Source organism: Phocoena sinus, chromosome 1 (genome assembly GCF_008692025.1).
Source record: "Phocoena sinus isolate mPhoSin1 chromosome 1, mPhoSin1.pri, whole genome shotgun sequence".
Taxonomy (NCBI): domain Eukaryota; kingdom Metazoa; phylum Chordata; class Mammalia; order Artiodactyla; family Phocoenidae; genus Phocoena; species Phocoena sinus.
The window spans coordinates 104,599,001-104,741,935 of NC_045763.1; the positions used below are offsets into that span (position 1 = coordinate 104,599,001).

General features: G+C 43.5%; 4 protein-coding genes and 1 long non-coding RNA gene across 15 annotated transcripts; 4 read left to right on the plus strand and 1 right to left on the minus strand.

Moving 5' to 3' along the window:
• Positions 1-8,506: 8,506 nt before the first annotated feature.
• Positions 8,507-46,881, plus strand: CD101 (CD101 molecule). Of its 4 annotated transcripts, XR_004350468.1 has the most exons (10): positions 8,507-8,623; positions 15,884-16,264; positions 17,618-18,034; positions 22,054-22,440; positions 25,832-26,212; positions 26,915-27,319; positions 30,532-30,948; positions 33,775-34,170; positions 41,870-42,219; positions 45,995-46,881. XR_004350468.1 is itself a non-coding variant. In XM_032635752.1 (9 exons), the coding sequence occupies exons 1-9, from the start codon at positions 8,581-8,583 to the stop codon at positions 42,093-42,095; spliced, it is 2,937 nt and encodes a 978-aa protein (XP_032491643.1). In that variant the 5' UTR covers positions 8,507-8,580; the 3' UTR covers positions 42,096-42,977. The 4 variants fall into 4 exon arrangements, 3 of the variants coding, with proteins under 3 accessions (XP_032491643.1, XP_032491630.1, XP_032491650.1); XM_032635752.1 differs by lacking the exon at positions 45,995-46,881 and having other exon boundaries at positions 41,986-42,977; XM_032635739.1 differs by lacking the exon at positions 45,995-46,881 and having other exon boundaries at positions 41,870-42,847.
• Positions 46,882-55,853: 8,972 nt separating this feature from the next.
• On the plus strand, positions 55,854-59,960 carry LOC116755817 (WW domain binding protein 1-like). Its single transcript, XM_032635772.1, is given in 3 exon segments — positions 55,854-56,334; positions 56,337-56,990; positions 57,200-59,960. Coding segments are annotated over 2 exon segments (1,092 nt in total). The 3' UTR covers positions 56,948-56,990; positions 57,200-59,960.
• Positions 59,961-65,760: 5,800 nt separating this feature from the next.
• On the plus strand, positions 65,761-114,164 carry TTF2 (transcription termination factor 2). Of its 7 annotated transcripts, none has more exons than XM_032612404.1 (23): positions 65,761-65,821; positions 65,901-66,003; positions 68,342-68,428; positions 77,941-78,007; positions 78,822-79,814; positions 80,131-80,245; positions 80,582-80,767; positions 82,556-82,683; positions 83,927-84,008; positions 85,801-85,920; positions 87,529-87,679; positions 88,516-88,621; positions 91,556-91,737; positions 92,434-92,587; positions 92,915-93,006; positions 101,427-101,509; positions 101,919-102,052; positions 105,442-105,612; positions 107,949-108,007; positions 108,834-108,984; positions 109,677-109,759; positions 111,580-111,654; positions 113,306-114,164. In XM_032612404.1, the coding sequence occupies exons 1-23, from the start codon at positions 65,794-65,796 to the stop codon at positions 113,448-113,450; spliced, it is 3,495 nt and encodes a 1,164-aa protein (XP_032468295.1). In that variant the 5' UTR covers positions 65,761-65,793; the 3' UTR covers positions 113,451-114,164. The 7 variants fall into 7 exon arrangements, with proteins under 7 accessions (XP_032468295.1, XP_032468327.1, XP_032468305.1 ...); XM_032612436.1 differs by having other exon boundaries at positions 108,834-108,867; XM_032612414.1 differs by having other exon boundaries at positions 80,585-80,767.
• A 9,640-nt stretch (positions 114,165-123,804) lies between these two features.
• TRIM45 (tripartite motif containing 45) lies at positions 123,805-133,136 on the minus strand. Of its 2 annotated transcripts, XM_032612469.1 has the most exons (7): positions 132,808-132,855; positions 132,041-132,386; positions 129,660-130,393; positions 128,311-128,440; positions 127,366-127,480; positions 124,952-125,078; positions 123,805-124,070 (listed from the first exon to the last, which is right to left on the minus strand). In XM_032612469.1, exons 2-7 carry the CDS (start codon positions 132,214-132,216, stop codon positions 123,922-123,924), a joined length of 1,431 nt encoding a protein of 476 aa, XP_032468360.1. In that variant the 5' UTR covers positions 132,217-132,386; positions 132,808-132,855; the 3' UTR covers positions 123,805-123,921. The 2 variants fall into 2 exon arrangements, with proteins under 2 accessions (XP_032468360.1, XP_032468357.1); XM_032612466.1 differs by having other exon boundaries at positions 132,041-133,136.
• A 437-nt stretch (positions 133,137-133,573) lies between these two features.
• On the plus strand, positions 133,574-136,963 carry LOC116743689. Its single transcript, XR_004346854.1, has 3 exons — positions 133,574-133,939; positions 134,119-134,207; positions 136,923-136,963. It is a non-coding gene; the product is annotated as an uncharacterized LOC116743689 (long non-coding RNA).
• The last annotated feature ends 5,972 nt before the right edge of the window (positions 136,964-142,935 follow it).

Here is a 142,935-nt window from a genome sequence, read left to right on the forward strand (position 1 = left end):
TGCTGAGTTTTACGTAGACAAAGAAAGGGTCCTGTGTATTTTTGTCCATATCCAATGTTATATGAATTGTATTGTTTTATACTGTGACCACAAAATATTATGCAATGCACCATTTGTTTTTTATTTCATTAAACGAAGTTTAATTTAAATTGAAGTTGTGTGAGGCACTTGATCTCCGCCTCTGTTACCCTTTTATCTCCTCCGCATGAAGGACTGTGACTGAATTCCGGTTGCAACTCTGGGCACCTTCTGATCTCTTGGAATCCTATGAAAGCGTGGTAGATATTCACCAAAGATAAAAAGAAGAAATGGATTTAACAGGATCAGTATTGAGATTCCCACCAAGTGGAAAGGTGAGGGCTAGGATCCTGTCGCTGACGGATGGTCTCTCGGTCTTTCTGTGAATTCCCATGACCTTATAGGACTCCTGTCAGGAAAGAGAGAAGTTAGAGGTTGTTCCTCTCCGCAGATGAGGAAACACACCCAAGTTCTGTGACCGTGTCATGCCTGGGACAGAACGGCTTTTCTGACTCATGACCCGGTCTGGAGCCAAACTAGTCCGGAAGGTACTAGTCCCCGTATTATATAAAAACAGTGCTTTTTCCCCAGGCCGCTGGCTTCAGGGACTTGCACAGGAGGAAGTGCCGGGAACCCCGCCTCCCTGCTGGCCCCTGGAGCAGCCGCTCAGCCTCGGCTGGGCTTCGCCATGTGTGTCCCGGGCAGGGACCACCTCACTTGCGAGGTCTTCAGGGGCTGGGTCTGTGTCCCGGGTACTAACCTTGGCCCTGATCCAGGCATAATAGAAGGGACCAGCGGTTTATAAATGCACGGTTAACGTTCTGCTGGGAGAATAGCCCGACACTACCCCCTTCTCCATGAAGATGGAGGACTCTGTTCACATCAAAATGCTGACACAGTCAGAGCTGGTCGTTAGCAGTCCCATACCTATGGCTGAGCCTGTTCCTGCCTCAGTTTATATTAAAAGGAAAACAGAAATTTGCTTGCACACCTCCTGTGGCCTAGGCATTGTGCTAAGCACAGAAAACCTGCCACTTATGTCCTTTCCTAGAGGCCTTCGCACCTGCTGTTTGCTCGTTCTGGAAACCTCTTTTCACCCGTTCCAACTCCTACTTCTCCTTCAGGTCCCAGGGAGCCTTTTCTGCCCCTCTAGGCTAGGAGAGGAACCCCTGACAGATGCTCTGGTTGTCTGAAAGTGACCCGAGGGCAGGGACCCCTCACCACTGTGATAATAGCTAACCAACACTAGGATGCTTAGATGTGCCGTACACCTGGGCAAGTGCCTCAGGTCACCCTGAGGTGACTACAGCGGAAGACTTCTTACCTGCTCTTCATGTAACTAGATCTTCCAAGTAACAGCCACTCCATGTCCTCTTACCCACAGACCAGTGTGTGTGGCACACTGCTTTAAAATACAGGTTTTAGGGCTTCCCTGGTGGCGCAGTGGTTGAGAGTCCGCCTGCCGATGCAGGGGACGCGGGTTCGTGCCCCGGTCCGGGAAGATCCCACATGCCGCGGAGCGGCTGGGCCCGTGAGCCATGGCCACTGAGCCTGCGCGTCTGGAGCCTGTGCTCCGCAACGGGAGAGGCCACAACAGTGAGAGGCCCGCGTACCGCAAAAAAAAAAAAAAAAAATACAGGTTTTATTGTTATTTAGGTGAGGCAGGGCCAGCAGATCGGGAGATGACTGCCATTGAAAAGACAGTTTGTTACAGTCACAGATCCCAGGAGGGAGGGTCATGCCACACAAAAGGGGGCCACACGGGAAAGCACCAGCGTCCCTCAGGCAGCAGAGGGAGCAAGGGTGAAGCATGGGCGATAGCCTTTGTTGGGGTTTTCACAGGAAGGAAGGGGCAACTCAGGGTAAGCAGGCTTAGGATTGACTAGTTTGGATAATTTCAGCAGGTTCTGGGGCATAGGGAGTATCTGGTGTGATGAGAAAACAGCTATTTGGAGTTGATGCCTAGGATTTTACAGTATCATAGCCCTGCTCACAGCCAGAGCCTGGACATTTAGAGGACCTGAGCTTACGATTCCTGCCCCAAGTTCCCACTTTGCTTTTCCTGGGGCACCTTTTAAAATAACCATTTTGAGTTGAGCCTGCAGCCTCTGCCCCAACCATCTTACGTGTAATAGGTGCTTGTTACCCTGGCTCTCTATCTCCTGCTTGCTGGACACCTGGGACGTCGGAGCACTGCCCTTCCCCCTGCTCAGTGGCACTCCCGACCCTGGTTTCTGGGATCTGTAAGTAACAAATCTTGTGACTTGACTTCGTGTGAGTGTATTGAAATTGCAGCTTCAATTAAAATGACCCGGGGGTTTCACTTCCTCGGGGTGGGAGTTCAGATGCTGAGGGAGCCACTTGCTGTCCCCATGTGGGTGGCTGTTGCCTCCTCGTTCAGCAGGTCATAATCCGCATATTCTTAACACACCAGCTATTCCCCTCTCCCCCACCCCGCCAACACATCTGGTTCCTGGCCTTGGGGTGATCAGAGCAGGGAACAGTGGTCCTGAGCATGAGAGCCTGATGGAGGGGGTGGAGGGTGTGTGGACTCCAGATTGGTTGGTTTGCACATGGAAGGCGTGCTTACAGACAAATCGGAAGGATTTCCTTTCTCTAGGAACTGGCCAGCCGTGGGAGGGGCAGGCTCTCCAGGATCAGCAAGGTCCTAGGTGTCAAAGCATCAAAAACCAGAAACAAAATGACATGATTAATATACTCACTGCTTGGGGGCTTATACACCTGGGTGGCTCAGCTCCACTGGGGTTGGGGGGCGGGGGGGTGATGCTCATCTGGGTCCTCTCTGTTCTGTTTATTCTCCAGCCTATTTGTGCCACCAGTACTGGTTACTATGATTACATCATTTCATTGAATAATATGCAAACCAATGAAATATGAGTGCCAAAGAAAGAGGTGTTGATACAATAAGATGAATTCTCTGGACTAGATAAAGGCAAATCGCTTTTTTTTTTTTTTTTTAAATGCTGTCAGTTTAGGTCCGGGCAAAACAACTATAAAAGATTGAGGGGAGACAAATCATGAAAACATGGGAGGATCTGTACTCCATTGGCTTCACAAGTGTTTTTAAAATTCTTACTCCATTTTAAAGAAATCAGACCTGAAAGTTGGGGGACTTCCCTGGCGGTCCAGTAGTTAAGACTTTACCTTCCAGTGTAGGGGGTGTGGGTCCAGTCCCTGGTCGGGGAGCTAAGATCCCACATGCCTCACGGCAGAAAAACCAAAACATAAAACGGAAGCAATGGGTTTTTTTTAAGACGTTTTTGGGGGTTTGTTTTTAAAGAAACTGCATACATCATTGGAGACAAACAATAATTTAAATACCATGCAGTTTCTGTATGTACAAAACCTAGGCCATAGAAATCCAGTTTAATTTGTATTCTGTTTATACTGTCTTCCTCATACAGCCGTTGTCTGTTAAAGCAGAACACAGCAGAGTGCTCTGATAAAAAGACAAACTATGTACAGGCACCTGGGAAGCAACTGGAAAAAAGCAACTGGTTTGGGGATCAACAGGCAAATGGGAAGAAAGAGTCATTTAAGGTGACCTTCGCCCACTGGCTGTGCACAGGGAGAGCCTGAAATTCCATTCACCGAAGCACACACCACAGTTTTCATTCAGCAAATATAAATACACGTAAACAGAAGCAAAATCGTAACAAATTCAATAAAGACTTTAAAAAATAAAATAAAAAATAAAACAGGGCTTCCCTGGTGGCGCAGTGGTTGAGAGTCCACCTGCCGATGCAGGGGACACGGGTTCGTGCCCCGGTCCGGGAGGATCCCACGTGCCACGGAGCGGCTGGGCCCGTGAGCCATAGCCGCTGAGCCTGCGTGTCCGGAGCCTGTGCTCCGCGATGGGAGAGGCCACAACAGTGAGAGGCCCGCGTACCGCAAAATAAATAAATCAATTAAAAAAAATAAAACAAACCTGAAAGTTGTAGCAAAAGACATAGGTTTGCTTTATGCAAAAAAGTGAGGAGACTCCAGACAACAGACCTATACTCAAAGGAAAGACCTGGGCCTGTGTTAAGAGATCGGTGAACAAATATATATGTATATGATTGAGGTGAAAATAAAACTGTTAAGAAATTTAAGTGTCTTTTTATGATTCCTGTCTTCACCTGACTTTTCTGTTAATTGCTCAACTAACAGCTCTAATTATGAGTTTCTACTGTTACTGTCCCTATTCTTATAGATGAGGAAATTGAGACTTAAAGAAACTAATTTGCTCGAGATTTGAATGCAGGTCTTTCTGACTCCAAAGTCTGTACATGTTCTAAATCACTATACCAGCTACAAGTGCCTATTTTAGCCATTCAGTATTTTTTGAAGAGATAGAAAGATGAGTAAGAACTGGCCCCTGCCCTTAGGAAATTCGTGGTCTTGCAGGAGAGGGAGGCATGTAAGTAATTCATTTTATTACATATAGTAAGTAAAATTATAGGAGTTCACTGACAGAGATAGAAGAGGGAATGGTGAACTTTCTAAGGTGTCAAGAAAGGTTTCGCATAGGAGGTGCAAACCTAGACTTAAAGCTTTTTTAATGAATAGGCATATACCAGGTAGAGCGGGCTCTAAGCAGAGGGGATAGCATATACAAAGTTAAAGAGAGGATGGTAAGATAACGCTCAGAGAAATACAGAGGTTCTGTGTCTGAAGGGTGAGGTGGTAGGAGAGAGTTCTCAAGGGTCAGCTCGTAAAGGGCAAGTCAAGGAGTTTGGACTTGATCGTCTAGAAGTTTGGGGGAGCCGTTGAAAACCTTTAATCAGGACAGTGCATGGCTCTGTTTGCACTTTAGATTACTCTGGTGGAAGGGGCCGCGGTGCAGACAAGGTTGGAAGATGAACTGAACTGCGTTAATCCAGGTGAAAAATCGCAGCTCTCAATTGCGACAGCAGCAGGTAGAATGAATTCATTAAGGATTTTAGGAAAAACTGATAGGACTTTATAACTAGGTATGGAGTGTGGAGGCCAGCCATGGGTCTGGGTGGATGCTGGTGTAGTCACCACAGTGGAAAATACCAGTGAAGAAGGAAACAGTGATCTCAGCTTTGGACGCAAGTTTAAGTTTTCTGCAGGACCTTCGAGAGGAAATGTTCGATACAACTAGATAATTGGCCTGGAGCTTAAGGGAGAAGTTGGGGGTGGAGACACCTTATACAGGGAATTTAAGAAGTAGCTCTTCCCAAGGGAGTACTCGGAAACAGCAAATGGCCCGGGAATCCCATCTGTTGCTCTTTCTCTGCTGCCACCATCCTCTAGTCCCCACCTCCTTTTCCACCCCTCTTCCCATGCTCTGGCCTTTGCCTCTGCCCACAGGAATCTAGTTGAGGCTTTTCCCCACAGACAGGAGGAGTTACCACACACGTGGAAAAGCTATTAGCCTTGGTTAACTAACTGTCAGCTCCTGGTACAGCCAGGCTGGTGGGAAGTACAACTTGGTGGGCCAAGTTGTAACCAGGCCCGCTTGAGGACGCCGTTTCTTCCACTGTTCTATGAGGGATTGACTGAGCTCACTGTGATCCCTTCCTGCGGTGTCACTGCTTGGTGTTCCATACATAGAGAAACGAGGCTTAGCCCCAGGGCTCCCTTACACCTTGGCAAGTCCCACACCTGTGGGGTATCGATCACTTTGACCTGAATTATAGGAGCTCAGGTAGAAAAAGGGGCAAAATCCTGATCAGCTTCCTGCTGACCCCTTCGGGGTTTTCTTTTCCATCCTGCAGTCACTCACTGTCCTACATATTCTGCCTTCTGAAAGCTTGCGAATGGCAAAAACCTAATAGAAAGAGCACTGAGCCACAAGTAAGAAGGCAGCCATAGAATGCACCCATTTCCTAGCCATACAGTCTTGGCTAGGTTAGTTGATTCCTCTGAGCCTCAGTTTTCTCACCTGTAAAATGGTATTAGTAATACCTATCACATAGTGATGTGAGTTATTCTATAACAGTGCCTATGTGAAAATGCCTTGCACAGAACTTGACATCATGTAAAAGGTACCCGTTTAAATATTTCTTGGGCCTGAATGCTTAGGAATCCACGATACTTGCAATTTATATAATTTTATGGAATTAATATTTGAGCATGTCAAACCTGAAAAAAATACATCACTTTTCGTTAATCTTCTAGGAACTTAAGAAAGGATTTTTTTTCTTTAGTACATCCTTGTGTTGCTTTGTCCAGCACTGGCCTTCTCCCTCCATCTGAATCAGGAACTCTATTTTTACATTCCTTTCAACTGATAAAATTGCAATGCACTGCAGTGGTTCCCAAGGTAATAGAATAACTGTCTCTCTCACTGGCTCTATTTTTTTCTTTCTTCTTTTTTTCTTTTCCCCTTGATAACAGAAAGCTTCTTTTTTTTCCCTCCAGAAAAGAAGCGACATCACCCTGTCAATGTTAAATTCTGGCAGAAATGGAGCCACTAAAATAGAAAGAAAAAAAAATTGGCAACAGCCAAGAATGAGAACTTGCATAGCATTTACTTAGTTGTATGTATTTCAGGAATACAGCGTCCTCTGTATTATTGCCAATGATTGTCTCTGTGGTCAATGCTTATTTCTAAAATAATTCTCTTTTCAGTGCACGTAGCAGATTGATTGCATTGATGGCCCCCATTCTCTACCTCTCCTTTTGCCTTGCCACTTTGCTGTTCCCTTCACTAAAGAGATGGAGTCCATTAACCCATCTCTTGCTTTTGGACTTGGCCATGTGTCTTGCTTTCATCTGAGGGATGCTTGTAGAAGGCATGCAGTCATGATACAAGTAGAAGCTTTAAAAAAAGTACCGATGTGTTTCCCCATGTCCTTTTGGACCCCTGACATCACTGTGAAAATGTGCCCAGGCTAGCCTTTTCGAGGGCTGTGAGAGGGATCCCAGCTAAGGCCATCCTAGACCATCCAGCTCCCATCAGCTGACCCCATAGGCTTGTGAACAAAAATAAATCTTTACTGTTGTATGCCACCAAAGTTTTCTATCTGTTATACAGCAATAACTAATCGATACAGTAAATTTGGTGCCTGGGGGGTGACCCATGCCTTCTCCAACTGCAATGGTGAAAAAATTCTTGTACTTCAAGCCCCACTGATATTATGGTTAACGGCCTGGAGAGGTAGTTTGAAATTGCCATTCTAGGTAAACTGCCCTTTAATTGTTCCCTAAATACAGCCTGTACATCCCTGCCTCGGTACCTTTATACATTTCATTTCTCCCTAGTGGAATGTCCTTTCTTCTCTCTTCTCTGCCTGTTAGAATCATACCAGATCTCCAAGGACCTAAAGAAAACCAGCCTTTTCTGAATGCACCTTCTTCTCCCTTCACACCAGCCTCAAACTTTACTCCAAAAGGAGGGCACAGCTGGTGTGTCATTATCCATGCTGGACTGTTTCTCCCCAACTGCACCTCGGTCCCCCTTCCTCCCTGGTTGTCTCATGTGGCCCAGCCGATCTTGACCCTCCCTCCCACTCACTCACTTCCCCCCACTCCCTTTAGGTGCCCCACTGATGTGCTTCCAAAATTACCTTGTGGTTATCTGAGTAAACGGAAATTTCCTGAGAACAAAGGCTTCGTATGTGCAGCACTTACAATAGCACCCAGAAGATTAAAAAAAACTGTTGGAAAGGTGGATGGAACAGGGATCTGCTGTAACTGTGGCCTGAAGCAGACTAGGCTGTTACTGACCCATCTAAATGGAGGCTCGGCCTGGGGAACTAACGTCCTCAGTAAGCTCGTCCCGTGTATGTTCTTGTCTTCGCAGACTAGGATTAAGTTGGCCTGGGTTCAGGGCCAGGCTAACTTAATCCTAGTCTGCGAAGTCACTCCCCCACCATCCTCTGTGCCCAGGCCCATGCTGGGTAGATGAAGATTCCCTTAAATGTCGCTGATATGCACTGAGCACTTTCTATGTACTAGATGTTGTTCTAAGTGCTTTCAGTGAATTAGTTCCTTCAATTCTCACAGCAATCTTATGGGGCACATACTGTTAGTATCTCCATTTTGTCGATGAGGGTTAGAAAAGATTAATTAACTGTTCTAAGATCAACTATTAAAAATACAGTCTGTGCAGACCCAGGCACACCCACCTAGAGTGTGTTATCGTCACCGTCACTGCCTGTCTCCCCAGGTTCATGTCTTCTAAGGGCGCTTCTCTCGTTTCTCAGTCCTTTCCTCTGCCAAGATGGGAGGCGAGGTAAGGGCTAAGAAGAGAAAATTGCTGCTTGATTATTTATTCTGTTTACTTAAATTCCTTCATCATTACCTAATGATATGTATTTAACCAGGAGGGGGCTCATCTTTTCTTATTTTTATCTATCTATGTTTACCTACCCATGAAGATAACTTCATAAGTAGGTAAATTTGAATGATTAGCAAAGAGCCATATAAAGCAAACTGTATTGCTCTTTGTAAGCCGTCTCTGTTTCTCAGCGGGCTGGAAACCGCACCATTGCTTCCTCTTTATCTTTGTAGTGAGAGCGCAACATTTGTCACTCGGCGTCTGAGCGACTTCAGTGACACCACCAGGAAAGGTCTCTGCTGGTCCAAATGGCACACTTCCCACGAGTGGCATCTTTTTTTCTCTTTCTGAGTAAGTGTCATAATTCTGTAGGTTACTGTTGTCAAGGAGCTAGTCAAATGGAGACTGTTGGATGATAAAATGGGACAATTTGGTCTCTACAGGAAAAACCATGCCACACATCTCTGGTGTTGGCAATCATTTTTGACTTTTGATGATGTTCTTGGCTACCTAGACATCCTTGAGTTCCAGGAGGTGCAATGTTAGGTTGAGTCCCATGAATCTGATCCCACTGGTTTTTACATTTGTGTGTGTGGCCGGAGCTGCTGATTTTGCTGGCCCTGCCTCCACTTTATGTTCTTGGGCTAACTCATCCCTGGAGATAGGAAGAGGCTTAATTCCTCAGACTGCAAGGTGATGCCTGATGTTAGAACTTGTCTAGATGAATGTGCCTTGGGGATGTGGCCGGATGGAAGGAAGTGTCATGAGAGCACTTAGGAGTTTTAGGCTAACCTAAAAGAAGGTTCTGGACTTCATCTGTGAGATGAAGTGGGAATTGACTACTAAGAGCCTGAGAAAGGGGCAGGAAGATTCACTTGGCTCTGCTGAGGGGCAAGTGGAAGGACCTCAGCTGGCCCAGGGGCATTTGTACATGGTTGAACAGGATGGCAGAAGGGGAAGTCTGAGGGGGAGATGGGTGAACAGATGAACTGGGGAAGGAATGAAATAGTCTCAGAGCAGACAGAGCAGGTAGCAGCTACTTTGTAGTGCTATGGGTTCTCTTAGCATCTGGGGAAGCCCACAGACCCCAACTTAGAATAATTTTTAAATGTGTGAATTAAAATGTATACGATTATAGGGAAAATCAGTCATACTGAAATAGGGTTATTGAAATACTTTAAAGTAAATTTTGATGTAGTCATTTATTTGCTTCATTATTTATGTATTACATAATAAGATCTGGAGGTGGTCTATTAACCACCAAACTTCAAAGTCGTAATGAGTATGAACAATATTTCAAGATATCTGCAATAGATGGAGTGTGATGTGAAAATATCTATGATTTGTTGTCTACATTCATGACTGAAGAAAATGCTAAATTTCCATTAAGATTAGTGAAAATAAAGATGTAGGTTTTTTTCCCCACCCAAGTTTATGAATCTTTTCATCCCCCATGTGGACCCAAGTTAAAAACATCTGCTTTAAAGAGACTGGATGGAGTTAGTGAAGGGACTTGGACAATAGGGGAACTAAAAGAGCTTAGAATCAGTGTGACCAAGGCTGTGGCTGATACACGAAAAGGGTGCAGCATTCAGCTCAATGGGGTGCTTAATAAACCTTGGCTTGAGTTGAATGGGGTTCATGTCTCAAAAGACATTGGGTAGTGTAAGGTAAAGATCAGATATGGGACCTGCTGGGGTGAGAGGTGGCCTGCAGGAGGTTACTGGGACCAGTTGCTGGGTAATCAATGCCCACTAGACTGGCTTGGCAGACGTTAATGACTAGGTTCACTGGTGGGGCCCTTTGGGGACTGTTGGCTGCTGTCCTGTTCAGGTGTCTGAGTGTGATTCTCAAGTGTCTGTGCTTTGTGTCTGTGAACCGTGTGTTTGGCTTGTGTATGGGGAAACTGGGCTTACATTGTGCCATAAGTCAGACAACTGCAAATTCTCTCTTTGTCTTTTTTTTTTTCCCCCCTAGTGAGTAAGATGAAAGGCCTGGGAAAAGGAAAGTAATAACCAAGGTTCAAAAAGGGGAAGCTTCAAGCCTTTCCATATCCCATTTAAACCATTACCTAAACTGGGTTATATAATTATTTCTTCTAAATTTAAACTCTTCCTAAGCACAAATTTTGTGTAGAGCCACAGTTTTTATGTGAAAAACATATATATCAGGAAGTAACTTGAAAAAAATTTTGGAAGCCTGCTATCTGTCATTACAAATACAGAGGGAAAAATGAAGGAAATTAATTAAATGATGGATGATCAACTGACCAATTGCATTGTTTAGCAAATGTATACCTTGTCCTAATTAATTTTTTTAATAAATATATAAAGACTGATGAATCCTATTAGAATATGGGGCCAGATGAGGTTAACGTCATGGGTAAATGAGCTCTTAGACTTAGCTTTGTCTGATTGGTCTGTCACCCCTCACCCTGAATAGCTACCCTACAAATAAAAGTCATTAACATGGGAGGGTCCTGGGGAGGGGCTACTGTTTGTCTTACTGGGGCTGCATTCACGAAAAAAAAAAATCCACTGAATTATGGATGGAAGCATTCTCAGCCTCCAAGCAAAAAGGGATTTTATATGGGTAAAGAAAGAAGTCACTTGTTGTGTGTGGTGTTCTCCAGCCAGGTTTTGTATAAGGTGGAAGCATTTGAAGTTGCTGTTTTTGCGTATCAAAAGTGGCCAGGTGTTGGCCACATTTTATATAGGTCAAATAGCTTCCATTCAAATAATACTGAAATAGAAAATTTGGCAATCCCATTAATGTTTTTGGAAAAAGTCCACACCATTAGGGAATTCTTCGTGTTACAAAAATGTGACTCCGATGCAGTATGTCAGTGCCAAGCTCTGTGTCCATCAGTCAACAAGAATCTGACCTGCTGTGCAGAGGTGCCTAACCCTCTGTCTATTAAAAGAGAAAGCAACGGGTCAGTCCTCTGAGGTATTTCACTCTTTAGGAGGAGAGATATGTACAACATCCCACAGAAAACAGATGTATAATAAGATGCTTCAGTGTACGTATGATTCCCCATGCATGGCCATTTGAATTGGCCTCTGTCAGTCATTCCTTTTTATCTCCACAATACCTGTTAAACCTTCCCACTGTTTCTTCCGCTTTTCTGAGTACCCTCCCAATCATGGTCTTGACCTCGTGCCTCTACTAGCACCTTATGCCATTCATCATCCTCTCTCTGGCTTCATCCATGTCTCCCCTCTTCAGCTCCTCTGCCCGTAGACATGTAGAGGTACCCGTGTCCATCCTCCCTCACTGCTCTGCCCACGTCCATCTACTCTTTCTAACTGCCACCCTATTCTATCTCTTTCCCTTCTCCATGACGCTTCTTGAAGTAGTTTATGCTTCTTACAGTTGCTTCTTACCCTTGAAATACTCTGCTTCTGCTCTGTGGAAATCTCTTTTACAAAGATTTCCACTGACCTCCTCATCATCAAACTACAAAGACTTTCGTCTGCCTTTAGAGTCCTTACCCTCTCAGCCGCATTCAGCAGTGCTGACAAGCTCTTTCTGCTTGGACCGTTTTGCTCCTTTGGTTTTCAAGCTACTGCGTCCTTGCTGCCCTGCCACCTGATTCTTCCCTCCCTGATTCTTCCTTCTGTAGGTTTTGTTCCTCATCCTATCCCCTAAAGAGAGAGATCCTCTAATAAACTCTCTTCAGCCCTCTCCTTACATTCCCGAACGCTTCCCAGTGCTTACATGTAACTGACATAATTTGCATCTACAGCCCAGAACTCTCCCTAGTTAACAGGCATTTACAGGAAGCAGTGAGGAAACAATGGACACAGCCAGGAATTCGACATGTGTAAATCCAAGTTCAGTTCTGGCTGTACCATTGACAACTTTGACACTGCTAAATATGGGAACATCTCAGAGTTCTTAAGAGGACTGGATTACAAATATTTTCAAAGGGTTGAGTAGATTTTAAAGTATAGCTAGAGATATAGACATATATTTAAATATTATTTCCAAATGTTTGCTGGATTTCCTTCCTGATTATTCCATGGTACTCTAATTTAGTATTTCCAAAATTAAATGCACCGTCTTCTCCTTCACCTTCGAAGGTATACAACAGTACCTTTTCCTGAAATCCTTATTCCTGTAAACAGTGCCATTACTCCCAGTCACCCTTACAAAACCTGGTATCATCTTTGATTTCCTCCTGCTTTCCATCCCTCCATCTACCCCTTCTACCTCCAAGCATCTAAGACACTGAAAAACTCTATAGATCTTATCTCCACAGTGGCTCTTAAATTATAGCCACTTTCTTTCCATTTCTATTGCCTTTATCACTCCTCTTCTGGGCTACTATCATTACCTGATGTCTACTTCTAACTCCATCATCCTACACACTTCAGGTTAATTTTACTAAGACCTTTCAAATACTTTCAGTGGGTTCCCCATTGCCTAATCAATCAAGTCCAAACTTTTAAACATGATAGTCAAGCCCTTCATGCTTTGGACTCAAAATTCCTACCCACTCTTACCTCTTTCTATTAATCTTCATGTAACTCTCCCCCTAATCCAACTGATTACTCTCTATTTCCTGAACAATTCTTTTGATTACTACTTATACAGTCTTTTCATGAAATCTCCTTCACCTGAAAGGCCCTGTCTCTCCACTTAACTTGTCATAACTTTCTCCAAAGTCCATTTTTAATACTATATCTTCCATACACCTTACCTATTTCCATCCCCCAAAATGTAATGTCTCCTTCCTTCAAATTCCTCAAAGCGCTTTTATCATATTTCTTTCCAGGACAGATGACTACCACCCTACTTGACTAAACTGTAAAATCAAGAAGTCAGAGACTATCCCAAACTCATCTTCATATCTTAGTCCTTGAAGCATCAGAAACACTATAAGTGATTGAACAAATATTTATTGAATTAGTAGGCGAAGCAGTAGAAAATGAAGTGCTAGTTTTCAAAATAAAATGTTTCACATGTGGTACCATCTCTCCGAAAAGTCATAAAAAATGTTAAGTGTTGCCTAGACACCAAAAACAACATTGTGGAAACATGTCCTGACATAAACATCTTAGTGGTACCTCAGAAATCATATCTTTTAAAACATTTTTATCTTGAAATATAACATATAAGAAAAGTTAATAAAACATAAATGTGTAATTTAACTAATAAATAAAAAGTAAAAACCATGTAATCACTATACAGGTCAAGGAATAGAACATTGCTAGGACCCTAGAAGCACCCACCCACCTTGCCACACGTCCCATCCAGACACACACACACACAATCACTTTGCTGACTTTCGTGATACCTACTTCCTAGCTTTTTTTTAAAATAGTTTTACCCGTTACGTTTGCATCACTAAACAATACAGTGTGGGTTTTTTGCCTTTCTTTAAATTTTATGGAGAGTATAGTCAAAAAGATTCTAAAGTGTTCAGCATCTTTCATTAAACAGTGATCCACGTTTCTGCAACCAGTTGCAATTCACTCACTTTCATTTCTGTATAAGATTCCATTTGATGAATGTACCACAGTCTGCCTGTTCTACTGTTGATGGACATATGAATGGTCTCTAGTTTGGGGGCTGTAATGAACACTGCTGCTGTGGATACTTTTTCACATGTAGCCTGGTGCAGTGCTCACGTTTCTCTAAGATGTATGTCTCTAAGACTGGCTAGCATTGCTGACAATGTTTTAAATTGCCTTTGTAGTACAACTTTTTGGTAAATAATATTTTAAAATTTTACTACTGTATGGCATGGGGAACTATATTCAATATATTGTAATAACCTATAATAGAAAAGGATCTGAAAAAGAATATATATATGTGTGTAACTGAACCACTTTGCTGTACACCAGAAACTAACACAATATTGTAAATCAACTATACTTCAATAAAAAGTCATCTGTTTTGAAAAAAATTTTTAATTTTTTTTCTCATATGGTCCACCTTCTATTCCTAAGTGCTTATTACAAAAAGAGCATAACATACATATATCACATTAACTGGGATTTATGAATAAATTAGTATATTTTAAATGATTACTGGAAATTTGTGTGATTGGTTGACTGATTGCATGTTTGTTTTCCAGTTTTGCATTGATTGTATCCATATGCAATTTTTAGTTGACTGTATCAGGTGATCTCTTACCCTTTCTCCCTATTTTTTTGCAGGTCTCCTCCTATCAGAATTGTCTTCATTCTACAATTCCTGTACTCAGCCTATACTCATGGTCTCTGTAATGTCATTTTCCCCTCTCTCACTTTTTTTTCACTCTGGTCTCCTTTACTCTTTGTCCTTGTGGATTCAAAAAATTCAGCAGATGCTCTGCTTCTTCCATGCCTACTTATGAACTCTATTCTGTTAATTTTGTAATACCAGCAATTGCTCCCTGTTGGACTCTTCTGATGTCTTTCCACTGGGCCCTAGGCCCCGAGTGAAAGATCTAGCTCACCCTGTGGCATCTCTGTCATTTGTTCTTTGTTCTTTCTGTTACACAAAATAAACTAGGCTTTAATAGTAACATAATAAATAAATACATACCTTTTAATTTCTAAAAAAGTCTTGATTTTGAAAAGGTGTATGCCGAAGGAAATGTTACCATTGAATAAGATTTTCTCCTTTAAACCTAATACTTAATTAAGATTTGTCCCAACAGGAAACATTCCGTAGTGGTCCCAACTGAAACCTTTGGGTAAGAGAACAACTAAACTAAATCTGATCCCAGATCCTGTTGGACTTGACAGTCACCTTGTATGAAGCTTTTCCATAAAGCTGTAGTGGCTCTTTAAAAAATTACAAAATGAAAAACCCTCCACGGTATAGAAAGGAAGTGCTGCTGCTTCTTCAGATGCTAATTTTAGCTAGTCTTGCATCACACCTGGCCGGGAGCTACAGATATTTCCAACCAACCAGCAGGAGAAAGCATGGCACCAGGAGCAGTGCCATAAACTCTGCCTCTCCAGCAATCATTTCTGTGAGAAAAGCTCGATGACAGGTACCTAGGAATTGGAGGCTTGAGGAAGTATATCGAGGAATTTTCCCTTAAAATAATGTAAAAGGTGAATTATTATACGTCATATTTACTTCAGGTGCACTTAGATAAGCAGATACGTTTTATGAAAGCGGTCATGTTACATTGATGAAGCTAAACATTTTTTTTAAAGAGACTAGAGATTACTATGGAAGTTAAACTTATAAAAGAACAATTAACTCGGGCTTCCCTGGTGGCGCAGTGGTTGAGAGTCCTCCTGCCGATGCAGGGGACACAGGTTCGTGCCCCGGTCCGGAAAGATCCCACATGCCGCGGAGCGGCTGGGCCCGTGAGCCATGGCCGCTGAGCCTGCGCGTCCGGAGCCTGTGCTCCGCAACGGGAGAGGCCACAACAGTGAAAGGCCCGCGTACCGCGGGAAAAAAAAAAAAAAAAGAACAATTAACTCATCAAGCCATTCCACTGCTCCTCATCCTGAAGAAGGTATTGAACATTTGAGTTGATTATAGCTAATAACCTGCGATCTCATTTTCTAGAATTGTAATACAGGGAGCTACATAATGTGGCACATTGGGAACTGGAGCACTAATCTATTTTTATTCCCCTTTCTTTCTCCTACTTGCAAGCTAAGCTCAGCACTGCCCAGAGAGAAGTAACAGTTCAGAAAGGACCGCTGTTCAGAGCTGAAGGTTACTCCATCAGCATCGGCTGCAACGTAACTGGCCACCGGGGACCTTCTGAGCAGCATTTCCAGTGGTCTGTTTACCTGCCGACAGCCCCGACCCAAGAAATCCAGATCATTAGCACCAAGGATGCCACCTTCTCTTATGCAGTGTATGCACAGCGGGTGCAAAGTAGGGAAATCTACGTGGAGAAGGTCCAGGGTAACTCAGTCTTTTTGCACATCTCCAAGCTCCAGATGAAGGATTCCGGCGAGTATGAGTGTCACACACCCAACACTGATGGAAAATACTATGGGAGTTACAGTGCAAAGATGAATCTAATTGGTAAGCTGTGTGCCCTCCTCTTCTAGCCAGCCCCTGAGAAGCCAGATTCTCTCCATCAACACAATGCCTTGCAACGTGACATGACTTTATATTGTGCTGTTTGTTTTGGCAAAAGAGCCCACATACCCCTCTGGATAGTTTGGAGTTTGTCACAAATAAGTATCTCATATTCCCTAAAGCTCTTAATCCATTTTCCCAATCGACTTTGTCATGAAGAGTTAGATAGTACGTGGTGTTCCTAGGCCTTGCCCACAGCTATTCATAGGTCGATAATAGCACAGCATTAGACAAAGGTTTGAGAGTTCTCATGTCTCTTCTCAGAGGCAGAATATTAACTTGATAGAAGAGCCAGTATTAATATATTTAATATATGTTTATATATAATTAATATAATACCATAGGAAGTAAGTCATTAACTTGGAAGTAATTATTCTCAAACTACCATTCTCTAACATAGTTACCTATGGGGCAACGGTCATATTATTTGAAATTACCCTTTTGTCCCTTTGCCTAGAATATCTTATTACTCCCTTTTCAGCCTAGCAAACTCCTACATATACTTCTGAACCCAGTTTAGGTATTACCTCTTCTGTGAAACCCATTCTGTCTCAGGCAGTATTCCCATCTTTGTTCTTTCTTGATGCTCTGTTCACACTACTGTTATTAGTACTCACCCAGTTTATGTGGTAATTGGCTACTTACATGACCCTCTCTGACCTCACCTTGAGCTCCATGAGAAGAGAACATTTACCTCACTGTCTAGCACAGTGGTTAGCTCTGAGTAGATGCTCAATAAACATTTTTGAATCTAAGTGTTGCTTTCACATAAACTTAGGCTGTGTGATTTCCTTTGAGGAAGGAAAGAATGGTAGGGTAGTAAGATGGTTTTCGAAACTTTGGTAAGGGCTGCATTTTGGCTCTGAATGATAAATTATAACAGATTATTTCAGAACTTTATTTTATAAAGGAGCAGGTGAAGGTCCAAGGAAGTGAAGTAACTTCCTCCAATTCATGGAGTCAAATAGGGACAAATACAGGATCAGAATATAGTCTTCTAGCTCCCAGTGCTTTTCCCATTTAAAACCTCTGTGTCTGAATAGCTAAATTGGTTACAGCCTATGCTAAAAATGTAAAATCAGGGTCAGTACAACAGTGAACCAATAGCTTTGCCGAGTTCCATAGTCTGTATGTATATAGACGCCAATGTTCCTGTTGGCAATAGGGAAAGCATATGGCTGGTGGAAAACCAACTCAAAGTATGTACTGTACAGATGTTGGGTCAGGGCACCATCTTCATCTAGGAGGCTAGTCTGACAGGTACTCAGTCAATTACAATCATTCCTTTGCATCTAGTCATTCCAGATACCCTCTCTGCTGCCATGACTTCCCAGACTCTCAGTAAGGAGGAAGGTGAGCCATTGGAACTTACCTGTGAGTCATCCAAAGCCACAGCTCAACATACTCACCTCTCTGTCACCTGGTACCTGATGCAAGATGGGGAAAGGAGCCAAGCCAGCAAGATTATTTCCCTCTCCAAAGATTTTACGTTGCTCCCTGGGCCCTTGTATACAGAGAGGTTTGCAGCTGGTGATGTGCGGCTCGACAAGCTTGGGGTCGCTACCTTCAGGCTGTCCATAGGGAGGCTCCGGCCCTCAGATCAGGGCCAGCTGTTTTGTGAGGCAACTGAATGGATTCAGGATCCGGATGAAACCTGGACTTCCATCACGAAAAAGCAGACAGATCAAACAACTCTGAGGGTGCATCCAGCAGGTAATTATCTTCTCGGGAAATTCATTAACAGCTAGTAGTGGGTATTTGGATATCTTTCTTCTTTTTTTTTTTTTTTTGGCTGTGCCACGTGGCTTGCGGGATGGGATCTTAGTTCCCCAACAAGGGATCGAATCCGCGCTCTCGGCAGTGAAAGCGCGGAGTCCTAACCACTGGACCGCCAGGGAGTTTTCTCTTTTTGTTTTTTTCTAATCTTTTGTTGGATCAAAAATATCATTAGAGGGCTTCCCCGGTGGCTCAGTGGTTGAGAGTCCGTCTGCCGATGCAGGGGACACGGGTTCGTGCTCCGGTCCGGGGAGATCCCACATGCCGCGGAGCGGCTGGGCCCGTGAGCCATGGCCGCTGAGCCTGCTCGTCCGGAGCCTGTGCTCCGCAACGGGAGAGGCCACAACAGTGAGAGGCCCGCGTACCGCGAAAAAAAAAAAAATCATTAGAAAGTTTGAGTAAATTTTGTTTTTGTCATCTGGGAAGCATAAGTAAGAAGGACAGATTTGGGGCTCTGTCTACGGGAGGTTTACTATGGGATAAAATCTGTTGAATGTTAGGTAGATTCCACAGCCATGCATGGAAATCGTTTTGTTGCCATTCTTGCCAGGCTCTGTGTAAGCACTTTATCTATAATACATTATCGAATTTAGTCCTAACAACCACCCTCTGAGGCAACTAGTCAAGTCCCCATTTTTGAAACATGACCCTGAGCCTCAGCTAAATGCTCTGCCTTAGCTCGCTCTGCTAGAGCTAGCGTATGAAGACAGGTGTATCTCTCCAAGGCCCTCTCCCGAAAGACACCTGCGCCTCAGAGTAGCCTATTTCCAACGTGAAGCCTTGTCTTAGTCACTGCTCCTTCCGCCTTACCCCGTTTCCTTGGAACGGTGTCACTCTTCCTGATCCATTGACACTTTCGCCAAAGCAAGCAGGAAGCCTCCATTTTGATTCCTGGTCTCTCCACGTGGGCTTTGGTCCAGTAGGAGGAGGTCTATAACCATATATATCCCTGCTAAAAGCAATGATCCAATAGTGGATCATTGAAGTTTTCTTTCTTTTGTTTTAGGAGGAGTGTTATTCTATCCTATTAAAAATTGTCCTGATGGTGTTACGTGTCCAAATTATACTCAGGGAGTCCTTTGGAGACACGTTACATGTGCTTCTTTCCCCTCTCTTTGAAAACAATTTTTAAAAATGTAAAACTCTTTATTTTAAAATTTTATTTATTTAGATCAATAAAAATTGTATACCTTTAAGGTGTGCAATATGATGTTTTGATAGCTGTATGCACTGTGAAATGACTACAATCAAGTTCACTAACATACCCATCACCTCACGTGGTTGTGTTGTGTATGTGGTGAGAATTCTTAAGATCCTTCTTAGCAAATTTCAAGTAATACCACACAGTATTACTAACTGTAGTCACCATGCTGTACATTAGATCTCCAGAACTTATTCATCCTGCATAACTGAAACTTTGTACCCTTTGACCAATATCTCCCCATTGTCCCCACTCCCCCAACCCCTGGTAACCACCATTCTACTCTCCACTTCTATGTATTCATTTTGTCAATTTTTAGTTTCCACAATATTTGTCTTTCTGTGTCTGGCTTATTTCACATAGCAAAATGTCCTCCAGGTTGATCCATGTTTTTGAAAATGGCAAGATTTTCCCTTTTTCATGGCTGAATAATATTCCACTGTGTATATATACCACATTTTCTTCATACATTTATCCCTTGATGGACACTTAGGTTGTTTTCATATCTTGGGTATTATGAATAATGAACATAGGGGTACAGATATCTCTTTGAGATACTGATTTCATTTCCTTTGGATATGTACCTGGAAGTAGGATTGCTGGGTTATATGGTAGTTCTACTTTTAGTTTTTGAGGAACCTCCATACTGTTTTCTATCATGGCCATACCAATTGACATTCCTTGTACACTAACAGTGTACAAGGTTTCCTTTTTCTTGTCCAACCTCACCAACACTTGCTATCTTTTGTCTTTTTGATAATTGCCATCCTAATAGATGTGAGGTGATATCTTGTGGCTTCAATTTGCATTTCCCTGATGATTAGTGATGAGCATCTTTTTCCATATTTTTGGTCACTTGTGTGTCTTCCTTTGAGAAATGTCCCTTCAGATCCTTTGCTTGTCTTTATACTAAGTTATTTGGGTTTTTCTTTTGTTTGTTTGCTATTAATTTGTATGAGTTTCTTATCCATTTTGGCTAGTAACCCTTTTTCAAATACATGGTGTGCAAATATTTTCTCCCATCTTGTAGATTGTCTCTTCACTCTGTTGATTGTTTCTTTTGTGTGCAGGATCTTTTTAGTTTGGTGCGATCCCACAATCTATTTTTACTTCTGTTGCCTGTGCTTGTGGGGTCATATCCAGAAAATCATTGCCCAAAATAATGTCAAGAATGTTTTCCTTCTATTTTCTTTTCTTTTTCTTTTTCTTTTTTTTTTTGGCTGTGCCATGTGGCATGTGGGATCTTAGTTCCCTGACCAGAGACTGAACCTGTGCCTCCTGCAGTGGAAGTGCAGAGTCTTAACCACTGAACTGCCAGGGAATTCCCCCTTCTGTTTTCTTCTAGTAGTTTTTCAGTTTCAGGTCTTATGTTTAAATCTTTGATCCATTTTGAGTTTATTTTTTTAATATGGCACGAGATAGGAGTCCAACTTAATTCTTCTGCATGTGGATATCCAGTTTATTCAACACGATTTATTTGAAGAGACTATCTTTTCCCTGTTGTGTATTCTTGGCACCCTTATTGGAGATTGATTGACATAGATTCATGGATTTATTTTTGGGTTCTCTTTTCTGTTTCATTGGTCTATATGTCTTTATACCAGTACCATACTGTTTTGACTACTGTAGCTTTGTAATGTATTTTGAAATCAGGCAGTGTGATACCTACAGCTCTTGCTCAAAATTCTTTGGCTATTCAGGGTCTTTTGTGGTCCCATATGAATTTTAGAATTATTTTTGTCTATTTTAAAATGCCTTTAGAATTTTGATAGGGATTGCAATGAATCTGTAGATTGCTTCGGGTGGTATGGACATTTTAACAATATTAATTCTTCTGACCCATGAACGTGGGATATCTTTCCGTTTATTTGTTTCATCTTCAGTTAGTTTCATCAGTGTTCTATAGTTTTCATTGTACATGTCTTTCACCTCCTTGGTTAAATTTATCCCTAAGTATTTTCTTCCTTTTGATGCTATTGTAAATGGGATTGTTTTCTTAATTTCTTTTTTGGATAGTTCATTGTTAGGGTATAGAGATGCAACTGATTTTTTTTTTTTGTATGTTGATTTTGTATCCTGCAATTTTACTGAAATTCTTTATTAGTTTTAACATCTTTTGGTGGAGTTTTTTTTGGTTTCTATATGTAAGATCATGTCATCTGCCAACAGTGACAGTTTTACTTCCTTTTTTCCAATTTGGATGCCTTTAATTTCTTTTTCTGTCTAACTGCTCTGGCTAGGACTTCCAATACTATGTTGAATAGAAGTGGTGAGAGTGGTCATCCTTGTCTTATTCGTGATCTTAGAGGAAAAGCTTTCAGCTTTTCACTGTTAAGTGTGATGTTAGCTGTGGACTTGCCATATATCACATATGCTTTTAACTTTGGAAAATTCCACTGGATATGCTCAGCCAAAAATGAGAGCAAGAAATCACAATTTATATCGATTCAACATAGTATAAAATATTTTATTTAAAAAGATACATTACTGTGTACTTCACACATTATGGATACATCTTGCTTAATAGGATTGCATTCAGAAAATCATGTATGTTGTTCTTTCTAGGTGATTTAAAGAGTAGTCAAGGGCATTTTTTAATTCTAGGCATTTCTTTGGCTTACCTTCTCCTCAGAACTGATCTCCCACATGAAATTCAATCCCTGTACTATCCTAACAGGAGGTAGCATCTCTCTCTGGTATTGAAAGGATAGATGCAGTGGCCTCTCTATATATCTGCCTTGCTTTTGTTTCCTAGTGAGAGATTTTCAGGTCAACATCATGGCTGAGAGCACGGTTCCTGAAGGAAAACCCTTAGAACTGGTTTGCCTGGTCATGGGTGGTGGCCGGGACCTACAGCTTCATGGCACTTGGTTCTTCAATGATATTGAAATGGCCCACATTGATGCTGGTGGAGTTCTGGGTCTGAAGAAAGACTATCAAGAAAGAGCAAGTCAAGGACAGCTCCAGGTTTCAAAGTTAAGCCCCAAGTCTTTCTCTCTCAAGATCTTCTCTGTGGGGCCAAAGGATGAAGGTGCCTACAGATGTGCTGTGGCAGAGGTGACAAGAGCTCAGATGGGCTCCTGGCAGGTGCTCCAGAAAAAACAGTCACCAGACAGCTACGTGCACCTGAGGAAGCCAGCAGGTATGTGAAGTCGGGGCCAGGCACGATTGGGCTGCTTTTAGATGCCCTCCTTTGTGAGTACAGGATGCCTTCATGGACACGGGGGAGGTCTTCTGAAGTCAGGTGTTAATCAGATCACTTTGAGGTGGAGTGGAGTACTGCAAAGGAAAGCACCCAAACCAGCTGAAGACCTGAGTCCTATTCCTGAGCCATTAAATGGGCCATGATCATGAACACACTATATACTTCACCTCTAAATCTCAGCTTCTTCAACTGTAAGATAATGACATCTAATTTGACTGTCCTTAAGTACCTTCTTGCCATCTTAGATTCTTTGATTCTATTTGCTGTTATTTCTAATTTTTGTCCATTGGGTATTCTTTCAGCAGAGAACACCTGTATTAATGAAGCCCTCTGTCCCTTGTTGCGTGTGTGTGTGTGTGTGTGTGTGTGTGTGTGTGTTTTGAGTAGATTAAGAGGAAAGAGCTTACACTTGCCCCCTTCCTGGGAAATAAACACCCACGTTACCCCTTCTACTCCTGCGACATCTTTCATCAATTCTCTATTATCTTAAACTGATACTAAGTCTTAATTCTGCACCAAAGCATGACTCAGAGTAAGAAAAGAAGAAGTAAATGATAGTGGGCAGACTCTATTGCCTGCATGTTGCTATGATGTCGTGAGATGCCTATCCAAATGGGTCTGAGTATCTGGAAGGCCACTCAGGTCTTGTTTAGTTTCTAAAGGCTGGGTGACCTTGAACGTGTTTGAATTATCAGTGCTTTTTGTGTGGAGAGAAAACTGATAAATCCGCAAGTAATATTAGGATCCTCTGGGCTGGGTATTAAATTCAAAGTCTAGAAAAATGAATTGCCCCAAATTTTTGGTTTTGCAAAAACCAAAATCAAAAACAAACTAAAAATGAAGATATCCTTGTTGTACTTGCTCACTGGAGGCCTCTCCAAAGATAGAAGCATTCCCCTTCCATCCTCTTCTCCGTCACCCCATTTGCTGGGAGTGAAGACGCACAGCTTTGGCCTAGAGTGGCGAGCCAGGAAGTGTGTTGGTGGTAATTTTGACACTAAACATTTGTTCTGACTTGCTAGGATTCAGAAAAAAACTATGTAGGCGTGTTTACATATTTACACAGAGCTAAATCTCAACTTCGTGTATCTGTCCCTGCTGGAGCAGATCTGTAAATCTTTCATAAACTCAGGACATAGGAATTTGTGCTAAAGAGACCTAAAGGTGTGCTTCATGACACACAGATCACGAGCCTATCAAGTAGTTGGTCTTCCCAAGCTAAAAATAATCCCTTGTGCAGGCTGGAGTCCAGCCTGTTTCTTTTTACGTAAAATAAAAAAAGGTTATTAACAGATTTAGTAAAGATCCTGTTGAGCATTTGGTTTTGAAACTCAAACCATTACTTCAAGTATGAGCAGAGTTTTATCACTCCGTGAATGTTTTAAACAGAAGAGGGTACTCCCTACTGCTATGCATGTATACCTTACGCATGCGTGGTGAGTGTGTTACTTCTTACCGAGAGGCAGTAACGACCACAGTAAACTAAGGAAATCACAGTTAAAAAAACAAAACAAAACAAAACTGAAGCTGGTTGAAACTAATCATAATCGTTATATTTGAGTAGTGAGATTATGAGTAATAATTTCCCCTCTAATTTCTAAACTCTAGTTATGAGTCTTTTTTTTTTTTTTTTTTTTTTTTTTCTGGTACGTGGGCCTCTCACTGTTGTGGCCTCTCCCGTTGCAGAGTGCAAGCTCAGCGGCCATGGCTCACGGGCCCAGCCACTCCGTGGCATATGGGATCTTCCCGGACCGGGACACGAACCTGTGTCCCCTGCATCAGCAGACAGACTCTCAGCCACTGCTCCACCAGGGAAGCCCATGAGTCTATTTTTAACTTGAAAAAAAAATTAAGTATAATTATGCCTCTAATACCCAAAATTTGGAAGCAAGTTATATATATGTAATAGATAGATAAATAGATATAGATATATTAACCTATTTGTGGACATTAGCCTTCATTCTGCCTTTGTAACATATACATTTATACATAAAGTGCTTAAAGACTGAACTCCTACCTCAGCAGAGAAGATCAATTTGCAAATTCATTTAGATCCTATTTAAATTTCTAATGCCAGTTCTATTTTGTTTTCCTGGGAATTCCCTGGTGGTCCAGTGGTTAGGACTCCATGCTCTCACTGCCGAGGGCCTGGGTTTGATCCCTGGTCGGGGAACTAAGATCCCACAAGGCCAGAAAAAATAAATTTAAAAAAAAATTTATTTTGGTTTCCTTTTCTGGCTTTGAACGCCTCTGCTTTCACAAAGTGCCTATCATTACACACTAACGCTAATAGCTCACCTTTGCTGGGTACTTCTCCTTGCCAGCCGGGGTAAGCCCTTTGCTTGTGCCATTCATTTAGTCCTCTCACAATGCATAAGGGAGGTGTTATTATTACCCCCATATTTACAGGAAGGGAAATTGAGGCGTAGAGAGGTCCACTATGTTGCCCAGGATAATTCTGACTCCAGTGACCTAGACCTGAAGCATGAGGCCGGGCTGCCTAGGATGCATGAGCTTGAGGGATCTTTACATTGCCCACAAAGCACCCAGGACAAGGCCTTGCACAGGAAGTATCTGTTGAAGGAATGTCTGCATTTCTACACATCTTGAATTTCCCATCTGGAAGCCAGATTTACATTTATTGTTTTACACTATAGTTCAGATATAGGAAGGATCTCGCTTCAACAATATATATGAATGAATATATGATTTGAAAAAGAGAAATGTATATGTATGGGTAAATATATATATTTAAAAAATACTTGGGGGGAAATGTATATATATATTTATTGTATATATATATTTATATATACATACATTTTCCCCCAAGTAATTGTTTTTTAATGGCAGTATTTTGAACAGAAATATAATTAACAATACTCCTTCACTGTTCCGAATACATGCTAATTAGGGGAAGGTAAGTAAGAAGAGGAAGGTCATTTTGAACTGTGAAAGTCTGAATTCTAAAAAACTAAACATTTAAATAAACACAGCTTCATTACTTTCAGCCTCATACACCAACTGTAATTAATTTAACAAAATATTACCAGATGTTTTCCCAACTAGATGTTCCCAAGGAACAAATCACTAAAAATTAGGGCAAATTATAAATTGTTTAAGTGTAAGTAAGTTCTCCTGGTATTCTTTCTGCTGTTTCTACTATTTAAGTGTTGATGAAATCTTTTTTTCGGGGGGTGGTGCAGGAGTGAACAACCTGATCGGATTTGTCACAAAGTTGTCAAGTCCTAATTAATGAGATTTCACCGTTTTTTAGAAAAAATTTCATTTACTTGAAATAATTTTTTCTTTTAAAATCTGTAATCCACAGCAAGATATGTGGTCGTGTCTACCAAGAACAGGCAGCAAGCAGTGTGGGAAGGAGAGGCGTTAACCCTTCTCTGCAAGGTAGGTGGAGCTAAAAGTCTCCTGTCCGTGACCTGGTGGCACATCCCACAAGACCAGACACAGCCGGAGTTTGTGGCTGGAATGGGGCAGGATGGCACCATGCAGCGGGGTGCCTTTTACGGGGAACTGGATAACCACAGCAACACAAGGCTGGAGAAGATGGACTGGGCCACCTTCCAGCTGGAGATCACCTCCACCACCATCACAGACAGCGGCACGTATGAGTGCAGGGTGTCTGAGATGACCCGGAACAAGGACAGAGATCAGAGCTGGGCTCAGATGTCAGTCACTGTAAAACCTCTGGGTAAGTGTCAGGGAAATCCTTTTCTGAACTTACGCATCTTCAGTATCTTCCTTCTGCAGTGGAATGCTGTGGAATTCGATTGTGTGTCACCCTGAATCCCCTAGTTACGGTACGTGTACCCCAGGACACAGAGCAGAGTCTCTGGCTACCATGTCTGTCAACTGATCTCTGAAGTTTACTCATCTTTATAGAGATCATCGTTAGAGTGCAACTTGTAAGTTGTTATTCAAGGCTAAAAACAAAATCGTATGAATTGGAATAGACTTAGAAAAGAGATATGCCAAGTGGAGCGGAGCCTCGTGCATTTCAGGCTTCTGACAGCTGCGGCCCTGGGATTGCAGAGTCTCTTGGAGCATGTGCAAAAGAGTGATGGTGCACCCAGGAGTGGGGATGAGGGAAGGAGCCAGCCAGTGGGGCCGGGGAGCACCCCACCCACTCAGCAGCAGCTGTCTAAGGAGCAGACTGGAGAGACACTGCCTGTTTGTTGTCTCTGCTGAGAACACTCTTTAGAAGAGGGTCAACTTTAGAAAATTGAAGTCAGACTTCAGGACAGACTGTGCTGTGAATCAGCTTCTACCCCCACGTATTTGATACTCCCGATGTATGAACACATGGTTCAATGTGAGGAGGCAATGACTAGGACAACTTGTACCTCGATTTGCTGAATGTATTAGAAATTGTGTTTCACGTTTCTGCCCACAGAGTCAAGTTTACAAGTTAGTCTGATGAGCCGTCAGCCACAAGTGAAATTCACCAACACCTTTGACCTGTCCTGCATAGTGAGGGTTGGCTACTCTGACCTCAAGGTTCCACTCACCGTGACATGGCAGTTCCAGGCAGCTAGATCTCGAGCCTTTGATCTGCTTCTTCGAATCACCCATAATGGCACTATTGAATGGGGGAACTCCCTACCCCAGTTCCAAAAGAAGACGAAGGTTTCACAGTCTTTATTTCGTTCTCAACTCCTAATCCATGATGCCACCGAGGAAGAAGCAGGAGTTTATCAGTGTAATGTAGAAGTTTATGACAGAAGTTCCCTACACACAAACGGCCCTGTGAGGGCTTCTGCCATCTCTCACCCATTGAGGATCACTGTCACTTTACCAGGTAAACACTACTTGAAATTAATCCTGCTTTTTTTTTAAACATTCCTCCCATTTAGGGTAAGTTATAGAATTAAAGCATAGAATACCTTTTCCACAAGTTTGTATTATAAGTAAGCACCATATGTAAGTGATATACAGGAAGGGAGGGGGAGGGATAAATTAGGAGTTTGGTATTAACAGATACTCACCAGTATATATAAAACAGATAAACAATAAGGACCTACTGTATAGCAGAGGGAACTATATTCAATATCTTATAATAACCTATAATGGAAAAGAACCTGAATAAAAATATATATGTATACAACTGAATCACTTTGCTGTATACCTGAAACATTGTAAATCAACTATACTTCAATTTAAAAAAGGAACCAGAAACAAAAACAAACACACACACACACACACACACACAGAGGGATATCCAGGTTAACATTAAGTTAATATGCACAAAATGGCCATACTGGTTTTTGTTTTTGTTTTTCTTTGGTTGTGTTGAGTCTTTGTGCCTGAAGGCGGGCTTTCAATAGTTGAGTTGAGCTAGGGCTACTCTTCATTGCGGTGCGCAGGCTCCTCGTTGCGGTGGCTTCTCTTGTTGCGGAGCACAGGCTCTAGGCGTGCGGGCTTCAGTAGTTGTGGCATGCGGGCTCAGTAGTTGTGGCACACGGGCTTAGTTGCTCTGCGGCATGTGGGATCTTCCCCGACGAGGGCTCCAACCTATGTCCCCTGCATTGGCAGGTGGATTCTTAACCACTGCGCCACCAGCGAAGTCCCGCCATACTGGTTTTTAAAACATTGAAATACTTCCACATTGACGAATTCTAACTGTTGCCCCTTCCCCATTTCCCATAAGTCCCCACTACTCAGCAACTAAAGGGAACCACGTGGCACAGCAGGGGACATCTAGGACCAGATCCAGTGGTGAGGAATTCTTTCGGATTGGTCAGTACCCATGCCTGACCAGTCATTAAATGTTTAGAATGTGTCCCCTGGTGGTATGGATAATGTAAATCCCATTAAATACATTTATCCATTCATTTTGATATGTTAATATACAAGAGTTAGAGAATTTATGATTACAGTCAAAATAATTTACCTTGTCAGTTGGTAATAGAGGGTAGAGGTTAAAAGTAAGACACAACTTGGCAAATTCTGCTGTGCTGGTATCTTTCATGACTTCCATTCTCTTAGGGCAAAGTGTTCAAGAGGCTTTGACCTCATTTAGACATGACAAGCACTGGATAGAAGCATCGCTTTAGACAAGGCACTTCAATCTGTCCAAGCCCAGTGACCCCCCATATGTAAATTGCTGATGTTCAATTTAAAGATGGCGACACACTCCTAGTACAGTGCCTGACACACCAAGCAGATGTTCAAACGTGGTAGCAGTCATTATCTCAGCTACTGAGCTATATTTTTGGTAATAGTAGTGATCTCCTTGTTGATTAACTCATGCCTTAATTTACTTGTCCTTTCTGATGTATTTCAAATTGTTGGTTTAATCCTTTCTTCTTAAAACTTCTCTTTTCTTGACCTTGTGACACAAGATTTTCTTGGTTTCCTTCCTAACATGCCAACTGCTCCTTCTCATTCTCTTTTGCAGAAGCCTCCTCCTTCACTGACTCATCCCTTTGGGTTTCATCCTCAACTTCCTCTCTTCTCATTCTGTACACTGTCCCAAAGTGGGCTTATTCCTACCCAGGGATTCAGGCTATATACTGACAAATCCCAAATTCGTTATCTTGAAATACTTCTCTTCTGATCTCCAGACTCATCAATGCAATTGCCTCTAAGACATGTCTACACTCAATATGTCAAAACATAAATACACCATTATTATCCCTCCAAAGCTACTCCTCTGACGTTGTTCTCCATGTTCCCACCATCCATCGGGGATCCAAGCAAGAAACCTGAGTCATCCACTACTCCTCCACGTCTACCTCATGTCCAAACTCCCATTACATGGCAAGGTCCTTTACAATCTGATACATTTATGTCTTTCCTGCATCATCTCTTCCCACTTTCCATCTTGAATTTGAGCTCCAGCCACACTGAACTACTGGCAGTTCCTCACATACTCTATGCTCTCTCTCATTTTTAGTCTTTGTTCAGGTTGCTTCTTTTGCATGGAATTCCTTAACCCCTTCTCCATCAGATTAATTCTTATTAACCCTTAAGACGTAGCTTAGAGATATCTCCTCCAGGAAGCCTCCCCTCACTCCCATATTTGGGTTAGACAGTCCTGCTGTGTGCTCTGACAGCCACTTCTGCATACCTCTGTCCCCCCTGGGTGACACAATCCTATAATCTCTAAGCCTCTGTCCTGTACTAGTCTCTTCCTCTAAGCAGAGACTGAGGGGAGGGATCCACACAAAGCAGGAAAGCTCTGGGTTAAAGGATAGTTGACTCCATATCCGTACAATGTTCCCACAGTCGAGTGGCTGCAAAGAAGCGCACAGTTGTAATAGCCCATGTACAACTTCCTCTTGTTTACTCATGTTTGCCGGCAGATACAATTAGACTTAGGCAAACTGTGGATCTAGGAGTATCTGGATAGTGAACACACAGACAGAGCATTAATAGGGCCACTTTCTCTCAATCTGATTTATGAAATGCTATAGAAGAGAAGATGTCGGTGCCAAAATATTGAAGCATTTTCTTTTCTTTTCTTTTATACTGGAGTATAGTTGATAAACAATGTTGTGTCAGTTTCAGGTGTACAGCAAAGTGATTCAGTTATACATATACATGTGCGTGTCTATTCTTTTCCCATTTGGGTTATTACAGAATGTTGAGGAGAGTTCCCTGTGCTATACAGTAAGTCCTTGTGGGTTATCTAATACTGAAGCATTTTCATGTGGAAGAGATTGGCTTTTCTGCATAACACTTCCTCCCTGCCCCACACTCCCTATCCCTCTCCTCTGGGGCAGGGGTAGAATTAGGACCAGTGGATGGAAGTTATGGAGAAGTCAAATTCAACTTGATATCAGAAAGAGTTCTCTAGTGGCAGCATGTCCAAAGGTGGAATGGGTGCTTTGTCAGTTAGTGAGTTGTTCAGAGGCTGAATGAGCAGTTAGGGGGGCTGCTAAAGAGGGAATTCACACATTTGATGGGTGTAGGAGGTATGGCCCTAGTTGACCTCCAATGTCCCTTCTACTTTAAAGTTCTATTTTCTAGCAAAGTAACAAAGGTAATGGTACCATTCTTTTAATTTAGAGAGCAAGCTGAAAGTGAATTCAAGTAGTCAAGTCCAAGAGATCTCCATCAACTCCAACACAGACATAGAGTGTAACATCCTGTGCCTATCCACTGGAAACCTTCGGTTGGCTGTTACTTGGTACTTCTCTGCCACGTCCACTAATGCACCCTGGCTGAGGATCCTGGAAATGGACCGAACCCACGTAGTAAAATACGGGAATGAATTTCAGACCGCACGGAGGAAACAAAAATTCCACGCCGAGAAAGTTTCCCAAGACTTGTTTCAGCTACACATTCTGAACGTGGAAGACAGCGATCAGGGTAAATATCGCTGTGCTGTGGAGGAATGGCTCTGGTCTACAAACGGCACTTGGCACAAGCTTGGAGAAAAGACGTCAGGTCTAACAGAATTGAAATTGAAACTCAGGCCCACAGGTAAACCTTGCAAGTATATTCTCACTCATCTTTCTGTAGAATTGCCGTCTTCTCTTGGGCAGCTGTTCTATGGAGTGATTAGATGAAGGTAAAAATATGACCTACAGTCATAGGAATAGTACCCACCTGCACAATGACTGCAGGACTGGATAGCCCACCAGAGCAGGCGGGGGTCCCTTTGAGTCAAGCTGAGATTTGGAGAAGCTTAGATGGGAGCAAGATCCCTTTGATTGGTTTGCTTCTCAGCCTGACAGGCTGGTCTATGCAGCGACCCAGGGTATCGTATCTCCAGCTCTCTGTAAAACAAGCTGTGTCACTCCAGTGGGGCTCTACTGTAATTTGGCAGAAAGAGAGTAATACAAAGCGTATTTCTCCCACTGTGAACAGAAACTGTCCAGCTCTATAGGGATGTATGGAGAGACTGCTGTTCAACATTTGGCTGCCTAAACGTAAGGCAAATAGAAGTAGTCAACTGCTGGAATGGCTTACTGAGGGCATCTCCTCCTCCTCAGGAGATCTTTAAAAATGAAATAGAGGGCTTCCCTGATGGCGCAGTGGTTGAGAGTCCGCCTGCCCATGCAGGGGACACGGGTTCGTGCCCTGGTCCGGGAAGATCCCACATGCTGCAGAGCGGCTGGACCTGTGAGCCATGGCCGCTGAGCCTGCTCGTCCGGAGCCTGTGCTCCGCAACGGGAGAGGCCACGACAGTGAGAGGCCCGTGTACCACCAAAAGAAAAAAGAAATAGAAGTTCCATTCTTTTGCATTAGTCTAAGAGTGCCGTGGTCTAAATGTGGGCAGGGTTGATTAGGTCTGTCAGCATTAGTTAGGTCACCTCCAATGTTGATTAAAATTAAATGAACCTCACAGCTAAGGTTTGGGAGCTGGCCGAGATCCAAAAGCACAATGCAAATAAGTTAATCTAGTTTGGCACTGAAAATTCTATTTTCAATGTAACATCAAAAAATAAGATTATAATGAACATTGCTATGTGTTAGGCAATTAGGAATCCAAAGATAAATAAGGCAGAGCCTTAAGGAGCTCACAGTCGGCTGGGAGCAGCAGGGGCAAAGTAGCAGCTGAGCGCGGGGGTCTCTTCCTGCCGCTCTGGCCGCCCTTCTCCATGCCCTTCCTCTCCCTGCTCAATGCAGGTGTTCATCAAGGACACCTGAGCCCATTTTTCTTCTTACTCTCTGTGCCCTTCAAAACCTCTTAAATACCACCTTGGTGGTACCAACTACCACCTTCAATGAAACAGCTCTAAGATTTTATGCTTAGCCCCCACCTCCTGAGCTCCAGGCCTTTCTACCCATCTGCTTGTTGCACATTTCTTCTTGGCTGACCCAGAGAGCCTCACACTCAGCATATCCCAAATCATCCTTATGTCCCATATCATCATGATGGCGTTTATCATCTTGGCCATCCCACAAGGCTTATGGCCACTCCATTCTCCATCTGGGTGGCTGGCATCCCTTTCTCCCAGTTGTCCAAGCTGAATCTTGACAGTGTGTGCCCACCCCTTTAAGAAGTGTGCACCATTTCTTAGCTCAAGCCAGCGCTTCCCATTCAGAAACGTGGGACCAGTGCTGTTCAATCTTTTAGTCTATCAAGAAATGCCTAAAATCTTTTTTTGGTGACGTCACTCATTTTGGAATGTCCATAATGAATTCAAATTCTTTTAAAATACTGAAGATGTCAAATAAAACATATTTGTGGGCTGTGTGTGGCTGGCTGGGAGTAGCTAGCTGTGTACCCTGGTGTAGGAAGTAAGTTAAGGAAGAGGCCCCAGGGAAAGATACTGAGAAGGATTCGTAAGACTTGTAGGAGGGATGCTTTCCCTGAAATCAAAAGAGGAGAGGATATCAGAAGAAAATGGATATCAGTGACAGAAACTGCAGAGAAGGCAAAAAAGACTGGAAGGTCTCTTGAGCTGGGAAATCGGGCCTTTTCTGGGGACCCTGGCCAGAGCATAGTGATGAGATTGGAAAGCTGATGGCAATGAAGTAGGGAGTAACTTGAGGTGAGGAAGCAGAGGCAGTACCATGTAAACTAATATTTCACATGCTTCTCTATAAAGGGAAAGAGAGAGTAAAGATGGTAGCTAAAAAAGAATGTAGAATCAGACAAAGATGTTCTTTTAAAGATAGATCAATAGATATGTTTGTAGTAGAGTTGAAAATTTAGTGCATACTATAATTTATTTTGTGTGTGATTACTCTAGCCTTCCAAGTCCTCACCTGTGAGTTAAAAGGGGAACATTTTTAAAAAGTAAATGTCAAAATCTGTTTAAAACTTAGTCTAATCCAATAATGTAAATAGTCTCCTTGAGTGATATTCTAACACATGTATGAAAAATGCTCAGTCTCTTGGGTAACCTCCTCTTTCCCTGCGTCTAATACCTGAGGTGATATCCGGTGTATGGGAGGAGGGTAATTTGCAAAAACAAAAAGGGGTAGGGATGGAACATGGGACTTGAGGGGCGGGCTGGAAGTTTCGAAGGGCCTTTCTGGGAAGCGGAAGGGAGAGCTGAGCCGGGAGGAGTAAAAGCAGCAGGGCAGAACATCCGGCAAAGCTGGGTGGTTTTCAGTGTCAGGTCCAGCAGGCAAGAGGCAGACTGATGAAGGGAAGTGGCTGGTTTGATTCATAGCAGAGAATGTTCTGGCAAATATGGAAGAAGGATAAGGGTCAAGGAAAAGTGTTAAAGATGAAGGACCTGATATCTAAAAATTATAAGATGACATCCCTTCAATGAGAAGTAGGCTTTTCAGAGGAGGTATCCAATCTAAGATCTGAGTTCTTCTCGAACTTACCGCCATTTTATTTCCTAGGAAGTAAGGTACGCATCTCCAAAGTGTCCGGGACAAAAAATGCCTCCGAGCACAGCGAGGTGGCCATCCGCTGCAGCCTGGAGAGTGCGGGCAGCCCAGCCTCCCTGTTCTCTGTGATGTGGTACTGGAACGGAGAAAATTCTGGAAGTAAAATGCTGGTGCACCTGCAGCATGACGGCTTGCTGGAGTATGGCGAAGAGGGGCTCAGGAGGCGCCTGCACTGTTACCGTTCATCCCCTGCAGACTTTGTCCTGATGATGCATCGAGTGGAGATGGAGGATGCTGGAATGTACTGGTGCAGGGTGGCAGAGTGGCAGCTACACGGTAACCCAAGCAAGTGGGTCAGCCAAGCATCAGACGAGTCACAGCATGTGGTGCTCACGGTGCTGCCTTCAGGTAACTAGCGGTTCATCTGCCATGGCCCGTGGTCAGGAGGATCTTTGTCTCCCCTCCTATGCTCTCCCACCCAGCTATGTTTTTGCTTCTTTTCAGGCTGAAAACAATTTACAGATTCCCGAAAGAAAATGACTTCGCCATTTCTCTCAACAGTAACTCAGTTTGGGCAGACAAGGTTACCTGAGGTTTTGGCACGGACGTTTAAATGTCAAGGGCATCTGACCTCCTCCCCCACGTTCCCTCTTAAACAAAAAAGCCATCAACATTGTATCCCTTTAAATAACCAAATAATGTTGGAGGCAGACATCCTTACCTCTTGGCTAATTCTCCAATCTCAGAAGGCTGACCTGTGGGGGGAGTGAGATGAGCAATAGGGGCATGGTGACTTTGTGTTTGATCTGGTTGAACCAAAATCAGCTATATCTAAACGCTCCCTGAGTCAAAACGAACCCAACAAAAAAAAAGCCTGTCTCAACGAATAAGTGGCAAGCTTCTTATTGATGTGTTCAACAAACTATCGGAGTTTCGGTTGTGATAGTCATCGGGTGTGCCTCTCCTGATTGCACCTTGAAAGTCATCAAGGGAGGAAGTGTGTCCCATAGAACTTGTTTACAGGCTCTGGCAAAAAGACAGCTGCTTGAAGACCATTGGCCAAAGGGTGACCCTTCTCTGTGTGGGAAGGTCAACTTATCCTGCTGAGTGCTCAGCTTTAGGAGGTGTGTAGAACAAGAGGTCGTGAAGGAGGAGAGGGCTTCCTTCCAGCCAGTGCGGTGCCAAGCATGTAATAGGTATTCATTAAGCAGAAATTCCTCCAGCCAGACCAGTAAATCTTCCCAGGTGATTAAGGAGCCAGTAGATGTTGTAGCCTGCTCATCCTCTGAGCCATTTCTTTCTGGTGGGGTTTAAGGATGAGGCGAGAGGTGAGCTATAGGTTAAACTTACAGTGAGAGAGGGTCACTGGAGAGGCAGAGGTGTGGTCTTGGTGCCCCACCCCAGGAAGAGTAGAAAGGATCAATAAAGATAACATCCCTACAGCACCAGCTAGCTTTGGGGACAGTCTGTAGGAGGGAAAGAGGGCTACTGAGAACGGATGGCACCTTCTCAGAGTTGGGACAGTTGCGTCCCAGCCCCAGCAAGGTTTCTAGAGTGGAAGTCAGAGTTATCTAACTTGTTCGCTGGGGTCCATCATTCTCGTCCCCTGACTATTCTTCAGCAGGATTCTTCTCCCAAGTATCCGGGCAGGATTTATCTTCCTATCAGCTTTTCTTCCATTCCAACAATTATAGGAAGTCCCCACCCTGAGCACATTCCATACATGTTTTCCCACCGGAATTCCTAGGCTCTGTAGATTCAGCCGTTTATGCAGTAGAATAAATAGATAATAACTGTAAAAAGTGTATATTCTGTGGCTAAAAAGCACATCTCCTCTGAGACAGGTGGGATCGTTCAAAGCATATATATACTGTTCATCTTTGTGGAATTCTTATAAAACAGGTGTAAAGTTTTTAAAAAGATCAACTCTGGAAAGAAAATGTTACAAACTGAATGGTCTTTGTATTCTTCACAACTGAAGGAGCTGGAAAGCCTGTGCCATGAGAACCTGAGGGTTTTCATTATAAGTACAGTTAAGTGTTCCCAAGTAAATCTGTATAATATAGCATCTCACTTCTTCTGCCTGGCTGTTCCTTTCTGGTAGTTGGGAAGACAGTGTGGGTGATGAAAAATCCCAGGGTTTGGAATCAGACAAGCCGAGTCTCATATTGCAGCTCTATCACCTCCCTACTAGCTATGAAGTCATACCCTGGTTACTTGGCTTTCTCATAAAATGAGGATTATGGTACAAATGCATATGAAGTATCTAGCACAGTCCCTGGCGTACTCTAAGTGCTCAACAAATGTTACCTCCTTCTCCCCTTATAACTCCAAACATGCTCGCGACGCACACACACACACATCTACCTATGTATATATCTATTTATGTGATAAAATATTTTAATTTGTTCAATAAGTAACTGTATGAGGTTCTGAGGACACACAAAAAAATATATTACGGAATCTGTTCCCACAGAGCTGAGTCTGGTGGGGAAGTAAAGTCCAACATGATACGTGTCATGAAAGAAATGGTCTCAGGATACTAAGGAAGGAGCAGAGGCAGGGCTGGGATGAAGAGCTGGGTTGGGAGATCTGGAAAGGTTTCCCAGAGTATGGGGCCTATAAAAAGGAAGGCACATGTTTTGGGAAAAGGAAAGTATATGCTAGATGATCAGAGAAACTGTGGTAGGATGGCAAGAGAGGAGGCTAGTGGGATGGAACGGGTACAGATGTCAAGTGGGTCTTTTGTATGGAGCTAGGGAAGATAAGCTTTCTCATGGAAGTTACAGAGTGTCGTTGAACAAGTTCAGGCAGGAGAGTGACACATCACATTTGCATTTTAGAAAGCTCTTCCTGGGAACAGTGTTAAAAATGAATTGAAAGGGAGGTAGGCACAGAGAAGGGAGAATTATTTGAAATTGATTGTAGGGACCCAGGTGAGACAAGATGAAGGCCTGAATTAAGGCAGTGCCTGTGAGGTCTGAGAGAAAGACAGGCATTCTGCATTCCGTGTTAGGAGATGGGGTCTTCAGGATTTGGAGACTGATTAGGTGTATGTGGATGGTGAATGAGCAGAAGAAGAGAATCGAGGATGAATACCAGGCTTCTGGCCTAAGGTGGATAGTGGGGACAGTCACTAAATGAGGTGATATAGGAGAAAGGACTAAAGGGGAAGACGAGTTCAATTTTGAATAAGTTGGACTGGAATTGAGTTTGGAGTACCGGTGAGTCATCCAGGGAGATCTGTCCAATAAACTTCAGGATTTCCAAGTGAGATCTATACCAGAGTTATAGATTAGAAATCATCAGCTTATGGCCTATAATGATGCCCAAGGATGGATCCCTGAGATACACCGCTAGTTCTCGGGGGACTGCAGAAGAGGAACCTGTGAAGGAGAGTGGAAGGAGTAGCCTAGAGGTAGGAGGAGAACCAGGGTACGGTGGTATCATAGACACCAAAGGCAGGAGGGATCAAGAGTAGGGAGAGCCGACAGATTCGACTAGTGCAAAGAGGCCAATTAAGACCAAAATAGGAAAATATCCATTGGGTTTAACAATATAGGGCAGTTACAGAAAAATAGTGAGAAAAGTCAGACTGCAGGGACAAAGGGGACACATCAAATCCAGTTCATGCTTTCAAGAGCTTTGATGTAAACGGAAAGAGAGAAGACAAGAGCAAATGGCAAGAGGTGCAGTGAAGCTTTGCTTTGCTTTGTTTTGGTTTGAAGATGGTAGGGACTTGAGCACTGTTACATCTAGAGAGAAAAGAGCCAGTAGAGAGGAAGAAGAGGAAGATTAGAAGAGAATGGATATGACTGACAGTCCAACATCTTTTTTTTTTTTTTTTTTTTGCGGTACGCGGGCCTCTCACTGCTGTGGTCTCTCCCATTGTGGAGCACAGGCTCCAGACGCACAGGCTCAGCGGCCATGGCTCACGGGCCCAGCCGCTCCGCGGCATGTGGGATCCTCTCGGACCGGAGCACGAACCCGCGTCCCCTGCATCGGCAGGTGGACTCTCAACCACTGCGCCACCAGGGAAGCCCAGTCCAACATCTTGAGTGAACTTATACCACCTCCTGATTGGAATGCTCCTTCATGGTATCTGTCCCAGATCAACACCTACTAATCATTCACCGACCAACTTAACTGCCACTTTCTCAGTGACTTACCTTATTTTCTTAGTCATCCCACCTGTTTAACATCCATCATCAATGCCACACAATACCTTCTGAGAAGGCAAAGACTGAATGTCTTGTTCTCAGCACTGGCACAGTGCTTGGCACAGAAACAGTACTCAAATACTGAATCCGTGTAGCTGCCCTCCTGGTCAGGACCAGCCTGTGTATTAATAAAGTCCAGTTTAAATACAATAGGCTACCAATTCTCACTTCTCAAATGGTTTTCTACCACCTTTATTTGGCAATTCTGGGTTGGGTTAGTTTAGGACTACTTGCTAGAACTGTGAAGCATATGGATCCTGTGAAGGCAGGAAAGTTGCGAGGTATTTCCCTGGTGGAATGCACCTTGCATTTTTCCTCTCCACCTTACTTCCTTAGCTATGACTCAGCCAAAGCAGGGGCTACAGCTACTTGAGTCTTTTTGTATCTCATTCTAGAGAATTCTCTGTGATTAATAGGCAAGGTTATAAAGCTTTCTGGGGACTGGATTATTTGTAGTAGAATGATATTTGTCACTATTTCCCAGCTTTTGGGGGGTAAGGGTATATTTAGAAAGTGGATTCTCAAAGGGGATATGCCCCTATCACACTGATGTTTCTGGAGAGAACATGCTATTTATCAACGCTACCCCGGTGCTTCCAACAAGGCCTGGCACACAGCGCTCGGTTCAACAAATGCTTGATGAAAAATGAGCGAGCAGCTCTTCAATGGAGTTGAAACTGAGGCTGTAAGGGGCTCGCTTACTCTGGGATGCACTCGTGTCAGGTTACCTAATCCTGCTTTCAGTTCTTGGCAGGAGCCACCCCTCCCACACAGCCACACCTGGCACGTCAGCTGCCCAAGTCTGGGGTTGGGGGTGCGTTGGTAGCCCCCCTCATCGTCCTCCACCTTTCTTCTTCTAAAGTCGGTATTTCTGGGCTAATATCAGAAAGGAATACTCCTTGTGATGTGTTTGGCTGGGGGTAGAAGCAAGTTACAAACCAAACCTTGTGACGCTGTGTTCTCATTATACTTCTGGCTCTTCCTTACAGGCCTTGTACTTGGAGCACTGAGCACTTACTCAGATTGCTCCAAAATGCCAAACCTTAATGGTTTTGAATGTCACTAATGCTAATCCCGATACGGGTGAGAAGCAGATGGTGGGAATGGTGACTGTGGGATGCAGAGCGAACACCGCCCTCCCGGGAGAGGTAATTTAGAAGCACTGACAGTTTCTAGCTGTTGGCCAATTCGGCACTGCGGAGGGCGCACCTTGTCGTCCTTGGATGGCAGATTGCTCGAAGCCCAGCCCCATTTAGATAGTCAAGCCCTCTGGCAGTCCCTTCACACGGAAGGTTAGAGTCTCAGTGGCAGAAAATCCAAGTGCCAGGTTTCTTTCCACCTTCTGTGTGCCAGCCCCATCCCCCACAACATCACACCGCCATCCTAGCAATGGTGACCCATGGGTGCCGCGGACTCTTGCCTCCCAGTTTTCTGCCTTTCGTGATTGCAGCAGGAAGCCAGAGTCTCCCAAGTAATCATTTGACTCTCAGCTGAATGTCACCCACCCACCCAGGGGACAGAGAGATCAGAGATTCGAGGGAGAGACGTGGGCTGTGGAAGGACGTGGCCAAGTCTGCGGTCCCTGAGTGAGGAGTCAGTAGGTTCAGTCCTCTTTTCTGCCTGGTCTCTTGGGAAAAAGTTGCCTATGATTTTCCTAACTTTCTTAGTAGCTTTCTAGCTGATATTTATTTCTTGCTGACTCAACAAATGTGCTAGACACTGTTTCATGCTTTATTAAGCATTATCTCATCACAACTCTAGAAATTATTATCCTCGCTTGATTGACTAGGAAACTAATGATTAGAGAGAGAGGAAAAGTAATTTGTCCAAAGTCAATAGCAGTAAGTTGTAGAGCCAGGATTTGAACCCAGCTCTCCTTGAGACATAGTAGGTGCTCAATCCCTACTCGACACATGAATAGTGTGAAATAGCAAGGCCAGAGCTCTTACCCACTCGACGGCTCTGTTCTCTTTCAGCATTTCAGTCTGTACCTCCTTCTTAACCATACGCTTTCAAATGCATTCAGGTAAGACCTGGGAGAAATATTGTAGTCAAGCAGGGCCTTGGAGAGAAGGATCAGGTAGGATGTGGAGAGGAGATGAGAAAGAATTCAAAATCTATCTTTATCATTGCCCACCCTTTCAAAACCAAAAACCAAATCTAGGGTGGAGAGTATAAATGAGACCAGAGAAGAACCGGGCAACAAACCCCCGTAGCTCCTTGCCAGCCCTGTTCAGAGCTGCCAGGCTAATGTTCAGTGATGGTCTTTACTCTGGGTAACATGATGGCAGCTACTCCCGGGTTCCTGTGTGCGCAAATCACTCACACAATTGACTCATTCTTTAGTCTCCATTGATGACCTATGAACAAAGTGGTGCACGAGGGGAAAAGATGCGTAAGACATAGGCCCTCTCCTCCCGGAGTTTACAATGCAGGAGCTGGACACAGGTTTAGATTCTTTCTTAACCTCCCACAAAGAGACGTCCTTCAGTGTGCAAAATGTATCTCCAGTGCCGAAAAAGAATGGAATTCTTGCAGCATGAGTTTGGTCGCAATGACCTCTAAACCCGTCATCTTCATCTCTAAGTGTCTGTAATCCCATGAATCCTACAGCCTAACCTCTGAAGAAGAAAGTGCTTAGGTCATTACAGTTTTCCAATAAAAGCACAGCTACTATTAGCATCAGATTCTTCAGAACAGCCCTGGTTTTGAATATCCTGTCATAAATAAATGTAGTCAGAAGACCACATTTAATAGTTGGTGTCTCTTTAAGCATATGTCTTTGTGCATCGAGAGACTAAATCCCTGTCCTTTGACTAGTAACCTGAGGCACTGCTTCCTGGAGCCTGTGGCATTGGCAGTTCTCTCGTCTTTGCCTCCCTGGCTGTGTGGCCAGGAACCCCTCGGGGGCTGCTGGTGCGTGTTCTGTGTGTCCATGTGTTGATAGCACTTCCCCTCGGACTGCAGCTGCCGGATGCTTCAGCATGCCTTTATATTATAGTAGCCTTTGCCCACGTGGTTGCAGCGAATCCAGTTTAATTCAGATCAGCAAACGCTATCAGGCACATGTGCTAGGCACTGCAAGGACTATAGAAACAAAGGACACTGTCAGAGCTACTCAAGTAACTGTGATGACAAAGATGGTTAAAAGGGGATGAAAGACGTCTAAACAAAGGCATGTGTGAGAAGAGGATAGAAAGAAGAGGAAAACTGCCTGAGGAGAGGTGGAAGGCTGGAGTGATGGAGAGTGAGGCCAGTAGGACCTCGAGGATACGGTGCAGTGAGCATGCCAGGTAGAGGTGATGGTAAGAGCAAGAGGGGAAAGGAGCTGAATGGGGGTGGGGCAGTGTGAGACCGGTTTGGAGATTCAGGAAGGGATGGTGCTTCTTACGTGTAGCTGCTGTTGTTCTTATCAGGACAGTGCAGAGCATGTGTGCGCGCGCGCGCGCGTGTGTGTGTGTCTGTGTGTGTTTTCAGAAGCAGCAGTGGGAATAACTCAGTTAAAAATTCAGGACCGGCAACAGAGTTGGGAACGAGGGTTGAATTATAGATATCTTTTCTGAGGAAAGAAGATTAAAGGAGAGGTTTTCTTTTCTGTTTTGTTTTTCTTTCTGGCTGTTCGTTTTAAGTAGGTCATGGGAACCTCTGGTGGTTGGAAATTGTTGGGTGAGGGGGAGTCAGGCTGGAACAGGCCATCCTGGAGCTCTCTTCTCCCAGCTCCCTTTCCTTTGCTCCTCGCATGTGATTTAAGGGGCACACTGCCATTTGGCCCCGTTATTCTTACATGTATTTTCCTGTAACAATAAATCCCAGAAGTGTTTATAACTGATGAGTACAAATAAGCTGGAGACTAATTATTCTCTTCATTTTCTTCCTTTTTGTCGCAGAGCCCACGTTTCCTTCCAGGATCTGCTCGTCAGCACCTTTACTCTATTTCCTATTCACCTGCCCCTTCCTTATGCTCATCTTTCTGTTCATTTCCCTCCTCTGCCTGTACTGCAAGGCCAGGAAGTTGTCAACTCTGAGCCTAAGCATACAGAAAGAAAAGGACCTCTGGGTGGACCTGAAAAGGGCTGGAAGCAGGACCACAGACAGATTGGAAAAGGACGGTGAAGACAGTTGAATCCCGAGAGGCGCCTGCAGCCCTGTGGAAAGAGTGCGGACTTTGAAACTGGACTGACCAGGAGAGGAGTGCCCCCTGCCTCTGTCCTCCTCTGAGTCTGCGGCCTGGGGCGAGGTACCTAGGACTCAGAGGGAACATTTATTGAGCGCGTATGTGGTGCCAGAAACCGTTAAGTGTTTCTTCACGTGTCACCTCATCTACCCATTGCATCCCCCACAGGAGCTAGGTGACTCTGTTACACCGTCTTCCGCTTGCCACACCTCACGGGGCTTAGGTTCTGCATCCATAGATCTGTAAGGAGAGGAGTACCTCCCTCACACAGCTGCTGGGGATTAAATGAGATCCCATGGCAGAGCCCAGGGCGATGCTTCCCTCTCTTATGTCACTGATTCCCTGGACAACACTCAGTGGTCCTGCCACACTGGCTCCAGGTAATCTTTTGCCTCCAGATAAGACACGTAGGAAAGGACCTGATGCCAGCAAGGAAAAGGGGTTGGGACTATGCCCTTCATTCACATCAAATCTGCCTCCCAATCAGACTGCGGCTTTCTTCAAGGCAGAAATCCCATTTTCTCCTCCAGTCCATCTCCATCCCATCTATAAATGCCACTGACGAGCAAGCTCTGCATAGTAGGTGCTTAACCAGTATTGGTTCTTTAGTGAAAGGATAAGGTATTTTGTAGCCTGAATTTCTTTCCTTTTTTTTTTCTTTCTTTTCTCCATAAGACTTATTAAGTCATTGCTAAGGAAAAACTATTTTTTTTTTTTTTTGTGCAGTACACGGGCCTCTCACTGTTGTGGCCTCTCCCGTTGTGGAGCACAGGCTCCGGACGCGCAGGCTCAGCAGCCATGGCTCACGGGCCCAGCCGTTCCGCGGCGTGTGGGATCTTCCCGGACCGGGGCACAAACTCGTGTCCCCCGCATCGGCAGGCGAACTCTCAACCACTGCACCACCAGGGAAGCCCAGGAAAAACTTTTTTTTTTAATTTTGCAACAGTGCTCCAGTCAGCTCCCCAAGGCCTCATATCTCCCTTTCCTCCCCACACCCAAAGTTCCATCTGGCTCCTGGCTCTTCTTAGCCAAGGCCTTATTTTCCTTGACCTGACAGCACCGGGTAGCAGGAAAGGTGGCTGTGTCAGTTATCTGAGGGCAGAGGAGTTAACAGTGCCACTATCCCGTCCTGCTCCGGCAGGCGCTAGGAGTTCAGGGGGAATAGTAATCTCAGCATCCTGTATTCTCAGCCAGGAAAAGTCAGGAGGAGGGGGATGGGGAGTGTCATGACTGAAGGCTTCCAACCACTGTCCCCTAGGAGATAACAACTGTCCCCACTGGGCCTGGGGTCCCCTCACCTTTGTTTCAAAAGCAGCTTAGGCCCTGTTGTAGCCAGAATTGGAAATCAATCAGTGCCACCTAACAGACTTGAGAAAACACATCTATTTATTATCTATGTGACCAACAGGGTTGCTTTAACATGCATTAATTTGCATTTCCAAGGCTAGCAATTTATTTTTAATATTTTATCAGGCACACACGTCCTCTCCAAACGTAATTAGTTCCTTTGCAAGGGGATTTTTGGTGGCTATGAGAACTCCCACTGCAGGCCTATGGGTTCCTTGATTTCATCTCCCTTTGTAGCCTCATTTGAAATACTCCAAATGTTTTTTTAAACAGGTCAGAGCATTCATTTCTTCTCTCTCAGGTAAGGGAGCAAATTTTTCCAAAAGCAAAGCTAATGTTAAGATTTCTTAACATTGAAGTGTGATGCTCCCCCAACCCCCGCCGTGATTTCCAGAAACCCGTATTTTAGTTGAATATTGAAAGGAAAGAGAATGGGATTGAACACCATCAGAGAATCAGAATAGATCCTGGTGCTGCCCCCATTTCAGGTACTCTTACCCCCAACCACTGTTCTCCCTCCTTGCCTGGATACTGCCTTTCAGCTCTCAGCTCAAACACCAGTTTGTCGCATTTGAATTCAGCACAGAGACTGCACAGACCAGACACTCAAATATCCGACTGCCCCACCCAGAGCAGAGCATGGGAATGATTACTGCCCAGTGAGCACCTCCTGGGTGTCGAGCACTGGGATGGGTGCGTGGGATCCAGTGGTGACTCAAGCAGACTCCACCCTGCTCCCCTGGGACTATCACCTAGTTTTTTCTGGATGCTCTGTTTTCATTAATGGGAACTAGATAGAACACGTTGGATTTTCTAGGAAGTCACACCACACCATTTGGCTTATAGTAGTTTTCAGGTAACTGAAACCCCAGCGTCTTCTTTCTACCTTTCTGAACTTCTTTAGAATAAAATTTGTTTTCATCCACTTCAGCGGGCATTTTTTACGTGAAACCTCTTCTGTCTCCAGTTATGCCCTTGGTCATTTTAGTTTTTCAGTCTTAACAGAGAAGTTTACTTTTACTCATTGATTTCAGCTTTGCTATTCTATGTCACCACCTGGTTTTATTTTCAGCTTCTTGTGTTAGTAAATCCTCCCTGGCAACAGGACAAACCTCTGTCTCAGGAGTTGGCTACCTGTAGCCCACAGGCCAAATGTGGCCCACTACCTGTTTTTTAAAATGCAGTTTGTTGGAATACAGGCACTCCCGTTTGTCTAGATATTATCTATGGCTCCTGTCATGATATAATGGCTGAGTTGAGTAGCTGTCACGATAGACTCTATGACCTGCAAAACCTAAAATGTTTACTATCTGGCCCTTCATGGAAAAAGTTTGCCACTCCCTGCTCTCTTTCAGTGGCTAATGTTCTGTCAGTTTTAACCATGAATTATGTTCCTGGGAAACTTGATTTGAGGTGTTATATCTGTATCTGTTGTATATCTGACGACTTTAATAAATAATCTTAGGCTCTCCGGATTGGTGTCTAGTCCAAGCAGTTCTGACGCATGAATCCTCTCTACCACACTCCCACTAACGATGAGAAACTCATCACCCCGAGGCATTCCACACCATCAGGTTGAGTTGCAGGACAAGATGACACAAAGAGGAGTAAAGCATGACTACACTCCTTTCATCATTTTCAGTCTATTGAGGTACATGGATAGGAACAACTGATTTATGGCAGATGAATGCAGTTGGTAGAAAGTCATGTGCCATAATAGTTTCTCACAGGAGAAACTATTACAGGAGTTGTTATTCATCCCAGAGTTTCACGGCATCTCCATGCAAAAGGGGCTGGTATTCCCTTCCTGCAGGTAAGAAATTGAAGCTCAGAGGGGTTGGGTTTATCCAGGATCACTCCACCATGTGCAAAAGAGTAAGAGCTCAAAATTAGGCCCCCTGACAAAAAGTTCTGGACTCTTTCCACAATCAACACTGTGATCAATACATTGATATCAGAAAAATCTGGTGATCATAGTATCCACCTCATATGAGGATCAAACCAGATACTTACATGAAGATAAGTTTTAAACCATTTCAAGTCATAAATGAAAGTAGGCATAACCCAAGTTTTTCCAGGTCTTACCCATCCATGCACAAGAATGGAATTGAATCAACAATAATAATCCAAGTTCTACATACTTTTGCCCCAGAGTCTTGGCCATCTATAAAGTGTTCTTCAAGCATTTCTAGGGCTTCCCTTGGATTCTGGGAATTCATATGAGTTCACAAACAAGTCCCCTCCCACAGGGCTTCCTGCTGTTCTGTTCAAATCTATGAGATCCCACTGCAGCAAGGATGCTGGAGCATGTGAGATGCCAAAGCTAGACGGTGGTAAGCAAGGAAGAGTGCCTAACCCTCAGTTTGTCTTTGCATGACACTCTGTTTGGATTGCAAACAGGTCCAAGATTGTTTGTGCTCCCATGTCTCTAAAGATTTTCTTGTGAAAACAGCTCCTTTTAGCTTTCGTTTAACATCTCCTTTCTCCATAGGGTCTAGACACCAGCCTGTCTGGAACCAGTCTGCGAGACAGGCTTCACGCTATGCTCTCCATTTCTTATTCTCGGCTCCCAGGAACCTCTGAAACGTCTTCATCACAGGCCCCCTTTCTCCTGCAACGTGAGTCATGCAAATTGTGCTTGTGGGAGGCTCCCCACTCATCAGACAGGTCCAGAGAAGTTGGCATTCCCAGTAGGCTCAGCTCAGACTTCTGTTACACTGGCTTTTAATTTTTATCCCCTAATGCAGTAAAGTTCTATGGGCAATGAGAAATCAGAGACAACTTCACAAAGGAGGTATCATTTGAATTTTAAAATGTCAAAAAATATTACGACAGCAGAAGTTGGAGTAAACAGTGGTCTGGGGGCAGAGTTAGCTTCAAGTAAAGCATAGTGTATAGAATAGCTTTGGTTTGATTTAAGTGTCAGATTTATGGAGGGGAGCAATGGGAGATAAACATGGAAACGTAGTTAGGGCAAACTCTACGGTCGGGGAAGGGCAGGAAAAGAAATCATGAACATGGGTAAGAACTTGGACTTCATTTGGTGGACAGGGTGAGCCATTGGATGTTATCTAGTAGGGAAAGAACAGCTGTTCTTTAAGAGAATTGAAAAAGCAGCAGCTCAGGCGATGGATGAGGGTTGTGGGTGAGGGCTGTGGTAGAACCAAGGATAGCCATCCTCAGCAATCTCTTCTACTTTCCCAAGTTGTATAATGGAGATAATACCAATTTTGTGAGGGTTTTGAGAACTGAACAAAATTATCGAAAAGTTTCTGGTATTATATCAAGCTCACAGAGGTAGCTAATATATATCTGTTAAATACAACACATGTTATCAGATTCTTCTTCTGTTTAAAGAATATTTGTCAACCGAATTTTCTACTTAAAAGTGTAGGGATAAGACAGAGTTACATTGTTCATTATTTTTGTTTGTCTTTTGCGGTGCGCGGGCCTCTCACTGTTGTGGCCTCTCCCGTTGCAAAGCACAGGCTCCAGAAGTGCAGGCTCAGCGGCCATGGCTCACGGGCCCAGCCGCTCTGCAGCATGTGGGATCTTCCCGGACCGGGGCACGAACCCGTGTCCCCTGCATCGGCAGGCGGACTCTCAACCACTGCGCCACCAGGGAAGCCCAGATTGTTTATTATTTTAACTGGCTTTCTATTTACTTTATCTTTTTGATACTTGCATTCATGTTTAATTTACTTGTTAGAAATTTGGAGTTTCTACCATGTCATCTCTGAATCCAAGGCTCCTTCTGCACCAGTTCTGACTGCCTAACAGAGATGTTTTGACTAGAAGCATATTTATCGCATTGAACGATTTGCTGAGATGGAGGACCACATTGGATAAGGAATTATTGATAAGTTCATACATTGTAAATAACCAGCAAATGAAAACCCAAGTTCATTACATCAGGATGGCTGAAATTGAAAAGACTGACAATATCAGATGCTCGTAAGAATTTGGAGGAACTGGAATTCAATACACTACTGATGGGAGTGTAAATCTGTTCAACTATTTTGTCAAATAGTTTGGTAGTTTCTAATTAAATTAAACATACATTCACCCTTTGACCTAGCAATTCCATTCCTTTCATTTACCCAAGAGAAATGAATGCCTATGTGTACCAAAAGACATACACAAGAATATTTATAGCTCTATTCATCATTGCTAAAAACTGGAAACAAACCCATTGTCCATCAGTAGTCGAATGGATTGGTTATAGTTTATATATACCACAGAATACTGCACATTAAAAAAAAAAAGAACAGGGCTTCCCTTGTGGCACAGTGGTTAAGAATCACCTGCCAATGCAGGGCACACGGGTTCGAGCCCTGGTCCGGGAAGATCACACATGCCGCAGAGCAACTAAGCCCATGAGCCACAACTACTGAGCCTGAGCTATAGAGCCCACGAGCCACAACTACAGGAGCCCACGCACCTAGAGCCCATGCTCCACAACAAGAGAAGCCACCGCAATGAGAAGCCCGCGCACCGCAACAAAGAATAGCCCCGGCTCGCCGCAACTAGAGAAAGCCCGCGCGCAACAACAAAGACCCAACTCAGCCAAAAATAAATTAATTAATTAATTAATTAATTTTTAAAAAATGAGCAAACTACCAACTTACACGACAATATGGAAGAATCTCACAGCATTGTTGAGTGAAAGAATCCAGACACAAGAGGGTAGGTAGTCCAAGAATGAGCAAAATGAATCCGTGGTGACAGAAGTCAGAATAATGATTTCCTCTGGCAAGGGGAGCGTTGACTGTGAGGTAGCACGCAGGACACTTCTGAAGCAACTGAAATGTTTTTTATCTTTATCCAGGGGGTAGTTTCCTGAGTGCATGCATATGTAAAAAGTCACTGAGCTGTCTTAAGATTGAGTACTTTACTGTACGTAAATAACTGAACTTAATAATATATAGTTTAATACATATCAATATAAATATTATAATAATACATAACAATAGTTTACTATATGTAAATAACTTAAACCCGAGTGTTTAAAAAGGCATCTTTTGGGACTTCCCTGGCAGTCCAGTAATTAACACTCTATGCTACCAATGCAGGAGGCCCGGGTTTGATCCCTGGTCAGGGAACTAGATCCCACATGCCGCAACTAAGAGCCTGCACGCCACAGTTAAGAAAGATCCCGCGTGCGGCAACTAAGACCCAGCGCAGCCAAATGAATATTAAACAAATAAAAAAGTAAATTAAAAAAATCTTTCTTTCAAAAAGTATTTGAGAACCAACTAGATGACCAACGCAGAAAAAGGGATTGTAATATAAAAGAGAAATAGTTTTATTTATTCCATAAGCATTTGTCTGATATCTAACGTGTACCAAGACATACACTAGGAGCTAGGCATGCAGAAATAACTGACATCATCCATTTCCACAAAGAGGAAAGGGGAAAGAGATTAATGAGTTATGAGGACTGACTCTTTATGACAAACCTGTGAAGAAACTGAGATTAAACCACAAACCAGGAAAAAGCAGTTAAACTGTCATGCCTAAGGTCACCTAGCATTAAGGGGCAGGGCGTGTGCATGGACTCCAAAAGCAACGCTCTGTCACAGTATGCTTCCTCTAGCTGTAGAGATTCTGCCATCTCATCATGAGCAAAGATCTGTACACATACAAGGTAATGAGAGGATCACCGGGACAGAAAACAATGACAGGTGCTTGTTTTGTCACACGCTCTCTAACTGCTGGTTGGCTCTAGAAAGGGGAGATGAATTTGGATTGGAGGAGCACTCCTCCAATCCAAATTCATTCAACCTTTGCACTCTTTGCCCTGGTTCCCACAGATTTCCATTCAGCTCAGCACATGTTGATTGAATGGCTACTCTGTGCTCCCTTATGATGCCGTTCAAATAGACACACGAGAGCATGTTTTGTTATAGTCTCCCATGACTAAAGGCAGATGTTATGAGTTCTTCAGTCTGTCTTTAGGGAATCTTTGTATTGTTTAACGGTCTGTCCAACAGCAGCCACTTGTACCACCTACTGGCAGCAGGAAATTGTTTGAAGATTCTTCTGTTCTCAATACCCAAGATAGGACCAGCCCAATAAAAGGACCCAAGTGTTAGAATGGCCTTTCTTCCCCATGTGTGGGCCAAATATCTTCTAGCCCTAAAATTGACAAACAGGGCTGCTTGTGCAAAAAGCATCACTATTGAAGCAAAAAACTGAGCATGTTACAGGAGTCTGAAGCGGTTGTGGGCTGGCCTTAGCTTCCAGTAAGGGCTACTGGCTCTGTGTAGTGTCAGCTCCTAACACATACATCTAAATTCCTCACTTGAAACCTTTTTCTTTTTTTTAATTTTCTTTTTATTTAAAAAATTTTATTGAAGTATAGTTGATTTACAGTGTTGTGTTAATTTCTGCTGTACAGGAAAGTGATTCAGTTATACACAAATATATTCTTTTTCATATTCTTTTCCATTATGGTTTATCACAGGATACTAAATACAGTTCCCTGTGCTATACAGCAGGACCTTGTTGTTTATCCATTCTCTTTATACTAGTTTGCATCTGCTAATCCCAACCTCCCAATCCATCCCTCCCCCCTCCCCCTCCTCCTCCCCCTTGGCAGAGAACCACAAGTCTGTTCTCTATGTCTGTGAGTCTGTGAAACCTTTTTCTTGATTGAAGGAAGGTATTCAGTGTGGCATGAAGTATGAATCATTCAAATGCAGTAAACCAGGAGACTTCCCACCTGGCAACAGAAGGCTAGATGGCAACTGTGATATTTAGTAACCCTTCCACACAAAAGAAATGGTCAACATATAAATCCTCCTGAGAAGTAAACTGCAGCAAGGCTGCTAAGTACTCCCTCTTAGGGTCTTCCAGTTTGACTTTTTGGTCATTTTAGGTGGCATGCCCAATGAATACTTAATTTAATAGTCAGGAATGTGAGATCTGGATTTAGATGCCTAGGTTCAAATCTTGATGACATCACTCACTGGCTGTGAAATCCCTGGCAGTTAATCTCTTTGCCTCACTTTCCTCATCCATAACTATGGAGGGAATAGCCATTCCTTCACATTTTTTGTAAGGATTAAATGAGATATGTGTGTAAAGAAATTAAAACTCATAAATGTTAGACATCATCCTTATCATCATCAACAAACTGGCTATTTTAATCCTTTTTACTCCTGAAAAGGAAACCAGTTACCTGCATTTAAATTCCTAATTTTTAACGCAATAGCAGAGAGACAGGGTATGGAAATGAAATGCAGGCATGGGCTTTGCCACAGAATAGGATCATTGCTTGGGTCCACAGTGCAAGAGGCTGATTTAGGGAAAGGTAAGTGTAAAGTCTCAGGAAAGAGTCGGGATATCAAGGTAACATGGACGGGGAAACGTTTAGATAAAATTGTCTGAGTGCTTTACAGTTAAGTGAGAGGGCTGTGTAGTTTAATCCAGGAGTTCCAAGGGAAGATATATAAATATATAGGAATTAATGGAAAATGAAGTAAGCAGAGACTCCTATCCTGAGGTACTTTATACCTGTACTAATTAGCTAATTCAATTTACATGTAGATTTGAGTGCAAATGGCACATTTGGGAAACAAATGTTATGGCAGATAACAAATAATTGAGAATTATTTGAGAATTTGAGAATTTGTATTAGTCTGCTCGGCTGCCATAACAAAATACCATAAACTGGGTGGCTTAAATAATGGAAATTTATTTTCTCATAGACTGGAGACTGGGAAGTCCCAGATCAAGATGCCAGCTCACTGGCTAGTGTCCTCTTCCCAGGTTGTAGACTGCCAACTTCTCACTGTGTCCTCACATGACAGAGAGAGACAGAGATAGAGATATACATATAGAGGGAGAGAGAGGGAGAAAGGGAGGGAGGGAGGGAGAGGGAGACGGGGAGGGAGAGGGAAGGAGGGCGCCTCTCTGGTGTCTCTTCTTATAAGGACACTAATGCCATCATGAGGGCCCCAACCTCACAACCTCATCTAAACCTAATTATCTCCCAATGGCCCTGCCTCCACATACCATCACCTTGGGGAGTAGGCTTCATCATATGAACTTGGGGGTACACAATTCTGTCCACAGCAGAATTGACAGTGTAATGAATGAATTGGACTGTGGTTTTCCCTGTACTTGTGCCCTTCATGACTGTTTACCTGGGTCAGATGGAGTAAGTTATTTGAGTGCTACATGTTTGGTATTTTCTGTTGTACGTGCACACACATGGGTAGTGTGTACAACTTAAAAGCAAAACCATTCAAGCATGCAGAATTTCCCCACCTGCCACTTAGCCATGCTTCAGCTCTTCCATCAGATAGAGGTGATTACTAAAGTGGCAGGAATGGTGTCATCAAGAAAAAAGTTTCAGGATGAAAAGGGATTGCTTATTGCAGAGCTCTGAGTGAGAATACAAAGAACCTGTAAGATTCTCTTTCATAGCCAATCATTAATGTTGTGTTTGTCTCTTCTGGACCAAAGGAGAAGTGTTGAGGGTTTGGGGGGGGTAGTGGGGAAAACAGGAGAAAAAGAGGAATGGGAGAGAAGAAATGGTCAATTAGCACGTAAGAGTGAGAAAGCAGAAACTGAAGCCACAAACTACAGAAAGAAGATTCTCACAGCCCCGGCCCCACCCAAGCGCTTCTCTTTTTTTTTCTTTGCGGTACGCGGGCCTCTCACTGTTGTGGCCTCTCCCTTTGCAGAGCACAGGCTCCAGACACGCAGGCCCAGCAGCTATGGCTCACGGGCCCAGCCGCTCCGTGGCATGTGGGATCTTCCCGGACCGGGGCACGAACCTGCGTCCCCTGCATCGGCAGGCGGATTCTCAACCACTGCGCCACCAGGGAAGCCCTCAGGCTCTTCTCTTGGGCTTAGGTGGGTCTCTCTGATGCCCTGCACCAGGTGCCAGTGGCTTCTGAAGGAAGAAGACCACAAGCTTTCAGGAAGAAACCCTTCAGATGCCAGGAGAGGCAGCAGCCCCACAGCACTGGGGCAAGGCTCGTCGTCTCTCCGGAACAGTAGAGAGCAAGTTCTGTCTACTGTGTGTGGAAACAGGTCTGTCAACTTCTGCTCAGAGTAAGGTGGAAGTAAGTCCAGGAAAGAGAGGGTGAGAGAGTACTAAAGAAGAACTGAAGAGCTAGGAAGAGCTAGATCTTTTGAAGGGGATGTCCTGGGCTGCCCAGGAAGGCTGCCTCAGATCTTCATCAAAAGAATTATTAACTCTTCTTCTCATCGTTGGACTGTAGCAAATCCTTCCCTTAGAAACTTCCTAGGCTTCATCCAAATGCATGTAAACCTTGAGAGAGGACCAAGAGGGAGAAGAAGGGCATGGCAGATTAGATAAGATGTGAGAGGTGACAGGTGCTGTGAGGCAAATCAATGAGACAGGAGATGATGTGACTGAATGGGAGCCTTCATCCTAAAGAACTACATCCCCCTGAGGCTTCTAGGCTGCAAACTGTGCTGCTCACCAAGAAAAAACATCATCCAGATTCACCTCACTTCCTTTTCTGCCATGCTTTGCAGGCTGGGACGTCAAGGGACAGCTATAGAGAGAGCATGCATGACCTGCAGTGAGGCATTTGAGCAAAAAGGAGCAACGTGGCATTAATGAGACTACATGTGTGACTGAATGACAATGCCCAAAGCGTGATGACCAAGGTGCCATGTTTACCTGGAAGAGAGCTCTCTGGGTTGTGCTAATGTGTCTGCCTTGTTCAGCACTTTTACTGGCAACTTGGATGAAGTCAAAGTGGGCAAGCTTGTCAAGTGTTCAGTTGACACAGAGCCAGGAGATAGCACTAATAAGTCAGCTGACAGGAACAAGATTCAAAGAGATCTAGACAGGTTAGAATGACAGATCAAAACTAACAAGATGGAAGATAGAAGCTATAGTTAAGTTCAAGCAATTAGATGCACCAGGTAAGGGAGACGAGTTCATGCATGAGTAATGAAAGCAGTGGTTTTGGTTGATTGCACTCTTGATATAAATTACATATATTTACATATATTATATATTACATATACATGTATTACAAATTACGTATATTACATATTCCGTATATTCCATATATTTACATATTCCAAATTACATATTATGTAGCGTAACATGTTAGAAAAGAGAGAGAGAAAAAATTTTTGCAGATTTATATTGCATACGTAAATTGGTCATATCCAAAAAAAAAAAAAGGAGATAATCATCTCACAGTATTCTTCATACTGATTTCTATTTGAGATGACTCAAATTAAGCAAACATTCATTGAAAAATGCCCACGATGGGGTCTGGCGAGGAGAGAAGTAATTGAAGCAGTTGGAGCAGTTTCTCTGAGGAATTTGAGAATATGTGTAGAGTGTGGGGAGGATGAGATAGTCATATTCAAATATTTGAAAGTGACATTGAAAAGAATTAAGTGTCTTATGTGTAACTCCAGATGACCCATAAAGAGAAGTTTCAGACAGAAAGATAGATTTCTGCTCAATATACATTAGAATTAATTGACATTTTGAGATACCCAAATAGAGAATTTGCTGTGACAGGAATTTTCTAACTTAGACCCATTAGGGCTGATGTGGAGTGGTTTGAGAGGACACACGAGGTGACTTTAGGGTCTCTTCCACTCTATGGTTCAATTTATTTCATTTAAAATGTATGTATTGAATTTCTACGCACCGTGTATATGGTGAGCAAAACATAAGCTGCTCTCTTGGCACCTACATATATAATCGATGGAGGAGACAATCAACGGGGTAAGCGACAACTTACTATAAACTCAATGCTCTGTAGAAAGCAAACAGGGTGCTGAGATAGAGAAAGATTAGGAAGGCCCTCCATAGATAAAATGGTCAGGGAAAGTCTCACTGAAGGGATACTTAAGTGAGACCTAAAGGGTGAGGGGATAGGCTTTTTAAAGAACTAGGAGAAACACTCCCAGTAGAAAGCACAACATGAACAAAGGCCTCCTTGGTAAGACAAAGCTGGGCACAGTGAGGAAGGGAGAGCAGGTCAGCGTAGCTGGAACACGGGAGGCGAGGAACGGGATGGCAGGGGTGAGAGGGAGAAATAGGCAGAGCCAAGTCACATGGCGCCCTGTGCGAACAAAGATGAGGCTTTACGCTTTTCTCCTAAGTTCAATGGAAAGCCACTAAAGAGTTTTAGGCAAGGAGAGACAGAATCTGATTCACGTTATAAAAAGGTTGATGAGTTCTTTAAGACTGTTTTAGTACTGAAAAATAGCAGAAAACAGAGGCTGTTCTGTTCCAGCACGTAGGTTAACTCAGAAGGGAAAGGTAGGGAGAACTAGCTAGAACTCTGCCAGAGTTTCCTCAGCTCTTAAGAGCCCAGCCTCTAGGGAGGCCCAAAACATCATGGTAGAGGGCTTTGAAGCACTGGGCAGTGTATTCACTCTCAACTTGAGAACCTGGAATCTACCCTACTGTCATCTGTGGCCTTCCAGAAGAAATGCAACTCAGAGTGACTGCCAGAAAACAAGTATAGAGCCACAAGTGGCCTTGAGACTCTACGTGATCTAATTTCTCAAGAGGCAAGCGTCTTACAAAACAAGTGAGAAGTGTCCCTTCTTTCTAGTAATATTTGGAATTGGAGTTGAGGATCAGGTTAGAATTAAGCAAACTAGCTAGAATAGAGTTAAGGGAAAATAGATCTTGCTATAAAATTGAAATTCGATACCAGAAAGGAAATGGGATGAATTGAGAAAGTACAAGAAAGGATTAATTACAGGAAGGTCAGCATTAAATAGCTAGATTGAGAACTAAGCAAGTTTAAGAGGTGCTGTGGTGAGGTGTGGAGATGTGGGTCCTACAACTGATAGAATAATAACATTGCAGGCCATATAGAAAAATGGGGAAAAAGAGAAAAAAGCTACCAATAAGCCTTCCACCTTAATTGGCATTATTATTAATTTTGTGCATGTCTTCTGTTATTTTTCCCTTGCATCTGCTTTTAATATCTTTATTAGATTTTTGTTTAAGTCGTAAGAGCAATACATGTGAACTGCAGAAAATGAAACCTGCTCTGGTCTCCCAACCCAACCTCTCAGAGGTATACACATGGAATATAGTCTTTAAAGTTAATAGTCTGTTAAAAGAAGTCAAAAGAAGATGAGATATATCTATACACACATACACACACACACACGCACACACACAATGGAGTACTACTCAGCCATAAAAAATAATGAAATTTTGCCATCTGCAGCATCATAGATGGACTTGGAGGGTATTATGCTAAGTGAAATAAGTCAGAGAAAGGCAAACACTGCCTGATCTCACTTATATGGAATATAAGAAATATAACAAACAAGAAGCAGGAAGAAGAGGGAAGAGGAGGCAGGGGAGGGGGATGGAGAGGAGAAGGCTCCTGGGTGGCGTGGCGCACCTGCTCCTCCAGGCACTGCCCAGCCCCCTGTCAGCCAGGGCTGAACCCCCGCAGGATAAGGAAACCTGCGTGGGTCCCAACAATCAAAGCTACATCTGTGACACAGGACACTGCTGTGGACGGTCTCAGTGCTGCAGCTACTACTATGAACTCTGGTGGTTCTGGCTCGTTCGGACCATCGTCCTCCTGCCGAGCTGCTGCTGCGTGTGCCACCACCGCCGAGCCAAGCACCGCTGTCAGGCCCAGCGGCGGCAACATGAAATCCACCCGATCGCCTACCGGGAAGCCCACAATTACTCAGCGCTGCCATTTCCTTTCAGGTTTTTGCCAAACTCTTTACTACCTCCTTATGAGGAAGTGGTGAACCGACCTCCGACTCCTCCCCCACCATACAGTGCCTTCCAGCTCCAGCAGCAGCTGTCTGCACAGTGTGGCCCTACAGGCGGCAGCCCCCGGGCGCCGACCCCACCAGGGGCTCCCAGGGGGCTCAGAGCAGCCCCTCGCCCGGGCCCAGCAGAAGCAGCACGCGATCCCCGAGCATCGCTGACCCTGAGCCCTCCAACATGCCAGCAGACCCAGCAGCAGCCACCAAAGCCCCCAGGATGGAGCCCAGCGGCTCTGTGGCCGGCCTGGGGGAGGTGGACCCTGGGGCCTTCCTGGACAAGGATTCCGAATGTGAGGAGGAGCTGCTGAAAGGGTGCAGCTCCGAGCAGGGCGGCGCCCTCCCTGACAGCAAAGGCAAGACGCCCGGCAGACGTCGCCGCTTCACAAGTGACTCGGGCATCGAGGTGTGTGTGTGCAACTGGGGCCACCATGATGACGACCTCAAAGAGTTCAACGCGCTCATCGACGATGCTCTGGACGGGCCCCTGGACTTCTGCGACAGCTGCCACGTGCGGCCCCCTGGCAACGAGGAGGAAGGGCTCTGCCAGCCCTCCGAGGAGCAGGCCGGGGAGCCCGGGCACCCTTACCTGCCGCGGCTGCCTGCCTGCCTGCTGTTGAACACCATCAACGAGCAGGACTCCCCAAACTCCCGGAGCAGCAGCTCCCCAAGCTAGAGAAGGCCCTGCCTGCGCCCGAGAACTTGGCGACGCAACCAGGGTAGGAGAGAACCATGAGAGGAGCATTAAGTGACTGTGTTCCCTTTTTTTTTTTTTTCCCCCTCTGCTCCTGCGTTTTCCTGCATCTCCAGATACAGTTTGGGGTGTGGGTGCCTCGCCCCCCATAGATAGAGTGTCACGGAGGGCCGAGAAGTTGTCCTGTGACTCATTCCTCATACCCCACCCTGTCCCCCTTTACCTCTTTTCAAGTCACGTGTCACTACCTGCTTGGGTCAGAGAGATGTGCGTTTCAGAAGCCCCCAAGGAGAGGATGAGACTGTGCCCTGAGGTGACTCTTGGTGATGGAGTGGATTCATGTTCTGGTGTGAGTTGATGAGAACCTCACCGCGTCTCAGTCTGAGAGAGGTGGCAGGTCTCAGCCCTGGGTGAAGCCCCAGTGGTCCGGGGATTGTCACCCCTCGCTGCCAGTGTCTCTGGAGCCGGAGTTGGGCCCCTCCTGTGGGAGGATGAGAGCTGACCGGCGGTTTCGTGGTGGGTTGGTAAAGGGCTTTTGCTCTCAAATTCCAGGTGATGAGATCAAAGTGGCACGATGCATCCTGGAAGGGCCCCTTCCTAGCAGGTCCTGGCTGGCCGCGGACTGGTTCAGTGTGGAAGATTACACCTGCCTTCTCTTTGTTTTTTTTCTTTTTTAAAAAAAAACAACAACAAAAGCGAGCTGAAAATAAGAACTTGACCAGTGGGCAGGCAAGAATTCTGTTTTAGAAAAGGAAAATTTGTGGCTTTTTCCCAACTTGGCCTTCAAAGAGTCCTGACTACAGTCGAGCCAGAAGGAGATGTTTTGTGTGCAGGCTTGGCTGGGGGCTATCTCTGGAACTTCTGCGGGTGAGCAGAAGGCCCTGCGCTGTGGCAGTGGATAGAGGTGCAGCTTACCGCATCTCTGCCCTTTGATCTGTGTCCACAGGTGACCAGTACCCTCCCCCATCCCAAGAACACATCTGCCGGCCTTCATGTCTCACTGTTCTCTACGAACAAATGAGGAGGCTGTGGGTCCTGAGAAAGGGTGGTTCCGCAGCCTGACTCTCACACAGTATTTTCTCTTGATTCTGAGTAAGTTGTTTTGTTTATTTGTTTGTTTTTTCAAACTGACCATTTGGAAAAAATGTCTTGGTTATCTGTGGTTTTCGTGTCCTTTCGCTGCTCCGCCCCGCCTTGAGTGGGGTAACTAATTTTTGTAGCCTATGTAAAGTGTCTAAGTGGCCCAGGTAGGAGGGTGAAAGCAGCCATCCTGAAGGACCACAGGATCCTTATTACTGTAGTTTGGCTTCAAAAACCAGTTGAGCTTTGACAGGAATAATCTGAATGGAGAAAGCAAACTGCTGAAACTAACATTCCCCGTCCAGCCCTGTTCATATGAAGAGTTTGGTTCTTCCCCCACTCTTGAACGATGACATTCAGACTAGGCATTGATGTTATGGTAAGAAAGGAAGGTGTATATATATATATATATATATATATATATATGTGTGTGTGTATATATATATATGTATATATATGAATACACATGTATATATGTATATATATATATGTATATATACACATACACATAATATAGACAAATCCAAGGCTGTGAGGTGAACGAGTGTCTGAGTTTGGAGTCTACAAAACCAAAATCCACGTTGAACAAAGTGCAGTCTGTATACAGCGACATTTTGGATAACCTGTGTGTGTCTGTTGTGTGTGAGCCCGCAGCCCTGTTTTCCTGTGATTACACTTTGAACGGCAGCCACTCTGCTCACGTTACCCACGCGTTTGGAGCAGGCGCAGCCCTCTCAAGGCAATTTCTTTCACGCATTTACTGTTTGCTGAGCAAATGTCTGTGCACTTGGGTGTACTCAGCAGCGCTGTCGGCGGCAGTCCCCACGTTTGCCAGAGATCCTGTGCTCCAAGTAGAGGTTTTACTCTCCCCATCACTGCAATTTGCACATTGCTCCGTGGACACTCGGCGGCCTGTGTTCTGCTCCCTGTAAACGGAAACGTACTCTGAGCCTATCTGCCTCCCTCAGCTGCTCCTGGCCCTCGGCCGCAGCCCCCGGGGGTGTCCACAACCGCTCGGGACAGAAGGCCAGGGTGGAACCTCAGACAGAAGCTGGACTGGATCTTTAGTGTCCAGCTCGGACTGGCTGTGGCCCAGACGTCAGCCCTGCGCAGAATTGCCAGGAGGGTTTGGTGGCCACCATAGTGTCGTAGGGCTTACCTCCCTCTGCTGAGGTCCAGCGTGTGGCTGGTATGTGGTGAGAGTGGGCAGGAGTGTGCCAGCAGCCCTCAGATGCCTTTCCTGCCACTTTTTTTTTGTTTGTTTTTATCCCAAACAACTCACTGAAGTGTCTCAGAGAAGATCAAGTTTTACCAAAATGAACCCTGCTTGAGTTAACTGGTTGAAGGGATGGATTCTGGCCCTCTCAGGATTCCTTCTCATCAGAGTGGGGAACTGGTCCACGTGTTTACTGCTGGGTTTACTGCAGCATCCAATGCGAAAGGCACGAGAAGAAGAAAACGCAGCCGTTGGAGCTGGGCTCGAGTCCAGCGTCACAGTCTGGTCCCTGCTACATGAGGCTGCCCTGCGTGATGAAAGACGGAAGTCGGGAGCTGAAGGACTCAGGAGGGGGCCGGGGAGATTTGAGGGAGTCTGGTGTTCCAGGTGAACGAGAAGAAAGGGGTTGGTCGAGGGTTTGGTGCTACAGTCGGAAGATTTGCAAATGCTAACACATTCCCCTGTGAGGCACATCACCCTTTGTCAAGTTATTGCGAATATGTATTTTAAGCAATAAGATTCAGCTGGTCAGACTTTTCTGGGCAGTCTCGGTGATGCATTTCCTGTGCTGTGATTGTTCTGAAGACAGGGTGGCTCTAACCACTGTGAGAAGCCCAAATAAAATCGATCCCCGAAAAAAAGAAAAAAGAAGCAGACTCACAGATATAGAGAACAAACTAGGAGTTACCAGTGGAAAGAGGGAAGGGGGGAGGGGCAATATAGGGGTAGGGGAGTAAGAGGTACAAACTATTAGGTACAAAATAAGCTACAAGGATATATTGTACAACACGGGGAATATAGCCAATATTTTATAATTACTATAAATAGAGTATAACCTTTAAAAATTGTGAATCACTATATTGTACACCTGTAATTTATATAATATTATTATACATCAACTATACTTCAATTAAAAAGAGTTAACAGTTTGTTGTTAAAAACATTTTTCAGGGCTTCCCTGGTGGCGCAGTGGTTGAGAGTCCGCCTGCCGATGCAGGGGACATGGGTTCGTGCCCCGGTCCAGGAAGATCCCACATGCCGTGGAGCAGCTGGGCCCGTGAGCCATGGCCTCTGAGCCTGCGCATCCGGAGCCTGTGCTCCACAACGGGAGAGGCCACAACAGTGAGAGGCCCGCGTACCGCAAAAAAAAAAAAACATTTTTCAAAAGACTATAATTATATATGCAATTCTATTACTTAACATTCTACAAACATTAACATTATACATTAATATTTCTTTGATCGCCTTGAGTTAATAACAATTAATGTCAATTTTGCTTAGGTTTTAGTTTAAGTTTCATACAAACCTTTAAAGGAAAAAGGCTTTCAAAGCCATTATGAAAGAGGAAGATGGTGGCTAATAAGCGCATGAAGAGGAGCTCAACATCAATAGTCATTAGGAAACGCACATTAAAACCAAGCTGAGATATCACTTCACAGCTGCTAGAATGACTATAATAAAAAAGACAGACAATAACAAGTGTTGGTAAGGATGTGGAGAACCTGGAACCTTTATATGTTGCTCTTGGGAATGTAAAATGGTACAGTCACTTTGGAAAACAGCTGGTAACTCCTTAAAAATTGACACATAAACTTACCACCTGACCAGCAATTCCTCTTAAGGTATCTATCCAAGAGAAATGAAAAAAAAAAAAAGTCTATATAAAGACTTGTTAATGTTCATAACAACATGATTCCTAATAAACCCCAAGGGAAAACAATCCAAGTATAATGGAATACCATTCAGCAATAAAATGATTGAAACACTGATATACACTACAACACGGATGAACCTCAAAACATTATGCTAAATGAAAGGGGACAGAGGCAATGGACTACATATTGTGTACTCCATTTATAAGAAGTGTCCCAAAAGGCATACTTATAAATACAGAAAGCAGATAGGTGGTGGCCTTGGTGCTGGGGGTGTTAGTGGGAACTGACTACATACAGATTTGAGGGGAGTTTTGGGGGGTGATGGAAATGTTCTAAAACTAGATTGTGGTGATGGTTGCACAACTTTATAAATTTACTAAAAAAGTATTGAATCGTACACTTACCAAAAAAGAAAAGTGGATGAAGGAGGGCCTGATTTGAACCATTCTGGGGATAATATTTTAAGACCAGTGACATTTGGAACGTAATACAAAATATGGTACAACAAAAGAAGTTGTAAAATCTCTTCAATTTTCCAATTCTAACCAGATTTGTCTTTACTATATTCTCATCCTGACTGTGCCTTTATCAAAGTTTAAAATGGTCATATATTTGAAAGGCACAAAATAAAATGAAATCGAATTACCATTACATATCGTTAAATAAAAAGAATGAAAACAGCAGAAAAGGTGGACCTTGTGTTTGGCTTTTGTGTTAATATGCTGCTACCTAGTGATCATTTATAAAATAGCAGGACTTGGTTTTTTTTTTTTTTGTCTTGGATTTGTTGAGCCACGTCTGTATAACAGAAATATCTGAATGCTTGGCTATGTGTAGGTTAAATATCTAAATGAATCACTGAATAATTTATGCTTCCTAAAAATACTATAGTGGCAAGAACTGGATTGGGAGTCCCCCCAAAATGGCTTCCAGTCCCTGATCTGTCCAGTGTCAGCTTTCTGACTTTAAGCCAGGAATAGATTCATCTTCTGGTTCCAAAGTTCAAGGAGAGGCTCTGTAAGGAAGTGGCTAATAGCATGGCCTTCGGGCAAGCTCCTTAACTACTCTAAACTTTGGTGTCCTATTTTTTAAAATGGGGATAGAAGAATACCCACTTCCAGGGTACCTGTGAGAACTACATGTAAGAATGTGTGTAAAAGCACTTATCTCAAAATATACCTCAGAAGTTAGGCTACAGTGATGCTTCCCTATAGTAATAATGTGCCTCACGAGGACAAAAAATCCTTTATCTACTGTTTAAAATTAGTTACCACTCCCCACCCCAAAGCAATTAACAAAAACCCAGAAGGATATAAATTCAAAATATACTTAGATTATCAGCTAATTGGAAAAACATATTTGGACAATTTCATTTTTTAAAATAATGAGTAAAGGTTGCATAGAACTTGGCATTTTACAAATAACTTGAAATTTGGACTTGCTGATTATTTTAAAACAATCCAGACAGTGACAGGGATGTCAAGGGGTGACTTGTAGCTGGTACTGTCACCACCAGTATCTTATGGATGCCTGTCATGTTTAATATATGCCAGCCAGCACAATTCTGACCAGATAAAATACAACTGTTTCATTTCCGCAAGAATTAAAATGAGTGTTTGCTCCACTCTGGATTTTATTCCACAAGTCAGTGAACCATTCTGCTTAAGGATTAATACCATCTGAAACTAAAGGGTTTCTACTATTTACTCCTTCATCCATTAATTTCCTTAGGATGTCAAAACATCTAGGTGATTGATCTTAGGTTTTATTTTCCAGGCAGATGTTTTGGCATTGCTTATACAGTGTATCTTTGTCTTTAACAGCTTTATTGAAGGATAATTTAGACACCATCGAATTCACCTATTTAAAGTGTACAGTGCCCTGAGTCTTGAGAAATGTATACAGTCGTGCAGCCATTACGACGATCCAGTTTTAGAACAGTTCCATCACATACTTTACGTTTGACCAGCCCCATACAGAAAGAATTTATTGGCTCATTAACCTGTGGATTTAAACTATCTAGCTCTAGGACCTAGCCTAGCCATTCATTCTGAATCAATCAAGTTTTAAAGAAAAACAAACTCAAAGTCTCAACTTTACTCAAAATAGGGGTCCATAAAGCACATCGTGTCCAAAGGGCTCTCCAAGAGTCTACAGGCTAATTACGGATATAAATTAAAAATAAGTTAATATATACACACTAATGTATGTATTTTGAAAAGTGTATATTGTATAATTCACTATAGTTTATGCCAATATTATGGCCACCTTTCACAAAAAAATTTGTTTGTATTTTCACTCTTATAAATATGATTAAGTGGGACAAACTGTCCAGAGCTTAAACATTTTGTTCTAGCGTATCCCAAATTTATGGGAGAAATATTTCCCCTTTCTGTGATTTGGCTGTGCACACTTTCATGGGGTTGGACCTGATACTGGCTTGAATACTTGCAGAGGAAGAGCTTCTTCCTCAATGGGATATTTAAGAGGCCCCAATTTTGTCTTATTTGTTTCAAAAAGACATTATTCAATAAATAATTAAATTATCATGCCCCTTTTCCTGCAAATCCAGTATTCATGGTCCTCTTCTCTTAATACAGCATCTATTAAAAATGTGCATAAAAAACTCTCAATGCAAGAATTACAATCTGGGAATAATGAAAATGCCTCTATTTATTTATTTGTTTTTTGCTCCTTTCCTGTCTCTACGTTTATCTATAGGTGTTTCAGAAGGGATAGTTATGTATAAACTAACTCTACTTTGCTTCCAGACACATCTTTATCTAGTCCTACAGAGTTTACTGCTAACTCCACTCACCTTGACATTTAAATACTATTTTACATTGTTTTAAGTGTTCAGTATGTGCTAGTTCTGTCTCCTCCAAATACTGAACAAGCTCTTTGTGGTTAGAATAGTCATCTTAGGCCTTTCCTGGTGGTGCAGTGGTTGAGAGTCCGCCTGCCGATGCAGAGGACGCGGGTTCGTGCCCCGGTCTGGGAGGATCTCACGTGCCGTGGAGCAGCTGGGCCTGTGAGCCATGGCCGCTGAGCCTGCGCGTCCGGAGCCTGTGCTCCGCAACGGGAAAGGCCACAACAGTGAGAGGCCCGCGTACCGCAAAAAAAAAAAAGAAAAAAGAAAAAAATAGTCATCTTAAACTTTGTGTATGAATAAATGAATTGTATATTTCTCAAGCACGTGGTCCACATTGGGCACAAAAAATGCTAATAAGGGCTCATTTAATTAATAAATGATAATTTGGGGCTTCCCTGGTGGCGCAGTGGTTAAGAATCCGCCTGCCAGTGCAGGGGACATGGGTTCGATCCCTGGTCCAAGAACATTCCACATGCCATGGAGCAAGTAAGCCCGTGCGCCACAACTACTGAGTCTGCGCTTCTAGAGCCCGTGCTCCGCAACAAGAGAAGCCATTGTAATGAGCTGGCGCACCACAACGAAGAGTAGCCCCCGCTCGCCGAAACTAGAGAAAGCCCGCGTGCAGCAACGAAGACCCAACGCAGCCATAAATAAATAAATAAATAAAATCTATTAAAAAAATAAATAAATGATACCTCAGGTTTGTCTCCCCTCCTCTGGAACCCCTAGGACATTTACATTTATCATATAGCCCAGATTTCCTAGAATTTGCAGATTTCCTGTCCTACGGTCTCCATAAGTACAGTTGCACACACCATATGTCTGGACATATGGTCCTCAGTAGTTGTAAGACAAAGCCATCTTTCTTGCAATAAGTCTCTGATTTCTATTTCTCCCTTTTTGTTGACTAAGAGATCTGATTACGATTTCAAATAGTCCCCTTTCTTTTAACTTCACCCTCGATTTTTAATATTACAAAAAGCATACTAGTAGAAAAAGTCTGACAATACAAAGTGTGCAAAATAAAACTCCCTTTCACCAAAGACCATCTATTTCTCCTGTTGTTTCCACTTTGACATTTCTAACTCAGGTCTCCTACACCGAGCGCCTAGAGAACACTGAGTACACAGAGGAGGCAGCTGCGCTGTCCCCTGGGCACCCGTCGGCAGACGGCCCACTCGCTAATTCTCTGACCTCGGGTGAGTCACTCAAACGTCTATGAGTGTCGGGGGTCCTTAAAATGCTGCGCATGTCACCAGGTTGTCAAGAGAGATATGTATGGGTTAGCGCTTTGTGTTGTGTAGCCCTAGTCTTTATGCCTGCTTTATGATAGATTTGCCAGTTCACCCTGCAGCTTTAAAGGACGCCCCAGCAGCCCTCACTCGCGCCCCGCCCCTCGCCCCTAAATTGCAAATCCAGTGCCTCCTCCTGCGGTGGCCGCGGAGGCTTCTCAGGGACTCCTCCCCTCGCGGAGGCAGAGCGCCCACTAACGCCAGGCCCTGGCTCGCAGATGACCGCGAAGCTCCAGGCGCTCTTGGCCTCCGGGAGAAGGCAGCTTTCTTTGCAGAGGAGTTTGTAACGTCTGCTTCCTCTAGGGCCGCCTCTAGCTCTTAAATGAATATACGCTAGAGTCGCCCCGCTCACAGTCCCGTTCTTTCGTCTTCCAAGACCTGCAAAACAAAGCTTCCCTCGGCCCGGAAGCCCTGCCAGCCCCCAAGCCTCCCTCTAGCACCAGCCACGCCCCACCAACCAGACCTGGTTCCCCCCTCCGCCCCCTCGCCTCATTTTTGATTTCGGCGCGCCGCGAGCCTAGGTTGGAGGTGAGCACACTTCCCGTCTGATTGTAGCTAGGGTGGGTGGGGCTAAGGCCGCGGCGGTGAATTATGGGGGTTAAGACTACAGGAGGTGGGTGACGATTGGTTCCTGAATGAGGAGGGCGGAGTAAAAGGCGGAAGCAGGCGTTGGGGGTGGGGGTGGTTTCGGGGAAGAGGAAAGAAGCAGTGGGATGGAAGTAGTTGGGTGTCCACAGCACGGTAGGAGGTCAGGGTGGTAGGGTCCTTCGGGGTCTGTCAGCCTAGCGTGGCGTAATCATTGTTGACCTTCTCTCCTCAGGGACCTTATGTTTTCTGAAGACCGGCGTCCGAGATGGCCCGAATAAAGGAAAGAGCTTCTACGTGTGCCGGGCGGACACATGCAGCTTCGTGCAGGCCACCGAGTAGGTCTCGAGCTGGGCACGATTCCCTGCGACTGCGCGTGGCCTCCCAGGAGTCGTCTCCGGCTCCCCGCTTCCCACAAGGACTAGGAGAGCTGGGACCCCTGGTCTGCGGAGCTAGGGCCCTTTAAGTAGTTGGTAATCCCAGGAAAGCGTGGCATGTTAGGGACACGCTCCGCCACGGCTTCCTGTGTGACCCAAGGCTGGTTACTTTCCCTCTCTGGGCCGCCAATTCCCTAACTTATAACATGGAGGATTGGCTACATCTGGATCCTTCTGGTCCTTTTCAGTTCTGGGTTTCTGTTCACCAGTCAGGCCTTGACCCTCCCTTCTCCTGCTTGAACATTACCCCCTTCCCATTTAAGTGAGGCATACAGGCATAGCAGAAATGAACTGGTGCCATCTTTGCACTAGTTTTAGGCCGAACTGGTTTTTATTTATTTATCTTAAATTTTTTATTTATTTATTTAGTTTTGTTTGCATTGGGTCCTCGTTGCTGCACGCTGGCTTTCTCTAGTTGGGCAGAACGGGGGCTACTCTTAGTTGCGGTGTGCAGGCTTCTCATTGCGGTGGCTTCTCTTGTTGTGGAGCACAGGCTCTAGGCACGCGGGCTTCAGTAGTTGTGGTGCATAGGCTCAGTAGCTGTGGCGCATAGACTCAGTAGTTGTGGTTCATGGGCTCTAGAGCACAACAGGCTCAGTACTTGTGGTGCATGGGCTTAGTTGCTCCGCAGGATGTGGGATCTTGGCGGACTAGGGCTCGAACCGGTGTCCCCTGCATTGGCAGGCAGATTCTTAACCACTGCGCCACCAGGGAGGCCCTCCAGCTGGTTTTTAAATGTTTGAAGTTAGAACACTCTGGTAGTCAGATTAACAGCCCCCTTTAAAAATAGTATTCTCTGCATTTAAGTGGTGAGATTGATATTCCAAAGAAACAAATTACGTTAGGGATATAAGCTGAAAGAAACATCAGAAATCTGATTCAGCAGTCTAGTTTTTTTACAAAGGTGAAAGCTGAGACCCAGAAATATTAAGCATCTTCTTTGAAGTGAGGAAAGTTAATACTGTTCTCATAAAGTGTTGTTAATGTTTTCACAGTACCAAGTGTCCACAGTTTCTATGTGAAATTTTAAACTGTCACATCATTATGCATTTTTCCTGCTTTCTACTTAACTTGGTTTAGAAAAGGTATTTTTCTACGTATGTAAGGCACATAATGGATATCAATACTAGAAAATAAAGTATTTTTTCAACACATACATTAACTTCTCATGTTTCCCCCAAATGATTTAGATGATTTGTTATGCTTTGAAACTAAGTTGAAGATTTTTTACCCTTTTTCAGATTTAGAAAATAAATTTTTAGAGAAAATATTTTCTTAGCCTTCCAGTAAGTTTTTACATTTGAAAGAAATTACTGGGATCCAATTTAATTAAATACAAAGTGACTCTATTTAAATCAGTGTTAAATCTTAATATAGAAGGGACCAAACAAAAATACTCAAGCTATCAACACCATATCATTATGGCAGAGTTTACTGTTTAATTTCTGATATATATATGGAGCTTCTTAGGTTCAGTACCTAGCTCAAGTTTCATGAGACATGAAAGCCCATTCAGATTTGTAGGAGTTAAACATTAATAGAAGCATAAGATTTGGTTTTAAGTGAAGAGAAAAATGTCCTTATATAGCTTACCATTTATAAGAACATATTGCTATACAAACTAGTACAATAATATTTGATATGAAGACGGTTATTTGATAAATTCGACCTCTTTGGAATGTCTAGTAACCAGAATATAAGCAAAAAGACAAAGAAAATGCCACAGGTCATGTGAGACTACTTTAGATCTTCACTCTCAAATGTTATACATAAATTCTTTCATAGTAAGAAGTTGGAAGGGAGGAGTTGAACTTATGCCAACCAAGCATGAAGCAAATTAGTAGAGTGTGTTTGCAGAGTTGGCATGTGAACAACACTGAGTGACAGCTAACAGGTTATCAGGAAAAAGGATGATGGAAGAACCTGGGGAAAATTCACAGCTTGGAGGTATCGCATTATAGTGGTCGCATAGCACAGCATCATTTTAAACTTGAGTCCTCAGGAAAAAGATAGGTATATTTACTGTCATATTTTATTTGGAGGCATGAGAAGAGATGAAAGCTGTGGGCCCTTTCCCCAGAGGAATGCACATAGACATAAAAGTGTGGGGGATTTACAAACCCAGTAGAGGTCATACATGGACCCTTAAGTTTAAAACCCATATTCTGGATTTAATTTTAGGATATTGACCTCTATTCTTTGCCTCCTAAAACAAAATTTCAATTTTTTTTCCCTCTAGCATTCCTGTTTCTCATTGTTTATTGCATGAGGACTTTGCAGTAGAGCTTCAGGGTCTGTTTCTATCACAGGGCAAGAAAGAATACAGGTAAGTGTCTAAAAGGAACAGCTAAGTGTATTTTTGTTTTGCTTGGCCTGGTGGGGTTACAGTCAGGTGTTTTCCTAGGATTGACTATTCTTTAAAAGTCATTAAAAAACAAACGGTATTTCTATATATATCGAATACCTTTTGGGCTGTCACTTCCTAACTTCTGAGCTACTGGTTAATGTGAGAAGCCTGACTTCTGGTTAATTTCTGGATAAACTGCTCTACCTCCCTCCCTCTCCAGCTCTCAAGTAGCGAATTTAACATCAGCCCACCAATGGTCATTAACTTGTACTAACTCATCAACTTTCTCATTCTGGTAATACAACGAGGTAATGTGTAAAAATGTCTAATGTATGTTAAGTACTCAATAAACGCTAGTTTCCCTTTTATGGGAACTCAGAGAAAGGGCAGAGAAGTCTATATAGGTGGCAGATATTTGTCATGAGTATTGAAAAATAAGTAGGAATTCGCTAGGGGCAAAAAAGAGTCATATTTAACAGATCAGTGTCCTGCATTAGTGTACAAGGGCATGAAGTAATTGCAAGCATTTGGTTCAGTAGTAGTTTAGCACATATTTGAGTGGAGACTTCAGAAGATAAGACTGGCCAGGAAGGCAGGGGCCAGATGTAATGTTTTTATATGATATTCTGTGCAGTTTGGAATTTATATATTCTAGATCAATTTTTCCCCCCAAGTATAGGCATTCAAGTACCATCGTCACAATTTTTACATAACTGAAAACTGCCTGTACTACTGTATTTCTTAACTGAGTTATGCATGCAGTAAGATGCACAGTTCTTTTAAGTGTTCAACCGGTTGAGTTTTGAGAAAGGTATATACCCATCCTTATAACCAAGATCCCAGTCAAAATATAGAATATTTATTTCCGTTACCCCATTAAGTGCCATTGGATCCCTTCTAGTTAATCCCCCCACCCACTGTAGCCAATCATTGTTTTGATTCATACTGTATGTATTCTTTTGTATCTGGCTTTTATGTAACAGTATCTGTGAGATTCATCCATGTGGTTGTGTGTATCAGTAATTCATTTTTTTAAAATAAATTTATTTATTTTTTGGCTGTTTTGGGTCTTCGTTGCTGCGCACGGGCTTTCTCTACCTGTGGCGAGTGGAGGCTGCTCTTTGTTGCGGTGCGCGGGCTTCTCATTGCGGTGGCTTCTCTTTGTTGCAGAGCACGGGCTCTAGGGCATGCAGGCTTCAGTAGTTGTGGCATGCAGGCTCAGTAGTTGTGGCTCACGGGCTCTACAGCACAGGCTCAGCAGTTGTGGCACATGGGCTTAGTTGCTCTGCAGCATGTGGGATCTTCCTAGACCAGGGATCGAAGCCATGTGTCCTGCATTGGCAGGCGGATTCTTAACCACTGTGCCACCAGGGAAGTCCCCAGTAATTCATTCTTTATTATTGCCCAGTTGAATTCCATTTTATGAATACCATTTTGAATACCATTTATGAAGACCATTTTGTTTCATGTGGTTTTTTGCCATTTCTGTATATCTTCTTTGATGGAGTATCTCTTTAAAATTTTTGCCCATTTTTTAAATTGAAATTTTTTTTTTTTTAAATTGAAATTTTTAAATGACATAATTGTAGAGTCACAAGCAATTAAAAGAAATATTGATAGTACAGAGGGATCCTCTGTAGACTTTACCTAATGGTAACATTTTGCAAAATTTAGTATAATATCGTAACTAGGATATTGATATTTATGTTGATAATCCACTGATCTCATTTGTAAAGATAGTTTTACTTGTACTAATTTGTGTGTGTACATATACATTTAGTTCTATACAACTTTATCAAGTGTAGTTTTGTGTATTCACTGCAACAGTCAAGATATTGAGTGGTTCCATTACCAGAGGATCCTTCTTGTTGCCCTTTTATAACCACATCCACCTTCCTCGTTTCCCCCTGTTCACCCCTGCCAATCATGAACCTGATCTACAGCTCTAAAATTTTGTCATTTCAAAATGTTACATACATGGAATCATACAGCATAACTTTGGGGGATTTTTGCCTATTTTTAAAATTGAGTTGTCTTTTGTTGTTGAGTTGAGAGAGTTCTTTATGTATTCTCTGTAGAAGTCCTTTGGTGGATATATGGATTATGAATGTTTTCTCCCAATCTGTGGCTTTCATTTTCTTGACTATCTTTTGAGGAGCAGAAGCTTTTCATTTTATGAGGTCCAATTTATCATTTTGTTATGGTTTGTGCTTTTTGTGTTCTCTGAGAAATCTTTGCCTACCTCAAGATCATAAAGTTCTCCAGTGGTTTCTTCTAGAAGTTTTATAGTTTTTTTTTTAATGGCTTTTTTGTTTAGTCTATGCTCTACCTCATATTATCAATAATTTGGGGTACCTCATGAGATTCAAACTGAGCTTCATTTAATTTTTCATATAGTAATGAATGAATGTTATTCAATTGTTTCAGCACCATTTTTTGAAGACTTTCCTTTCCCCATGGAAACGCTTGGCACCTTTGTTGAAAAATCGGTTGACCACCAATCTATTTTTGGACTTGCTAAGCTCTTCCATTGATCTATTTGCCTAACCTGACAAGATCAGATAAGGTCGTGTGAATCCAACTTTCCTTTTCAAGATTGGCTATTCTAGGTCCTTTACATTTCCATATAATATGTAGAATCGACTTTTAAAATTTCCTCAGAAAACTCAGTTGGGATTTCATTGAACCTATGTAGATGAGTTTGGGGAGAACTGACATCAATATTGATCTTCCAGTTTATGAGCATGGTATATTATTTATTTATGACTTTTAAAATTTCAGCATTATGGAATAGTTCTCATTATAGAGTACTCTACCCTTTTGGTTAAATTTAGTCCTCAGTGTTAATGTTTTTTGACACTGTTGTAAATGGAATTTTTTTTTTTTGGCTGCACCATGCGGTTTGTGGGATCTTAGTTCCCCAACCAGAGATTGAACCCTGGCCATTGGCAGTGAAAGTGCAGAGTCCTAACCACTCGACTGCTGTGGAATTCCCTATAAATGGAATTTTTTAAAAATTCACTTTTCTGTTGTTTTTTGCTAGTACAGTGGTGCCAGTAAGCCTCTAGTACGTGAAGTTAGGATGTTCTCCTTTACACACTACTGGGGGCCCTGAATCATACAGAGATATTGTTCTATGTGGTAGGAAGACGCCAAAGAACTTTATTCAATTTACATTAAAAGAAGAACTATGGAAGTTAGATTAGGAAGTGAAGGCAGTGGAGGCACAGAGCCCACTGAACTAATAGTTGCTATTGAATGCCTACTACGTGGCATGTTCTTTACCTCTTATCTTCATAGAATCTGCTGTGAGAGGTTTCAATATCCCTGTTGTATAGACAGATGAGGAAACACTTAGAGAGGTTAGAGAAGGAATCTGAGGTGCCATGGTTACGATGTGGCATCACTGGGATTTAAGCCTAGGTCTAACCAACTCCAGGCACACCCACCTTCTCTAAGTGAAAGATGGGTTTGGATTGAAGCCTTGGCAGTGGAGTTGGGTGCACTTAGACTGGAGAACATTTGCTGAAATGGATATGGCACGTTTCCTGGTAGGGTGTTTAAGCACGTTTAAGCATGTTCTTTCCTCCATTTACTCAGCTGGGACAGTGGTCATGGTAGCCCCGACTTCACTCAGTTGTGAGGGTTCACTGAGGCCGTGTGTGTGGTGCACTTAGTCTGGCATTCGGCACGTGGTCAGTGCTCAGGAAATGGTTGCCTAGTTGGGTTTATGGATGATGAGTTTACCATTAAGCAAGACAAGGAAGGAAAGGTAACATCAGTAGAGGATGGCTAACACATACAGCTTTGGACTCATTGTGTCTTATGTATGTATGAAACCAGCTAGCAAAGTGAGTGGGCAGCTCCGAAGAAAGGTCTAAGCTGAAGACAGAAGTTTGAGAACTTGTCTCTAATATTCTTCACACTAGGTAGATGAGGCTGAGAGGTGATCATTATTTTAAAAATAGAAAAAGAATGCTTGAATGTATTTCTTTTAGTCCAGATCTAGAACACTTATTAGGAGGTACTTGAGCTTTAAAAAGCTTGTTTTAGGACAAATAAAATACAGTTCTACAACAAATTAAAAACAAAGCAAAAAATCCAACAAGTACCCTGATAGGTGGTACAGGCTGGAAATTTAAAAAGAAATAGGTAATGTGTCTATGGATGATGACTTCCTTAGCAGACAGTAAGGCATTTAGCCAGAACCCCTATACTCTGGAGGACGATGTCAGGGAGTACAGCCTTTCCTTCCCCAAAACTGGGTTTTCTTTTCAGGAACTTAAAGTACTTTACATGCTTGAATTGATACCATTATGTTTAACGCTTAACCTAGCTAGGAGACAGGTGTAGCAGAGTAATGCAGGGGAGGTATAAACCAAAGTAGGACTAAGATGCCCATTTTTGTTACCTTGGAGTAAAGCCACTTTTGTGTGTAGTTCTCTAACTAAACACCAGATGGTACCACTCACCAGCGTTTGACTGACCCTCAGCCATGAGCATTTTTAATGCCCAGTTTATGGGCATTAAAGAAAACTATGATAGTCCCTCGGTAGAACCAGAGGGAACAACCCTTGCTTTGACGTTAATGACATGGCACACGTTGATATACAGATGTTGGGCATTGTCATCCAGCTCCTGAGTTCATGTTCTCTCCCCTCTCTCTCTCTCTTTTAGCTTTCATTCTCAAGGATATGGGGTCAAAATAGATGGTAATATTCTTTTGTCTGTAGTTGGGTAAAACCAACCAGTTATTTTATTTCTTTAACTAACTGGTTGTAGTGGGATGTTCAAAATACTTCATTTTTCATACCACTTGAATCTTTGCATGTCTAGGAAACTCCTTGTATGGTTGGTTACTGGGTAGAATTGACATGCAGGTTATTTAACCCAGTGATGATTACCTAGGCTGATGACGGAGAGGCATTTGGGCATGAACCAGACCCATGCAGAAGGACCTCAGGCCCAGCAACCCATGAAGAACTCCACTCAATAAAGCCAGGACTTTTACTAGGTGCTGTAGAGTGTCGTGCACTGCGCTGTATCATAGAAGTAATCCTTGTGTGGAGAGGATATTAACCCTTTGTAATATGTGTAGAAATTACTTTTGCCAGTTTGCCTTTTTTTTTTTTTGCGGTACGTGGGCCTCTCACTGTTGTGGCCTCTCCCGTTGCGGAGCACAGGCTCCGGACGCGCAGGTTCAGCGGCCATGACTCACGGGCCCAGCTGCTCCGCGGCACGTGGGATCCTCCAGGACCGGGGCACGAACCCGTGTCCCCTGCATCAGCAGGCGGACTCTCAACCACTGCGCCGCCAGGGAAGCCCCCTCAGTTTGCCTTTTGTCTTGTAATTTCACCTACAGTATTTTTACTATATGGAAGTTTAATACTTTTATGTAGTCAAATTACTAAATCCTTTCTCAGCTGCAGGATTTTGTCATTCCCTTTTCACTTTAGGATTACAAAAATATTCATCTCCATTTTTTTCCTAGAACATTTACAGTTTCATTCTTTTTTTTTTTTAATAAATTTGTTTACTTATTTATTTTTGGCTGCGTTGGGTTTTTGTTGCTGCGTGCCGGCTTTCTCTAGTTGTGGTGAGCAGGGGCTACTCTTCGTTGTGGTGCTCAGGCTTCTCATTGTGGTGGCTTCTCGTTGCGGAGCACAGGCTCTAGGCGTGCGGGATTGAGTAGTTGTGGCACACGGGCTCAGTAGTTATGGCTCACGGGCTCTAGAGCGCAGGCTCCGTAGTTGTGGCGCACGGGCTTAGTTGCTCCGCGGCATGTGGGATCTTCCAAGACCAGGGCTCAAACCCGTGTCCCCTGCATTGGCAGGCGGATTCTTAACCACTGCGCCATCAGGGAAGTCCTACAGTTTCATTCTTTACATTTTTTGTTCCATCTTGAATTTTTGTGTAAAAGGATGAGGTAGAAATCTAGCTTTATGTTTCTCCGTTGCTGCATATATAGATGTGAACCCATATTTCTAAGGTCCCTGTGACACAATTGGGATGAGAGACACATGGAGGTTGGCGAGCAGTCCGATCTGCACATAGAGTGCTATATTGGATGTGTTCAAGTGCCAGATGCTTCTGTGACTGTAAGACTAACAGTAGGAGATTAAGGCTGATGAAGGTTACTGAGAAAGTGGAGGAACTGAGACTTGGATTTGGCCTTGAATGACCTCTTGCTGGTTTCTTCATCATTATTGTTCATAACCTATGTCCTGGAAAATAATTAATGAATATACTGTAGAAATTATGCTCTTTTTTCATAGTGGAATCAGTATTTGCTTTCTCTATGAGAATATATTTCCACTGCTTTCTCTGTTGATTTACAATTTAATAAATGTAACAAACTTTTTATCCTAAAAGCAGAGAAGCCCACCCAGATTGATTTTAATAAAAATGTAAGTAGAAGCATTTTTGCACTGTGCCTAGCACATAGTTGATGCTCAGTGTGTGTTGTTTTCTTCCCTCTTTCTCCAAATCTTGCCCTTCTCCTAAAAGTCTTTGAGGCGTGGGCTTTAAAACAGATACTATAAAATATTCTTTCAGTAAAGGTTTCAAGTACTTGATACACTTTCAACAACAGCAGGAATTTGTTCTTGACTTATTTTCATAAGTAGTAGTACTCCTTAATAGTAGCCAGTACTTTGAATTTTCATGCATTCAAGGCATTTCAGAAATTTTCAGAACTATATGTTCAATATAGTATCCTATTGCAGTAAGAAAAATTAGAAACCAATACATGTTTTTTAAAATTGTGAGCTTGAATGGGAAAACTGTGAGTTTGTATGAGAGGGGCTGGTCCTGTTTTCTTTTTAACTTGACGTTTATGGAATACTCGTCCATTTGGGGCTTGTTATCTTTGCTTCTATGTCCAAGTGAAGCATGGCGTTGAGGGGTCGTGACCTGCTCAGGGTTTGTTTTTGAGTTAGGACTCAGACTGTTGTGATTACTGTTGTATATCACGGTACTAATTTAAGAAGTTTGAAAAAGAACAAGAAATTAAACGGAAAGAAAGCAGAAGGAAGGAATTAGTGCAGATAAAACAAATTTAATGAGTTAGAAAGCAGCAAAAAGAGAACTAATAAATAAAACCTAGAAGCTAATTGATGAAGAAAAACAATGAAGGCTCTAATCCACAGTATGAGATATAGATAGTTGCCTTACGGATATATTAAAACACACGTGAAATGACATATACAAAAGGTTATTCGTTGTGATATTGCTTTTAATAGGAAAGAATTGGAAACAACCAAACTGGCCCCATCAAGAGGGTCTGGTTAAATAAATAATGGAACATCCTTATAGTGGAAAACTGCAGCTGTGTAAAAAACTGTGCAGCTGTAGAAAAAAAAAAAAATATATATATATATATGGAAGTCCTTTATGTATATGTTTTTATAGAAAAATCTCCAAGACATTGTTAAGTTTTAAAAAAAAAAGCAAGCAAGGTATTTAGAGAAGGAAGAAATAAAATATTATATTGATCTGAATATGCATTAAAACCATCTCTGGAAAGGCAAACAAAAAAATTAATGAAAATGGTTACTTGGGAGGGATGTGAACGGAACATATGAGGAGGGGGTGCTTTTCACTGCCATTTTACACGTTTTGATTGAGTATATTACCTATTTAAACAATTAAAATATGTTATTTTAAAAGCTCTTATTTAACTGATTACATGTTTTTGAGAAGTCATTTGGGGTAAGGAAAAAATCAGTAGGTTCTGTTTAATTCAGCAATACTTAACTATTATGTACAAAAGGCGAAGCTTAGTTACGAATGAAGAGATCGTATATGGTTATAGCCTTCTGGTTGCTGAAAATATAGTTGGGCAGACAGGCAGATACAAGTGTACTACAGCTATATACAACAAAAATAGAGAAGCAGTACAATGAATGAACAGGGCAGGGGATGTGGGAAAACCTTGCAAAGGAGGTATGTCTTGAACTAGGTGTGGAGGGACCTGTAGGACTATGACAGCTGGTGATGGGGTAATGGTGGGCAAATAGGGATAAGGAGGACATCCTTTGGATGGAGGATGGTACACATGCAAAGTCCAGTAGGATAGAGAGTCCGTGGCTTAGTTTGAGGATGGGACAGGGTAGCTATTTCTGGATAGCTGGAGTATAGGTAGTGTTTGTGTGAGCAGGGACTGTCTTGCACTGGGATGTAAGTCTGTATTCAGTCTTTTTTCTTAGTGGAAAATTGAAAAAATATACAAAATTAGAATAATACAGCACATGAGCTTCAACAATCACCAATTCATGGCTAATCTTGTTCCATATATACCCTACCCACTCCACCCCGCAACTCCTGCCATATTTGGAAACAGATCCCAGATAATGTCATTTCTTCTGTAAATATTTCAGTGTGTAGCTCTAAAAGATATGAACTATTTTTTTTTAACCAGGTGGAGTACAGATTTCTAGTAGATTCATAAATGTTATAAATAGTTTATTTTTTGGTAGTTTTTGTTCATTTGCTTAAGTCAAGATCTAAATAAGGTCCACAGATTGCAGTTGATTGATAGGTTTTTTAAGTCTCTTAAGTAGGTTCCCCCCAATCTTTTTTTCTCCCTTGTGATTTACTTGTTGAAGGAATCAAGTTGTTTATCTTAATAGCATTTCCCACTGTTAAGAGTTTGCAGATTACATCCCCTGGTCTAGTTTTATGTGTTCCTCTGTTGTTTGTATTTCCTGTAAATCGGTAATTGGATCCAAGTTTGACCAGATTCAGGTTAGTTTTTGTTTGTTTTGGTTTGGCTTGTTTTTTTTTAAAATTTATTTTTGGCTGTGTTGGGTCTTCGTTGCTGCGTGCAGGCTTTCTCTAGTTGTGGAGAGCGGGGGCTACTCTTCATTGCAGTGGCTTCTCTTGTTGTGGAGCACAAGATCTAGGCACGCAGACTTCAGTAGTTGTGGCACATGGGCTCAGTAGTTGTGGCTTACAGGCTCTAGAGCGCAGGCTCCGTAGTTGTGGCGCACAGGCTTCGTTGCTCCACGGCATGTGGGATCTTCCCGGACTAGGGCTCGAACCCATGTCCCCTGCCTTGGCAGGCAGATTCTTAACCACTGCACCACCAGGGAAGTCCGTGGCTTGGTTTTTTTGTTTGTTTTTACTTTATGGGAAGTATTATGGCTTCCCATTAGGGACACATAATGTCTGTTTATCTCCTTTTTTCTGATTTTAGCAGTCCTTGCTGATCAGTGTTCCCATGTCAGTTATTCTGTAGAGTTAACAGAATAAATCTATGAATACCCTCTGGTTACCATGACATCTGTACCCTTTCACTTCTCAGCTCTTATAAATATCCTGTGAGATAAAGAATTTTTAACTGTCGTACATATAAGAGTAATTGGTTTCAAGTGACCTTTGAAAGCTGGTATCAAATAATTGTAAGATGTTTTCTTGGGTTAAAAACAAATTTATCTCTTGTTTTAATGTATTTTCACAAATTTGATTATTTCTGTTTTATACTTCATTAGGTTATTCTTCCGATGTGTTAGAAGTAAGGCAGAGGGGAAGCAATGGTGTGGAAATATCCCATGGCAGGTAGGAATTATTCATCTGTTTTCAAACCTGACTATTAAGATTGTTTAATCTGTGGGATCACCTGAAAAGACCCTGAAGTCCGGTATAAACTGGTTTTCATTGTACTATCTCTGAAAGACAGTTCTTTTCTTTAAGCATGGTAGACCTTGTTGGGACTCTTAATTCAAAGGACCATTTGGGTCTTAAATATAGTTAGTATCCTGCTATTTAGGGAAAAAATTAAATTTACTTGACTAACTTCAGCATGTTTTTATAGGCTGATATCTATTTGATGTTGGTATAAGCTGAGTATAATTCATAAGCTTCTAGAATGTGAGAATTAGGAGAGACCCTACAGAAATCCAGTACATGAGGAGCTAGACTGTACAAGGTCATGAAACTTGTTTTTGTAGGGAGATAGCTTGGACTTAAGATTTTGGATTTGCACCGTGAAACCTTCCTAAAGCCAAAATCAAAGCAAGTATAGGGTACTGTTTAAGTTTTGGGAAAAGTTCATCTTGAGAGAATAGTTTTTCATGAAAAGTATACATTGTGGCTATTGCTATTATTAAAACACTTTGACTTGGTCACTACTGTCCCTTGAGGCCTGGAAAAGCAGTGATCACGGACAGAGAAGGAACCAAGCATTGAAAGTACTGTTAAGAAACGAATTCTTTGTGAGTTTGGCAGTCCTTTCTAGAGAGAGAAATGATCCTAGGAACATTCAGAAAAATTGGACTGCTTTTACTGTGTTTCCATTTCCTCTGAAAAAAGGTATTCTAGATGTTAAGGTTGCTTTAATATTTTATATTAAGATTATTTCCTTTGCTTTTAGGATCTTAATTCCGAAGAACATTCTGTAACCAGTAAGTCTCAGCATGCCTCTGAGATATCTCGTTATCCTTCCAGCCAGCAGAGAAACCCGTTCAAGTTAATTGACAAGAGTCAAGAACCATCCCTCCGGAAGCAGTTCATCAAAGGTGAAGATGAGGAAAAGACAGCTGATAAGAAGCAAAGGGAAAAGAGAGATCCACTCCTGGATCAAAAGAAGGAACAGAAGCCTGAATCTAAGTGCTGGATGGAGAAAGATCTCTCATCTGGCCTGGTGGTAAAGGAAAAACAATCGGCTGTTCAAGAGACGCAGCGAGGGGAGAAGACAGAGTTTCATAGTGCTGCAAAGGAGGTTGAAGGGGTGCACAAAAGAAACCTTTCTGAGACGACATCCAAACAGGTCCGTGGGAATGAGCTGAGAGAACCATCTGCATCTCAGGAGAGGTCAAATGGTGAGAGGCATTCTCTCCAAAAAGAATCAGAACCTCCAAGGGAAAAGGAAACTCAGCCTTTGCCTCGAATTGTTCACAGTCAACACCCAATAAGCCAGTCCCTGAAAGGGGGACACCTCAGCAAGGAGCACCCCAAGAGCTGGGAGGCTAGAGAAACAAAGGCAAAGAATGACACAAGCACGCAGACCCTCCATAAAAGTCTGCTCCAGGGCCATTTGCAGGCACAGCCGGAGACCCGGGGCACGCCCGCTCCAAAGGGACCGGCTGCTCAGCCTGCACCGCTGGCCGCAGGGCACCCCCAGGGAGAGATGCGAGACGCCGATACAAGCAGTGGTGACAGTGAGGAAGATGATGTTTTTGTTTCCTCTAAGCCAGGGAGCCCCTTGCTCTTTGACTTGACTCTAGACTCACAGAAGAACCTTCAATTCCCTGGTCAGAGTGTGCAAAGAAAAATTTCTCCTGACTCAGGCGTTTCCAAGAAGGGAGAATCTTCAGACCCAGAAGCCCAACGTGTGTACCTCACAACACAGCTGAAACAAAAGAAGGTACTACTGACCTGTGTTTTGTTTGTATGTTTGGAGCATTGCTTGCTGTGGGCAGATAAGGGACACCACAAACAAGTTAAATATATTAACGTGAGAAAGGTTTTAGTGGTGAATGTTTAGTTTCTGCCTTTTGCTATGTTTTTATTTTCAGGCTTGGTAAGTCACCTGGGTTTAGAAAGAAAAAAGTTTCTGGTTTTCACACATATAGTTAAAAGACCGTGATTTCAGAGTTTTAGCATTTTAGGCTATTTTAATCTGAAACTATCTTTCTAATGACTTGAGAGGAGTGACCCATGTTATAGGATCTGTTTTCCAGAGCACATTGGCATCTGTGAACATCCAGGCTCTTCCAGACAAGGGTCAGAAGTTGTTCAAGCAACTTCAGGAGCTGGAGGATGCGCTGAGTGCCCTGGCCCTCTCCCCAGAGCAAGGTAAAAGGGGTTCTGCCCCCAATCCTGCAGTTTGCATGAACTTCAGGAGACGTTCGAGAGGCATTTCAATAAAGAATAGGTTGACTCATTCACTTGCTCATCTTGTTATCTGTCACTGAGCTTCCTTTATAAGTTATACCTGTGATTTATAAAAACTTCCTCCTATTTCCTGTGGACTCAAGTCTTTTTCCCATTGTTTAAGAAATGGTTTAAATGCTGTGCTCTCTCAGAAGTCTTCCCCAGCTCATGGCGATCCCACCCTCTCTTGACCTCACCTCATGCGTAGAATTCCTTCACTTTTCTGAAGTGTAATCTGTTCTTCCCTTGTTTTTTGAGCAGGCACTAATGAGAAGAGTAACACTCAAGTACCACAGCAGAGTAACTTCACCAAAACGACCACTGATCCTCCCCACTTGGTGCCTCCCAAACCCCTGCAGGGCCGGGATCTCCAGCCTCTGGGTTGTCTAGGACTGAAGGCTGCCCGCCAGGAGGCTGCTGGAGGGTCTGATCGGTGCTGTGGAGGTGAGATCCGAGGGCCTGGCCCTGGTGGGAACTGCTACACCTACGAGTTAAATGTTGCCTCGTAGATACCTTTGTAACCATGAAAAGGGAGAAACCATTCTGAGTTGCCTGTGTGGTAGAGCTCGTGATGCTCAGCTAAGTTTATACACAGCGTAATTTAGATCTTTGTGAGGGCAGAGACTGTCTGCCCTGTTCAGTGACCTTGTTCACGGTCCTTGATCGGTCGGCCCGGTGGTCGGCGTATGGGAGTCATCCAGTAAATGTTTGTGAATGAAAACTTGAACTCGTATCATGATGAGGGAGGCAGGCCAGTGGATATGTTTCTAGTCCTGTGTGTGTGCGTGTGCGTGTGTGCTGAGGCAGAGCAGGGGCCTATGCGACCGTGACCAGTAGACTCAGAGAGCAGCACCACCCGATTTAAATGAGTGTTTCCATCCTGAACTCTGCAGAAGACAATGAATCCAGAAGCACCCACAGAATGAAGAGCCCAGGTAGAGCCTCAACTATGTAATATGATTGGTTGGTTTGCTGACCAGGACATAGGACCTCGAGTGGGCTGGCAGCGAGGAGAAAAGCTAAAGCCAGTTTTCCTCCAGCTGAGAACTGCTCGAGATATAGGGAGGGAAAAGGAGAGAAAAAAGAAAACAGGAGGAAAGGAGGGGAGAAAGGTTGGAGGGCAGTAGTCAACAAGCGGGTAAGGAATAGATGGGGTGCCAGATGAAGCAAAGGTCTCTTTGAAAGGGCACAGAGAAAACATACTTACATATATGAAATAGATAAACAACAGGGACCTACTGTATAGCACAGGGAACTGTACTCAATATCTTGTAATAACCTATAATGGAAAAGAATCTGAAAAAGAACAATATATAAAGAATATGTGTGTATGTAACTGAATCACTTTGCTGTACACTTGAAACGAACACAACATTGTAAATTAACTATACTTCCATTAAAAAAAAAAAGAAAAAAAGTACTTGGTCCAGTGGCACAGCATAGCTATGCTCCAGACTGTTTGAAGAACATTGCTGTGTGACAGCGTCATTCAGTAATCACCGTGGTGATGGAGTTGCCTAGAGAAATTAAGTTATGGTGGATTATTAAGGTAAGAAGTTATGTAATATGTTTAGGAAAGAATTCCATGAAAATACCTTTTCATTTAAAAACATTTTAACAAGTCAATAATTAATTTTTGTTTGTCTTAGAAATCTCTTATTTGGATACTTCATCCCTAAACTTGCAACCAGCTAAGGTGCTTGTGTTTATTAATGAACTTCAGTAGAAGTTGTCTGTGTAGAATGAGTGGGCTCCAGCACTCAAGTATTATATTCTCGGTGCTGTGCAGGCAGCGTGGGACGCACACTGTAGGGGCTGTCTCTCCCTGTCTGCCTAAACTTCGGCAGACTCCCTGTTGCTCAACCTCTTCTATTGCTGGCTTTTCTTCTTTGCGTCCAGCCCCAGGGGTCTTTTTTTTTCGAAAATTCTCATGGTATTACCTTCTTCCCTGCCACCTCTTCAAAGCTGAAAGAGAAAAAAATATTATGGGTTATCTTATTTTTTATTATACTTTATTTTGTCCTCTATTAGAACACTTGATAATGTGATTTTAAAAAATAACAGACAAACAGAGACTAGGGATAATGAAGCCTGTGAGTCTAGGAGAATCTGGAGGCAAGAATTTTTAGTCCATACAAGTCCATCATCTGGCAAATTATGAACTGCCTTTTTGCAGCTCTGGCCAGAACATAATACTCGCAGCACTTTTAGGTAACCTCGATTTGTACGCAGGCCCTATGAGCCAAGGTCGCCTTCGCGCAGTGTGGCAAATCACAAGTGAAGCCATTGATGAGCTGCATCGATCACTTGAGTCACGTCCTGGCGAGACAGCTGTGGCAGAGGATCCAGCTGGGTTGAAGGTGAGCCAGGAAGGCCCACAGGGCAGAGTGTCTCATAACAGTATCCCAGCGCCCACAAGGAGGGGGACCAACTACTGTGAAAGTGCCCATCAGAGTGCCATTCTGACATATCTTTTCTACAGATAATACTCAAGTGGCTTCCCTTGCAGTATTTTCTTTTTTTCTGTTTAGCAGTGGGAAGAAAAAAACAACAGTTTTTTTTTTTTTTTCTTAAAGTCATACAGTTATGTATGTCTGTAGCAGTAACAGATCCATTTATTGAGCTTCAGTAGGTGCCACAAGGTTGCAAAGGAATTGCTGCTCTTAGTGGACTAGTTGGGGTGAAAGTGCACGTACAACCTATGTAAGACAACTAGACAATGACTGTAAGAAAACGTGCATTGTCATGTACTGTATGCAAAGTACAAAGGGATTCGAAATAAAAGAAAAGTTACTCTAGGTCAGCAGTATTATTTGTGCCTTAAAGAAACCACAAGCCTAGAGATAGGGTAGAAACCAAATACTCCAGTTAGAGGGAGTGGTGCTCAGAGGGAAGATACAGAGATTGGTATTAATAAGTGATGATCAGGTGACATCAGTGCCTGAGCTGGGAGCAGCAGGTGATGTAACTAAGCAGGAAGAGTCCCTTGCTGTGGAGCCTGGCATTGGTGAAGGAACTTAGACTGGAATGGCTCAAGAGATATTATGGAATCACTGTAGAATTTTGAGCAGGGATGTTTTGTGAAGGTTTTTTATGTCACAGAGTTCAGGATAAACTGGAGGAAGGAAAGCCTAGAAGGTGGGCCCCCAGTTAAAGGGCTATCAGTTTATGACTAGCAGTGCGGACTGGGACATTGCCCACAGAGAGGAGAGGCACATTTAAGAGATAATGAGGAAGGGCCAGTGGAATGGCTGGTAAAAGTCGGGTGGCCAGTCAGAGGTCTCGGCTGCAAACAGTAGAAACTGACTTGGGCTGATTAAGCAGACAAAGCAGGACTCTCACTTGAGAGCGGGAGAGGCGGCTCTTGATAGACATGCTGGACAACTGGCATCAGTGACAACTGTCCGGGGCAGACCAGGACGTGTGGTGAGAGGGAGGAGTCCAGGACTTCAAGGCGAAACGAGCGGCTGATCTGACAACTAGAATATTGGGAGGGTCACTTAGAGAAAAAAAACAAGTAGAGTATGGAGTCCATGTGGCCAGGCTGCTGCATAGCCTCTCATCAGGAACTGGTACTTAACTTTCGGTTATTACCTTTGTCAGATCCCTTTGCTGCCGCACCAGAAGCAGGCATTAGCCTGGCTGCTATGGCGGGAAGGTCAGAAGCCACGAGGAGGAATCCTGGGTGAGTCTGGTGTTAGGCTAAGAGCCAACAAATGCAGTGCTTCGTTCAGTCCTCTCAACTCTGGGTAGGTACTCTAATGCCCCATTTGACAGATGAGGAGACTGTGGTGTGGGAAGTTTAAGCCACGTGCTCCAGAGTCCACAGCCATAGGATCAGTCAGGTCTTGGTTGCAGGCAGTAGAGCTTGGCTGTGGCTGATGAAGCAGAGGGAGGGTTTATTCTGTGGTGGCCCACAGACTCTCTGGGAGATGTGGAGGGCCGGGCTGGACTTCTAGGAGCAATGGCCAAAGTCGAGTCACCAACGGAGTGTCCTGTAAGATCTGTCATGGCTGCTCTGTGCCATCGAGCAGTAGGAGAAAGCACTGCCGCCCCAAAATCAAACACTGCCGTCTCCAACCTTCCCTGTAGAAAGCATTTCACGGGGAGCCTCTTTTCTAAAGTTACTCACATCTGAATCGAAGTCTGGTGTGAGTGTAAGTGCTCTGTAGAGCCAGGTCATGCTGCTGGTGCCTTAGCTGCAGAAGAGGCAGGAATTAAGTGTTCCAGGCTCTGCTTTGCAGACTCGTCACGCTAAAGTTTTCCAAGGTGCTCAACTTCCAGAAAGCATGACAGATGTCCACTATGGCTAGTAAGTGGCTGCGTCTGGGTCTCCAAGACCACCTCCGGGTTGGATGATTTGCTAGGATGCACAACATATAGTCATATTCGTGGTTGTAATTTATTACAGTCAAATAAATTGAATAATAATTGAGCGATTTGATTTGATATAGGTCAAAATTAGCAAAGGAAGAAGGCACTTGGGGCAAAGTCCAAGGGAAACCAGGTTCAAGTTCCAGAGGCCTGTCCCAGTGGAGTCACTCAGTGTGTGCTTAAGTCTTCCACATGTAAAATGTTGCCAACCAGGAAAGCTTGTTAGTGATTCGGTACCCAGGGTTTTTACTGGGGGCTGGTCACATAGGCAGCTTCAGCCTGGCAGGTACTGAAATTTCAGATTCCAGAAGGAAAGCAGGTGTTCAGCATAAACTGTACTAGTATGGGGGGGACCCCTCCTGAAATCCAAGTTCCCAGATGCCAGCCAAGGGCCAGCCTTGTAAGCTGACCTTCCAAAGGAGAGTAGTCAGCTGCTGTGTTAGCTCTGCACCGTGGCAGAACCAGACTTTGAACCAGAGCCCATGTTGTGACATTTTACTTCTGCTTACGTCAGAATGAGTATTTAAACTGTTAAAAAGGGAATAATAATATTGTATAGGGTATAAATAGTAAATTGGATAAGCTCAGTAACCGGCACAATGATGGTACCCAAGAACTGCTAGTTTATGACCTTCTTTGACGAATAAGTTAAGGGGATGGAGGACTGTCTTGAGTTAACTCTTAACTCCAAAAGTGTGGTAGTAAAGTGGGTGGTAGGCTATATCTACTGGACCTTTTTGCTTTTGCAGGGAAATAAATAAGACTAGGCAACATCATCAAACTGAGGGAGATATCAATGAGTGTATTGGATAAGCAACAATATAACACGGAGACTCGAATAAGATCTAAATAATAAGTTTAAAATTTTACAAAAGTCCTAGTAAATGTCTTTGACCTAGATCGCAAAATAAATAGCAAGAGTTAGTGTTCATTTTAATAAGAAAGACAAAGGCTTCAACAGAGGAGGCAAAGCATGGTGACTGGAATGGCACTGACAGCAGAGAGGCCCAGGGCTGGTGTCTGCCCGGGGCTGCTTCTCTTGAAGCTGAGCTGCTTCTTTGCCCTAAATAGTTACCTCTCCTATTTGTGTTTTTATTTTCCAGCGGATGATATGGGGTTAGGAAAAACCCTGACAATGATTGCACTCATCCTGACCCAGAAGAATCAAGAGAAAAACAAAGAAAAGGACAAAACCACGGCTTTGGCTTGGCTTTCCACAAATGGTATTCAAACACCTGCTGTTTCCTACATCACGTGAGGCAGTGGAGAGTGGAAATTTTTCAGCTATGAAAGGATGCCTTTGGTCATATTTAATTTATTGGAAAACTAGCATTAGACTACTTTACTGTAGTATCATTTCTGACACTGAATACGCTAACTAGAAGTGATCATTTTTTCCTTTTAATATAAGGTTAGCTTGACCTGTGATTAGGAACAATTTCATGGAGAAAGCTAAGGCTCCAGAAAACTTAGTTTAAACCTAATGATTATTTTTGTTAATGTTAAGGATATAACTATAGGATAGATCCAAATTAGTTAATATATTATTTTTTGAAAGAAGATCTGTGACAAATTCAGATTTTAGCCACCAAAGCAGACACTGTTTTCCATGTTTCTGAACTACCAGAAGTTTCCAGATTCTAGACAATTTCTCTTATTTCAACCTCTGTTTTTAAAATGTAATAACTGTATAAGTACCTTAAAGGTCCCATATATTATGTAGAGCCAACACCACATGTAAATTGCCATGTACACATGTACATTTCTCAGTTGGTTAGATAGTTAAGGAATCTGTGGCCATCTGCTCTCAGGGCCTCTAGTGACCACTGTTGCAGCTGGACCCTGTGTCCCTGTGTGTAGTAGCAGCATGTGCGTACCTGCACACACACAAAGGATAGGGGGCAGTGGTACAAATACTCCGGCAAATACTAACTCCGACAAATACTAACTGGTTCCGAAGTAATGTTCGCTTGACCTAGGGAATTTTGTACTTATACTTTAATGTGAATGTAATTAAGTTATGCTTTTCAGAGAAAAGTAATAATACTCCTTTGTAATGAATCAACTCAGGATGAGTTAGGAAATGATCCAGCTTCTACATTCTGGCCACTGTGAAAGCACACTGGGGTTTTTTGGGTTTTTAAAGTGAAGTCATGTGCTACCCACTTTCCTCGCCCTCTTTAGCCTCTCTGTCTTCCACTTTTGTAGGGGAAAATAATGGTTTTGAGTTAAAAGATTACTTCTTCCGTTTTCTGTTCTACTTCATGCGTACTTCACTTTATTGCACTTCACAGATACTGTTTTTTACAAATTGAGGGTTTGTGTCAGCCCTGTGTTGAGCAAGTCTTTTGGCGCCATTGTTCCAACAGCATTCGCTCACTTCGCGTCTCCATGTCACATTTTGGTAATTCTTGCAATACTTCAAACCATCCACCAGTAAAAAGATTATGACTTGCTGGAGGCTCAGATGATGTTAGCATTTTTAAGCAATGAAGTATTTTCAAATTAAGCTATGCACCTTTTTAAAAAAACGTAATGCTATTTCACACTTAACAGACTATAGTGTAGTGTAAACATACCTTTTATATGCACTGGGAAACGAGAAAGTTTGTGTGACTCACTTTATTGTGATACTCACTTTATTGCTGTGGTCTAGATCCAGACCCTCAGTATCTCCAAGGTATAAGCTATGTGTAGAAATAGAAGCAGCAGTTGTTAAAAATATTGATTGAAGGAATAAGTGTCAGTCAAGGGAAAGAGGTAATGCCTTTAAGAAGTTAAAACTATTTAATGAATGTAACGAGGTGTTGATTTTCTTTTCCCCTCTCAAGACTCCTCTGAGTTCACTTCCCATGGAACACTAGTCATCTGTCCTGCTTCCCTGATCCATCATTGGAAAAGTGAGGTCGAGAAACGTGTGAGCAGCAACAAACTAAGAGTCTATCTGTATCATGGGCCAAACCGGGATCAACGTGCAAAAGTGTAAGTGCAGAAATATTGCAGTCAGTATGAGGTGCTCAGCATCTTGGCTCAGGGGGCCTTTTTTTTTTTTTTTTTTTTTTTTTTTTGTGGTACGCAGTCCTCTCACTGTTGTGGCCTCTCCTGTTGCGGAGCACAGGCTCCGGACGCGCAGTCTCAGTGGCTATGGCTCACGGGCCCAGCCACTCCACGGCATGTAGGATCTTCCTGGATCCTACATGTATTTATTGCAGTTCTCTCAGGTACACAATATTAAGCTTCCTTGGAAAAAGAATTGCGCTTTTCATCAAGAATCTTTACATGTAAAGAGTATAGGTGAGGTAAACTGAAAGTGTACATGTATCTTTATGCCCAAATGTCAAAGCTAGATTAATGGGTTTTCACAAATCCATTACAGAATGAGGAGGAGAAAACACCATTGCTGTAAGATGAACAGTACTTCGAGGGTTTCTTACTTCCTTGGGACTTTAGTGTCATCTATGTCAAATTAACTAAATATTAACTTCCAACCCTACCCGGCTTTCTGTTCTTGCCAGATCACTTCAAGCATAATATGACCCCACCAGAGATGATCTTTTCTGACTTGGCTGGGAAGAGGGAGGCTGTTCTAGTTACAGCGAATAATCTGTAAAAATGACCAGTGGTAAGCAATAAGGAAGTCAGGTGTATAAAATTTACCTCTCCAGAGTCATGTGTGTGTGAATTAAGGACATAAATTAATGAGTTCTGCTGTCTGTCCTTCCAGCCGTAGGCATTTTTGTGAAAGAACCAGTTCTGTCTCACATTGTCAGAGTCGTGGCGGGATGGTTTAACTTTTGCTCTTTGTTATATCTATGCAGCCTCTCCACATATGACATCGTGGTCACTACCTACAGCCTTCTGGCCAAGGAGATTCCCACAAAGAAGCAAGAGGGAGAGATGCCAGGTGCAAACCTCAGTGTGAAGGTGAGACGTGGGTGCTGCCAGGGAAGTAGGGTTGGAACCGCGGCCCGTTTAATAGGAGTCTTTTCACAGCATTAGAGATGGCAAAGGTACCCTCCCATAAGGTCATGAACATTCGAACTGTTTCACCTGTGGAAACAGAGAGTTCTTTCCTCTGTCCCTTCTCTTTTAACTCTAGACAACCTCCTCAGCAATAAAGGTGGAGATGGTGCAGTAGTTTGCTGTGTTTTAGAAACAATAACTACATTGCAGTTGAGGTGGTGGTCATAACACATGAATAATGTGATATACTTCACTTGTTACAGTGTTTATTTGAGAGTTCTGGGGGTATATTCTCAGGATGTGTTTTATATTTCGTGTTAGGACTAGTATTTTCATATGAAGCCATTATTCCCTGCCTTCCTCCACTTTCTAGGAAAAGGAGTTGCAAATAATAAGGCTACAGTGGGCCAGAGGCTAAATGATAACCAGGGGAAAAAACCTGAATGTTTGTTGCTGTGTCCAGGGTAGTCTCAGTTACATAGAGTAGAGGCTTTATTGCATAGATATTGTGGGCTTTTTCCCTCTGAAAATACAGTGTTGCCCCAAGAACTACTCTTTTGCATATGCTTTTATTCTTAGTACAATAGGATAGTCACAGCTTTCTGTATTTGGGGAGATATCTAGAACGCTTCTCTGTCTCATGACCAACTCTGCCTTCTCTTGGATGATTAACTTTTCAGATTCCTCAGTAATTCCTCTTAGCTTTGAGGCTAAAACCCTCATCCCTTTAAATGATATATTAGGCCTTTTACAGTCTTGCCCTGCCTGTGTGGCCTTCTTCCCCCACACCCCAGCCCTCCCAGTGGCACCCCATGCTCAGCTGTACCAAAGATCTGTCCTGCTCTTGTGCCTTTGTTCTCCCTCTGAATGGAATGCTTTGCCTCTCCCTCTGGTTAAATGCATCTCCTAGCACCCTGTGCTTGCTTATGTCACCGCTCACCCCTTTAATTCCCCAAATATTGAGTATCTGCTGATGCCAAAATCTTGGCTCTCTGTGCACCGATGTCGAATAGAAGTACGGAGACAGAGTTTGGAGGAGAAAAGAAAGGGTAGTCTTATTCTTTGCCAGGCAAAGAGGGAACACAGCAGGCCAGCACCTCAAAAACGCCCCCCCGCCCCCCCCCCCCCCGCAATCCCTGGGGAATCAGGAGAAGTCTTACAGGTGGGGCTCACAGTCTGGGGTAGGTGATAAGGATCAAAGTAGTGAAGGTCTTGCATTTTTCTTCTTCCTGCATTATTTCAAAACAGTCACAGCTGGCATCAGGCAACCTGGTAATTGGGTCCGTTCTTCATCTCTGGGTTATCCACCCGCAACCTTCTTTCCGAAATGCAGAACGCTACAAGGGGTGATTTGCTACAAGGGAGTGTAGGGGGTGTGAACACCAGGTGCAGGATGTAATTCCCATGGAGATGGAGAGTGTTAGGTGCAGGATGTAATTCAGTCAGAGAGTGTTAGGGGTTAGCTTTGTGAAGGACAAATCTAGTTACAGACACTGCAGATTAGTAACAGTTAAAATAAAACTAGGATTGCTTAACTCTTTCAGGCCAGTTGATGCTCCTTCTCCACCCTGTTCATTGTTCCCTTTATTTTCCTTGTTATCAGGAGAGGAAAAACCTCATTTCTATTTTTGTTGTAACGCTACCCCATGCCAGATGGTATTTCAGGTATTAAGGGTACTGCAGTGAACAAGACCAACTAGATTCCTACTGTCCTGTATTGAATTATCCAGTGGGATTTACTATATATACATTGTGTGTAATGATCTTTATGCTTGTTTTATTTTTTCTCCCCTGCTAGATTGTGAGCTCCTTGAGAGTAGGAAATGTTCTTTGTGTCTGGCTTAGTATTTTATATATAAAAGTAGACTTTTATGTATGTACCACATCTTCTTTATCCATTCCTCTGTTGATGGACACTTAGGCTGCTTCCATGTCCTGGCTATTGTAAATAGTGCTGCACTGGACATTGTGGTGCATGTATCTTTTTGAATTATGGTTTTCTCCAGATATATGCCCAGGAGTAGGATTGTTGGATCATGGCAACTCTATTTTTAGTTTTTTAAGGAACCTCCATACTGTTCTCCGTAATGGCTGTATCAATTTACATTCCCACCAAGAGTGTAGGAGGGTTCCCTTTTCTCCACACCCTCTGCAGCATTTGTTGTTTGTAGACTTTTTGATGATGGCCATTCTGACGGGTGTGAGGTGATACCTCATTGTAATTTTGATTTGCATTTCTCTGATAATTAGTGATGTTGAGCATCTTTTCATGTGCCTCTTGGCCATCTATATGTCTTCTTTGGAGAAATGTCTATTTAGATCTTCCAGCCATTGTTTGATTGGGTTGTTTGTTTTCTTGATATTGAGCTGCCCCAGCTGTTTGTATATTTTGGAGATTAATCCCTTGTCAGTCGCTTTGTAAATATTTTCTCCCATTCTGTGGGTTGTCTTTTCATTTTGTCTATGGTTTCCTTTGCTGTGCGAAATCTTTTTTAAGTGTCATTAGGTCCCATTTGTTTATTTTTGCTTTTCTTTTCATGGCTCTAGGAGGTGGATCAAAAAAGAGCTTGCTGAGATTTATGTCAGAGAATGTTCTGCCTATGTTTTCCTCTAAGAGTTTGATAGTGTCCAGTCTTACATTTATGACTTTAATCCATTTTGAGTTTATTTTTGTGTATGGTGTTAGAAAGTGTTCTAATTTCATTCTTTTATATGTAGCTGTCCAACCACTCTTGGTTTCTTAAGCTTAATTCTTATTTCAGTGTACCTGATCTAAGCCCTCAGACTTGAAGGTAAGAGCGGGTCTTCGATACCTACTTGTTATTTTCCCTTATCTTCTTGATGACATGCACGTTTTCCCATACTCTTATTGGATTTCACCTGTGTTTCTTCCAGGGTGTCTCATCACCTTTGCTTCGAGTAGTCTGGGCTCGAATCATATTGGATGAAGCTCACAATGTTAAGAATCCCCGAGTGCAGACTTCCTTGGCTGTGTGTAAGCTCCAGGCCCAAGCCCGTTGGGCTGTCACTGGAACCCCCATTCAGAACAACTTGTTGGACATGTATTCACTGCTGAAGTGAGTAAAACTCTTTGGATTATGTAGATGTGAACCCTGTCGGTAACACTTCATAATTATTTCATATCTCATATCTCCAGTGTGTACCAGATTATCTTGTGTAGCAGGTGGCAAGCCTGTCAACCTTTAAAGGGAAGAAGAATTAATATTTATGAGATATAATCTGTTGATTGGCTGATATAGGACTTTGATGACATCCAGCCCCTATATATGGAAAAATAAGGGACCAATTAAATTAAAGGAAACAACAGTCAACTTTCTTCAGTCCCAGGAATGTTTGGGGCTACTTCTACTTTAAAACATATGGCCTGGGGACAGGACTACAATTTATTTGAAGCAAACAGAAAGGAAGGCTGATTTTAAGATACTTTTTTTAATTCAAGTCAGCTCATAAGAGGATAAAGAATTTCTTTACTAGCCTTTGAAGTTTTAGGAATGAATGCTAGCTATTGGTTATATGTCCCGTTGTGACAATATAGACGTTGTTAATGGGAAAATTCACGTTTTTATTATGTGGTTATTGACTTGGATCCTTTTGCTCTGTCTAGCAGAGTTTTGCTATGAAATTGACTTTTACAAATGATTGGATGGCATGTAAAATCTGATTTGCTTTTCACCTTATGTCTGTCTTTGAATCTTTCCTCCATCCTCCCATGCTTCTTTCCTATTCTCTATCCTCCTTCTCCAATGAAAAAGATTTCTCCGTTGTTCTCCATTTGATGAACTCAGTCTGTGGAGGAGTCAGGTTGACAATGGTTCAAAGAAAGGAGAAGAACGGTTAAATATTTTAACCAAGAGCCTTTTGCTGAGGAGAACAAAAGACCAGCTGGACCCCACCGGCAAGCCCTTGGTAATCCCATTGACACATGTCCCTGGGGGAGGCCAGGAAGGAGGGCGACCATGTCCTTGACTCGGCTTGAACCGCCATCTGCTTTGCTTCAGGAGCCTCTGAGTCTCCCATTTTCCTAGGAGGAGGCCCTCGGGTTGCTGTCCTGCCCCTCGTGTCACAGCAGTCCCGTGTGCAGTGTGTTAGGGCAGTCCTGTTTTCAGGAAAGGGTGGGAGCTGCTGTCCAGAGCCTGACTAGATTTCTGGTGCCAACTCTGGGGAGTGTCCTCCCTAATGTTCAGTTAATTTGTATAACTTCATCCCAGCTGCTTTTTTCTTTTACTCTTCCAGGTGGTGCTCCCCCAGCGTAAATTTCAGTTGCACCATTTAAAGCTTTCTGAAGATGAAGAAAATGTTTATAGTGTCCTTTTTGCAAGATCAAGGTGTGTGCCATGAAGAAGCACCTTCTCACATCTATTTTATTCTTGTTCTTGCTTGGGAGTGAGTCGAGGGTCAAGGTTCCTCTAACTGTAATTACGGTATTATTGACTAGTTGGATATCTGTGTTCCTCTTTTAAAAAACCTCCCTTTCTCTCTCCTCACCTCTCCTCAGCTCACCTTTGTCTCACATACACATTGAACCTGTTCTCCATTGGCTTCCTTGCACTGTACACCAGGTCTTTCTGTCCCTCATGGGGCTGTATTAAGAAAGTATATCTCTGACCTTTGACCTGTTACCCAGCCTCTCATTGGAACTTTTAAAAAACTGCCCAGTAATCCTTCTTGTCATCTGTCCTTTGCACTTGCTCTAAAGCTCTTATCCTTCCCTGAATTCCAGATTTCTACTCTCCTATTTATTTGGTACCTCTCACTTCCAATGTAAATACGTTTTTTCTCTTTGTATACCTTATATTTATTAATAAATATTATAATAGTATATTAGCTTATACTAAATAATATGTTACTGTATTACATGTTAATATTAAATTGATATTAAATATAATACTAATATTTGATATTAATCTTCGTTAATATTTATTAATCATTTTTAAGTGGTTTGGCTTTTAAAGTAATTATTATTTTTTTTTTTTTTAAACATCTTTATTGGGGTACAATTGCTTTACAATGGTGTGTTAGTTTCTGCTCTATAACAAAGTGAATCAGCTATACATATACATATGTTCCCATATGTCTTCCCTCTTGCGTCTCCCTCCCTCCCACTCTCCCCATCCCACCCTTCCAGGCTGTCACAAAGCACCGAGCTAATATCCCTGTGCCTTGCGGCTGCTTCCCCCCAGCTATCTACCTTACTACGTTTGTTAGTGTGTATATGTCCATGACTCTCTCTCGCCCTGTCAAAACTCACCCCTCCCCCTCCCCATACCCTCAAGTCCGTTCTCCAGTAGGTCTGCGTCTTTATTCCTATCTTACCCCTAGGTTCTTCATGACATTTTTTTCCCTTAAATTCCATATATATGTGTTAGCATACGGTATTTGTCTTTTTCTTTCTGACTTACTTCACTCTGTATGACAGACTCTAGGTCTATCCATCTCATTACAAATAGCTCAATTTCATTTCTTTTTAAGGCTGAGTAATATTCCATTGTGTATATGTGCCACATCTTCTTTATCCATTCATCCGATGATGGGCGCTTAGGTTGTTTCCATGTCCTGGCTATTGTAAATAGAGCTGCAATGAACATTTTGGTACCTGACTCTTTTTGAATTTTGGTTTTCTCAGGGTATATGCCAAGTAGTGGGATTGCTGGGTCATATGGTAATTCTATTTGTAGTATTTTAAGGAACCTCCATACTGTTCTCCACAGTGGCTGAACCAGTTCACATTCCCACCAGCAGTGCAAGAGTGTCCCCTTTTCTCCACACCCTCTCCAGCATTTATTGTTTCTAGATTTTTTGATGATGGCCATTCTGACTGGTGTGAGATGATATCTCATTGTAGTTTTGATTTGCATTTCTCTAATGATTAATGATGTTGAGCATTCTTTCATGTGTTTGTTGGCATTCTGTATATCTTCTTTGGAGAAATGTCTATTTAGGTCTTCTGCCCATTTTTGGATGGGGTTGTTTGTTTTTTTGTTATTGAGCTGCATGAGCTGCTTGTAAATTTTGGAGATTAATCCTTTGTCAGTTGCTTCATTTGCAAATGTTTTCTCCCATTCTGAGGGTTGTCTTTTGGTCTTGGTTATGGTTTCCTTTGCTGTGCAAAAGCTTTGAAGTTTCATTAGGTCCCATTTGTTTATTTTTGTTTTTATTTCCATTACTCTAGGAGGTGGGTCAGAAAGGATCTTGCTGTGATTTATGTCATAGAGTGTTCTTCCTATGTTTTCTTCTAAGAGTTTGATAGTTTCTGGCCTTACATTTAGGTCTTTAATCCATTTTGAGCTTATTTTTGTGTATGGTGTTAGGGAGTGATCTAATCTCATACTTTTACATGTACCTGTCCAGTTTTCCCAGCACCATTTATTGAAGAGGCTGTCCTTTCTCCACTGTACATTCCTGCCTCCTTTATCAAAGATAAGGTGTCCATATGTGCGTGGGTTTATCTCTGGGCTTTCTATCCTGTTCCACTGATCTATCTTTCTGTTTTTGTGCCAGTACCATACTGTCTTGATTACTGTTGCTTTGTAATATAGTCTGAAGTCAGGGAGCCTTATTCCTCCAGCTCCTTTTTTCGTTCTCAAGATTGCTTTGGCTATTCGGGGTCTTTTGTGTTTCCATACAAATTGCGAAATTTTTTGTTCTAGTTCTGTGAAAAATGCCAGTGGTAGTTTGATAGGGATTGCATTGAATCTGTAGATTGCTTTGGGTAGTAGAGTCATTTTCACAATATTGATTCTTCCCATCCAAGAACATGGTATATCTCTCCATCTATTTGTATCATCTTTAATTTCTTTCATCAGTGTCTTATAATTTTCTGCATACAGGTCTTTCGTATCCTTAGGTAGGTTTATTCCTAGATATTTTATTCTTTTTGTTGCAATGGTAAATGGGAGTGTTTTCTTGATTTCACTTTCAGATTTTTCATCATTAGTATATAGGAATGCCAGAGATTTCTGTGCATTAATTTTGTATCCTGCTACTTTACCAAATTCATTGATTAGCTCTAGTAGTTTTCTGGTAGCATCTTTAGGGTTCTCTATGTATAGTATCATGTCATCTGCAAACAGTGACAGCTTTACTTCTTCTTTTCCGATTTGGATTCCTTTTATTTCCTTTTCTTCTCTGATTGCTGTGGCTAAAACTTCCAAAACTATGTTGAATAAGAGTGGTGAGAGTGGGCAACCTTGTCTTGTTCCTGATCTTAGTGGAAATGCTTTCAGTTTTTCACCATTGAGGATGATGTTTGCTGTGGGCTTGTCATATATGGCTTTTATTATGTTTAGGAAAGTTCCCTCTATGCCTACTTTCTGGAGGGTTTTTATCATAAATGGGTGTTGAATTTTGTCGAAAGCTTTCTCTGCATCTATTGAGATGATCATATGGTTTTTCTCCTTCAATTTGTTAATATGGTTTATCACATTGATAGATTTGCGTATATTGAAGAATCCTTGCATTCCTGGAATAAACCCCACTTGATCATGGTGTATGATCCTTTTAATGTGCTGTTGGATTCTGTTTGCTAGTATTTTGTTGAGGATTTTTGCATCTATGTTCATCAGTGATATTGGCCTGTAGTTTTCTTTCTTTGTGACATCCTTGTCTGGTTTTGGTATCAAGGTGATGGTGGCTTCGTAGAAGGAATTTGGGAGTGTTCCTCCCTCTGCTATATTTTGGAAGAGTTTGAGAAGGATAGGTGTTAGCTCTTCTCTAAACGTTTGATAGAATTCACCTGTGAAGCCATCTGGTCCTGGGCTTTTGTTTGTTGGAAGGTTTTTAATCACAGTTTCAATTTCAGTGCTTGTGATTGGTCTGTTCATATTTTCTATTTCTTCCTGATTCAGTCTTGGCAGGTTGTGCATTTCTAAGAATTTGTCCATTTCTTCCAGATTGTCCATTTTATTGGCATAGAGTTGCTTGTAGTAATCTCTCATGATTTTTTTTATTTCTGCAGTGTCAGTTGTTACTTCTCCTTTTTCATTTCTAATTCTATTGATTTGAGTCTTCTCCCTTTTTTTCTTGATGAGTCTGGCTAGTGGTTTATCTATTTTGTTTATCTTCTCAAAGAACCAGCTTTTAGTTTTATTGATCTTTGCTATTGTTTCCTTCATTTCTTTTTCATTTATTTCTGATCTGATTTTTATGATTTCTTTCCTTCTGCTAGCTTTGGGGTTTTTTTGTTCTTCTTTCTCTAATTGCTTGAGGTGCAAGGTTAGGTTGTTTATTCGAGATGTTTCCTGCTTCTTAAGGTGGGCTTGTATTGCTATAAACTTCCCCCTTAGAACTGCTTTTGCTGCATCCCATAGGTTTTGGGTCGTTGTGTCTCCATTGTCATTTGTTTCTAGGTATTTTTTTATTTCCCCTTTGATTTCTTCAGTGATCACTTCATTATTAAGTAGTGTATTGTTTAGCCTCCATGTGTTTGTATTTTTTACAGATCTTTTCCTGTAATTGATATCTAGTCTCATGGCATTGTGGTCGGAAAAGATACTTGATACAATTTCAGTTTTCTTAAATTTACCAAGGCTTGATTTGTGACCCAAGATATGATCTATCCTGGAGAATGTTCCATGAGCACTTGAGAAAAATGTGTATTCTGTTGTTTTTGGATGGAGTGTCCTATAAATATCAATTAAGTCCATCTTGTTTAATGTATCATTTAAAGCTTGTGTTTCCTTATTTATTTTCATTTTGGATGATCTGTCCATGGGTGAAAGTGGGGTGTTAAAGTCCCCTACTATGAATGTGTTACTGTTGATCTCCCCTTTTATGGTTGTTAGTATTTGCCTTATGTATTGAGGTGCTCCTATGTTGGGTGCATAAATATTTACAATTGTTATATCTTCTTCTTGGATCGATCCCTTGATCATTATGTAGTGTCCTTCTTTGTCCCTTTTAATAGTCCTTATTTTAAAGTCTATTTTGTCTGATATGAGAATTGCTACTCCAGCTTTCTTTTGGTTTCCATTTGCATGGAATATCTTTTTCCATCCCCTTACTTTCAGTCTGTATGTGTCTCTAGTTCTGAAGTGGGTCTCTTGTAGACAGCATATATAAGGGTCTTGTTTTTGTATCCATTCAGCCAATCTGTGTCTTTTGGTGGGAGCATTTAGTCCATTTACATTTAAGGTAATTATCGATATGTATGTTCCTATTTCCATTTTATATATTGTTTTGGGTTCGCTACTATAGGTCATTTCCTTCTCTTGTGTTTCGTGTCTAGAGAAGTTCCTTTAGCATTTGTTGTAAAGCTGGTTTGGTGGTGCTGAACTCTCTCAGCTTTTGCTTGTCTGTAAAGGTTTTAATTTCTCCATCAAATCTGAATGAGATCCTTGCTGGGTAGAGTAGTCTTGGTTGCAGGCTATTCTCCTTCAGCACTTTCAGTATGTCCTGCCACTCCCTTCTGGCTTGTAGGGTTTCTGCTGAGAGATCAGCTGTTAACCTTATGGGGATTCCCTTGTGTGTTATTTGTTGTTTTTCCCTTGCTGCTTTTAATATGCTTTCTTTGTATTTAATTTTTGACAGTTTGATTAATATGTGTCTTGGCGTGTTTCTCCTTGTGTTTATCCTGTATGGGACCCTCTGTGCTTCCTGGACTTGATTAACTATTTCCTTTCCCATATTAGGGAAGTTTTCAACTATAATCTCTTCAAATATTTTCTCAGTCCCTTTCTTTCTTTCTTCTTCTTCTGGAACCCCTATAATTCGAATGTTGGTGCGTTTCATGTTGTCCCAGAGGTCTCTGAGACTGTCCTCAGTTCTTTTCATTCTTTTTTCTTTATTCTGCTCTGCAGTAGTTATTTCCACTACTTTATCTTCCAGGTCACTTATCCGTTCTTCTGCCTCAGTTATTCTGCTATTGATCCTATCTAGAGTGATTTTAATTTCATTTATTGCATTGTTCATCGTTGCTTGTTTCATCTTTAGTTCTTGTAGGTCCTTGTTAACTGTTTCTTGCATTTTGTCCATTCTACTTCCAAGATTTCGGATCATCCTTACTATCATTATTCTGAATTCTTTTTCAGGTAGATTGCCTATTTCCTCTTCATTTGTTAGGTCTGGTGGGTTTTTATCTTGCTCCTTCATCTGCTGTGTGTTTTTCTGTCTTCTCATTTTGCTTATCTTACTGTGTTTGGGGTCTCCTTTTTGCAGGCTGCACTTTCGTAGTTCCCGTTGTTTTTGATGTCTGTCTCCAGTGGCTAAGGTTGTTTCAGTGGGTTGTGTAGGCTTCCTGGTGGAGGGGACTAGTGCCTGTGTTGTGCTGGATGAGGCTGGATCTTGTCTCTCTAGTGGGCAGGTTCACGTCTGGTGGTGTGTTTTGGGGTGTCTGTGGCCTTATTATGGTTTTAGGCAGCCTCTCTGCTAATGGGTGGGGTTGTGTTCCTGTTTTGCTAGTTGTTTGGCATAGGTTGTCCAGCACTGTGGCTTGCTGGTCGTTGAGTGAAGCTGGGTGCTGGTGTTAAGATGGAGGTCTCTGGGATATTTCCACCGTTTAATATTATGTGGAGCTGGGAGGTCTCTTGTTGACCAGTGTCCTGAAGTTGGCTCTCCTACCTCAGAGGCAGAGCCCTGACTCCTGGCTGGAGCACCAAGAGCCTTTCATCCACACAGCTCAGAATAAAAGGGAGAAAAAGTAGGGAGAATTAGTAGAAGTATGAGTAAAGAAAGAAGGAAAGGAGGAAAGGAAGGAAGGAAGAAAGAAGCAAAGAAGGAAAGAAAGGAGGGAGGGAGGGAGGGAGGGAGGAAGGAAGGAAGGAGGGAAAGAAGGAAAAAAGACAGAAAGAAAGATGATACAGTAAAAATAAAATAAAGTATAATATAGTTATTGAATTAAAAAATATTTAGAAAAAAAAAAAAAAAGGGACGGATAGAACCTTAGGACAAATGTTGGAAGCAAAGCTATACAGAGAAAATCTTACACAGAAGCATACACATACACCTTCACAAAAAGAGGTAAAGGGGGAAAAATCATAAATCCTGCTCCCTGAGACCACCTCCTCAATTTGGGGTGTTTCGTTGTCTAAAGGAGGGAAGGAAGGAAGGAAAGAAAGAAAGAACGAAGGTAAAGTATAATAAAGTTATTACAATTAAACTTAATTATTAAGAAAAAGAATTTTTAAAAAAAAGTCATGGACGGATAGAGCCCTAGGACAAATGGTGGAAGCAAGAGTATACAGACAGGATCTCACACAGAAGCATACACGTACACATTCACAAAAAGAGGAAAAGGGAAAAAAATCATAGATCTCGCTCCTAAATTCCACCTCTTCAATTTGGGATCATTCCTTGTCTATTCAGGTATTCCACAGATGCAGGGTATATCAAGTTGATTGTGGAGCTTTAATCCGCTGCTTCTGTGGCTGCTGGGAGAGATTTCCCTTTCTCTTCTTTGTTCTCACAGCTCACAGGAGCTCAGCTTTGGATTTGGCCCTGCCTCTGCGTGTAGGTCGCTGGAGGGCGTCTGTTTTTTCGCTCAGACAGGACGGGGTTAAAGGAGCCGCTGATTCGGGGCCTCCGGCTCACTCAGGCCGGGGGTTGGGGGATGGGGGTAGGAGGGGCACTACGTGCGGGGCGGGCCTGTGGCTGCAGAGGCAGCGTGACGTTGCGGCAGAGGCCGGCGTGATGTTGCACCAGCCTGAGACCCGCCGTGCGTACTCCCGGGGAAGTTGTCCCTGGATCCCGGGAACCTGGCAGTGGCGGGCTGCACAGGCTCCGCGGAAGAGGGGTGTGGAGAGTGACCTGTGCTCGCACACAGGCCCCTTGGTGGCGGCAGCAGCAGCCTTAGCGTCTCCCGCCCGTCTCTGGGGTTTGCGCTTTCAGCCGCGGCTCGCGCCCGTCTCTGGGGTTTGCGCTTTTAGCCGCGGCTCGCGCCCGTCTCTGGAGTTCCTTTAAGCAGCGCTCTTAAACCCCTCTCCTCGCGCACCAGGAAACAGAGGGAAGAAAAAGTCTCTTGCCTCTTCGGCCGGTGCAGGCTTTTCCCCGAACTCCCTCCCGGCTAGTCGTGGTGCACTAACCCCTTCAGGCTATGTTCAAGCCGCCAACCCCAGTCCTCTCCCTGAGGTCCGTCCAAAACCAAAACCCGAGCCTCAGCTCGCAGCCCCGCCCGCCCCGGCGGGTGAGCAGACAAGCCTCTCGGGTTGGTGAGTGCTGGTCGGCACCGATCGTCTGTGCAGGAATCTCCCCGCTTTGCCCTCCGCACCCGTCGCTGTGCACTACTCCGCGGTCCCGAAACTCCCCCCTCTGCCTCCCGCAGTCTCCGCCCGCGGAGGGGCTTCCTAGTGTGTGGAAACTTTTCCTCCTTCACAGCTCCCTCCCACTGGTGCAGGTGCCGTCCTTATTCTTTTGTCTCTGTTTTTTCTTTTGCCCTACCCAGTTACGTGGGGAGTTTCTTGCCTTTTGGGAGGTCTGAGGTCTTCTGCCAGCCTTCAGTAGGAGTTCTGTAGGAGTTGTTCCACGTGTGGATGTATTTCTGGTGTATCCGTGGGGAGGAAGGCGATCTCCGCGTCTTACTCTTCCGCCATCTTCAAGGTCCCCCCAAGTAATTATTTTTTATTACCTTTGCCCAATGCTTGCTGTGAGCCTACCTTCGTTTAACAAGTTCGCTTTTACAATTTTTCAAGGTCCTACCGCAAACACAGTTAAACACTGACCATTGTAAACCTGTTTACAGGTTTACAATGTAAACCTGCAAACCTGTTTGGTCTTAACGACCATTTTATGTGCATTTTCGTTTAATCTGAGGCAGGTCAGCTCTGCAATCCTATCTAAAAAGACATGAAAGTGGGGGCGGCCAATCTGGAAGAAGCCCTGATAATCCATTCAGTAGAGGTAAGCAGTGGGACACTTAACAAATACAGAAAACTCATGAGAATGTGGATGCAGATCTGGTAAACTTACAGAAATGGGGGGGGAGGGGTCATGAATCCTTGATTGCAGAGACTTGACCTTAGCTTGGAATCTCAAACCAAAGTAAAATCCACTGACGTGCAGGCACCAGACCTGGTGATCTAAACTTCTTTTTAGTTATTTTCAAAATCTGTTTGATTAAAATACAAGTAGGTCTATAAAGAAAACCAGTATTTTGTACTTCTCTAATTGGTAGAGAAGTGAGCTAAAACTATATGATTGACCCTCCGATCAAAGAAGTTTAAAATCTCCTCATTTAGTTCATGGTTCTTCCCCATATTTCTGTTTTAAACCCTGTATTATTTCCTGTGTCTGTTTTCCTTCTTGGAAGTGGCCCAGGAGTTTGGGTCCAGTGGGCCTGGGCTCTCCGTGGCAGCAGACTCGCAGACATCTAGCACCGCCCACATACTGTCACAGTTGCTGAGACTCCGCCAGTGTTGTTGTCATCTTTCTCTACTGAAGTCGGTAAGCAAAGCCGCTTGTGTGGGACCCCAGAGGGGCTGTGGAGAAGTCCACCTCAGTCTCCTGAAACTGGGATCCAGTCTGCTGGATCAAGGAAAATGGGGTTTGAGTGTATTTTGTTTTCTGGTGGGATAGGAAGGAGAAGACTCTTTATTTTACTTTATTTTATATTAATCTTTATTGACCTTGAGATAATTCCCATGATGTTGAGAACAGTTTTTATTATTTGTTTTATTATTTTTCTTTAATTAACTAATTAATTAATTAATTGGCTGCACTGGGTCTTATTTGCGGCATGTGGGATCTTCGTTGCAGGGTGTGGGATCTTCTTAGTTGTGACATGCGGGGATCTTTAGTTGCAGCATTCGGGATCTTTAGTTGCGGCATGCAGGATCTAGTTCCCTGACCAGGGATCAAACCCGGGCCGCCTGCATTAGGAGCATGGAGTCTTAACCGCTGGACCACCAGGGAAGTCCCTGGTTTGTTTAAATAAGCTTTAGTTTAGAATAGAAAATGGCATCTTGTTAAAAAGGAAGCCATATATGAATACTTTGGTATTTTAGGATGTCATAAAGCTTATTTAACTACTAGTGTTAAGTCTAGGTATGAAAACTCAAGTATTTAAAGTTGTCTTGATATTGGATAGAGGCACATCTGTAATTAAGAGGAATATGTCATAGGCAGAACACTCTGACATAAATCGCAGCAATATTTTTTTGTATCTCTCTCCTAGAGAAATGGAAATAAAAGCAAAAATAAACAAATGGGACCTAATTAAACTTAAAAGCTTTTGCACAGCAAAGGAAATCATAAACAAAACGAAAAGACAACCCACAGAACGGAAGAAAATATTTGCAAACAATGCTACCAACAAGGGATTAATTTCCGAAATACACAAACAGCTCATACAGCTTAATAGCAAAAAAACAAGCAACCCAATCAAAAAATGGGCAGAAGACCTAAATAGATATTTCACCAAAGACATATAGATGGCCAAGAGGCACGTGAAAAGATGCTCAGTGTCACTAATTATTAGAGAAATGCAAATCACAACCATAATGAGGTCCTCACCTCACACCAGTCAGAATGGCCATCATTAAAAAGTTGACCAACAGGGCTTCCCTGGTGGCGCAGTGGTTGAGAGTCCGCCTGCTGATGCAGGGGACACGGGTTCGTGCCCCGGTCCAGGAAGATCCCACATGCCGCGGAGCGGCTGGGCCCCTGAGCCATGGCCGCTGGGCCTGTGCGTCTGGAGCCTGTGCTCCGCAACGGGAGAGGCCACAGCAGTGAGAGGCCCGCATACCGCAAAAAAAAAAAAAAAAAGTTGACCAACAATAAATGCTGGAGAGGGTGTGGAGAAAAAGGAACCCTCCTACACTGTTGGTGGGAGTCTAAATGGGTGCAGCCACTCTTGGAGAACAGTATGGAGGACCCTTAAAAAACTAAAAATAGAGTTACCATATAATCCAGCAGTCCCACTCCTGGGCACATATCTGGAGAAAACTAATTCAAAAAGATATATGCACTCTAATGTTCATATTCATTACAGCATTATCTACAATAGCCAAGACATGGAAGCAACCTAAATGTCTATCAACAGATGGATGGATAAAGAAGATGTGGTGCTTGTGTGTGTGTGTGTGTGTGTGTGTGTGTGTATATACACACACATATACTTATAATGGAATATTACTCAGCCATAAAAAGAGAATGAAATAATGCCATTTGCAGCAACATGGATGGGACTAGGGATTATCATATTAAGTAATCAAAGGCAAATATCATATGCTATCACTTATTTGTGGAATCTAAAAAAAATGATACAAATGACCTTATTTACAAAACAGAAATAGACTCACAAACATAGAAAACAAACTTATGGTTACCAAACGGGATAGCAGAGGGTGGTGAGGAAGGGATAAATAGGAGTTTGGGATTAACATATACACAATACTATATGTTGAATAGGTAAACAACAGGGACCTACTGTATAGCACAGGGAACTAAACTCAATATCTTGTAATAACCTGGGAATTCCCTGGCGCTCCAGTGGTTAGGACTTGGTGCTTTCACTTCCAGGGCCTGGGTTTGATCTCTGGTCGGGAAACGAAGATCCTGCAAGCCACGTGGTGCAGCCAAAATAAAAAAATCTTTTTTTTTTAAAATGTTATTTTAGTTATTTATTTATTTTTGCGGTACGCGGGCCTCTCACTGTTGTGGCCTCTCCCGCTGTGGAGCACAGGCTCCGGACATGCAGGCCCAGCGGCCACGGCTCACGGGCCCAGCCGCTCTGCGGCATGTGGGATCCTCCCGGACCGGGGCACGAACCCGTGTCCCCTGCATCGGCAGGCGGACTCTCAACCACTGCGCCACCAGGGAAGCCCCTAAAAAAATCTTATAATAACCTTTAATGGAAAAGAATCTGAAAGAGAATATATAGGTGTGTGTGAGTATTTATGTATAAGGGAATCACTTTGCTGTACACCAGAAACTAACACAATATTGTAAATATACTTCAATTTAAAAAAAAAGGGGGGCATATGTTATTCTTTTTTTTTTCTCTTGGCAGTTAAAATTTATTTTCTCCTTGGTTATCAAGGATTCTTACTTTCTTTATACTCTTCTGAACTTTTCCAGATTTTCTAAAATGAGCATATGTTATTTTTATGAACAGAAAAAGGACTACTCCTGGTACTTGAAAATTTTTTCTTTTATTAAAAAAACTTTTATTGAAGTATGTTATTCTTTTGAGGTGCTATAGTAATGTATCTTTTTTTTGGTAGCAAATTGCATCTTGATTATCAATAACTTAATTAACTGTACTGTTCTAGCTGGGGAAAATAGAAAGATCTTGCAATCTGGCAACTATCTAAGAAGTTCCATCATTTGATTGATTGATTTATTAAATGGATTCCTTTTTTTTAAAATTATTTTTGATTGCGTTGGGTCTTCGTTGCTCCGCATGGGCTTTCTCTAGTTATGGCGAGCAGGGGCTACTCTTCGTTGCGGTGCGTGGGCTTCTCATTGCAGTGGCTTCTCTTGCTGCGGAGCACGGGCTCTAGGCTCACGCGGGCTTCAGTAGTTGTGGCGCATGGGCTTAGTTGCTCCGCAGCATGTGGGATCTTCCCGGACCGGGGATTGAACCCGTGTCCTCTGCATTGGCAGGCGGATTCTTAACCACTGCGCCACCAGGGAAGTCCCTTGATTTATTTTTGATCTGGTGAAAAAGCTTGCAAGATTACATTTTAATCTGGGTTTACCCGAGGAGATACCGATGGTAGATTATGAGACATTTTGCCATGTGCTGTGTTAAACAGTTAGCACTTTGGCAGGTCATATGCCTTGCTGCCTCAACCGCCCATCTGCTCTTTCCCCTGTCTGATTCTGCTCAGGCCCTGGATCTGAAAGAGCTGAAGAGTGAAGGCCTGGTCCTTTCCCTGGAAGAGCAGCTCAGAGACTTGACTTTGTCCGAATTCCACAACTCAGAGCCGTCTGCCTCCATTTCCCTTAACGGCAAATGCTTCAATGTGGAGCTTTTTGACGACAGGAGAGAGAGCACCAAGGTAGTATGATGACCTCTATTGTAGTAGAAAGACTTTGCCTCCTTATACATTTCCCTGAGTGAGAGCGCCACATTTGTCCAAGCCAGCCCAGTCATTTGACAGCAGAGCTGGAGCTGTTAGATGTTGGCTGGTCAAATTCTCCCTCCAGTCTTAAATTCTAGTTTGATTTGATGAATAAAACTGAAGTCTTATTACATAGTGGGCTTTCAGAGAGTGGCTTGGACCGACCTGACATCAGGGCAGATTTCTGGCATGGATTCCTGTGGAAGGAGCCTGTCAGGTGTATGCCGGTCACAAGGCCCAAGCAAGTGAGCAGTTTGTTTTGGGAAAACAACGAAGGCCTGAGCCTCGAGACTGTGTAATACGTCTGAGCGCCAGTTGCTTTGCTTTGTTGAGAGGCTTCCATCTGCCGGGTTTGTTTCCTACCAGCCTCTCCTCATTAGTCACTGTTCTGTTTTCATTGAATGTTTTAAGAACTGAAGGGTTCTATCAGAGGAAGGCCGGGGTGTGTGTCCTGCCTCTCCACTGGCTCACTTGGAACCTGCCCATTGTCTCGCCTGCCCTGAGGGCTGGGTTCCCTCTCTCCTGCTTTCTGAGGCTGCCTCAGCCTCTCTTCAAAGGCTTTAAAAGATGTAACTGGAAAGGAGGTCACTGCCAGGGGAATGGTTTTACCAAAGGATTACTTTTAATTAGATTTTTAAAATATTTACCTAGGTCTTCACCATCAGTAACCGAGAGAAACATAAGGGCACCACATGTGGCCGGACTTCAGGCCCTAGCACCCACCCTCAGTTAGCTATTGGGTTAAAATTCATGTTCCTAATAATTTGTTTTCCTAACAACTTGTCTGATACTCAGGTCATCGTTCACAAGGTTCTTAATGTGAACCCATTAATCGTAGTTCAAACCACTTAAGGTGGTTTCACGTGAGGAAGGGAGTTTTGTTTGGTGGCACAAACCTAAACTCATACAGAACGTTATTAGAATTTGGCCCCAGCTCACAGCCCATGAATCCTGCTCTCCCACTGCATTTTTTTTCAAAATACCTATCGCCAGGTTTTTCTTGAGGCAGTTCGAGAACTTTCCACAACCTTGGCAAGACACCAGGCACTTCGTGTACCTGCTTTTTTCCTTCCTACTAATTCAAAATGGTACGGTCCTGTGACTGTCTTCCTGCCCAGGCATCAGCGGGTTTGTTCAGGTGGGAGCGCAGCCTTACGCGGGGGCCTCAACAGGTTGCCACTAGCACCACGACGGCGTAGAATGGAAGAGCTAAGGGCACCTCAGTTCCTCTGGCTCAGCCCCTTTTTACTGATGAGGAAGCTGTGCTCTTAACTGGGAGTTCCAAGGTGATCCAGCCCTGTAATGGCAGAGTAAGAACTCTCTTCATCTCCTGTTTCTTGGTCTAATTTTCGTCCTCTTCCTCCATTCTGGGATGAACTTTAGAGCCTTTGGAAAGGTCATTCACATTAGCAGTCAGGAAGAATGAGGCCAGCTGCTCTCCAGAGTCCTGCCCCTGTGTTCTTATCGCCTGGTCCCTCATAGACTTGAATATGCCCTGAGCAATTTTGGTAAAGAGAGATTGTCGTGAAGCTTGAGCAAGTATTCCTCAGTCTGGACAGGTTCTCTTCTTCAACACAGTTTGCAGCAGGCCTCAAACTGGGTCAAGCTCTTTCACTTTCTCCTTCTGCAAATGTTAGGATGGTATCTTCTCTGGTCCAGCAATATGCCGAGTGCTAAGGGTGCAGAAATGAACCAGACGTACGCTGGCTCTGCCTCTTCGGAGCATCTCCGGCCATGAAAGCAAGAGATGACTAACAAGCAATTAATATATAGTATGAAAAAGACCATGATAATAGAAAGAAAAGGTGGCATCGTAGCATGTAGGCAGTGGGCTCCTGGGATTGGAGAGGGCGTCCAAGAAACTGACACGTAAGGCTGTCCTAGGCAGAGGGAACAGAATGGACAAAGATGAGACAAAGCATGGCTTAGTGGAGGGAGAATGCTGGTATCACCCGAGCATCATTTGAAGAGCGCGTAGTGAGGGTTGAAGCTGGAGATGTGAGCGGAAGGCAAGGTGGCAAGGACCTGGGAGGCCACTGTACGGAGCTTGGGCTTTATTCTCAGCGGGAAGCCACTGCAGGGGCTTCAGCCAGAGGAGGAAAATGAGAAACTGACATTTTGGAAATAGCACTCTGGCTGCAGAGAGGAAAGGGAACTAGAGAGGAGTAAGACCAGAAGCCGAGAGGCTCTGGAGGAGACCGGTTCTTTAATTCAGCGCATGGAGAAAAGCAAATTTGCTTAAACCTCTGTATGTTAATTCCATCTTTTCCCAGATTTCATCTCTGTTGGCAGAATTGGAGGCAATCCGAAGAAATTCAGGGTCCCAAAAGAGGTAAATGTGTTATTTCATTATCCAAGCATTGCTTGTAATTACGCTAGAAAATTTAATATTGTGGGTAGTTATAAATCTTCGCTTTTTATATCAAGGACCTTGAGTCATGCTTGAATCAAGCACTCGGGTTACAGCACAGATTCCCTTTGATTTCTAATTAAAATGTTTGTGGCACTGGTTGAAAGGGCAATCCCTAGAGGATCCGAGTAAACTGAGTAAGAGCAGAGAAGAAGCATCTCAAGAAAAGCAAGAGAGTAATAGGTGGGCGAGGGAGGGAGAAGAGTGGGGTCAGACCGGGAGCCCCCATGGTGCTGGGGACATTCCTAAGCTGGGGACGTGGATATGGGAGGTTCATTCGTTGTTTGACTTTACTGTGTGCTATTCAATGCATTTGTAGATCGGAAATATTTTGATTTAAACACATAAAACTCTAATTAAAGCACAGCATGGGGGGAACAGAGAAGCCCTAGCAGCTTATGGTTCTGACTGGCAAAGGGAGGGGCCTGTACCCCTTTGCAGGAGTGCAGACCTCCTGTGGATACGCACTAGGCCCCAGATAATCAGAGGCTGCGGCCAGTACTTTAGCTTAGCCACCACTTCATTCTGACTTCATTTTGCACAAAGTAAGTTGTAGACTGGATCTAGAAATAGCTGGAAATATTGTAATCTTATAGTGTCACCGACGTGTGTACGCTTAGGTAGCAGAAGGCCTTTCCTCGTCCACATTTGATAGCTGAGTTGTACGAATAGCAGGCATTAAAGCCCTGCGGATGAGTTTGTTTCATCTATTCAGGGGCATTGGTTTTCTGTTTATCCTTCCTTCCAGTGTCATCGTCTCTCAGTGGACCAGCATGCTGAAGGTTGTAACCTTGCACCTTAAGAGGCATGGACTGACTTATTCCACCATCGATGGCTCTGTTAACCCCAAACAGAGAATGGACTTGGTGGAGGCATTTAATAAATCCAGGGGCCCTCAGGTACAAGCTGATCAGAGCAGAGCTCTGTAATCAAGAGCAAATTGTTCCCAGTTATACAGAGAAAATTTTAACATAGCTCGATTCAAAAATATTCATAGCTTTGACCCCTCCAGGTGTTCTTGATTCCTTTGACATTTATTGGGGGGTACATATCAAAGTGTGCAAATTCTCTAAGAGAATAAACTATGAGGGCTAAAAAGAGAGTAAGAACATAGCTGGTTAGGTTCAAGAGACTCTTTGTGGAGGAGACAAGCCTGGAAGGATGGGTGGGATCTTGATATGAGGAAAGATGGAGGGAAGTGGGAGAACAAAGGCATCTAATTATGGATAATGCAAATTTGGAAAGCATTAGTTGAGTGATGGCAGGAGAATCATGGCAGGGGTCGGAGGACTGATGGAACAGACAGAATCGGGTTGATGGAGAGTTTATTGAGCTAACCACCCCCGGTGCTCTAAATGGTAGTATTCATATATTCCGGCAGGTGCACAATTAATGTTTTGAGAATGACTCACCAAAAAAAGGTTAAATGAGAATTTTCTCAAAGGTGAGGCATGGGAGATAGGATCTCAGAGTTTGCAAACAGTGCCTTTATGACAGCAGAAGGGAATTTGATAAGAGCGTGTTGCTAAGGAGGAGAGGTGATTTATGAGACCAAGTCTGTGTAAAGTTAATGGTGTGCTTCCTTTTGAAGGTTATGCTAATCTCTCTCTTGGCTGGAGGTGTTGGTCTAAACCTGACTGGAGGAAACCATCTTTTTCTTCTGGACATGCACTGGTAATGATTCTGGATTTTTCTTGAGTTGTCACAGCATAGCAGGGAGACCAGAGGGGCAGTAAGGCCTGACTTCTTACATTGAGTGTGTTCCTTTCATATTATGGAGCTGCCTCTGTGCATCCATGTGTATAAGATACAGATCAAAATGGTGTAGGGCTAGGGACTTTCCTGGTGGCCCAGTGGTTAAGAATCCGCCTGCCAGTGCAGGGGACACAAGTTCGATCCCTGGTCCGGGAAGATCCCACATGCCGCGGAGCAACTAAGCCCATGCACCACAACTACTGAGCCTGCGCTCTAGAGCCCGTGAGCCACAACTACTTGAGCCCATCTGCCGCAACTACTGAAGCCCGCGTGCCTAGAGCCCGTGCTCCGCAACCAGAGAAGCCCCTGCAACGAGAAGCCCGCGCACCGCAACAAAGAGTAGTCCCCTCTCGCCGCAACTAGAGAGAAAGCCCGCGCACAGCAGCGAAGACCCAACACAGCCAAAAATAAATAAAGTAATAAATAACTTAAAAAAAGGAGAGAGAAAAAAAATTGGTGTAGGGTTAGTTGCCGGCCCTGAATTCCTGAGCAAGCAAGGCTTCAAATGACTATTTAAAATAGTCTGTTCACTATTTATTGTTAATCTAACATCTGTTTCCATGGAAACTGAGAGCGGAGTAGGGGGTGCTTTTCCTTATGGCCAAGAGCTGCTTCACTCAATGAAGAGTTTTATCTCTTCAAAACACCGTATTTCAGACATACTTGTTGACGTCCAAGGAAATCTCAGCCTTGGTGAAGAGGGAGAACTGTTACTCCAAAGGGAAAAGGCAAAGGAATTTTTTAATTATGTTAGACACACACTTAACACATAGCCTTGGACTCACTGCACATAGTGTCAACACCGGGAGTAGGGCAGCATCCTTCCTAGATACGAAGTGAATGACTCATGTATTGCTAGGAGAAAGCGTCATAATTTGTCCGTGTTTTGAGTTTTCAGTGATGCCAGTCAGGGATCGCTGCACCAGGCACTGGTGCCAGAGATTGTCATTTGTTAATTCTCCAGGCAGCCCAGATGGGCACAAACAGGCCAACCTGTTACTATCTTCCTGGAGAACGTGGTTAGGTTATTTGGGACTCCCCTATACTCGTGAGTGAGGAAAGCAGAATGGGGATCATGCTGGTTTCTGAATTGAGCGATGTTATCCAAGATTTTAAAGAGGTAAGATGAGAAACTAGTTTGGAATTGATAACGAGAACCTAGAAAGAATGAAACCAATTAAGTCTCCTTAGTTGAATCTAGAATATTAAAGTTGAAAAAGGCATTAGAGATCATTTGCCAGCCCTCCGGTTTCCACGTAGCCATCTGAAGTCTGGAGGGTTGTGGTTAGATGACTTGCCCAAAGTCACTCGACTGGTTAGTGACAGGATTTGAGCATTGGTTTAACCTCTGTTACTTAAGAGTTTCCAACTGATGGTGGTGCTAAGAGTTCCTATTAGCAATCTGATCCCGGTTTCTCATGAGAGGGCAAGAAGACATCTGGGGCTTTCTGAGTCCCACATAGACTAGAACAGAGACCTACACATTTTTTCTATAAGTATTTTAGGCCAGATAGTAAATATTTTAGGCTTTGCCAGCTACATAGGTCTCTGTTGCATATTCTTTGTTGTAGGTTTTTTTGTTTTGTTTTGTTTTGTTTTGCAAACCTTTAAAAATGTAACAACCATTTTAAACACAAGAGCCATACAGAAACGGACTGTGGACTGCATTTGGCCCATGGGATTTGCCCACCCCTGGTCTAGGATGTCATTACCTTTGAGCTTTACTTGTCTTCTAACAGGAATCCGTCACTCGAAGATCAAGCTTGTGACCGAATTTACCGAGTAGGGCAGCAGAAAGATGTAGTCATACACAGGTAAGTAAGTAAAGGTCTCCAGGACTAAGGTCTCCTTTCATGAAAATTTTTCTCAGGTAATGTTTTAATAGAATGTGTAAAGTATTTGATGATCACTGTACTAACGGTGCTTGTGGGGCACATCCTTTTTGGTACTCGCAGTCAGGAAGGGAACACAAGCAATTTGTGGATAACCTTGGAGTTGGTCCTGCAGAAGAAGAAAAGCTTATGAACAATGCTGAGCCTTAATGCAGTCAAGGCCGCCCATGAAAGGACTCTCCTCCCTCCTCCCTCTCTTCCTCTCTCTCTCTCTCTCGTTCTTTTAACTTTTATTTTGACATAATTCCAGACATATAGAGAAGAATGTAAGAATTCTTACAAGAATACCCCAAAGTTCTTGATTGCAAGAATAATACCAAAAACTTCCTGTGCACTGTGACACTTGTGTGTGTGTGTGTGTGTGTGTGTGTGTGTGTGTGTGTGTGGATTTTTTCTGGACCATTTGACAGTAAGTTGCAGACATGATGCTCCTTTACCTCTAAATAGTGAAATATGCATTTCCTAAAAATGACATTCTCTTACATAACTATAATAAAGTTATCAAAACCAGGATGTTAACAGCAATACAGTACTCATATCTGATCTATGGACCTTATTCAATTTTGCCACTTGTCCCAGTGATGTCCTTCCCAGCCAAAGAAAATTCTAGGTCCTGTGTAGCATTTGATTGTCATGACTCTTTTGTCCCCTTTAACTGGAACAACACCTCAATCTTTCTTTGTGTTTTATGACAGTGACATTTTTGAAGTGCACAGGCCAGTTATTTTGTAGAATGCCCCTGTCCTTGAGACCCTCTTCTCTTTAAAAACAACAACAGAACCTGCCTTAATTGTACAATACAGTCTAGTTATGGACCTCTTTTTCTCCTTCTTTTTCATGGCTAAGTTTTCTGAATAATTAGAAATCCTTGTCTATCTTTACTTAACTTCCCATTCATTCCTCAACCTATACAAACTGGCTTTTACTCCCGCCGCTCCACTGCAGCTACTCTTGCTAAGGGACACCAATGAATTCCAAAATTCACCAAGTACAGTGATTATGTCAGTTGTTTTGTCTTTAGCTCTCTTCTCAGGCTCAGTAGTTGTGGTTCACGGGCTTAGTTGCTCGACGACATGTGGGATCTTCCTGGACCAGGGGTTGAACCCGTGTCCCCTGCGTGGGCAGGCAGATTCTTAACCACTGCGCCACCAGCGAAGTCCAAGGTCAGATCACTTTAAATGGATATATATTTAGTCTAAGTTGTTTGGATCTCCTAAACATAGAGTTCTTAATCAAACCTAAGAAAAAATAAAGGAAGAAATCTCATTTAAAAACTAAAGCATAGGGCTTCCTTTGTAGCGCAGTGGTTGAGAGTCTGCCTGCCGATGCTGGGGACACGGGTTCGTGCCTCGGTCCGGGAGGATCCCACATGCCACGGGGCTGCTGGGCCCGTGAGCCATGGCTGCTGGGCCTGCGCGTCCGGAGCCTGTGCTCTGCAGCGGGAGAGGCCACAGCAGTGAGAGGCCCACGTAGCGCAAAAAGAAAACCCAAAAAACTAAAGCATAAATAGACGTTTGAATATGTCATTAGATATGCTGCTTTGGGTTTTTGATTATTTGCTTATCTTTTTCAGATTTGTTTGTGAGGGAACAGTGGAAGAGAAGATCTTGCAGCTCCAAGAAAAAAAGAGAGATTTGGCCAAACAGATTCTATCAGGAACTGGAGAAGTTGTCACCAAGCTCACCTTGGCCGATCTCAAAGTCCTTTTTGGCATCTAACTTCCTGTTTATGGAGCTCAGAATAGTGCCATTGTTGGTTTGTATTAGGATCTGGGGAGAATGACCTAACCCTGGTCCTTTGAGCTCTCGTTGGCATTCAGTTTCACCTTCAAGCCCTCCTCAAAGTGAGGATCAGTTACCATGTTAACCACTTGGTTAACCAGTCATGTTAGTCAATCAACGTATTTAATGTGTGACACAGAAACCAATAAATGACTTCAGATAAGAGAAAATGCTTTAGAGTTAGAGAATTTGGAAAACAGCCCTGGGAGAGTTGTACCTAAGCTTCAGTAAAAGCTCAAAAAGCCCTCTGTTGCTTTTCTCTTCTCAGCTGGTGGGGACCCAATGTTACTGCCTTTTCTGACACAGGCTCCATCCCATCTCTTCATCTCCTGCCAGTGAGGCTGCTCATATAACCATCTCTTTATGGGCTGAGCAGAAGCAGGTCTCTGCGTAATATGTAGATGGTTAGTATTTGTATCATCGTATCATTTAGAATTTGGTATCATATCATTTAGTATTATTTTATATTGCTATCATATCATGTATTTGCGTCATAAATTTTAATTTTTGTATCATTTTTCTAGTATTTGTATTTTTACAAATTTACAGTATTTGTAGCACTTAGTATCATTGTTTCATTTAGTATTATTGTGTCATTTAGTACTTGTATTATCATTGGCATAATCCAATAAACATGTGTTTGACAGTGTAGCAGAGATAATGCTTTGTGTTCACTAACCCCCATTTCCTTTTCCTCCTGGCCACCAGAGACTACATTTCCTAGTCTTCACTGCAGTTACATGGGTCCATATTACTGAGTTCTAAGTCAGTGGAATATGGAGAGAAGTGATGTAAGTCATCTCTTATCTGCCTTTCTGAAACCTTGCAAGTGATTCTTTGTGCTGTTTCTTCTCTTGTTGGCCCACTGAATACAAAGGAACTGATGGATGACTGCAGGGCCCTAGAGACTTGTGAAGCCACTAGGTCAGGGATTCTTAACCTACTGCTGGCCACGGACCCCTTGGCAGACTGGTAAGCCTCAGTTCCTGAACGACGTCGGAACAAAGCTTCCTGTGTGTGCCTCCCTTCTCACCCTAGCTCACCTACATTGGACTATGACATGATCAAGAAATAATTTTTTTTAAAACCATGAGACTTGGGTGTTTGTTTGTATAGCAGTTTGTATCCTGACTAATACAAACTCTTGAGAATTTCTTACTTTGGGAAACTATTCAGATTCCCTTCTTCCCGTTGGCACTTACTCAGCTAATTTCTGCTAGAAAGAATTGTATTTCTTCCTAGATAGAACTGTTGCCCTCCTTTGAGTTAGGATTAGGTGACAAAGCCCTGTGTTAAGCCAGTCACAGTATGCGCTGAGGCACTGGGGCCTGTTTAAGCAAAGGTGCCCTCTGAGGACATGGTCTAAAGGCCCACAGAGGCAAAGACAGGTGGCCTGGAAGGAAGAGTTCTGACTTAACTCTACTTCCAGGTTCACCTTAGCTGGGGTGTAGCCTTGAAAAAATCATTAACTTCTCTACACTTTGGTTTCCGCATTTGTGGTAGGCATTGTTTTTAGAACTTCGGCAGCTGTAGTGAAGTCCCTGGTAAAATCGGGAAATGGAGGATGTAAGATTACCCTTCGGGAGTTACGCTGTAGGAGCAACACACCAGGGCAAAGGGAGTGTCCCCTGAGAAGCAGTGGCTCCCAGGCCAGCAAGAACGTACAAACCCTGCCTCTGCTGTTTGCTGACTGTCTGGTGTTCAGCTAGTTGCAGATTCCCCAGGCACCTCAGTTCCTTCATCTGTAAGATGTGAGGATTAGCATACAGCTCACTGTGCTCCCCTGGCAATTTAGCAACGCACATACACACCATACCCCATTCGACCAGATCGACAGATGGGTCATGTCAGTCAGAAGGCATGTTAGGTGAACACTGTCAGTGTCCTTTCCAGGTACTGTTTAGGAGAGAGGCAGTGTGAACTTCGAGGTTCAGGTATTCTTGCTTTTAGTCTGAAGATGGTTGCAGGGATTATAACCTACCATCTTCAGGTATTCAGAGCCCATTGGCCAATGTAATCTACTCTGATATTCCTTCTCGTATCTTAAATAGTTTCTCTAGTGTTCCTCATTCTGATTCTAAGCTAGCAAATCCACTCAGTCTTGTCTTGGGTAGGTGTTCCTATAACAGGGAGATGCTAGCGATGTGAGGCGGATACAGCAAAAATTGGAACCACTGTCATACCAGACATGCATCCTTCAGTCCTCGCCCTGGGGTGGAAATGTCTCATGAATTATAAGTAGCATTCTGGTGTCTGTCTCAGGCTCACGTTCATTTTAGTTACTGTGAGTCCATTTCTTAAGGTCAGGGCATGACAAGGTGGGTCTCTGTACCCTCTAGCAGTGGGCAGCATCCCACAATGTAGTGATCTAATTGAGGTGCTGCCCTATGAATTCTGCCAGTGTCAACCAGCCTTCCTTTATGTGACACCATAACTGTCAGATTTTCTTTTTACATCTCTCTGCCTATCTCAGCAGACTTAGGCAAGAACAATAAATGCTTTGTTAACCATGAAGTGCCGTCCAAATGCTAGTGTTATTGCTGTGGGACCAGGTCTTGGAATATGAGAATAAAATTGAAGCATGGGTGCAGCTGAAAGAGCCAGATGGTGAACATCTGTCACCAAAGTGCAACATTGCTGAGCACCCAGTTTACAAGGTATTTCTTATGTGACAGAGTTGCCTTCATGAAAGGTTTATAGTTTGACTTCTCTTTGGCAGTGTTAATCAAAAAAGGGCATCGTGCGTGCCATGGCTGAATGGAACCTGGGCCCTTTAAAGCCTTACCAAGGACTCCTGTTGCCATCCAATTATTATGAACACAATAGGTAGAATGACGTCTTTGTGGGACATGACCCCTTCCTCTAGCAGTCATGTATGTGATCTGGAATGGCTACGTATAAATACTGGGCTCTTTCCTCTCTCTGATTGTCTTGTGCAATGAAGTAGCTTCTGCAGGGCTGAAAGATGAGGCCAGATTATCCTGCACAAATAGTCATGGAAATGCCAGTGCTCGGTGTGGCCCCTCTGGTGTTCTGAAATCTTGATATCTACCATAATGCCTTGAGAGAATTTGGGTTTACAGAGTGGGATATGGTACTGCTATTTGCTATGTAGCATCTAGCCCTAGAGAAAGCCAGAAAGAATTAAAAGGCATTCCTTCAAGCACAAAGAGAATTACAATAAGAATTTAGAATTTGTAGGCATATGACCTCGATTAAAATGTTTTCATAGGTAAAAATGAAATTAGCGTCAGTTATAGTACAAAGTACCACCGGAGTGAGTAGCCAGGGGACGGGGATGGAAATGAAAGAACGACCTAACCCTTAGCAGGGAACAGGGAAGATGATATCTTCGCTAGCTTGAGTCCTTTTTACCAGAATGCTTAGCTAAATCTGAGCATAGGAAGAGATTACATATGAAAGGAAGGATGGGAAGAATACTTTTACTGCTTAATTATTCATACATTAATTTAAAAACATATATTTAACATGCCAGGGCACTCCTGGGCACTGAAAATGTAAGGATAAGCAAAACCCCAAACAGTCCCTGTCCTCCTGAGGCTTCCAGCCTAGAAGGGGAGACAGGCATTAATCAGATCATCACGTGTGGCTGCGAGTGACCATTGTGATGAGTGCTACAGTGGCGGGGGAGTCCGCGTGGCTGGGAGGGCTTAGAACAGGGATTTGACCTAGTTAAGGGGGACTTCTCTGAGGAAGTGTTGAAGGAATTGAAATCAATACGTAGAAGCTAATAAGGCAAAGAGTGAAACACCTCTTCCTATATTCTGCTTTTAATTAGCATTCACTTCACCCAACCACCTCTTAATTGAGAAAAGCCTAACACATAGGTATACATCCTCTGGAGTAAAGCTGAGTGACTGCTGCATTTTAGAGATTAGAGAATGGGTGGGCTGGCAGGTGTGTGTGTATGTTTGTTATCCAAGACGGCCCAGGTGTTTATCCAGTTACAACATCCCAGGGGACGGAGGCTGTAATTTGCGGCCCGTTTTCTCCTACCTGTAACACCAGAGGTATAGCTTACATCATGCTGCTGCACCTCGTTGATGCCTCAGTGCTCACAACTCAGCGGTGGTTTCTGAAGCACTTTGTTACGCTGGGGACAGTTCCTAAATCCTAAGACTTCTTTTTGTCGTCACCTTGGAATCTTGGGCTCTGCAGATCAGTCTTGCTTTGCCAAGTCTTTCAGCTAGGTTTACACTCCACTGTAGCACAGATCAAATAAGAGCCCCACTCCACCCACCCCCCACCCCACCCCCCGCATGAGCTTTAAATATCTGTAGCGGAACTGTTACCATTAATGTTGCTTAAAGGCTAGGGCATTTGCCAGAACCTAGGTCTCTTATAGATATTTTCTGTTGCAATAGAACTTCATCTACAGTAGAGTTATCCAATTACCAAAAGCTTTTTCCAACTGAAATAAATGATAAGCTTTTTATCCTCAGTTCTGAAATCTGATTCATTGAAAGACACATGGGGCAAAATGATGTAAAACAACAAGCGTCTTCATGGCAAGCAATTCCCTAGATGTCTGAGGTAATTGGAAAATTCAAGGCTGGTCCCTAAGGTGCATATAATTTATCCAACAGTTTTGAGAGAAGGCTGAGGTTTTTTTCCAAGTGGTATTTGGTTGAGGGAAGGGAAGTCTGGCCTGTAGAAACAGATACCAAGGGGATCCAAACCAAAAATTCTACCAATTAGATCTTTATTCATTCAACAAAATATTGATTAAGCCTCTACTATGTGCCAGGAACTGTCTTCCATGGGGATAGTATAGTGGTCAATAAATGTCAAATCCCTGCCTTCATAGACCTTATGGTCTAGGATAAGAGGACAGACAATAAAGAAATAGAATATATATATGTTAGATGGTGATGAAGCAGACTAAGGATGATACGGAGTCTTGGGGTGGGGAGTTGCTATTTTATACAGGGTAGTTAGGGACCTCTCCAATAAGATGGTGTTTGACAAAGGAGCAGAAACCTGAGGAAAATGAGAGAGTGAATCATGTAGGTGTCCGTGAGAAGGGCATTCCAGGTGGAGGGGCAGTGATTGTAAAGGCTTCAAGACAGAGTTTGGGGGGCCCCAGGCAGGCCAGTTTGGCTGGAATAGAGTGATGGGGGTGGGGGGATGGGTAGGAAAGAGAGAAGAGCAAGGATCCAGGTCCTGCAGGGTCTTACATGCTGAAGTAAAGGCTGTTCTGAGTAAGATGGGAGGCCTTTGGAGGTTGTCGAGCAAGACAAGTGACACGATCTGATGTATTTTAAAAGGACTGTTGGGTGGAGAATAGACTGTAGACAGTTGAGAGTGAGAGCAGAGAGACTAGTTAGAAGGCCATTGCAGAAGTCATGGTATCTCAGACTGGTGTGGTTAGCAGTGTAGGCAGAGAGCAGTGCTCAGCAGATGTATTTTGAAGGGATGGCAGAGAGGATTTGCCAGTGGATTGGACGTAATGCCTGAGAGGGGAGTCAAGGATGTTTCCAAGGTGACTGGCTCCACCCCCTGTAAGAGTGGATTTGGACATTCCTTTCAAAGAGATGGAGAAGACTGCAGGAAAAACACTTTGGTGCTGGTGGTCAGTTGGGCAGTGAGAACTGGAAATTGAGATTTCTGTTTTGGACATCTTAAAGATGAGGTGCCTATGATACATCCAAGTGGAGATGTTAAGTAAGCTCTTGGATATAATCATATGGAGTTTGGAGCTGGAGATAAATTTAGGAGTCATCGGTATATAAAAGGTACTTAAACTCATGAGAGGATGAAATCACCTAGGAAGTCAGGGGGAAGATAAAAATGCAGGAACTAATCCTTGGAGCTCTTAAATGTGTAGAGACTGGAGAGATGAGGAACTAGAGAAAGGAAGTCAATGAGATAAGTGATTAAAAAGAGTGATGCGGGGGCTTCCCTGGTGGCGCAGTGGTTGAGAGTCCGCCTGCCGATGCAGGGGACACGGGTTCGTGCCCTGGTCCGGGAAGATCCCGCATGCCGCGGAGCGGCTGGGCCCGTGAGCCATGGCCGCTGAGCCTGTGCGTCTTGGAGCCTGTGCTCCACAAGGGGAGAGGCCCCAACAGTGAGAGGCCCGCGTACCGCAAAAAAAAAAAAAAAAAAAAAAAAAAAAAAAAAAAAAAAAAAAGAGTGATGCGGGACTTCCCTGGTGATGCAGTGAATAAGAATCTGTCTGCCAGTGCAGGGGACACGGGTTCAATCCCTGGTCTGGGAAGATCCCATGTGCCGCGGAGCAGCTAAGCCCGTGCACCACAGCTACTGAGCCTGTGCTCTAGATCCCGCGAACCACAACTACTGAGCCCTTGTGCCACAACTACTGAAGCCCACACGCCTAGAACCTGTGCTCCACAACCACAACAAAAGAAGCCACCGCAATGAGAAGCTCGCGCATGCAACAAAGAGTAGCCACCGCTCTGCGCAACTAGAGAAAGCCCGTGCACGGCAACAAAAGACCCAACGCAGCCATACATACGTACATACATACATACATAAATAATAAATTTTTTAACGAAGAAGAGTGATGCCAGATAAACCAAGTAAAGAAGATCTTTCTTGGAGGGGAAAGTGATCACCTGTGTTAAATGCTGTTGATAGGTCAAAGAGGATAAAGATCAAGAACTGACCATTGGATTCCATAACATGGATATTACAGGTGACCTTTACAAGAGCTGTTTCAGTGGAGTGGTGAGGATTAAAGACTGGGTTAGATCCAAGAGAATTCAAGGAGGGGAAGTAGAGATAGCAAACAAATTTTTTTTGAGGTCTTTTTAAAGGGAAGCAGAAAAACGGAGCAGCTGTCAGAGGGGGATGAAAAAATTCTTATGGACTGATCTGTGTTCCCTGCAAATTCTTAGATTGAAGTCCTAGCCCCCAATGTGACTGTATTTGGAGACAGTGCCTTTAAGGAGATAATTCAGGTTAAGTGAGATCATATGGGTGAACCCTAATTCAGTAGGATTGGTGTCAATAAGAAGAGAGGAGATAATTAAGGTTAAATGAGATCATATGGGTGAACCCTAATTCAGTAGGATTGGTGTCAATAAGAAGAGGGAGAGACATCAGGGATGCATGTGCAGAAAAAAGGCCACGTGATGACACAGGAGAAGGTGGCCATCTGCAAGCCAGGGAGAGGCCTCAGGAGAAACCAACCCCGCTGGCACCTTGGACTTCCAGCCTCCAGAACTGTGAGAAAAGAAATTTCTGTTGTTCAAACCACCCAGTCTGTGGTATTCTATATGGCAGCCCTAGAAGTCTCATACAAAAATCAAGGGAAATTTGTTTTTTAAGATAGGGAATATTGTAGCATGTTTATTTTCTGAAATTAGCAATCCAGTAGAGGGGGAAATTACTGGAGCAACGTTCCTGGGTTGTAGAGATGGAATGAGAGCTCATATAAAAGTTTGCTTTTGATAGGCATATAGGTAGATTTGTAGATATGGTGGGAAGGTCAGGAAATTCTCTTCTGAATTCTTCTGTTTTCTTGGTGAAATAGGAAGCAAGATCGTAAGTGGAGAGGGGAAGTGCAGTACAAATTGCAATTTGAGGAGAAGAAAGTAGGAAATACAATTGCCTAGAAGAGTGGAGAATAAATGGACTAGAGACATGTCAGACTACCGGGCAATGCTAAGAGCCCATCAAGATCAGTGGTCATAGATTTAAAGGGAGACTAGTCATCGTACATTCGTGTTCTTCTCCAGGATCATTCAGTTGGGTTAGATGGAGATCTGGATCTAATCTGGGGTTTTGCCAGGCAAAAAGGACAGGGGGAGACTACATGCAAGAGTGTGATAGTGCTCTGTAGAGTCTAAACTGAGTGAGGATGAAGGAAAGGACATGAGGCTGAGGAGGGTAATAGTGGGAAGGTGGTCACTGCACTGGGGATTCTAGGGAGGTAGGAGAATTAGTAGAGTCAGGTGGGTGAGCTGGAAAGATGGGAGGTCGTGGTTGCAGGATGCTTGAAATTGAGATTATGCAGAGGGAGCAGCTGGAATCGAGGTCTAGGGTATGACTGCTGCGTGAGGGAAAAAAGAACATTAGAGTCATGGAGTTAAGATGTCTTCGTGGATATTGAATTATTCTAAGACTGATGAGGAGTAGTACTGGAGTAGCAGCAAGTTAGGTGCTACAATCTTCAAGGAAAAAGGGGGAATGACTCGGGGCTCTGTGGATGGCTGAACCACGTAGGGGTAACAGCTTGCATAAAGGCCTGAGCTTCAAGGCTGGCCTTTTTTTTTTTTTTTTTTTTTTTTTTTTTTTTTTTGCGGTACGCGGGCCTCTCACTGCTGTGGCCTCTCCCGTTGCGGAGCACAGGCTCCGGACGCGCAGGCTCAGCGGCCATGGCTCACGGGCCCAGCCGCTCCGCGGCATGTGGGATCTTCCCAGACCGGGGCACGAACCCGTGTCCCCTGCATCGGCAGGCGGACTCTCAACCACTGCGCCACCAGGGAAGCCCAAGGCTGGCTGTTTTTAAAGGAGGCGGAATAATGGTCTAGAACGGGACTTCTCGACAACGGCGCTATTTAACACTTCGGACTGAATAATTCTTCATTGTGGGAAGCTGGCCAGAACTGAGCATAAGCTGCATTTCTGACTTCTACCCAAGAGATGCTAGTGGCAGTCTGCCCCCAGCTGTGGCAAGGAAAAATGCCCGAGACTTTACTAAACATCCTTGGGGGACAAAGTCCCATCAGTTGATAACCACTGATCTTATAAGCAGCAGTGCTGAGCTAAAGGACTCCTACCTGACCTCTGGGCCCAGTGATTATGAGGAGTGGGGAAGAGCAAATAATAATTTCAGACGGTTACAGGGCCATCAGGGTCTTCTGGGAATATCAGATTTTGGTCAGAGAGAGGGCTGAAGGGAATCTTTCCAGAAAATATAAGTAAATATCTTCATATTTACAGCTACAATGTAGCTCACGTCTATCAGCCTTAAGGAGGAAATGTTTCCAGGATGACCTGACAGTGTGTTTTGTCTAATTATTTCACTTCCTTTGCCTGACCCAATTCACCGTTCCAATGAGTTACTTCTTAATGGATCTTACATTGCAGATTTCAATAATTATATTTAATATACATGCTGAGTTTTTGCTATATAAGAAATCAAGCGTCCCAGAAGAACACACAAACTATATACAGTGAAGACCATGGCAGGGCTGGGGCACCAGTGCTGTGTACTTCCTCTCCCAAGAATCCTCTTCAGTTAAGCAGGCATGCTCTAGGAGTCAAAGCTTCTAGTTAACGTCCTAGGTATACAGACAAAACTGAAGACGGTTCTTTAAAAGACAAAGAGGGTGAGAGATGTGAGGACGAGGAAGGTATCTGGATCGCCTGGCATGAGTACATCTGCAAGGAATTTATGAGGTCCTATTTCAGCAGCATTCCCCTTTATTTACCGACTACGTGTCTGCCCCTGACCACACAGTAATCTTCTAGGCTCTGGGGTTACGAGATGAACGTGGTGTAGAAGGGAAGTGGCGGACCTCCACCTAAACAGCAATATCACATTATAATCCATTTAAAGTGTGCTAGCAACAAGTGGATACGAGGAAAGGAGGTTTTTATTCTCTGAGGGAAATATCTAACACGTAGCTCAGGGAGAAATAAGAAAGTTATACTTCAAAAAGTGAGGAACTAAATTACCCCCGTGAGCGCTAAATTCCAATGGCATGGGTACCTCCATGTCTGTACAAAACAGAAAGGAGCCTCCTTGGTACAGAAAGGACTTTTTTTTTTTTTTTTTGAGGGGGTGATACAAAGTTTATTCAATTAGATTTTTCTGTTTACAACTGAGATCACATCTACATACTATATTGCTAGTCTACGTGAGTACAGTTTTTCTAACAAGTTTATTAGACTTACAATGAATGGGCTCAGTCATACAAAAGCATGCACACACTGACACTGTTTTAAAACAGTAATGCATACATTATACTCCTCCTCCTATAAAGCCAGCTTTGATTAACAACTGCTAGTTTCAAAGATCTGTCTGCTTTTGAAGATGAACTAAGATAGACACTGTATGATTCTCGAATCTATTTTAGCCATTTTGTACAGTCGCTCTCCTACCGGACTACAGTATATATGTTTTAAAAGGACACTAAAGAGGGGCACCATCTGGTATTAACTTTAACCAGACAGCTGACTGCCTCCCCTCCCCCAGAGACCTTAGGCCACGAAGAAGAGAAACGTAGCGTGGTCTCTGGTGCTCGACCACCTGGACGTACAATCAGTGAGTAACTCACAAAAAGGTACTTGGACTCGAGGGTATAACATAAGGCACTTTGTTTTTAATTCCATCAGTTTCTTCAGAATTAAGGTCAGGGGTTCTCTGGTGATCTGAAGCCGTGCTGGCCGCAGCTATGACCACAGACCCAGGAAGCCATCAGAGGGCCACCGTCCTCAGTACACTCCTCGCTGCGCTCTGCCCACCTGCCCATGCGCATTCTGACTTCTCGGTAAACTTCCCACAGCACGACCAGTGGGGGCGCCCCGGGTGGCCTTTGTGTCCGTGGCCACAGCCTAGGTACCCACCTGCATGGTTCAAAGAGGAGAGAGGAGAACCACCATTAGAGGAAAGTCCAGCAGTTACCACGGAAATTAATGCTCCTGGCGACATTCAGACTCATGGACGTGAAAACGTCTAATAAAAACCCGGAGAGAGGAACAAGCTATTCGGTGCCTCTGTAGTCAGGAGAACTCTCAAGACTGATGACAGCAAATCAATTAAGGTTAGCTGAAGTTCTAAGAAGAGTGTTATTTTAACACTGCTAACTCAAGGAGAAGAACTGGTTTGGATTTTAACTGTAACATAATCTAGATGAAAGGGAAGTGCAGAGTGGTGGAAATAAACAAAATAGATCCTGAAGTGTTTATATGAAAGTTTACAAGAGCCTATCTTAAGGCCCACCATTGGAGTAAGGATACCACAGAATACTGAAAATAATTAGATCTCTTGCCTGAGCTGACCCTCTTGCCCACCCACCCTGCCCCCAAGAAAAGAGCCAGACCTGGTTCAGTTAATTTATTCATCTGTTCTCCCATCCCTGCCTTGTTTGGAATTTCTCTAACGTTTTAAAAGGAACGGAGCGGGTTTACATCTCTGACACTGCTCAGGCTGTTGGAAAGGGTACAGGCTGAAATGGAGCATTCTAGGGGAAGCACAGGGCTCCTAGGATTAGTGAACTGTATCAAAACTAAAAAACTCAGAACTGTGCAGCTTGCTATTTCAGTTTCCAGAACAAGAAGCTTTAAATGAAACTTTTAGAACTGTGATATAGGCACAGACTGCATTTCTAGAAACAAAGCCTAAGTCTGAACACCCCGAAGCTGGTCGCTGTGGTAGTTGATCCCGCCGCCGGGAGACAGCAGCAGAGGGAGAGCGAGGGCTTTCAGGAGCGACTGGTTCTCCTTACCCGGCATGGTGCCTCCACATGCGCAGCGAGCAGTCTTCTGGCCTCTGCTGGAGCAGAACGTGCAGCAGTGAAACACGCCTGGGTGTGAGCGGTGCCGTTTCCTCACGGTCACAGTGAATGGTGAGCCCTTCAATGTTCAGACCAAGAGCAAAGAACAGCACCTTGTGAGTCAACAGGGGTGTGCTGAGCATCACACATACTAAACGGAGTGTAAGTCGCAGGGCCTGTCCCTGGAGAGACAAGGACAGCAGGAGGGAAACAGCGACTGGGGGACGGCAACCAGCTGGGCACTGAGCTGGACGGGGCCAGATACAAATGCAGTGAGAGGGGGAGTCAAGGAATCCGTGCTGCTCTCCCAGCATGCATACCACCTGATGCACTAGGAAACCCAACTGTGCTTTCACATCACTGACCTTGGTCTCTATCTCCTCCATTCCTGAGCAAGCTTGGGTAACTATAGAGCACACAACCACAAGGTGAGGACATCTGTGGTCCTTTCTCCAGTGTCTCGGCCACACACCCCCTTCCCTCACACACTGAGCCAGCTCCTCTCCTTCCATCCCTCCATCCTGGACACAACTGTTTACTCATCCCCTTTACTCTGGGTTGGTGAAGATAGATGGAAGGGAGGAAGGTTAAAAGCCTGTGGTTAATAATTCTCAGTTTGGGCTTCCCTGGTGGCACAGTGGTTGGGAGTCCGCCTGCTGATGCAGGGGACGCGGGTTTGTGCCCCGGTCCGGGAGGATCCCACGTGCCGTGGAGCAGCTGGGCCCGTGAGCCATGGCCGCTGAGCCTGCGCGTCCGGAGCCTGTGCTCCGCAACAGGAGAGGCCACGGCAGTGAGAGGCCCGCATACCGCAAAAAAAAAAAAAAAAAAACCTCAGATTAGAAACTCGCCTGCCTCTTTTCCTTCAAGGATAACTTCCATTCTCCAATTTCTACCCTATGTTAAACAGTAAATATTTAATAACTGTTGTTATGTGCCTATCCCTGCATGAGAACCACACGTTCTGCAAAAGCACAAAGCAGAGAGGCTGGCACCTTAGAAGCCTTTCAAATGTTAAATCTCTCTTCCTTTAAAGAGTTTACAATCTATCTTAAAAACAACCTGGAGTTCAAAGCTATGGGTTCAAATTATAATTTTGCCACACAGGTACTGTGTATTGTGGCAAGTTGGTTTTCTCGGTCCAGTTGGATGATGATCCTTATGCCTCAGTGATTTGGAGGAAAAGTGAAATAATGTTTGTAAAAACACCTAACCCGGGCTTCCCTGGTGGCGCAGCGGTTGGGAGTCCACCCGCCAATGTAGGGGACACGGGTTCGAGCCCTGGTCCGGGAGGATCTCACATGCCGCGCAGCGGCTGGGCCCATGTGCTGCAACTACTGAGTCCGCGCACCACAACTACTGAGCCTGCGCGCCACGGCTATCAAAGCCCGTGTGCCTAGAGCCCATGCTCTGCAATGGGAGAAGCCACTGCGATAAGCGGCCCGCGTACCACAATGAGGAGTAGCCCCCACTCACCACAACTAGAGAAAGACCGTGCGGAGCAATGAGGACCCAATGCAGCCAAAATAAATAGATAAAATAAATAAATTTACAAATAAACAATTAATAAATTAAAAAAAAAAAAACACCTAACCCGTCTGACATCCTGTAATTAGGCAAGCAGCAAGTGGCTATTGAATATGAGTCTTCCTAGGGCACAGACCACAAGCCTAACACATCGTGACGCTCTATGGTGCTTTATTGTCCTTGTCAGTGTTGATTGCTGGTTGGGGGAAACATCTGACAGCTCGAATGTCAGCAGAGATTCTGCTGGACGTGTTGAGTATTACCCAATTTTTAAAAATTCATAATCTCTACACCAGAAAGTGTTACATGTATCTGTGGAGGTAACAGACAAGCATATACATATAAACAGAGTGGAGAATTATCTGGGCAGGTGGTTAGGCAGAGAGATGACTGGTCAGTCAAGAAGAGAGGGCATAACTCTCCCAATGGTGTTCCAGTAAGTCCATGTCTGGTCATAGTCTGAAAAAGCTGGAATATCCTGAGCTAGATTATATCGCTCGAACGTGTGTACGCTTGTCCGCTGGTAGATTGGCCCCTCTGATCAAGGCAGCTTTCCCAAATTAAGAATTCCAACAAACTGGGAGAATGATAAAATACAAGCACAACTGCCGGGAGGTAAAGTAGGGATAGAGAGTTCTTAATCGTCACCAGCATCCTCTCGTAAGAATAAGAGCTGCAAAATCTGGGCCATTTCTAAAGTGAGATGAAATAAAGAAGAGAATCCTGTTCAAGGCCTCTATACAGCTGATCCTGTGAGAAATGTCTCCACATCCTAAGATGACAAAACCCAGGGGGGCCAGGGTGAAAGGAGGTCAGGGAAGCACAGGTAAGGTCTCACTCACCTGCACGTGTTGTTCCTTGACACAGACGAACACAGTATAGATGCCAGGTTCCTTGGGGGAGTAGGAAACGTAGTATGTCCCATCCTTGTTATCGTGGACCATCGTTTTGACTGGACTGGATGGAGGTGAGAGTTCAAAAATATCACTCATTCTCACAAGCCTGCTTCAGTTGCCCACTATTTTAGGATGTAAACTCTACACCAGCGGTCCCCAACCTTTTTGGCACCAGGGACTGGTTTCGTGGAAGACAATTTTTCCACGGATGGGGGGATGGTTCGGGCGGTAATGCGAGCGATGGGGAGCAGCAGATGAAGTTTCGCTTGCTCACCCGCCGCTCACCTCCTGCTGTGCGGCCCGGTTCCTAACGGGGCTGCAGACCCCTGCTCTACACCATAAATCCAGTATTAATTTTAAATGTCCCCCAAGCAGGGTGTATCTTCTACTTGTCTCGGAAATTAATTTTACAACAGAAGGTAAGCAACATAAATGCTGATTTAATCTGATGTTCTGACGAATTCCTTGAAAGCGTCACTGTGTTCTCTCCCCTCAGCTTCTGTTGTACCCTCCTGCCCTTCGTCCTCCCTCCTCCCTCCTCTAATTCCAGAGACGTATAACTTTGCTCCCAGAACAGTTTAGTGGCAAAGTGAGGCTGAATTTTGAGAAGGGCGCCATTCAGTCTAACATGGAATATTTTTCAGTCTATTTGAAGCTTGGGATGAAGACAGTCTGAGGGGCAGATCAGACCTTCGGGAGAGAATTGCATACAGGCCTAAAACCCACACAAGGAAACACATCTGGTCCACTTGGTCCTGTTGCACTTTTCAATGGCATCATGGGGAGGTAGGCTGGAACTACTGCAGTTACAGCCCCACTACTGCAAAGGACCTCGGGTTTCCAGTCGCATCACCGCTCATTACCTGTGACGCCTGAGTGTATAATACAAACCTGTCTTTCTTATCTTTAGGGACTACTGCGACTTGAATGTTCTCTCCTCCCCTGCCCATGCTCTCTCCTGCTGCATCCTTACAAACGACGGTGAAAGAGGCGGTCTGTTTCTCGCGGGCTCTGTGGAGATCTGCGGAAGAAAAACACTCCATCCTCACCTCAAAGGCCAACTGCTGTGACTGTATCCCCAGATCAAACACCATCTTGCCTTTTCTCTTTAGAACAAAAGGTTGTGTTTCCAGTTTCCTCCCTTTCTTTTCTCCCAGGCATACCTCTTGGGAGTCGCTCCCGGTGAGCCTGCTTCTGTCTCAGCCAGCAGTTGCTCTTGGATCATATAGGATCCTGGACCTTAATTTCAGCCTTAAGGAAGCTTTGAAAATACTCAGGTTTGATGTATGTATTCAGAGAAAAAAACCTCTGGACACCGTGAGAGAGGCTGGTAACCCCAAACTACCCTCTCTGAGCTGCAGATCCTGCTGGAAGAGGCAGGGGGTACAGGGTGACCACCTGGGACTCTTCATGCTGTGAAGTCCTCCACAGCGTGGTAGCTGTGCCAGGGTGTTGGGGGCATATTCAATAGCTACAGCCTCTGGTCCGGAAGTCAGATGAAACAGGCTTCTTAACCTGGGGTTCGTGAACTACTATGAGGCCTTATGAAGGGTCTAAGAATCTCCTGAAATTGTATGCCCAAATTAATGGGTGTTTCTTGGGGAGAGATCATTCTCAAAGGGATCTGTGACCCCCGAAAAGGTAAGAATTCCTGTGCCAGTTAGGATGACTCTACAGCAGAGTCTTCCTGTGAGGACTGATCTGTGAAATACATGTTTGATCAATGTGGTCAAAAGAAATTGTTTTTCCCCTCTACTGACTGAAATGCCTACCGTTTTCCCTCAAATGCCAACATGTGGCTTACATGAACCAAAAAGGGCATAGAAGAAAGCAAACCATAATCCTGTCATCCTCACTCCTCAGAAACTCTCTTCAGAACTTGGTCCAAGCCATCCTCTCTGAACAGGCAGGATTCTGCCCTGCCCCGAGGTCTATGCTGTTATCTCCTATGGGCACTGCCTCTGTCCTGTCATCTGAGAGAAACAGCATGATCCTTGAGTTCCTTGGTAGTTACTACTTTTCTCCACTGGAAAAGGGTCAAGCTTCACCCCTGTAGGGATCTTAACTGTACCCTGACCAGAACAAATCAGAAAGAAAAGGACAAGGGTGGGGTGACCATCCATCGGATCCATATGTCTCTCTCCCTAGCTAAATGAAGGCCATGGCTGAAAAAGCCACATGTCTTTAACACCATGTCCTGTCCACTGTCCTCTCAATGCCAGTGGGAAATGCCTTCCTACCTTCCCCTTGAAGGACACATTTGGCTGGATCGACCTCTTTGGTATTGATGGCCCCATAAACTTCATAGCCACGGCACAGGCCCGCTTTCTCCTTAGGAGAGAAGGTGATCTTCTCGTTCACTCCAGGACGGGCACTGTATGCCACTTTGTTCAACTTTGTGAGCCGTTCCATGACCACCCCTTTGGTGATGAGGATCTCCAGGTCGGAGCCACTGGTCAGCAAGTGCTCGGTGAACTCCACTCCGGTCCGCATGTCTGCCAGCAGCTGCTCCAGCTGTGCCTTCTGCAGCTGCAGGGAGTTCTCCTTCTGGATCCGGATGGCTTCCAGCTGCTTCAGCAGCTTGTCCCGATGCTCCTCGATGGCCTTGATGTAGCCCTCGGAGAAGCCGCGGACGTCGGCGGCCACGGCCTCCACCCGTTCCTGCAGGGCGCGGTTGGTCCCTTTGATCTGTGCCAGCGCCTTCTCCAGGGCCTCCACGTGGGGCTGGGTGCCTTTGAGGAGCTCCCGCACGGAGTCCCCGTGCTTGTGGACAACGTTGCTGGCGAGGTCGCAGGGGTGCTCCCGGTGCCCCCCCACCATGCATTCCCTGCACACGGGCTGGTCGCAGAGCTCACAGAACAGCCTCAGCTCCTCCGCAGGGTGAGCGGGACACAGAATGGGTTTCCCAATCTGGCTGTAGCCTTTCAAGTCTTTCAGGTCCACCATGGTGTGGTAAGTCGTCTTCTTCTGCCGCCTAGGGGCAAACAGAGTCAGGGACGGGAAATGAGGGGACAACTCTACTTGGGAAACAGTCCGGCAGTTTTAAGAGCACGGGCTCTGAAGTCCAGCAAATCTGGGTTCGGTTCCTCATTCTAACCTCTTACTAACCACATGACCCTCTAGGATTCCAGTTCCTCTTCCGTACCCTGGGGATAATACCTACCTGAAAGGGCTGTTGTATAGGATTAAATGACAGTAGGCTAGGGCTCTCTGACTGGGCACCTGACTTTGCCAGAGGTTCCAATGCTAAGGCTACATCCTGGAACTTTCCCCAAAGAATTAATTTGTCAAGTTTAGGCAAGACCCTCAGCCTACTCCTGCAGCAAGCTAGAGGGGAGAGCACAGTGGAGACCCAGCAGCAAGAGACCAGACCTGTGCCAGATGGCACAGCAATAAGCCTCAGGCAATTAAAAAGCAGCTAGCTGGCCACAACGGTCTCCCTCAGCTTCCACCTAACACTCTGGTAAAGCATTTCCTTTGACTAGCGCCTACATCACCCAAAGCAGCAAGCTAGAATCTTCCTCAACAAGAGTCATCAACATTATTAGAGAGAGTGGTCAGTGGTAAAATCAAACCTCTAATTCCCCTTTTCTGTAGCCCTCTAGAGATTCAGGGAAATCCCTAGAAACCATGGTAACTGTTCAGATTTTCCCCGTTAGCATTATAGCAACATCAAGCTTACATGCCTATTCCGGCACCAGAAGAGTGGTTGTAGACAAAATAGGGCCAGCTGTTTAGCAGGCAGCAAAGTAGTCAAAATACAAGTTAAAAATAGAAAGACCGAAGACTACTAACTTGTTCTGTTGGTGAGGCCAAGAAGACACATGGAAGGCAGAACTTAAAAACCACGGTAGGCTAATCCTAAAACCTTGGCCATCTTACACTGTGATGTTCTGGAATGGGGGAAGGGGGTCTGAAGGGGACAAAGTGATTTATGTGACAAACTGTTCACCACACACCCTGAAAGACATAATCTGCACCCCAATACGCACCTACCAGCCCACCTCACCAAGTTGCAGAGTAACACTAGGGTACAAGGCGAAGGCTGAGGTTGTGCCCCACTAACCAGCACCTTATACTGGGAAGGCAGCAGAAATTAGTAGCGAGAGCATAGAAGGCAGTCGGAAGATCTGGACTTTAAATTCAGTTCTGTTAGACACTACTTACCAGCTATGGGACCTTGGCAAATCACATGCTACTGAGCTTCAGTTTCCTCAAATAATAAATAGGGATGAAAACATTGCCTGCTTTTCTATGAGTTGCAAGGATCCAATGAGATCGAGGGCAGGGGCTTTGTCATTATACTCATTCACTTTCTCTAGCACCCAGTACAATTATTCACTATACAAATGATTGATGATCCAAGGAAAGGGTAAATGTGCTTTGTAAACTGAAAAGGACTCTGCAAACCTTTGATGCTATAATTATCATGGGTATTATATAAAGGCTGCAGGAGTTAACTACTGTTCTGGAATATCTGGAATCACATTGTATATTGCTCTCTGACCTTCCATGGAATTCAAGCTTTCTTTGCCATCTGCTCACCAAGGTTATTTCTCTGTCTTGACACCTCTTTGTACTCCGTTCTTAAGCCACACCAGGTGGGGTATCCCATCTTTACCTATGAGCCTGGCAGCAGAAGTGGCAGAGATTGGCTTTGCAGGTCTGACACCTCTTCTCCACTTCCCTGTCGCTGCACAGGTCACACACCAGGCCCTGGCCTGCCCCACGCAGACTCTCCAGCATCACATCATTCATGGCCAGGTGGTCTACGGTTAAAGCCTTCACTCCACCCATGGGCAGGTCCACCTGAGCATCACATACCGGACAGAGGATGCCAATTTGCGGCTGCAGAGTGCGTGGCTTGAGTTCCTGGAATACTGACCCCTCAGAGCTTGTGTCAGAGTCTCCCCCTCGGATGTCCACTACTGAGAAGGGTTCCAGCTGCTCCAGACAGGTGGTGCAAACTGTGTGCAAACAAGGCAAGAGCCTGGGGGCTTTGAAAAGCCCCATGCACAAAGGGCAGCGAGTCTTGCCTGAGTTTCCAGGTGTGGTTCCACTGGGGAGTTTGCCCACGAAGCCCAGCAGCGGCTTCCTTTTTTCTGCCATATTCCCTACGTTTGTGCTCAGTATCAGAAAAGGCTCTGGGCACTTCTATAATGAAGTAGTATGTGATTAGGCCCACCCAAAGTGAAAGTTTCCAAAACTTGAACGGAGGCCACGGGGACTCTCCCTTTGGCAAATCAAAGGGCAAAAAGGAAGAAAAGGATTCCTCAAAGGAACCACCCACAGATCTCAGCAAGGCCCCCTCCTTTGCAAGGCATCCCGTACCAGACACGCCCACGCCCTCCTCTGTCTCCCCAAGTCCTCCTCCCCGGAAGCGCTTACAGATTTAGGTCTCCAGCTAGTCCTGCTGTCGAGAACCCCTGCACCTCCATCACCCTCCACTACCAGCCCCCTCCCACCGCCCGCCCCACTAGTCCCGCGCCCGACACACGACAAGTGCCACCCCCGCCCCCGCGTGATGAGGTAGGGGCGCCTCCCACTCCTTCCCTCGACTGGGCCCTCCGCGGAAGGCACGCGGCGGACGAGGGACCTACGAGACCCCACCGGCTCCTCGGTTGCCACCGCCTCCCCACCCTTAGGTCCAAGTTGCCCGACGACCCTGGCCCCTCCTCGCACCAATCCCAGCCCGGGGCTCCTCAGGCGAGCCCAATCACCGTCCGAGAGGGGCGGCCCTTGCCGCTGCAGGCCCCGCCACGCTCCAGAGTAACACCATCTGCATCCAATAAGCTTTGGAAATTGCACATCTTCGCCTGTCCTCTCCGGGGAGGGGCGGGATCAAACTAAGGGCGGGAGGCGGGGCGGCCTGAGGGCTTGGGGCTCGGAGGAGAAAAAGAGTAAAGCTGGGAGTGAGCGGCATAGTATAGCCATAGTCACCATTTCACGGCGACTGTCTCCCTCTCTACGGCTGTGGCTACCAGAGAAGCTAGAGTACCACTTAAAAAGCCGCGCTGATGTGCCACGGGTACGGCCTCCTTTGCGCCCTCGGATTGGTCCCACCAACCCAGCCTGCGCCCTCTCATTGGTGGGTGGCGCTGTCAGGTGGTCCCGAGCTCTGCCCTAGGGCTTGCTGGGAGTTGAAGCAGGAGGAGAGTTCCTGGTTCCCGAGCCCTCGGTCCCCGCGACTGGCGTTTTTCCTTCGGCGCGGCTGAGAGCCTGCGAGTTCCCCTCTGGGCCTCCCAGCTTATTTTAGTTAAGGAGTCCTCGAGGCCTAGCGTGCTGGTTACCAGAGCTTCTAGAAGCGGCTTGCCGGCTCCTGGCATTTTCCGGGCCAGACTGGCTCTGAGGACGCGTCAGGGAGACCGTTGGACCCAGGTCTAGCGTTGCCTTCGTTCGGCCAGCGCCCGGGAGCTCGACTCCAGATTCCCTGGGGCTGGAGAAGCCGTTGTTTCGTCCGTCGGGGCCAGAGGTGCAGATGACTAAGGGGTTGTTTTTCGTCCAGAATTCTACAGTTTGTGTAAGAGAAGCAGGGCAAGTTTGTCCGCTGTTTTTATCAATCAGGGGCGGCCCGTGACCGGTCGCAGTGGGATAGTGGAAGATGTCAAAGAGGGATAAGTCCTTTGTGGGCTCACAAACTAATGGGAAGATGAACACACCAGGCACTCTTTCCTTCACAGTTTCTTTGTCTTCTTATAGTGTCCTTACGAGGAGTCTCCTGATTTGGCCTTATGGGGGATTTGCTACACCTGGGATCTAGGACCTGTATCTCTAGAATTACAGAAACGGTAACACTCTGGCTCCTTACCCTCCACTTGTTCTCCTTATCTTAACCACGTGTAGGATGTCTGATTATCTGTCTCACTGCTTGCTTTGTTAATGACTTTCCCTACTTGATTTGGACCCAATGGGCAGCTGTCTCATTGATGTCTTCATTATCCATTTCGTGCTGTAGACACAGAGCCTGCAGCCTAAGCTTTAAGAAATAATGGAATCTGAAACAAACGAACAAAAACTTGACTCTGAAATAGGAAAAGAAACTATAAAATAAAAATTGAAATGTTTGGCCATATCCAAAATATAACATGTCAGTGAGTCAAATGCCACTTTTATATGTAAATTACATGTTATTTCCCAAAGTACGCATGCCTACAAAGGTCTTAAAATAGTCCTTACCTAGATTTCTTCAGCTTCTTGTCCTTCTCCATACCTACTGGCTCAGAATCTGCTTTCTCCTCTCCAGTATGCTGGGGTGAGTCACAAAAACTGTGCAGACTTGGGTTTGCTATATATTCTTGCTCTGAACTCCATCTCAACCCTCCCTGATGCCTGGTCATGCTTTGCTTCATCTCTTATTTATGCTCTATCATATTTCCCATGGTAGATGTTCCAAGCTTCTCTTGTTTAAGAAGTGCTTTATAATTTACATGTTTATTATCTTACTTAATCTTTTAACAACTCTCTGAGAAAAGTCTCAAGTTTGGTGGCCAGCCCAAGGTAACACATCTGAGACTTGAACTCTGTCTCATGACGCCACGTTTAAGATTCTAGCCCAACCACCTCTCTTACCCTTTCTTTTCCCAGCTTCTTAAGCGTTGAATCCTTTATATACTCAGCAGGTAACTGCCTTTAATTGAGTAAGAAAAGCAACTCCTTCACTTTTTTTTTTTTAACATCTTTATTGGGGTATAATTGCTTTACAATGGTGTGTTAGTTTCTGCTTTATAACAAAGTGAATCAGTTGTACATATACATATGTTCCCATATCTCTTCTCTCTTGCGTCTCCCTCCCTCCCACCCTCCCTATCCCACCCCTCCAGGCAGTCACAAAGCACCGAGCTGATCTCCCTGTGCAATGCGGCTGCTTCCCACTAGCTATCTACCTTACGTTTGGTAGTGTATATATGTCCATGCCTCTCTGTCGCTTTGTCACAGCTTACCCTTCCCCCTCCCCATATCCTCAAGTCCATTCTCTAGTAGGTCTGTGTCTTTATTCCTGTCTTACTCCTAGGTTCTTCATGACATTTTTTCCCTTAAATTCCATATATATGTGTTAGCATACGGTATTTGTGTTTCTCTTTCTGACTTACTTCACCCTGTATGACAGACTCTAGGTCTATCCACCTCATTACAAATAGCTCAATTTCGTTTCTTTTTATGGCTGAGTAATATTCCATTTCCCTCACTTTTTACTAAAAAAATCTATGATTCATCACACCTCCTTTCAGACCTCTCCTGACTGCTTTTCTTCTCTTCCAAGTTTAACCCCACAGGACTTTTGCTCTTGATTCCAACCTTTCCTGCCTTCTCAAAACCTTGCTATTCCTACATTTTCAGTCAGTCCTTTACTAGCGTGTTCTTCTACCAAATCCTCCCTTGACAACTAGGCTGCCTGTCAACTTACTGACCTTTGTGACTCTCACCACTACATTTCAGAAGAGTAATCTCACTTTCTGCTTTCATCATGGTCTTCTCATTATCACCATCGCCACCCATTTTTTTCCTCCCCCAAATAAACTAACTGCTCTTTCCTGTTGAGACTTCTCTTGTGGATCACAAGTGACCATGTCACTGGCCTTTTCTCACAACAGTCTCTTTAGTATTCACCATTGTATGTACTTCTTCATCCTTAAAACTTGCTTTCCCCCTTGCCTTCTGAAATACTCTCCTGGCCTTCTTGTCTCCTGGACTGCTTCTCACGTTCTTCCTCACTAGTTCCCCTTCCTCCACTTTACCTTTTCTTCTTATACAGATGATCCTCAGATTCACACTTTTCAGTACTGACCTCTCTCCTGAGCTTTGGTCACAGCCATCTGTTATAAACCTGTGCTCAAATGTGGCCCCATCACCTTAAGCCCTGCATATCTTAAACTTCATTGAGCTTCTTTATTCACCAAACTGTGCTCTTTGAATTTTCCTATTTTATTCTCTCAAGGATATCATCCTTCTCCCTTCCCTCCAGCTTGAAACCTTATAGTGCTCTTGGCCTCCTTTCTCTTTTTCCATATCCAGGTAGATACCTTTTCCATCCCCACTGCCAATACCTTACTGTGTAGAATTTTCTGATGATAAGGACATTATCACCCTTACTTCAAGTATTAGACTAGTCTCTGAATTATTCCTGCCCTCCATTTTTACTCAGTTGAATTTATACAGTTTTTCCAAATTAATTGTAAAAATATGATACAAATCAGTCTTCATTCTAAAAGCTTCAGTAGCTCCCAATCCCCATAGGATAAAATCTGGATTCCTTAATAGATCCATAAAACTTGCCTTTTAGTTTACCTAAACATTGCCAAGAACACTTCTTGGCCTTATCCAATTTTGTCTTCAGAATTCTTCCACCTTTATTATTTAAACACACCTTGTCTTTTTCTTTTTTTTTAAATTAATTTTTATTGGAGTATAGTTGCTTTACAGTGTTGTGTTAGTTTCTACTGTACAGCAAAGTGAATCAGCTATACTTATACGTATATCCCCTCTTTTTCGGCTTTCCCATTTAGGTCACCACAGAGCATCGAGTAGAGTTCCGTGTGCTATACAGTAGGTTCTCATTAGTTATCTATTTTATACATAGTATCGTTAGTGTATATATGTCGATCCCCATCTCCCAATTCCTCCCACTTCTTTTTTTTAATTGACTTTTTCTTTTTTTTTAATTGAAGTATAGTTGTTTTACAACGTTGTGTTAACTTCTGCTGTAGAGCAAAGTGATTCAGTTATACATGTATATACATTCTTTTCCATTATGGTTTATCACAGGATATTGAATATAGTTCCCTGTGTTATACAGTAGGACCTTGTTGTTTATCCATTCTGTATATAATAGCTTACATCTGCTAACCTCAGCCTCCCACTCCATCCCTCCCCATCCCTCCCCAACCTATCCTCCCCCTTGGCAACCACAAGTCTGTTCTTTATGTCTGTGAGTCTGTTTGTGTTTCGTAGACAGGTTTCATTTGTGTCATATTTTAGATTACACATATAAGTGATATCATATGGTATTTGTCTTTCTCTCTCTGACTTACTTCACTTAGTATGATAATCTCTAGTTCCATCCATGTTGCTGCAAATGGCATTATTTCATTCTTTTTTATGGCTGAGTAGTATTCCATTGTATTATATACATGTACTGCATCTTCTTTATCCATTCATCTGTCAGTGGACATTTAGGTTGTTTCCATGCTTGGTTATTGTGAATAGTGCTGCTGTGAACATAGGGGTGTGTGTATCTTTTTGCATTATAGTTTTGTCTGGATATATGCCCAGGAGTAGGATTACTGGATCATATGGTAATTCTATTTTTAGTTTTTTGAGGAACCTCCATTCTGTTTTTCTATAATGGCTGCACCAACTTACATTTCCACCTACAGTGTAAGAGCGTTCTCTTTTCTCCACACCCTCTTCAACATTTGTTATTTGTAGACTTTTTAACAATGGCCATTCTGACCAGTGTGAGGTGGTACCTCATTGTAGTTTTGATTTGCGTTTCTCTAATAATTAGCAGTGTTGAATATCTTTTCATGTGCCTATTGGCCATTTGTATTTCTTCTTTGGAGAAATGTTTATTTAGGTCTTCTGCCCATCTTTTGTTTGGTTTTTTTTGTTGTTGAGTTGTATGAGCTGTTTGTATACTTTGGAAATTACAGAGATTTGGAAATCTCTTGTCTGTTGCATCATCTGCAAATGTTTTCTCCCATTCCGTAGGTTGTCTTTTCATTTTGTTGATGGTTTCCTTTGCTGTGCAAAAGCTTATAAGTTTGACTAGGTCTCATTTGTTTATTTTTGTTTTTATTTCTGTTGCCTTGGGAGACTGACCTAAGAAAACGTTGGTATGATTTTTGTCGGAGAATATTTTGCCTATGATCTCTTCTAGGAGTTTTAAGGTTTCATATCTTATTTTTAAGTCTTTAAGCCATTTTGAGTTTATTTTTATATATGGTGTATGTTCTAACTTCATTATTTTCATGCGGCTCTCCAACTTTCCCAACACCACTTGCTGAAGAGACTTTTTTCCATTGTGTATTCTTGCCTCCTTTGTTGAAGATTAATTGACTGTAGTTGTGTGGGTTTATTTCTGAGCTCTCTATTCTGTTCCATTGATCCATATGTCTGTTTTTGTGCCAGTACCATGCTGTTTTGATTATTGTAGCTTTTTAGTATGGTCTGAAGTCTGGGAGGGTTATGCCTCCAGCTTTGTTCTTTTTCCTTAGGATTGCTTTGGCAATTCTGGGTCTTTTATGGTTCCACATAAATTTTAGGATTATTTGTTCTAGTTCTGTGAAAAATGTCATGGGTAATTTGATAGGGATTTCATTAAGTCTGTAGACTGCTTTGGCTAGTATGGCCGTTTTAACAATATTAATTCTTCCCATCCAAGAGCATGGGATATCTTTCCATTTCTTTGAATCATCTTTCAGTTTCCTGTATTAGTATTTTATGGCTCTCAGCATATAAGTCTTTCACTTCCTTGGTCAGGTTTATTCCTAAGTATTTAAATTTTTTTTTTGGTGCCATTTTAAAAGATATTGTTTTTTTACATTCCCTTTCTGATATTTCATTGTTAGTGTAAAGAAATGCAACCAATTTCTGAAACATACCCTTCCTTCTATGTTATGCTGCTTCACACTACTTCCGTGAAACTTTCCCTGTTATTTCAGAGCTCCAGATTTGACTCCAGTAGCTCTTCTGCCTATACTTTTCACTGCTACATTCTGGTATTAAACGTTTTTATTTATTATGCATGTATTGATATATGTATATATGTATAATATATATACACATACACACATACATTCTTTGTCTATTAAGGTGAAAAACCCTTGGCAACCAAACCTTTGCCTACACAGTAGACATCTAATAGACTTATTAGTGATGAGGCAAATAAATGATCTCAAAGTAGAACAGGGCTTCCCTGGTGGTACAGTGGTTGAGAATCTGCCTGCCAGTGCAGGGAACACGGGTTCGAACCCTGGTCTGGGAAGATCCCACATGCCGCGGAGCAGCTGGGCCCGTGACCCGCAGTTACTGAGCCTGCACGTCTGGAGCCTGTGCTCCACAGAGAACAAGAGAGGCAGCGATAGTGAGAGGCCTGCGCACGGTGATGAAGAATGGCCCCCACTTGCCACAACTAGAGAAAGCCCTTGCACAGAAACGAAGACCCAACACAGCCATAAATAAATTAATTAAAAAAAAAAAAAAGTAGAACAAATGGGCTGACCTGCAACCAAGAGTTCTGTGGATAATGCAGACCATAAGTGATATGGGGTGAGAGTAAGGGAGAGGATTATTTAAGGATTCTACTTTCCCAGCATTAGTTAGTGTTTTGTTCCATGCTCACATACTGCTTCATCTTTCTGGGGACCTCAGGCAGAAAGTAGTTACAGGGAAGTACAGAGTCATGGGATCAGAGGAACAGGGCTGATGTAAGTGACCAGGTCCATCAAGGTGTCTAAGGAGTTTCAGCCCACTCCTGTAGCCCAAGGAAGACAAGAAGACTAGGAAGGGAAGATGACCCATCAGGAAAGCAGGCAGGTCTGGATTAGACAGTATGCCTGATCATCACCACCAGCCATGGAGTGAATGTATAGAAAGTGGACCAGAGAGCCATGTCAGACTTACCTTTCAACATTATAGCTGTTTCTGTCGACTCACCATCCTTCCTCCTTCCTTATTTCAGAGCAAGGACAGTCATTTCTCCAAAGATGTGTGTTCTGAAGCCCAGTCTCATCTGCTTCCTCCTTCTCCTCTCTCTTCATACTTTCTTTTTTTAACTAAATTTAATTTTCTAGCTTCATTGAGGTATATTTGACATATAATATTGTATAAGTTTGTATCAAACTTACTCATTCAAACTTATCAAATCAAACTTGTTGATTTGATACATTTATGTATTACAAAATGATTACCAACATAGCCAACACCTGCATCATACCACATAATTACCTTTTCCTTTTTGTGGTGAGAACATTTGAGATCCACTCTCTTAGCAACTTTGAAGTATACAACACACTATTGTTAACTGTAATCACCATGCTGTACATTAGATCCCCAGAACTTACTCCTCTTATAACTGGAAGTTTGTACATTTGATCACCATCTCCTATTTTCCCCTGCCACCTACCCCTAGTAACTTCCATTCTAGTCTGTTTCTATGAGTTTGGCTTTTTCAGATTCCACATGTAATTGATATCATACTTTCTGGTGGATCTTCTTTCAGCTCATACCCATGCTTCACTCTCTTCTTCTACCCTACAACCTGTCTTGAGCTCCTGATTTTGCTCTGCCTCTTAAAAAGAATAGTCTACACTTGTTTCTCTAATTCTTCTCCTCACATTTTACTCCTAAACAGAGTACAGTCTGGCTTTTCCTCTCACCATTGCCTGAAATTGCTGTTGCCAAAGTCTCTGATAACTTCCCACTTGCTGTATCCAGTGGATACTTTTCAGTTATTATCTATAGAATTTGCTATAGCTTTTGACATTGACAATTTCTTCTTGAAACTTTCCCCTGTTTGGTTGCTATAACACTCTTCTTGATCTTCTCTCCTCTTCCTGCCCCTCTAATCACTCCTTTTCTTTCTCCCTGCGGTGTACTTCTTCCTCAATGTGGCTTTTAAACGTTGTTATTTCCCAGGGCCCTTTAGCTCCCCTCCACCCTTTAAAAAACAAAAAAACTTTTCATCCTCCCTTGGTTGTTGTGGGATTGGAGGTGAAAGCACCAGCCCACAGCAGGGAGCCGCTCCCTCCCTGCTCTTCCTGCTTTACTTCAAATTCTTATCATACTTTGTTTGGATTACGAATTAGTGTCCCTATTTCCAGTCCATTCCCTATAATCCTGTTAGAGGTCTTTCTGAAACTACATTTTGATCATGATCTTCAGTGGCTATTCAGTACCTTCATTTGTTCATCAAATATCATTTAAGCACCTGGAATATGTTTTCCCCAAATGCCTTGGTGGCTTGCTCTCCACTAGAATAATCAATTCTGTGAAGGGAGGGACTTTGGACTCTGTGCCAGGATTTATCATTGTGTAGAACAAGCAAAAATCCCTGCTGTCATGCAGATTATCTTCTAGTAGGGGCTTGACTCTACCTCTGCCAGCCCAGCCAAGTTCATTTCTTGCACTGCCCCACCCTGACCTCAGCATGCACCCTGAGCTTCTGCCTCTTTTATGATTGTACAAGCTACTTGCTCTGCTTAGGACACCCTGCTCATTCTCCTTGCCTAGTTAATTCCTACCCATCGGTCAAAGCTCAGTTTTCAGACGTCAGCTTCTCTAGGAATCCTTCATTGATGGAGTCTTTATTACGTGCTGCTCTGTGTGCTACCCTTGGTACTCTGTGATGACCTCTAGTAAGTCTTTAACATTCTGCATTTAAATTTTATACTTGCTTGTCTGTTTCTGCCCTCACTACACCCCACCCCTCCCACACTAAGAACAAGGAACAGTGTTTTATTTCTGCATTCCCAACATTGGGCACATGTCTCAAACATAGTATGGTTTAATAAATGTTCCATACGTGAATAAATGGCCTAGATTCATGTTTAATTTCTGAGAAACATCATAATGATAGGATAGATGACTGGAGAAATTTATTGTTTATTTCAGTAGGTCATTTTTGCTTTCTGATTTTTTTTTCCCAAGAGCCTGAGTCTTTAGTGCCATCTAGTGGAAGTAGCTGCAATAAAAAGCTATGCTACTGGTAAAGCTTGGACAGTGCACGCTGTTCTATCTTGTTTATTTTGAACAGAGCCATAGAAGGTAGAACTTGGTCTCATTGCATTATTGGCGCTTTGATTTACATCTAGAAATTCACTGTACCCTGAGATGATTCTAATTGTGAGATCTAGCAAGTATAAATACTCCCTTATAATGGATATTTTCTGATAAATGGGAAACTCCTCAACTTTGAGGTGTACGATGCAATGGCTAGAATGATCTGAGCTTTGAGGCTCTCCTTGTGTAACTGCTTTTAGGTCAGACTGGAAGTAAACAAGAACTAAGTTCCATTATTACTTAACTACCTACCTTTTCAGAAAAAAAATTTTTCGCTGTCTTATCCAAGATCCTCTGGCTCTTCTCACTTGACTCCTAATCATCTGACCAAATTCTCTGCCATGACCCCAGACATTCTATAGTTGTTGTAGTCAGGAAGCTGCACCCAATCTTAATTGGTTTGGCATAAATATTAACTATTCTTAGACTATTTATACATTATTGCACACTCTATTCATATCTTTGTGTAAATTCCTTTGCTATATTTATTATGTACTAAAACTCACTAACCTTTTAAGACGCATCTGATACATTATATTAAATTAATGTGGATAAATACTTTGTGATCATATCTCATATAAATTTATCTTCTATATAAAATATACATGATTAAATTAAATCAGTAATAATATAAAGAAAATGGCATATTTGGAGATTGGTGATGATTCTCGTGATTCAGGTTAGAGCAGCAGCTGTGGAGTGCTCATCCTGTTATATTAGAGAATGGATCATAAAAGT

Excerpts from the sequence above, each read along its gene's own strand:
- CD101 (XM_032635739.1), top strand. The coding sequence starts at position 8,581 with ATGGCACACTTCCCACGAGTGGCATCTTTTTTTCTCTTTCTGA. Across the intron at positions 8,624-15,883 it reads ATCTTTTTTTCTCTTTCTGA|CTAAGCTCAGCACTGCCCAG; the intron begins GTAAGTGTCATA and ends CCTACTTGCAAG. Across the intron at positions 34,171-41,869 it reads GCTCACGGTGCTGCCTTCAG|AGCCCACGTTTCCTTCCAGG; the intron begins GTAACTAGCGGT and ends TTTTTGTCGCAG.
- TTF2 (XM_032612404.1), top strand. The coding sequence starts at position 65,794 with ATGGAAGTAGTTGGGTGTCCACAGCACG. Across the intron at positions 66,004-68,341 it reads AGCTTCGTGCAGGCCACCGA|CATTCCTGTTTCTCATTGTT; the intron begins GTAGGTCTCGAG and ends TTTTCCCTCTAG. Across the intron at positions 68,429-77,940 it reads CAGGGCAAGAAAGAATACAG|GTTATTCTTCCGATGTGTTA; the intron begins GTAAGTGTCTAA and ends ATACTTCATTAG.
- TRIM45 (XM_032612466.1), bottom strand. The coding sequence starts at position 132,528 with ATGGCAGAAAAAAGGAAGCCGCTGCTGGGCTTCGTGGGCAAACTCCCC. Across the intron at positions 128,441-129,659 it reads ATGTGTCCTTCAAGGGGAAG|ATCTCCACAGAGCCCGCGAG; the intron begins GTAGGAAGGCAT and ends TTTCTTCCGCAG. Across the intron at positions 124,071-124,951 it reads ATGTGGAGGCACCATGCCGG|GTGGGTACCTAGGCTGTGGC; the intron begins GTAAGGAGAACC and ends TGAACCATGCAG.